We start from the raw sequence: 123,465 nt of genomic DNA, 5'->3' as shown, positions 1-123,465 counted from the left end.
ACAGGCCAAAAAGGCTGCACAGCAAATAAAGTCTGGACACCTCGTCTTCCCCTCTCGTTACAAGTCACAGCATCAAAATTAAGTCAGAAGTTGCGAGAGACAAATTCACATCAGTTTCAAAGACCTACAGACAGAAAGGTTGCAAAGGAAATTGCTAACCCTGGAAAAGATGCAGCCTATATGAAATTACATTTAAAAAGGAGAGAGCACAACATATTGATCTGAGCTTTGCCAGAATAAAATATTAACGATAAGACCCTTCCTTCACACCAACCGCAACCATTATACTGATAAAAAACCCATAAAGATAACAAAGTCATCTCACAAAACAAGAGAGAAAATAGCCCAGGGCGATTTAGAATACCATTTGCCCCAAACACGTTTTCTGAAAATATTTTGCCACAGATAAAAGGGCTTCACTTAAAGAGCTTCACTTCCTTTTCTTGGGCAAATGTTTGTAAATCAGTGAGGAAAATGGCTAGTAACAGTCCCTTGCAGATTTGTAAGAGCTTTTTAGTTGTACGTTACATAACCCTTCTTACCGTGTGAAGGTGATGTCCATTGGGTAAGCTGGGATCACAACACAATACATTGTAGAGATTTTTAATAAGTGAATCTCTCCTGTGCCTTCCCTGTCCTCTGGCTAGTCATCTACCTCTCTACGATTTATAGAATAACACATCCCAGTCCTACAGGTAACTCCACATAGCAGCAGTTTATAAATCAACATAGGTAAGAGAAGCTAAAGCTTCTGTCCTCCTTGCTTCAAATGAGCTGCCCACCCTCCGGTTCAAGAATTAGGACTTTTTCATAGTTTCCTCTTTTCCCATCCAAGCAACGCCAAAATAAAAGTTGTATGGCAAAGGATATGGGGAATTTTCAATATTTCCAGGGAACAGAAAGGACTTAATGGAAGTCCTGGAAAGTCCTGAGGCTTCCATTTAGTATCATAAGGTTATTTAATTTTTTCTGGGATATTATGGTCACCTTTTAACTCTAAAAATCAGAACTTCTAAATAAGCATTTGTATTTATGAACAGATAAAAGCAGTTGCAACATATTTTCCAAATCTGTCTAAAATAGTTCTTGATTACTTCTACTGAGTTATGTTCTAGGAAAATCCACACAGTTTATAAGCTGTACAACTGGCAAAGCTACAGCTCAAATAATACATATAATCCTACACCAACCACAGGACCATGCAGTCCCTGAGTGACTGAGCGTGTTTGCATGCACACGCACCCACAGGACAAAAGTACTCCACCATCGATACTCTTTCCATACAGACCACGTATGAATGCATGGCTGGTGACTAACTCACAGTGGCCACATCTTGGCTTCTCTTTCGGACCCCTCCTGAGAAATGCCCATGTGATGGTGCTCAGGGTACCTCAGGAGCTCAAGGCACCCTGAACGGAGCACCTAAACAGGGCCAGACACTTTTCTATCCCAACGGGTACCACCTATTCCACAATGCCTTGCTGCACACATGAAAAAAGGAGCTGTCACGTACCTTAATTGTAGCCATCAAGGTAAAAAAATAGAGGACTTCAGGGACACAAGGTCATGAAGAGGCAGTCTTCAGCAACTTCTCACACAGCCCTTCAATAGGACTGTAATGCCCAGAAAAGATCTACAAATACAGCACCCAAGAAGAGGATGGAAGTGCTGCCCAACACAGGGTATTTAGTGAGACACAGGGTCAGTAATGTCAGTAGCAGTGTAGTAGTAGAGAGTATTGAATGGGAGAAGCATCAGCCTGATACTCAGCCTACAAAGGAATTCAGGGAAGGTGGCAGAATTTAAACAGCAAAATAAAGCTCAACACTAGCAATTTGGGGAAACCAGTGATAGCACAGGAATGGGACAATTGAGAGATGCAGTTTTCTATAGCTCTTAAAGTAGACCAAATATTTTGCCTGATATTTTTTTCTAAGCCCTCACTTATACAAGTTCTCAAACACATTTCTGTGGCACCTTTCCCCAAATGAAAGCTGAGTAAGAATTTGGCCTAGCCAAATTTGCAACTAAAAGAGCCATGAAACTACAGTAGGAGAAACTGCTTTTGGAAGGATTGACAAGGAGCATTGATACTGTTGCCAAGGTAAGAAAGATCATTCAAACATACTTGATGAAAATCAAATATAATTCCAGCTGTTACCATTTCAGCATGATGTGGTCCAGTGCTCCCAGAAGAGAAAAGTCCATGTGAAGTCAATCCACATGTGATTAACATGCCCCAAGGGTGGGACTTGGGACAAATATGTCTCATAAGCAACACACCTTCTCCAACTGTCTCTGCACTGGAAATATAAATTGCTTTGTATTTAAAAGAAGTTTAATAAAATAAATATGAACCTGCCTTTAACTCTTAAACTAGAAGTTGACAATTTGTCAGACAAATGAAGCTTGTTCTAGAGGGCTAAGGAAAACTTTATGATAAGAGGACAGTTTCCTTACTGCCAAATTATTTAGGAGTTCTCTCTGCCTTCTCCCTGGGTCCTTTGAGACAGCATGACAACCCTAGCATGTCGGGGCTAGGCAGAGATCAGCTTCCATATTTTTTGTCTGGAAGGAGTTGAGTTATTTTGTTCACAGCAAATGCTTGTTTCACCAACATGGGGCCAGTAACAGGAGTACTGAAAGAGTTACTTCATTTGGATCATCAGCTATTAAAGGATTAATTTTGGCCTCTGAGCTACATGACTGCTTCTAGAGGAAAATTTTGGCTCGTGCTGTCTCTTACTGACATGGGAAAATCCATGACTACCTAATCATACAAAGTGTTGTGTGCCATCAAATACAATGGAAGAAATCAGGGAGTAGGCTGTTTGTGAGATCAGGCTCTCCATAGCTGTGCATGTCTCCCTGGGTTATGCTCAAATGAAATTTTCTAGGTGAAAATTCCATTAGAATCCTTCTGCTTTCTGCATGTTTCTACTGTAAGGCTTATTGCTCAAGGGATCAACAAATCCAGTCAGCAGACCCACTCCAAACCTCGTTAGCCACAGCAGTAACAATTATGAATCAGCTGAAATTTTCAGTGGAAATTTCTATCGCATTTTCAAAATCTGGGAAAGAAACTTCAAGCATGTATTTATGATGTTCAGATTTGCATTCAAATGATCCAGTTTCACCATTGTGAATCTTCTGCTGATGTCTTCAGGTCTGGACTGGAGTTCATGTAGATCACTTTCATTGAAGCCGGGTAGCCAGCCTGCCAGAACCAGAAATGAAAACACGCTTCAATGATGACACAACACAACTGAATCTTGACCTCAGGGCAACAAATTTTTGTGGTACAGCTAGAGATTTGTGAAATGAGCAATTACGCAAGAGTTCTCAGAAGTCAAAGGAGGTTAAAGGAAAAACACAGAGGTATCTTCCAGAAATACATCAACCCTGTACCCTCTCTGGGATGCCAAACAAGAATTTTGACATCAGCTAATATCCTCGTGTGCAGCTGGGCTAAGACTTCTTAATTTCTTCATCACCCGTTGACAGCTTTGCCTTTTAGAATTTGGGTAGGTGTGAGTGTGCTTGTGTGATGAAAGGGGGGGAAAGACAAAGGAGATCATTTCCAAGAAAGCAAGAGATGTTGTGGGTTTTTTTTTTCAACTCACATAATATTTCTTCTTCCAATAATTACAGTTCTCTGTGCTTGTTTTAGTCATATCAGTGGAGTACTGAAATATTACCACTTTGGCAGTGAAATTGTCTTCAGAACGGAGAAGTGATGGTGAATGTGTCGCCCATGATTTTAGTTCACCCCTTAGAATGTTTCTTATTCCAAGCTCCATCATCCACTTAGTTTTTAACATTTCTGCTTCCTGCATCCTCTCCTAACATGATTTTATAGGTGTCTGCAAAATAAGTATCCTCAGCTGTGTCTGAGACATGTCAAGAGAGCTGTGTGTAAAGCACAGGACGTTTGCTGAAGCTTTGGGGTGTCTGAATGTCGACAAAGAATAATAACAAAATCAGAAGTCACCTCCAAGCAGCTCAGACTCACGATGTTATCAGTCTCTGTCATGGCACTCCATCACTGGATGAAGAGTCCAACTCTATTCAGCTGCTGCTTGTACGGAAGTTGTTTCATACCTTTGAACAGCTTTGGTCTCCATCTCCATACTTTTCCCATCCCTCCCCAAAGACTCCTCCAGTGAGCTCTACAAGCTGCTACATGAGTATTTCTCCCACCGGTTCTATAGATTTTCTGGAGTAGTTTCCTGAGTCCTACATCAGTGGTGTCTAGCGAGGCCTAACAGCTACCGTTCAGGCAAGGATACATTTGAAGACTGAATCCCTTCAATTACACAACTTTAGAGCAGGCAGAGACAGTGTCGTATCATAGATCCCCCACATGCAATGTGGTAGATTAACTGACCCGAGCTACTCTTTTTCTTGGCTTCTAGTCAAACTCTGGCTCTGCTCATTTCAGCAATCTTTTGAGCTGCAACTACCTCAAAGGACGTCTTGCTGGCAGCAAAGTCCTCTCCAGTTTGCACCTGAAGTCTGGTTCTCTGTTTCCCATCACAGTCTAAGAAGGGCTTTTGAATCACCCTGTCTCCTCTGGAGGGTTGCAGGCACGCCTGTGATTTTCCAACCGCAGGATGTTCTGAACAGAGACATTTCAAAAGACACATAGAAATAAGAAAGAGCTGATTTACAGCTACTCTACAGCAGGAAAAGTGGGAGTATTTCTTTAGCACACTACTGAAATGTCTCTCTTTTACTTCAAGATGAACATGTCATTTTAAATACCATATTATGAGTCCATGTGTAGGTCATAAATTCCTTCCTGATCTCCAGGGCTGTGGCTATCTGCTCGCCGCTCTGCTACAAGCCACAGATTTTTCCCAGATGTCATTAGCCTGCGGAAGACACTTTTTCCACCCCTGATGCCGGTGAGATCAAGTCCCAAACCAGGCTGTTTCTGAAGACCCTCATCCTGAAAAAAAAGTGCACTGGGGAAATGAGTACACAGTTTTGATTTTAAAGAGCTTAATTTAGGACATTCCATTGCCATACATATCTCATGTTATTGATATCTTGCTATACTTTAAAAGTAAATGCATACAGAAGGAATAAAACCACTGAAAAAAAAAACAAAGGATGTGTTTCGCACTGTCATATCCAAATACTTTCATATCCCTTACTTGACAACCAAGTAATTTTTGCTTTCCCAAGAAATACACAATATCTTTTTTTTTTTTTTTTAAGAATTCTCTGTGGAATTGCTGATCTTACTTCAAGGAAGAACTCTTAAAAGCTCAGGAGAAGGCCATCCCCAAGTCCCAAAAAATGAGCAGACAGGGAAGATGACCAGCCTGGCTAAATAGAGAGCTTTGGCTGGACCTCAGGAAAAAAAAAAGTTTATGATCTTTGGAAAAGGGGGTTGGCTACTTATGAAAAATACCAAGATGTAGTGAAGCTATGCAGGGTGAAAATTAGAAGGGCCAAAGCTCAAGCAGAACTCATCTTGGCCACCACGGTTAAAGATAACAAGAAGAGGTTCTTTCAGGATATCAATAGAAAAAGGAAGACTAGGGAAAATGTAGGCCCACTAACGAATGAGATGGGCGCCCTAGTGGTGGAAGACACAGAGAAGGCAGAGCTACTGAATGCCTTCTTTGCTTCAGTCTTCACTGTTAAAGCTGTCCCTCATGAATACCAGGCCCTGGAAGCAAGGGGGAAGGTCTGGAGAGAGGAAGAGTTTTCCCCAGTAGAGGAAGATCAGGTTAGAGACCACTTGGCCAAACTGGACACCCGTAAGTCCATGGGCCCTGACAAGATGCACCCGCAAGTGCTGAGAGAGCTGGCAGATGTTATTGCTTGGCCATTCTCCATCATCTTTGAAAGGTCATGGAGAACAGGAGAGGTGCCTGAGGACTGGAGGAAGGCCAATATCACTCCAGTCTTCAAAAAGGGCAGGAAGGAGGACCCAGGGAACTACAGACCGGTTAGTCTCACCTCTGTCCCTGGGAAGGTAATGGAGCAATTCATTCTGGATGTCTTATCCAAGCACGTTCAAGAGCAGGAAGTTATTGGAAGTGGTCAACGTGGATTTACCAAGGGTAAATCATGCTTGACTGCTCTCATAGCCTTCTATGATGTTATAACTTGTTGGCTAGATGAGAGCAGAGCAGCAGATTTCATCTACCTTGACTTCAGCAAGGCTTTTGACACTGTCTCTCATAACATCCTCCTTTGGAAACTGAGGAAGCGTGGACTAGACGAGGGGACAGTGAGGTGGTGTCGTGGTTTAGCCTCAGATGGCAACAAAGAACCACGTGCCGCTCGCACGTGCCTTCCTAATACAGGAAGGATCGTAAGAAAAGGCAAGACTCTTGGGTTGGGACAAAGGCAGTTTAACAGAACAGCAAAGGGAACAGGCAAACAACAACAACACGGATAGGGGAATATACAAACGCGATTACGGAACCACCGCTCCCCGCCGCTCGCCGACCGGCCGGACCCGGGACGCCCCAGCCCGCTTTTAAGCAGCAACTTCCTGCCCCCTCCCCCGGCAGCTCAGGGTGGGCGTGGCTCACATGGCATGGAATACCAGGAAAAGTTAACCCTATCCCCACCGGAACCAGGACAGGTGGATTGAGAGCTAGCTGTGTGACAGGACTCAGAGGGTTGTGATTAATGGAGCAGACCCCTATGGAGGGTTGAGTTGAGGGCCTGTAACCAGTGGTGACCACCAGGGGTCAATACTTGGACCAGTATTGTTTAACGTATTCATCAACGACCTGGACGAGGGGACAGAGTGTACACTCAGCAAGTTTGCTGATGATACCAAACTGGGTGGGGTGGCTGACACCCCGGAGGGCTGTGCTGCCATCCAGCGTGACCTAGACAGGCTGGAGAGCTGGGCAGAGAAGAACCTACTGAGGTTCAGCAAGGACAAGTGTAGGGTCCTGCACCTGGGGAGGAAGAATGTCAGGCACCAGTATAGGTTAGGGGTGGACCTGCTGGAAAGCAGCTCTGAGGAAAAGGATCTGGGTGTCTTGGTAGACAGTAAATTATCCATGAGCAAGCAACGTGCCCTTGTCTCCAAGAAGGCCAACGGAATTCTGGGCTGCACAGGGACGAGTGTGGCCAGGAGATCAAGGGAGGTCATTCTCCCCCTCTACTCTGCACTGGTGAGGCCACAACTGGAATACTGTGTCCAGTTCTGGGCTTCCCAGCTCAAGAGAGACAGGGAACTACTGGAGAGAGTCCAGCGTAGGGCAACAAAGATGACTGAGGGATTGGAGAATTTCCCTTATGAGGAAAGGCTGAGAGAGCTGGGACTCTCTAGCCCGGAGAAGAGAAGGCTGAGGAGAGACCTTATTAATGTTTACAAGTATCTAAAGGGTGGGTTTAAGGAGGATGGAGACAGACTCTTTTCAGTGGTTCCCAGTAACGGGACGAGGGGTAACGGGCACAAGCTGGAACATAGGAAGTTCCGATCAAATATGAGAAAAAACTTCTTTACAGTGAGGGTGACAGAGCACTGGAACAGGCTGCCCAGGGAGGTTGTGGAGTCCCCTTCTCTGGAGACTTTCAAGACCCGCCTGGATGCAGTCCTGAGTAATGTGCTCTAGGCAATCCTGCTTTAGCAGGGGAGTTGGACTAGATGATCTCTAGAGGTCCCTTCCAACTCTGAAAAATTCTGTGATTCTGTGAATTTATATTTCAGTTCCTAAGAAGCCCAGACTTTAAGTTTTGGATCTCTGTTTTGCTTTGTTTTCTAATATGACCAGGTATTATTTAGATAAGATACTCGATAATAAATAACTTTTTCCAAAATAAATAGTTAATATAACAATAGTTGAGCAATTTATAGTGATTGTGGGGCCTTTTGAAGGTAACTGAATTTTATGTGTTAATCTCTAAGCAAAGTAACAGTAAAAACCCAAAGATAACCTAAACCCATTTTTGTCCCTTCAACTGTTCAATTTCCCAGAAATATTGCCAAATTAGCGCTACCCAGTTCTTTAGAATGAGTAAAAACAAGGTTTCGCAAAAATTTTCAGAGTAAAAATATTTCCTTTCATGTTTTTATGAGCAAAACTTGAACTAATAAAGTGAAATACTCCCTTTACTTACCAGTTCCTGTTTTAATAGAGATCCTTTCAAATGGGCATTATTCCTTCAAATTGAAAAAAAAGGTTCAGGCTTATTTTTCCATTTCTCATTTTCATATACATATATATATGTATGTATAAAGAGGAGTGAGCAGGAAAAAAGCAAGGAAAAAATGGGATTTTAAATGGTTTTTCAAATTCAAAGTGAATTTTTTTTAAGAGAGAAGTAATTTTTTGGACTGCTTCTCAATGCAAATACCTGAAGATATATAGAAAAAAGACCTATAGTCCAACATGTTGTACAAAAGAGCATGAAACATTCCCACTTTGCCCTGTCATGTGCTTTTTCAAACTCTGTGTGAGATTCTCTATGTAGGCCATCACTGGAAATAGCTCCTTAATGTGAGGTGGTCTATGCCAGATAAAATTTCTGCCCTATAAGAGCAAGAGGATTAAAGCCTGTGGCAAACACATTGCTCAGCTTCAACTGCAACAAACACAGAGAGGTAAGAGGGCTTTGACATGTGGCACATTAGACCTGAGAGCATGGATTCACGTGAAGGAAAGCAGTGACATACTATATTAAGAAGGGCACTTTAGGAAAATGCTGGGAATCTACCAAAAACAAAAGAATCCGTTAAGGAGACAAAGTCACCAAGAAAGCTAGCCAGTGTGAGAGGTTAAGATGGTGGATATGAGAAGGTACAGAGACTTTGTGCCTACAGCTTGCACCAGCAACACCCAGTCCCGCATGTAACCTGGCTGAGTTCAACCTTTTAGACGAGGGTTGCATTTCCTCCTGGAAGTGGCTTCTGCAAAAAGACCGACGCCTTTTGAATCACATGCTGTTAGTAAGAGTTGTGGGAAGCCTGTTGTGGCTGCCACTGCCGTTGGCATCGCACAGTCACCGCTCCAAACAGACATGTGAAGCATGCGAAGGTCTGGAGAGGCATAACAGCACCGGTAATACATTTATTGAGTCAGTAATGGGGTGCCGCCCAAGGATACTTGACAAATGGTGGTTAAAAATTAATGTTTAAGACACAAGAGTTTCCACAGAATTCCAAAAAAAGTAAGCCACCTCGTTTCACCACCTGTTTATTTTCTTTCAGCTTTTAGAGGCCAACAACTTCTCTGCCTGTCTGAGATTTTATAAAAATTACTGTTCATCAGAAGAGGTGGTAGAGGTCTGGGGTTTTTTTCTCTCAGCAAACCATCACAGTAATTTTTGTCCAGCTATGAAACACCCTAATATTAAGCAATGCAGTCTTGCACATTGTGATGGTTGCATTTTTTTGCCTAGTATTTGAAGCCTGTTATTTTCTTCACTAAAAGGCAAAAAGATGCAATTTCTTTAAAGACAACTGTTTCCATTAACACAATATCATTTGGTCAACCAGAGACCTAGCCTTACAAGGCTGGCCTTGACAAGCACCATTTGTATGAATAATCTGGAGGCTCTTTCTAACAGATCATAATGATAATTCTACCCAGTGACTACTGCTCTCACGTGTATTTGCAAGAGATGTGAGAAACAGAACTCCAATATGACCTATTACATAGACATATTTTCCTCACATGGACCTCCAAGTGTGATTGTTATTGTCATTACAGCCAGCACTGTTCAAAAGAGACGTTTGAAGCAGCACTTCAGCATTGGGACTTCAGGCTATTATGTTATTATCAGACTAAGAATTGACCTAGAGGTGCTTTCTAACTACCTACAGCTTTCTGGAAAAACAAGAAATGCTCTTGATTATACTTCATACAAGAAAAGGAAATTGAACGGGATATGCTCAGACATTTCAGATACATTTTTTGCTGTTTATCAATTTTATGTTTCTAAATCTGTCTCCTCAGAGAAAATTTCTCTACTTTAAATCTACTCCCCTCAAAATGATTTATAACCTTCATCTTCAATGATGCCAAGATCTTCAAAAAGATCTGAGACTTGAATTAGAAACCAGCCACCGTTGGATCACAGCTATTCCATGGGGCAACACTGCATGATATTGTCTGAAGGTCCACTCAGACCTTCCATGGTTTGCATTACTTAGAGATATGCTGCCTTGGTGGAACAAGAGCTTGAGAAGGACAGCAATTGTTATTTTTCTTCAGAGGTAAGAAAATGCTGGGATGGCAAAGGTCTGCTCTGGAATAAGTACCGGGCATTTGCCTCTAACTTGTTCCAAAAGCATTGCGATCCATCCTCGCATCTCTCATCCCCTGGAACTATAATTTGCCTTCCAGTTATGGCCAGGACTCTTTACTCAAGCTATTCATCTGAGAGATTACCAAAAAGTTCTCTAGAACGAGCTCTGTTATTTGAATACACAAATTGGTCATCAAAAACTATTTCAGAGGAAAACATCAATTCTGACAAAATCATCCTCAAAGTTTCTCATGTGAGATTTCTTGACTTCTAGAGCAGCAGTTATTTGCCAATTTTCAGAGAACTCATCCAAGACATGAAAGAACAGCAGCACAGGAACTTTTCCATGGGTCTCTCTCATGAGTACTTTAGTCCAACAAGCCACTCTTTATCCGAGTAAGAGGATAAGGAATGCTGGTTTCTCCTTTGCCACCATGAGAAGTATCACCAGTGCAAGCGAACTGAAAAGTGGCACTGAAATGAAAAACACTTTTTTGTCCAGCAATAACATATTTAAATATTCAATTAGTGTAAGTGCAGATACGACTCAAAGACTGCAACTACAATGAGTTTCTTGTGAAAGGTTAAAGCGAAGACCTCAGAACACCTAGCACAGATCTCAGGTTTCAAGAAAGCTTCAGATTGAGGAAATGTGCACCACTGATTCCTAGTAATTAGACACCTTGAGAATGTGACATAGATTTGTGAGTGGTGTGACCTGAAGTAGCTCTAGATAGAGAAGAAAGAGATCTTGATATCGTGAAGGACAGAAATCCTTCTTTGTTACCTTTGTCATTTAGGCTTCATTTTAGTAGGCTCGTCTTAAGTCTTTAAGTCGTTGGCTGAGCTTCATTCAGGCTCATGAAGGACCAAGGGAGACAAACTGATGTGGTCAAAATCTAGTGGACCCTGGGTATAACATAAAACCCCTTAATTAACCACCTTTTTGCATTCTGCTCATTTCCATCTTCTGTAACTCTTTCTTCTCCATTATTTACTTGCTTTAAAGACTCAATGTATTTTCAAAGTTCCCTAGAAGCTACATTTTCCTTTTCTCTTTTCCTCAATGTATTTATCTGAGCTAATAGTGCCAAAACAGACACCAACAGAAAGAGATGGCACTATGGAGAAGCGAGACATGAAACCGAGTCAAAATAGCAGGTGCTAAGATCATCCTCCTCCAGCAAAGAGTATTGGAAAGAAATTTCCCAAATGAAGGCATTTCCTGATCCTTTCTCCGCTTCTGGAAGGTATTACCAAGAGAGGCTGTAATTCAGCCCTGAAGGTATTGACTCCATTAACATCATATTATTACAGTACTAATAGTGCCCTCCATTAAGACAGCTATAAAACAATTTACCTCTACTGTATTTCAGCATTATCCCATTTTTGGTAAGTAAGCTGGATAACCAAACTGGGAATTTGAACAGGACTTGAGGCTTGCCATAATAGGGAGAATTAGAAGAGTGTGCGTCAGAAAGGAAATTCTCTCTCTTCATACTTCTATCGTACTAACATATACTTCAGAAAAGGCTACAGATTCACATTAAGACCCAAAACCTCGCATTTGTTTAGAAAGGCAGACAGCACCTCCTTTTTTAAAATTTACCCTTTCTCTTACAGAAATAGTGTGAAGTGCTTCTGAGAGACCGCAGTAGCCTCCCTGCCAAAGAGCCCAGCACAGCAGATTAAAAGGAGAGCTGTGCAGAGGCAGCGATGTGTTGTACCACCCATGGAGATCTTAGGTATCCATCAAATGAGCCCAACCTTCAGTGTGTGGGTGTACTAAGATTTTAAAGAGGTTCCAGTTGAGGAGAAAGAGGAGTCTCCATTTTAAGCTACAAGCCACATTCCATGTGCATTAAGCAAGCTAAATTCTTGGATTTTAGGGAGCCTGCTCAGGAAGCAGTTAAGGTATTTGGACCATTTTAAGCTACAAGCCACATTCCATGTGCATTAAGCAAGCTAAATTCTTGGATTTTAGGAAGCCTGCTCAGGAAGCAGTTAAGGTATTTGGACAGATAAAAAGCTCTCTCCGTGCTGCATTTAAAAGACAACTAGTTGAGAGACTGACCTGCGCTCTGCTCATGGTCCTTGATACCAGCAGCCCAGCAGGGAGACCACAAGGTGTAAAAACAAAGTAATGCAGGAAACCAGCCGCTGCCCATCGCAGCGTAGCTAGAAGTCATTTATTTGTCGGCCTCATTCATTTATGAGCCACAGGTCTAAATCCTGGCGCTCTGAGAAGCTTGGCTTTTTGGCACACACTCAGAGCCGTGCCTGGGCTCCTGCTCGCCTTCCTCCGCGGGCTCCCAGAGAGCCCCCGCGTCCACCCGCTATGCAGCACTCAGCCACGGTTCCTCTGCGTGCAGAAATGGATGAGAAGGAAGGTGTGCAACGGAAATCCTCAGACCTGGCTTGCAGCAACACATTGCTCTGCCAGCTGAGACAGCACACTGCAGCAAGGCTGGGGAAATAAATAAAAATCGCCCTGCATGCATCCTCCCAGACCACGGGGAAACCCAGCCCTGCCCGGCCGGGGAGACAAGTGACAAAGCACAGGTCTCGCGCTCCTCTTTTACACTCAAAGTTGGGATGGCTTTATAGCATTATGTCACAGTAAATAAAAATAGGGACACTACTGACCTCAGATCCGGGCGCCATGAAGATGCTCAATAGAAATCTTTTTTCCCTTGTCTCAGGATCTTATAAAAGATAAGAAGGGTAAGTCCTTACAAGCCCTCACTGGCATACAAGTAGGAATGTAACAAGCGTATCCATCTATCAAAACTACCAACTTTTTCTTTGTAAAACCAAACCAAATACCTTGTGAGGGCAAAATAAAGTCTACCTTATTCAGTAAGATCAGCCAAAGGAGACTGATGTTTCAGGGTGGCACAGAGCTGTACTTCTGTGACTTCAAAACAAAGCTGTTGATATAAGGTGGCAGAGACTCTGGCTCTTCCCTCTAAGTACCCATATGATCTTCTAAACAATGTTTTCTGGTTCTCATTCATGATTAACCAGCACGCCTGATCAACCAAGAAATATTTGTGGCCAAAATTATGACAGTTGAAGATCCCATTTGAGAGACATATCACAGGTCTGCACAAAGTCAGACTCTTTACAGAAACTCATTTTAACACACAGACTGTGATTACCTGTCAGCCCTTCTCTTACCTGTGCAAGTACACACACCACTTCTGGGTTTCTCTTTACCTCAAAGTCAAAGGCTTCAGGCACCAGAAGGTATTTAAAAGATGGGTAGATATAGCGATTAGGGACATGGTTTAGTGATTTTGGCAGTGTTAGGTTGATGGTTGGACTCTATGATGTTAAAGGTCCCTTCCAACCTAGGCAATTCTATGATTTCTTGTCAGGAAGATTTATTTTTTCACAGGCAATGTTCAGGTGGGAATCAAACTGTAACAATGTTGAGCTACTTCATTGTTCAGACCTTCTCCTTGTCCCCATGGGAAAGGCATGCTGGTGAGGTCCTGGAAATATAGAAGTAACAGTGGAGAAGATCCCACCCCTGTAGCAGCTCCTCAAGAAAATACGGCGTGCTCCACCAACCACTCCATTTCTCTGAGGGTTTTCCCCCCCAAACCCAGCACTGGGATGCCTCTATTTCCACATGTGTTGAGGTCCCTCCCCACCCACCTCAGAGATGAGGGCCATGCTAGGAAAAGGCTGGATTCTGTTTTCTGGGACCACATGCTGAGCACTGGGCAGCACCTGAGAACACTGCTCTAGCTCACGCCTGCGGTAACCAGGTGACTGATACCAGGCAACACTGCTGTGTCGCAACTTTTGCAAGAATGTGCACAAAAACTGCCCACAGAGAAAAAGTCTCAACTTTAAAAAAAACACATGAAAAATTTGTATTTTTACCTGTCAATAACAAGGTACTAAAATCCTCTGAATTGAGGCACCTTGGTGAACAGTGAATTGTTCCATTTTAACAGCTGTAAAAAAAGAACTATTCAGTCTAAATAGTTGTTAAGAGATATACAGCAAAAAATTTTAAACAAATCCACAATTAAAAATTACATTTGTTGCCTTGAATCTTCATTTAACACCTATTTGTAAACTTCCAAAAGTTTAACTTTAATAGGAATTTAAGCACCACTTAATGACTTGGCTCCATCTGAATGTATCCTCATTATGCAAATGTGTCTTAATTTGTCCCAATTAAGTAACAGCCATTGCTATTCACCACTGTTAGGTGAAAGAATGCCTAGGAGGGTGTCCAGTAAAACAGACATCCCAGCTGAACATACCATTCTCCTCTTAGGTTGAACCCAGGATTTTTGGCCCGGGGCCTTCTTTAATGGCCACAAAACGTTTAATCTGATATGATGATTTTTTAAACAAAAATCCATGTTGCCAGTGATAACATCTCACACCCAAAACAATGTCCCCAGATAAAGCAAAAGGAACTTCTCAAAACCTTTGATGTGTCCCTGAGTAAAGACAATAGAGAAGATATTTTAAAGGCTGAGGAGGAGTTAATCCTCATAAACCCTGTTAAAAACAGTAGGTAAACCCCTCGGAAGACTTTGAAAATTTCAGCCCAGACCTTACATCTCATTGCTATCGTGCAGGATAAGCCACAGACCGTAAGGGACAGCCCCACTGCACAGACAGGCGCTCCTGCCAGCCCTCCATCCAGGAGGAGATGTGCTACAGCTTCCACAACACTGTTATTTGACACAATGATATTACTCAAAATGCAAGTTAAATATGGGTAATACGCTATGGGATGAAGGCCCTGTGTTAAACCTTCCAAGGAAGGAAACACCTCCTGCTGCGTTTCCAGAGTACCGTGTAATTTACGGTCAACTGCTGTTGAGTTCTCTTAGGAGAATATTAATGTCTCCACTTCCCAGACAGAAATATCAAAGAGTCATTATTACCATCTGAAACTGTAGACTGGAGGCTGAAAAGAAAGGGTGTACTCTGCAAAGATGTTCTTTCCTGGCTAGGAGCTGAGTGTAATACACTTTTTCTTATGCTTTTATTGAAATAGGCGTCCACACCGTATTCAGCATCAGCCAAGTGCCCTATTCACATCTCTTCATCACAAACACACGATTTGGAAGGGAACAAAGCTGATTTAAGGAAAACTACATTGTTTTGGGTTTTTTTAAAATAATATTTTTATCAAAAAATCTGAATTTCAAAGGACGCAGATTTTTACTGGAAAAAAACTTTGTTCGGAAAATTGAGATCTTTATCCAGAATCTGCTTCTCTAGCACACACTGAAGTAGAAACGGAAATAGCTGCTTAGGTAAAGCATTGCTGAGCATGAGTTAAGTCCTATGGTTTTAATTCTCCTCAGTAAGGTAACACTTTCAGATTCCCATTTGCTTCTGGGTACCTAAGACAATGTGCTTTTGTGTTTCTGTTCAATTTGATATTTCTCTCAGTGAGCAGAATATTACCTACACAATTCAGATGACCTTTGTATGATGAGCTAGTGTGATAACGGCATAAAATTTGAGACCGTTACCAGCAATAATATTCTGTGCCTCGACAGAGTCACTGGCCTGAAAGGTGACAACAAGCAGGTGCACCTTCTGCATGCCATGCAGCAGGGCTGTGGGAGCAACTCCAGCAGCTGATTAATTTAGCCACAAGGTCTCATTAAGTGAAGGAGGAAATTTTTCTTTTAACTTTTTAATTTCATCTATGACCACACAGTCACAAAATGGGAGAGCTTATCAGCCAAGCAAAGCAGCAGACCTTTGCTCTGAAGAAACTTTGTTATCTTGGTAACTCAGCCATCAACTATACCATCAGTATTTGATATTCCCAGCTATTTTATGAAGAAAAGTGTGTAAATGGTGCCTTTGTATTTTATTATGGATGTTGATATACTCAGATGGTAAACTGTGAACCCAGTACGAAAAGGGAATTTTTAAGGTGAGCCAAACCAGAACATCAGAAATAAACGTAGCAAGTAAGAACTAAAACAAGTGAGTCTCATTAAATTTCTTCACTGATATTTCTACAGAAATACAAACTGACAATACTAACTTGAAGTGTGGGGACCATCCCAGTCCCAGCACAGAGCTGTTTCACATTAGTGTGTTAACTTTTGTATTCTATTAGCAATAGACCAAACTGAGCCAAAAAATGCTGGTCTCTCACATGGCAAGACACTAACAACAAATTGGAGAATTCTGGCCACAAACTAATCAAACATGAAAACGGGTATTTCTAGGAAAAGCCAGAAGTACAGAAGTGAGCCTAGAGTCTCGCTTGACCAAAGCGATAACCTGAGGAGTTCTGAGGAAGAAACTGGTGGAAGTAAATGGCTGAGCAAAGTTCAATGAACAGCCAAGCGTGTGCATGACCAAAAGCAGTTTGTACGGTGTGATTCAACATGTCTTACGCAAACTGTAATGGTCAATACAGTCTTGCATAAAGATACCGGAATTTTTCAGAATTGCAAGAAGCCACAGTTAACAACAAACGACATATATTCTGGGCACCTAAAAATCTTTACTGGAAGAATGGGCCACTCTGGCTGAAAAGAGCTTTGCAAGAGAGCCCCAAGCCACAATGTTAGCTGGCAAATGTAGAAGGGCACACGTACACAGACTGTCGCAGACTCAAACTTTTCACTACCTGTGCTCCACGATGGCTGGACATGGAGCAGTGGGGAATTTACATAGCGCTCAGAGTGGGCAGAGGAGGTGAGGCTGTCAGCCCTAATTTCTGTAGGTGTGCCCTCAGACATCCTGCTTCATTCAACATTTTACTCTCTGAAAGCCAAAAAAAAAAATGCATTAGAGAAACAGCAAATACTGTGGTCATCTCTCCTTTAACTAAATGTATGTTCATAAATCATTCAGCACTCTGAGATACTCGGCTCCTCATTCTTACGTATGTCAACAAAACCCATTGTAGCATTCTTGCAAGGGCAAAGGGCCTTGTCTGTTAATGATGACACAGCAAGTGGATAGGAAAGGCCATGTGTACAAATAAAAATTGAGTCTACAGGTCTTTATGGTCAAGTCTTGGCTCCTGACCAACAGTGAATGAATAATTTTTACTGGGGCAGATTGTAATATGAGAAAACTAATTTATAATAGGTGTTTGTGGCTCTTCACGGCCATGTACCCAGAAGCTTGCACAGAGGGTAAGGATTCCCCAGGCAGAGGTATATGTATGTACACAACCTGGGGTGTGCATTGTGAGTCCAACACTTCCAGGATGCACAGAGATGTACCCAGGCAGAACTGCAGGCAACAGCACTAGTGCTATACAACGGGTCTGCACTTCTGCAGGGGACATGTACCGCGTTTCCACACGGTCTGCAGTCCTGTTGGAACTATTACAGCTCTTTTTGCTGCTGCAATTGCTTTTTCTCCAACAAGGCTACAAAACCACTTTGAATCCTTGAAAAAGTCTGAAGTCCTCAAGTTCTGGGTAGAAAAAAAGACATAACTGAAGAACCTGAAGGTAGCGTTACATTAGCCAAGGGTTACATCCAAGCATTAGTCTAAACATCTCACAGCCCAGGCTGAGGGTGGGGTTGGGAGGTTTTTATTTTTTTCTCTCTGAACTAAATAACAGGGTAGAAACCCCCAGTGACCTGCAGAAAGCCCATCTACTTGAATGGTTAAATCAAGATGCCCACCACTTGTAGTGGCTGAGGGCAGAAGTAGCACACGCTGAGCAAGAAGTGAGAAAGTGTTAGAGTTTTTTTTTTACCTCAAGTTGGCAGTAGTTGGTGTTGGTGTTTTGAGGAGTCCTTTGTTGTTCCCACATGGCATAACGTACTAATCATCAAATATGTTTAAAAGGACTAAAATTCTGAAGAGCTCTACAACTAAGGTTTACAATCCTTAATGTTCCTCTTTAAAGTGTCCCTGAAGTGCAGAAGGTCGCTCTGTAAACACAGAAAAGAAATTTCCCCCTGCATTTTTATGTCAGCTTTGCTGCATTTTATAGGACTACAATTCTAGATAACACCCAGCATGGTCATACCAGCGTGGCTTACAAAACCCAACCTAGAAATATATATTTTTTCTTCTCAGAACTATCCCTACCCTCTTTAGAGACCATTCTGATAGCAAAAGAGAATTCCTAATTCAATATCTAACAATTAAACTTATTTACGTACAGAAGAGCAAGGATAGGCCGCAAACAGTGAGCCAAGCAGAGCAGAGGGCTAAAGAAACATATCTGGAATAAATGCTTCAGGAAAAAGAAGCCTCCCCTGCTAATCACATTAACCTGAACAGCCAAAGGGACATTTTGCCTAAGTCTCAGGCCGTGGAATTTCATTTAGTCTTTACTCACCACTTCCGTCACCTGTTTTCAAGGTTATGGGTTTGAAATCAGTTACCTAACTCCACGTTTGGGCTCACAAATAACTGGGATGAATGACAGAAGCACTTAACCCTGCCACATTTTCGAAAGAGCCCACAGGGTTAGGTACAATAAAAGCTGTAATGGTAGAGTCTCGGACAAAATATTCAAAAGTGAATTGAGGTACTTAATGACCATCTTAATTTTCTTTAAGTGCAGAGCACTCGCCTTAAGTAAAGCAGGCTCTTCTGAGAGCATAAGTTGAGCAATTGATATCACAGATGGTTTTTAACATGTTGGTCCATAGCCTGAAAAATGCGGTTTATATTTTTAAAACACGGAAGTATCTAATGAACTTGTTTAAACATTAGGCATCGCAGCACACATGAGGTGGAAGTCACAGAAGAGAACGTGATAGGATACAGACATAGAAGCCCACGGTGGGAATGTACTGCGAGCCAACTTATGTTTGGGGCCAAAACTTAGTATTGCCTAAAAACAGAATTTTCATTTAACCCATTATAAAGATCCACAAAGCTACAAACTTCACAGCTAGATCTAAACCTGTGAGCAGGGCTGAACTTCCACCAAATTTAGGGGGTGGCAGAATTTAGTTTTCAGTCCAGGTCTCCCACTAACAGGTACACGTACAGTAAATATATGCACCGTTACATATTCACTTTTCACAACTTTAGCTGTATCTTAAAGTAGGAGGATCCTTTAAAAATGCATTAAGCTTGACAACTGGAAAAAAAAAAAAAATGAGGCTGATCTAACATTTCAGAGTACAGAAGATTTTACCTCGACTTTAGAGAGATAGTGAACTTCTGCCATGGGAGATCAAGACCGTCACTGCCAAGAGATGGAAAAAACTGGTAGACAAAAGGAGAGTGTTTCTGAAATATTGCTAGATTATTAAAACATTAAGTATAGTTGACCCACATGCAAGGCTTGAAACTAGAAATACAAGCTGTGTTACAAGAACGACGTATTATGTTTAAACAGGGCTCAGCATTACCTCTCTCTGTGGACTGGTAAATTAGCTGCGCTGTTCCAGTATGAAAAAACTTGCAACCAAAAAAAAAAAAAAGAGTTCCTGCAAAACTGAGGTTTTTGTCTTGTTATCACTCATAAAATGAGAAGCTTGCTCTCCCACCCATTGTGAACTATGCCAGCCACACCACTCCTCATGCTTCCAGGGAGTTTTTTCCTCAAGGTCACAGTGTTTTGTCACTCTACTGTGGGGCAATGTGGTCAGTTTTTGCTGCAGCACAGTGAAGGCACATCCCCAGAATGCAAAAATGTGCTGTTGCAGCACATCACAAAAGAATTATGCTTTCCCTGGGGCAAGTACCAAAAGGTCTTAACCTCAGGGGTTAGCTCTACTAGGACCAAACATTGGCGAGCACGTTATTGCTTTATTCCCCATATAGCAGAGAACGTGAATAGTAGATTTGTCTCATCCCCCAGCTGCTTGTCAAAGGCTGAGCACAAGCTAGTACTGTTCAAAACTTCCGACGTTCAGACTGGAGATAAGACGATCGGAAGTGTGGCAGGCCAAATTCAGACAGACTGACAGACCCTGAAAATGCACGCACGCAGCCTTTTACCTTAGGCGCACTCGTTTCCAAAGCAAAATTATCAATCCCACAGACACCAAACTCAAAACGTGCTTTGAAAAAATTCTAAATAGCAACGTTACATCACTGCAGCTATTCCTGGGCTGTGAGATGTAAAAAAAGAAAGAGAGTCAGAAATATCACTCTCAAACCTACTCATTAAAACACCCTTTTCTTACCTCACCACACTGTCCCACTTGGAATTAGCAAAACCAGTGAGGTTGACAGGACTAGGACCCTCCCTAGGAGCATGACTACCCTGTTAAAGTGCTCATTGCCTTTACCTCAGGCACAGTTTCTTGGCACGTGACTTTGGTACAAGTCTGTTGCTCTTCACATCAGTGCAGAACACGAGTAAACTCACTGAAATGGAGACGTCCCGTTTTCAGATCTCTAAGCAGTGTAAGATTCCAAAGACACAGGCTGCTTTATATCACTACGGTGGCCTGCCAATTTCATATGCCACCACACCTCTAAGTAACCCACAGATGCTCTGAGTCCATGAGTTCACATAAAAGGAGGCAAGTAAGTTGCTCCTCAGCTTGGTAAGTGGCTGTTCACCTTCAGACTGTTCCAGTACCAAAGCAAATAATGGGAATACACTACAGGTATCCCACTTTACTCCTCAGCAGGGTGTCCAAAACAGCACAAGTCACCAAGACTGCAAATGGGGTTTCAGAATTTTGCATTAGACTTGGGGCAGGTGGCATGGCTGGTTCTGTAGCTCTGTGGGGGACAGCAACTTGCCCATCTCTGAAAATTCAATTATTTTCAATCACGTAATCACACCCTAATGGGGCCAGAAGAAGCAGTGCTGACTGCTGGGAACAGCCAAGCCCAAAGACACTTTGCTCACGTTCCCGCTGGTGGTGGCTCTGGGTGTGATTTGGGAGCAGCATACAGGGATGGAGCCAGTATTTCCTAAGCTACTGATCCATCCCTCACTGACAGACTGGGTGAGTTTGAATGGGTGAGGAAGCCATACCATTCACTGGAGAACCGGGCCCAACTAGAGAATTGGGGCTTTATCTGTTTCTGACTAGTAATACAGACATTTTTGCTAGAAACCACCTTCAGGCGGTGGGCAGACACCTTACTACAGTCATCTGCATGAGCTGATTTAAAACGGTACAAGTGTCCCTTCCAGTGTCACTATGATTTTAGATGCCAGAGTTTGCTATTTAACAGGTCCTCACGACACGACTTCTCTACGTGTCTGTAACACGTACACTCTTGTTCCACATTTCTGTTTTCTTTCAGTTGCCAAACAGCCCTTTCTCCACTCCTCCAAAACATAAAAATAACAAAGCCAACCCCGCTTATCTTAAATGGCAACTTCATGCAAGGTTTCAACCCAAGGTTATTTTTTTCTACCAGTTGTTTCTTTGAGAACAGATGGCATTTGTAATGGTTCAGGATATATCCTATTTTTAAGTGTCATGTTTTTACTCTTCCGCAGTGGACCTAGCAATCAGAGGAACATGCCATGGGAGTTGGGCTTTTTACACGATGAGCAAACCACTCTGTCTCATGCCACTCGGGAAATTATCTCCCCTTGCAAGTGCCCAACAGCCAGGGTCTCTGCATCCACCCTTCTGGTGCAACGTTTCCTGTCAGCACTTCATAAGGAACAACCTGCATCCGGCAGTGCGGACTCAGCAGAGCACTCAAACTTTGACATAAAAAAACTGGCAGCGAGAACGTTCAAATAAAAGTTACATGCCATGGCGTGATCTCTAGTACACGGCATCACAGGCAACAGTCCCATCTTCCACCACAAAACTCAACGCCATGAGAACATCCCATATGCTGCTTGATTTTCTTTTTGGTATTTTCTCCCGTACACATCGTGTTTTGACAAGGTAGCAGCTCCCTCAGAACAGGAGAAGCAATGAAAAATGGTGTCAGGAACTGACATGCTATTTAGGTTTGTTGTTTCTTATACTGCAAATTCATAGGATAAAATCAGACTTACTTTGCAAGTAACTGCAAGCTCAGTCTGCCTCTCTTTTGATCCATCTGCACAAGAACTCACTCAAGAACGGAAAGCCAGATAGGAAAATCTGAGCTTGAGCTTTTAAACCCTGCCAGAGAGATCAGGCCAGGTTTTGGACCATGCTAACCTGGCTAAACGGCTGCTGGGTCAGAGCTGGCTTCTATCTAGCAAAGCAGAGAGAGCTCATACAGATTTGCAAAAGCCCACGTGGATGTATCTGAAGTCAGTATTTGGAAGGAGTCATATGAACAGCGAAAAAATGCTGTTGTGAATGCTTAAAAAGGGAAGATGCACAGCCACAGTGACTCATCCACCACGGAAACACAAAAGCTGACATCTCTAATCCTCTGCCAAAGGCCTCTGGGTTCCTCTTCCACCAGTACCAGGAGCGTCTCCACTTTGGTTCGTGCTCCTGACTAATTTCCATTTTGTTTCTCTGTCAGGCTGAGAGCTGAAGCAGTAACAGCTCAAAGGTGGCGTTGTCTAAGGTAGCTCTGGCTGACTCCCTCACTGCCACCCCCTCCGGCAAGGAACCGCGCCAGAAAAGCTCCTCTCAGCGGCTTGAGGAAGTGATAGTCAATTACATTGGTATGGATCCCCCTCAAAAAGACTTTGAAATTGTGGAGAAAGGAAAATGGAATCAATCTGGGATCAGACTTAATGCTTGAATCCAAGCAGGAGGATTCTGAAATTGAGGAAGGGGAACTCTTCATATGCGTGCTTCACACCAAGTTAGCAGGTGATGGTGTGCCTCTGATTTTTTTCCACTAGTTCCAATGATGAAGGTATTCATCTGGGACACTGAAGACCAGGATTCTCAATTCTAATGAAACAGGAGCAGGTTTGGATAGTCTAAAGAGAATTTCTCACCTGCTAGACCACTCTGAAGTTCTGGCTTCTGAATCCCATCTAGTTCCTCTTCACCTAACATACTTAAACCACGTGTCTCTGTTCCCTGCTAAGAGCCCCGACTGGTACAAAATCAAGTTATTCTCACTCTCTATGGCCCCATGAATATGTTGTGTTACCCAAAACCCCAAACTGATCTTCAGCTCTGCTTTCATCCCATCTCTCAGAACACTGTGAGATTTTTAAATGCCTACCAACATTTGTAAAAACACAATGGAAACATTTCGGAGAAACTGTGTGTTTACTTATTTCTGCATAGTTTCTTTAAATCAACACTTCTTATAACAGAAAGGCCTCAGAAGGAAATGAAATAAGACGTATTCCTAGAAAACTGGAGCTGCTTCATCATAAATATCATAGGCAAAAATAATAAAACCTCTTGGGTACCCTTCCAACCTATTTACACAGTCCATTCCCTTAATGCCAAAGTTTAATGTTTCTGCCATTAGGCTGAGTCCCCAGGCTATGTCACAGTAAGCTTGAGTGAGCACATATGAGAATTCCTAGTAGGATAAATGGCCTTCTGGTCTCACATATGCTTATTTCCTTGCTATTTTTCTACAGCACCTAAAAACAGCCAGTCTCACCAGATACTGATCTCCATACCAGTGTTGTTTTGTAGCACAGTGCTTTGAACTTGTGAGGCTACTTGTCAAGGGAGGTGCTCAAGTTCAGGAATAAAGACAGTCCTAAGAAATCACATAACCACAGAGAGCAAAAACCTGAACCAAAGACCCATTTTCAGATAGATTGCAGAGGCCATACCCTCCCTTTCAGAAAGACAAGACACATTTTAAGCAAAACTTATCAATGCTTTTAAATACTTAAAGGGTGGGTGTCAGGAGGATGGGGCCAGGCTCTTTCCAGTGGTGCCCGGGGACAGGACGAGAGGTAATGGGCACAAATTTGAGCATAGGAAGTTCCACCTAAACATGAGGAGGAACTTCCTTACTTTGAGGGTGGCAGAGCACTGGCACAGGCTGCCCAGAGAGGTGGTGGAGTCTCCATCTCTGGAGACATTCAAAACCCACCTGGACGCGTTCCTGTGCAACCTGCTCTAGGTGACCCTGCTCTGGCAGAGGGGTTGGACTAGATGATCTCCAGAGGTCCCTTCCAACCCCTATCACACTGTGATTCTGTAAATTCTAGCCCCTAAGAGTCAGAAGATGCCTGTGCAAACCCTAATTCATTCCCACGGACTGTATACTCCAGGATCCAATGTTCAGTTACATAGTATTTTCCCCACAGTTTCCAGCCTTATTCAGTGTATAGGATGAACTCTGCTTTGGACACAAAGGGGGCATATTAAAGTGGACTCTGGTCTGACAGGATTCAGTCGCAGAAGCTGGGAGACATGTGGTGCTTCCCTTTGAGGATAAACCTGGAGATAAGGAGGCTTTACAAATGAAAGATATCAGGGATTGCCTTCCTGCATACCTACAACTTGATCGTGTAGAGCAAAAGCTCCTCTTCTTGCCCTAAATCCCCTCCTGCAAGGTCGGTAGGAGAGTGTGGCAGAGGAAGTAGGAAAAATTGCCTATGTGCCAAGTCCCATAGATGGGAACCTCTGGGGCTGACTGCAAAAGGGTGAAAAGAGTCCACAGGGAAGACATGGAAGCGTTTCAGGTTTTGCAGAGGAACTTCTCTTGTTCAGGCCCAGAGGTCCTCACCCTCCAACTGAGCAGTGGAGAGAGGGGCTGACAGTAAAAGTGCCTACAAAGTTAATAGCCAAAACACCTGGCATGGGGACAAGCCGTAATTCCAACAGCAGATTTGACTGAGAGAGGTTGAGCTGTCTCCCAAATTGCCTTGAAAAAGTGGGTTTGTAATACTGGAAATTCTGTGCCCCCCTAGAAAACAAGATTTTCACCCTTCTTTGGGCACAGCTTTCCTACATCACAGAGTTCCCCAAGACCCTTCCTAAGCCAGCATCCTAAATGTACCCGTGTTTCATTTTCCAGGTGTCCAGTTTGGGACACTTGGTACGTGGATAACATATTAAGAATTCCTACCTCCCACTGAAGGTCAATGGGAGCTGTGTTTTAAATGCAAATACAAGAAGAGAACAAAATGCTAAGTACTCTGGTCCCCCCTATCCCAGATACAGAACACAAAATAAGTGGGCACATCAGGCAGTAATGGCTTTAGCATCTGCATCTCAGAGGCTCACATACAAGATGGGACTAACACCACTTCACCTCATGGAGTGCCAGCTGCAGGCGGAAATCCACCTGTGTTCGTGAACAGCTTAGAAACTATGTTCAGAGTATTTGCAGCCGCTGAGGAAAGTCTGTATTCAGTCTGGGGTTCAGAGGATGTGTATGAAGTAACGTAAAGGAGAATAAAAGGAAATGAAAAAGTACCATCCGTCTTGATTGAGGTGAGAAGTCCAAAGTAAGAAAATACAGTGTGACCACCTACTTTAAGACTGTCTTAATGCAAACTCACACAGAGCAGAGGAAAAGGATGGGGGGCACAAATCAGGGGTTTGGACAGCTAAATTTAGATCAGGCACATCTAAACATTTAGCTTTCAGTGCACAGACATACAAACACACACATACCTGTGTCGAAAATTGATCCAGCCACCAGATAAAAATATATATTTACATGCTACCAAATTTGCAGCCCAGGTGACTCTAACCTTAGCTTCTCTCCCCTGTGGACATAACTGATACATGGTATACTTAAATAGCCCTAGGCAGTGAATTAAAAATACTGCTTTATTTACAATTCTGTAGCAAATGATTTACTGTAGATATACGTCAACCTTTTCATTAAATATTCATCATTTAGTGGTTTGCTCCTGCTGCCACAAGGCAACGCAGTGGCAGTACCTGTGCTTAGATAATAGCGTCTTAGAATTACTGAAAATACCTTCCTCTGCAATAAGGCAACAACTTGGAACTTATTCACCAGGAACACATATTTGAAAATCACTTTTCATTTTAGGCAGCACTTTGACCTAAAGATCACCATCAGGTACGGAACCCCCTTTGATGCTACAGTCATCTAGTTCACCCCTAGGACTGGTCAAGTTTCAATCTGCAGCGCTCCAAAGGGTTTGCAGGCACTGTATATGTCCATCAGAGCTATACAGACTTTTTCAGAGGAGGCATCCCCTTTCTTGAGGAGCCACCTGGAGCCAGATACTCACTTCCTGTCATAAAACAGTTGAACGTTTAAAAGTAGGTGTGACTCAGCCTTGCATACCATAATCCCCAATTTTGCAAAGTAACAGATCAAATATGATCCTTTTTATGTTAAAAAAAAAAAAATGTATGTAGTTAAAAACATATACTGCCTCACTCACTACTGAAGTACCAATAAACATATACATGTTTCACATCTCGATGGAAGATATTGCTTTTGTGCTGGACTTGGAGCTAACCGTGTAGCTGGAGAGCCTGGAAATATTTCTGCCAAGTTTTAGTTATTCTACAGAGAGATTTTTTCCAAAGGTTATCCTTCTTTTTTTCCTGTGGGGCTTGCTCAGCCATACACAAAAGTAGGGAGCTGAATTTCGTGGGTCAGAACTGAACAAGGTCTTACTTCAGGTGCTTACATACAAGCAACTTGAAGCCATTACACCTGAAATCTCACCACAGTCAACAGCAGAGCTCCAGTGACCTGGCTTTTTCTCTTCGTATGTGAAGTGTCACATGAGGATTATTACACGGAAGAGAGTCAGGGAGCAGTTTACAGGGAGCTAATGTGTTTTCCTTAGCAGTTGGGATAGGTTACAAGAAGGCATGCGTTCAGCAGCCACCGCTCAGCTAACTGATGATAGCTCATTTGGTCAGCCACAAAAACTAATAATTTGCAAATGTAAGGAAATATCTCTAAAAGAGATGCATAAGATGTTTAAATACAATGCTCTCTTTAATGCTGTCTTTTAGAATAGCAAAGGAGGAATCTTTACCTTTTCTTGCTGCTAGAAGAAATTCACTTATAACCCTGTATTTGCCAGTCTCTGGTACTCTGACACCACTTTCTGCCAGTGAAACTGTTACGGCAGTCAGATGACTATTGTGACAACAATTAAAGGAATCTGGGTTAAAATTGGTCAATATATTCTGCCACACACACACTTCTGTAATCATGGGAAAAAGAGGGAAGTGCTTAGAAAGGCCACCACCTGAGCAAGCCTTGCCTGGAATGTTTTCTCCAAGCCCATCACGCTGCCCCACACGGCAGTTTTCAGAAGTAATGGCATCTGTCCTGCAGCCAAGTGCAAATTATTTGTGGCTTTGAAACTCTCAAAGAAATGCTTTCCATTCTGTTCCTGAAACCAATCAATATTGTAGTATCCACAACTGTTTATAACACAACTGCCTGAAGAGTATGTGTAGGCACTGGGTGAGGATTAACAGAAAATGACACCTTTCCAGCTGGAACATAACATTTTCTGCCTGATTCTGTTTAACTCTTTGCTTCAGCTTCTGAGTACACTGTACTTCTGCTTCACTAAGAGTCCTTACTGAAGGGAGAAGTCATGAAATAAGATGGTGAAAGTTGGGCATGTCCTTTAGAAAGCCACTCTGAACAGCTGTTTACTCTATGCAGAGGGTTCTATTTCCAGAAACCATAAAGAGGTTTCCCTTAACTCTAGTTTGCTGCGCAGTCACAATGTTGTGAAAGATCGTGGAAGACGCAACCATTTTGTAAAGGGGAGTCAAATAATTGACTTAGTTAATTATCAAGATTTATCAGTGTGGACAGAAAGGGCCAAAGCAATATGAAGCCTGACAGCCACAAGTGACACTGACTCCGGAACTTTGGATCCATGTCTTTGAGGACCTGAACTTTTAATAACCTTTTTTTTCACATGACAAAATTTCTATTTACTGTAACAAAACTTGCTTTACTTTTACTTTGACTTTCACTATAAAAGGTTCTGACAAATCCATACCTTTATGTGCTGAAAATATAACCACCCTGCACGCACTGCAGAGCTGTCAGAGCTCCAAACTGTGTTGCCACGTCCCATCCATGGGAATGCCAGGCACTCATACAACATCCAGTTCAGAGGACAGAGGAGGATGAGAAAGGTTATGGCCTCCAGCCGGGCTGCACCACATGCTGGTAGCGGGGACGTAGCAGAGACTCTACCCACACTCACACAGGCTATGGATCTTGCAGGATTTGAATAAGCCACCAGGATTGGTAAGGATTATATCTGTGTACGCCAGGAAAAAGCATCCCCTTAAATCATGACCCCATAAATCACATCTCAGGCGACTCCTGCTCCCAGAAGGTAAATCGCCAGGCAGGAGCTGTGGCCGCCAAAGGCAGCTGGCCCCAGTCTCACACATCCTCAATCCCTCCCTGGCAGCAGCAAACCTGATTTCCCTGGGTGCTGGCAGAGGCAGAGCAAGCGATGAAGAGATGACCATTTTGCTGTGCCCTTGGCAGGCTGCCGCTGCCCAAGGCAACAGCCTACATCACCTATGCTCCCAGCTGGCCCTATTTTGCCATCAGTTCTCTGTTATGTCTTCAAATGACTCCATTAACACCTCAAAATAAGCCATTTGGGCCCCACCTAAGGTTCGGAGAGATTTTAACAGTTGCCTTGACTCATGGATCTGCAGACTAATTGCAAGACTATCCAGGAACATTAAAGCCCACGCACAATTGTGACAACTTTGATATTATTGCTTAGAACAGTGCCCACTTGAGTCATGCTTTAATTCAGTCATTAGTATTTTCATGAAAAAAGTCTTATTTCCCCTCAACCCCACTTCACAGAGTGGGAAGCACGCAGGAAGGATTTATCCCACATAAAAATAAATTACTATTTGCATGTCAGAAAATGGCTGTGGAAAACAGAAAAACATCAATTATTCAGAACACCAAATAAACAAAAGGGGAAATTTTCCAATTTTTAAAAAGAAATAGGTTATCTACAAGCAATGGCTCCATTTTTTTCCCCTCTCACAAAGCAATTGCTATATCCTTCTCTGTATGGAGTATACTTATCAAGTCTGACACACTGGTTTGATTACTGTGAGAATGAGCAAAACAAAGAGCTTTTACAGCCAAAGAGCCTTGAATTCAAACAGATGCCAATTCAACTTGTAGAGAGGTATTCTGTTGAGCCTTTGAAAACTTGCCTCAAAAAATAAAATTAAAAAAAAAAAAGAGAGAGAAACTTTCACACTTTTTTTCTGAGAGGGGAAGAGAGGTTTTCCCTTTTAATCAGTGACCTGAGGACGTTAGGTCTGCTCTTACACATTAATGTGCCATTAGCACACGAGTTCAGGGCAATTATCCTGGTGAATGTGACTAAATACAATCTAAGACACCACAGTGAAAATGCAGCCCGTAAATTTCACTGTTAAATTATTTACGCGGCTGTTGCAGCCAGATGTGCCCACTGGGCAGAGACGAGATCGCTGCCATGCTGCCTACGCGCTCAGGTTGTGAACATGGGTCAGCGTCTCAGCATCTCTGTCTTCTCCACCACTTTTCCCCATACGAGATGGGATGAACAGCTCGTCCTGCACCACAGATGCCTACTGATGTCCTGGGGTAGTTATTCCCCATCTTGCAGCAAATAGGGTCCAGCCTCAATTCAGCCACACTCCCGGCCTCTGCTGGGTGGAGCAAGAGCCTCCCTGCTCCTGAGACAGAACGAGCTCACTGCGGATTTAGCTCATTTTTTTCTTATTCTGACAGGTTTTAATGAGTCTGGGAAAAAGTAGTGAGCACAGATAATGAAAAGGGTGGTTTTGTGCGGAGAGTTGCTTCAGTATTAGTTTGACAGAGGGATAAAATAGCAGACTGTGGATGGTGGGGTTTTTTGCTTCATCATCTATTTTTCTTAAGATGGCAAACAGCTAGCAAAGTGCTCATTAATGGATAGTGACAAGTAGTTTCCTGTGGTCTTAAAACAAACCATCAATTACAGAGAGTGCTTTCAGTTCTAGAGGCTAAAAAACATTCAATAGCATTGAGGCGGTTGTATGTTTTTCAGGTGATGAGAAATCCAAGAAGTGAAAAAATATAAAACCAGAAAAAGAGAGAAACTGTTGCGCTTTCTCCAGACCAGCATGCTTCAAAATACCCTTCAGCGGAGGCCTAGATAGTCAGTGTCCCTGTAAAAATAAATGGCTCTTATGAAGAGCTGTAGCCTCATCTTCATTTGACCCGATCATCTCTGTTCAGCCGGTTAGTAAAGGCTCAGGACACGTAAGGAAAAGCACGAAATGGCAAGAAGGCCAGGCTGTAGCTTTAATGGATGCTGCCAAGAAGGTTCATCCTCATCACTCTTTGGTTCTGTTTTCACCCTTATGCATTGACAGGTCAAGAAACAGGAGACTTCAAACCAGCTACAGAAAAATCACATATGAAAGGCAGGAACTTTTTCCACCTCTAGAGTGGCAAAGAACACCCCATCCTCCTAAATCAGCCCATTTTTCCTTCACTTGAAACAATCCTTGGAAGAAAACAGAAACTGTGTTGGCAAATGTTATAAGACTGGTTCCTCACTGTAATATGTAGAAAGGGGGACCAGTTGCACCACTGGAAATATGTGAAATAACAGCAGCCTAAAGCTGTATCACAAAACAGAGCACTGCACATTATGGGGCTATTTATAACATCTAAAGCAAACCAAGAAATCTTCCTAGATGTCCTCGCGGGAAATTTACAGGGTCTCAGGGAAAACACAGCTAGCGTATTTGAAGTGGTGACCAAAACGCGTTTCTGATCTGTGGGCACAGAGTGAACTATCTGGGCGTTCAAGTACATCTACATCTTTTGCGCAACAGACGTGAGGTTTGGAAAATGTGGCTCTAAAAAGCACAAGGTCACGGCCAAGCAAGCTCTGGTATTACAATCTTGAGAGACCATTTCCAACGCAAGAAGTAGTTCCAAGTTCCCTTTCATAAGCAGACTGCAGCACGTTATAGAGCAGGTCTGAGAGGCCTCTGCATTAGGCATTAGCTAGTGTTGTACAGTTAAAAACAAAATTTGACAGCACAACTGGTTTTGTGCATCTATCCTGAAGCCCAGCATTACAGCTGCACCATCAGCCACGACCCAGAGCCCTAGAGCTCAACAGGGAACTCAGACTTTTTCCAAAGTTTCACAGGGTTTAGATTCAGAGGTCTGGTTTAGGACCAAACTCTAGTCACTCATCCCCTCCTTCACCAACAGAGACTTAGGCACCACCTTTACGATGGGCGAGCAGTACAACTGTAATCTAAACTAATACGAAGGGGGTTCAACAAAAAAAAACTATAAGCAAAAAAGCTTTTTCTGGACAAGTGTAATGTAGGTACAATCTTTTTAAACATGCTACATGCAACTCCAGCAAGACGACATCTGCCAGCCCCTTGCACCCACCCAGGTTGCTCAGAGACAAAAGTCCTGCTCATATTGCAGCCAAGTGCCTCACAGCAATTACTGACCATTCCGCCAGCACAAAAGAGTGAGCACGCACCCAGCCACGGCTGCTGGTGGCAGGTTGTGTACGAGGCAGCTCATCATTCATGAAGGCTTTCTCTGCTCCCTTGTCTTTGCATGCATATATACTTGTTGAACTTACAGAAAACACGGAAACTTATGAAATACAGCAAAAGGTGGCTTTCTGCAAGTGGAAAGCTCTCTCCAGAAACCTGACTTCTCGTGACGACAGAGGTGCTTGTTTGCTTGCGCTGTTGTGCTCCCATTGCACGCCCAAATGATCCCCCCGTCCCTGCTGTGTGCTCAAGTCCTGACTGATAAAGTAAGGCCTGTCAAGCCATTTCAGATGCAGACCATCCTTATTATTCACCCCGGCGGATACTGTGTCAGTTAGATAGACCAGTGGTTTCACAGGAACCGCACGGGTTATCTTGCTATAGTGTGACCACAGTGCCAACCACAAAGAAAATATTTCCGCCCATATAAATGTTTAATGCAAGCATTATCTTCATGTAGAAGAAAGGGTATTGGGGACCCCTTTGAGACTGTCCTGAAGCATTCTAACTACAACAATACCAACTCACTTCAGTAGAGAAGTCCATACCTACTATCTCTTAGAGCCAATCCCTGTCGATACAAGCTTTACAACCTTATTCAGGATGAGTTTACCGAAATCAGGAAAGAGATATAAGGACTCCTATTAGCGTGACTTATCCACATCTTGGGTCAGATCCCAGGAGAAAAAAAAAAAAACCTGTACTTCCTTTTCAGCCATAAATTATGTGCTTAATTATCCAAATGTCAAACTGTGCTTGCAAATAAGTAGGAAGGTCAGATCAGAGCAAGTTAGACCTTTAAAAGCCAGTTTCAGGAGCCAGTCCTTTCCACAGCAGACTTGTAGGTACATTACAGTTAGAACTCGCTGTCACTTTTTGCAAGCTGCTTCTACAAGGGCCATGAACAAGGAGTGAACTCTTCTTCCCACCTGGAGCAGTTAAGGAGCCCGTGATACCAGGGTCTGTGGTATTTGCACTTGCAGGATGACAGGATTTCAATTCCAGGACTCCCCTATGTGAACATTTAACCATATGGAGCAGGAGGTAACAACCTCTCTCTCGTTACGGAGAATTGTTCAGACTCCTCATGACCAACTACCATTTACACTCAGAACAATCTCAACCTGGAGTAAACCCAACAGAGTGTGGTACAGAGGACAGATTAAGGCCCAAGGTGTTTTCTTTGAACTATTAGTCACAGTAGGAAATTACTAAATCAATATTGGATTGCAAAGGGCTTCAGGCAGGGGCCATGGGCTAAATTATGATGCCTGTAGGCAGAGACACACTGAATGAAATTCGTAATGCGAATAAGCATTAGAGTGCAAGGGAGATGCACCCTGAATTTGACTCTTTAGTTTTTCATCATATGTGGCTACAAACAGGCTGGGTCCAGCTCCTCAGACTCAAAGGAATCCTATTGACTTCAGTGTGATTTGGATGGAGCCTAAGGTGTTTAATCAAGACATTAACAAACAACAGGCAAGCACACGTTTCCTGACTTCCTCTCCTGTTGGCATGATGGGCCTGGAAACCACTCAGAGGGGGACCACTGGCCAGATGCATTGGCTTTGGCAGCAGGCAGCCAGCCTTGGTCACCACCCGACTGTAAGCCTGGGGAATCTGGACTGCTCCATGCACGCTGCCCAGGCGCCCAGCCCGGCCGAACCAAGGAGCAACTGGGCAACCACTGGGGCAGAGATCAGATGTACAGTATGGCAGGGCCGCCAAAAAGCCCCAGGTCTTCCACACACAGGTTTCATGTTTGTTTTGTCAGATACGCCAGACCTCAGCAAATACCATGGAGCCCATCGTGTAGTAACAGGAAGGCTACAACATGAAGCTTCCCAACCCTGATGCCACCAGAACAAGCTTCCTTGCCTGGCTAAAATGAAGCCAACCAGTCCTGCAGCAAACTGCTTCGCATCTCCAGAAAACACAGGCGCCATTGCCTGTCTGCCCAATGCTGTTCTTACTCTTTTTTCTCCTCACAGGGAAGCGGCACTCCTGGTTCTTCCATCGACATGGGTTTCTCCTGCTCTCTCCCAGAGCAGGTCGCTGCATGACGTTCTTCACATCTCTAATACTCCGCTAATTTTCTGTATAACTCACTCATTGTCTCCAGGCTGTTTCCTTGCTCGCACCGAATTCAACCACCACCCTTTTTGACAGCAAGGGTAGCAGGAAGGCCCCAGCCTGAGCACTAGCTGTGCCAGCCCGTCTGCATGCATAAAGAAGTGACCGTCAAGCTCTGTATGCCATCACACAGAGGTGCATAGGTTGCCTCTACAGAGCAGAATTGGTTTTAGCACCCTGAACAGGAACTGTATCCGGGCCATTTCTCCTCCAGCATCAGTTCTCCTTGCCCCGACCCAGAAAGAGCAAATCAGGTCTCAGTGAACCCAAATCAAACCTCCCCTTTCCCATGTGCTTTAAGGGGCCATGTGACTGACTGAAGGGATTTCATTGTGACTGAAAGCAAGAATAACATCCCTTCACCAAGGAAAAGGCACTACCTTCTACCATTTCATGTGTAAATAGTTGCCGCCTCTGCTTCCATCAAACCTCGAAGCTGATTACAGCTTAAATGCTAACCCACGAGAAAAGCCCAGAACACAGAAACGTGGCACGGAGACATTACAGCTTTAAGCCTTCGTAAGATTAGCATGTTTAAATTTGATGAGATGGAAGGGAAAATAAAGGATACACATGAAAAGACACCTGCTTACATCACCTCAGCAGTTCCATGAGTGTATTTTCTTGTACTTTTTTTCTCCCCTTTCTTTTTTTAACATTTCTAGGGATCTCAAGTGAGTCAAAGTGTCCTTTACTCTCACATGCACAAGAGGAGCTGCAAATCATGTCACAGAAGTTACATCTTTGAAGAGCCAGACACAAAAAGAGAGATTCTGTTGCAGCGCCAAACATAAATTACACAGCACAAACCCTGAATTTTCCCCTAGAGCTGGCACCTCGCTTTTCTTGTCTCCAAACATGCAAGCAACGCTTGGATGTGTTTTGTGCACCCCTGTCATCCATTCTCTAGGAAAAAAAAATATTAACTCAGGGGAGAAAGTGTTCATTTAACAAATGAACAACAGAGAGAAGGAACCTGGTGAGAAATGCTAGCGTCAGATATGGGAAAATGAGAAGCCAAAAGGGAAGTATTGTGCAAAGTGCTTTGGGTGTCCAGGAGCAGTGAAGGAAAGTTGCGCAAGACCAAAAAGCAGGAAGAAACATGTAGTCTCTACGCGTGTATGTACTGGGAGAGGAAACAGATGAACGCAAAAGACACACACATAAACTTTTGTCAAGAATAGAGAGACTTGAATGCCTTAATTATTTTTTTTTGTTACTTTTTATTTCCCCTCCCCACCATGAGCTACAGTATGTGTTTGGACCACGCAGTCCAAAACCACAGACCTGAGTGCTACCACCTCACATCTGTGTATGTGACCCTTTTCTTATAGATGCTGGACATACAACTTTCCCTAATGACAGGCAGAGGATGAAGATGTTAACTTTCTGTAAAACCATTGTTTTTCCAATTAAACTACGTGTAGGTGCTCACCTCTGAAAATTTAACCTAGGGGCTTTCATTCCACTCCCTACAATAAAATGGATACGGTGAAGAGGTTCTCCAGGGCAGAGTGCAACCGTGAGGAAAAAATAGCTGGATTTATCACATCCTTCTTCACTTTTTAATTAGGGAAAAAATGGAGGAAAGACACTGGAAGCAAAATCAATTGGCTGCTCTTTTTGTTTAGTGACGATTTGACTCCTAAGACCAAATTATCTCTAGGGAAATAATTTCACTTACTTCAAGGCAATTTCTCCAATAGGTAAAAGTTGCTTACCTTTCTTTCTTGGGTCTGTGTGCTTCCCCCTCTTTGTTCTCTGAACCTGAAAATATCTTTAATTTCAGGGCATTTCCCATCAGCCCTTCAAATAAGATCTTCAAAGTGAGAAGCATTTTCTCTATACGACTAAGCTTCCTTCCATACCTGTAACAAGTTTTAAAGCAAATTAGAAATTACTTTAGCTGCAAAACACCAGGGAAAAGAGATTTTGGAATATGCAGCATCCTGATTAGAAGAAAGAGCAAGTGAGACACAGTGACTGATTTGAAGTCTATGTGATAGGAAAAAAAATGACCTTTCATCAGACACATAATTCATAAATACAGTTCCCCAACTCCCATCTGGAAACCAGTCATATCTCCGGATATATTGTGCATCAGCACAACTATTTAAACACTCTTAACTCAAATCACGATAGAAAAATTGTCATTTATTTCTGCTATTTTTTCTTTACTTTTCCAGGCCTTTAACTTAATTTGGAACATATGTCAAAATAAATTTTGAGGATCTTAACTGTGGGTTTAGCTGAATCTAAGCTGTTTGGAATTTATAATTCTACTTCTCTTTTTCAGCCCTGGTATTTCTTTTTAAGATATCCCACTGGGAAGTAAGCAAGTAACCAGAAAACCATTTCCTTTTTTTTTTTTTTTTTTTTTGAGAGTCTTAAAAGTCACGTAAGAAAGATGAAATGACCATCAATAGCTCCCAGGGGAAGACTGGAAATAGAGGAGATTCATGAGCAGTTCTTAATGCATCAGCTTCTCCCACACATTCAAAACCCACATGAAAATCGGAACCCACACAGTAAAAGCCCTTATGAGCTTGTGCACCACTTAAAAATTTAAACAGTCTTCTAATGGAAAAAGATAACCTATTAAATGCAACAGTGCCCATCTACCAACAAAACGTTCATGCTGCTCAGACTGCTAGGGCTCTCCATTTTGCAATCAAAACCCTTCCTGTTTTTTCTTTTATGTAGCACTAACTAATATAGAAGCCTACCAAAGGTGTCGTTTCCCAGGAGGGATTCTCCTCTTCCGCACTTGCCTGTACTGAGGGAACTGGGAGACACCTGGATGTAACTGCTACGCAGTAGGGATGAAACGCTGATAACATAGCAAGATTAATGGGAGCTGATCCACTAGCGTTGTCTTTCATATCTCTCTCTGCAGTCCTTTGCAATTTATATTTGCTAATCCAATTTTCCACTTCCGACACGGGCAGCTCCCTTCTTCAGGTGACTAGCATCACCTCAAGGCTAACCATGGAACAATCGGTATCAAAATAACCTCTGGAAGGATGAAATCCACGTCTCCTCTACCCTGAGAAATGCCCTGAAGGAATACCCCCATCCACACCCAGGAGATACCCTGCTAATAGAGAACAGTTGCTGTAAGAGCAGCCCTCATCCTGGTGAAATGTGGCCAGAATACTCTTCTCACCTGAATGATCAGGACAGTATTTCTATGTGAACACATCCACCTTTCATTCCTAAGGCAGGCTGAGTCTCCACACGTGGTGAGTTACTATGGCTCAAGTGGTGAGTGACTCCATCGCAGCGGAGAAGCAGCACAAGACGGCTGAGTCCATCCAACATTTCTCTGCCACTGTTGAAAGGGAGATGTTCTACACCCCCTGTGTTCACTCTTAGACATGCTCTCTTCCTTACCTTCCACCAGCTCTGGTGTTTGCTGGGAGCCTCTGGGAACTGATACAACCCAGTAATCTAGCAGCAAATTATCTCAGAAAAAGCAACTGGGTTTTCTGCCAGGATAGGGGTGAAATTGGTTCAGTAAAACGTTTTATAAGCTGCAGAGTCAGCACAAGACTGCACAGTTGAGAGCAAGAGCAGGGACAGGGAGGACAAGGGGGAAAGAGGATCTTTCCCCCTTAGCAGATGTAACTTGTTTTTTAAAACTCAGCCATAACAGGCAACTCCATCTTTGGGATCACATGGATGTTGCCTTCCATCGCTGCAAAGGCACGCAAGCCAAGCAGAGTGGTGAGGAAGGAAGGGTAAACATTCTTTGGAGTACAGTCTGACAGAAAAAAGAAAAATGTGTGTGAGTAAAGTTGTCCAAACATACATTTTTGTGGAAGAAAATTGCAGGATGAGTATTTTAGTAGAGAGGATATTTTAATCCTTTTTTTTTTTTCTTTAAATTTGCTTAACATTATCACAAACAAACATTTGGCACAAAAGATAGCCTTGTTAATGATTCAGAGCCTTGGTTCTTCTAGTGAGAGGAAGCACTGAAATCCAGCATTACAGGCTGGATAACGAGCTGTTAAAAAATAACTGGGAAAACTCCTAACCTTTCTAGGGAGGAATAGAAAAGGGAAAGGGAAGGGGAGAGGGAAAGGGAAGAGAAAACAATAGATCATTATACCACAAAAACGGATCCAAAATTTCATTTTTTTTAGTTCTTTGCAGGTTCTTTTTCAAGCAAAGGATGTAACTTTTAAAAAGCCTGTAACAGCACTGCTTTGCACTTTTAATAACAACTTCTTAAAGACATTAAATTTCCACAAGGCCCACAGCCGTTTCCTGTGGGGGAAGAGACGAAATGGCTGTTCTGGCAGCGACCGCTGCTCTGGCAGACGAACATGTCCCCCTGTCACCAGGCATAGCTGGGTGCTTACCCAGGAGCAGTGCCCGTGGGGCTCCTCTCGTCACTGCGACTGGTGAGGCATCGATGACCAAGAGCTTCACACCAACGGAGTCCTCAAAAGTCATCCCCATCCTGGGAAGCAGGCCTGTGAGGGTAGAAATTGCATCCTCCCAACAGCATACACCTACCTGCACTCAGGAAAAAATCAGCACACTAAGGGTTCAGCAACAGAGGCAGGCAGCCAGAAGTTTCTCTCTGCACACCTGCTTCACAGGTTTGTATCGTTACACGATCTCCTCCTCTCATGGACCAAAGACGAGCTCTGCAGCACCGCACAAAGTGCCCGCGGTGGCCTGCAGGTATTTATTATTTACTGCGATCTCAGGAGGTCCATGCCAAAAGCAGCCTGGGAAAGAGGGCTATATTTCATCCGCCACATGACCCAGTTTCCAGCAGCTCTGTCAAGCACTTTTGTCACCAGTGACAGGGCTGAATAATGTTCAGTGAAGTAGGTGATGAGTTACGTGAAACTAGCTTCCAGAGGAAATTAATTTCCACAGAGAGGCTCTGGCTACTTGAACTTTATTTTTAAAAGCTGTGTTTTATTGCAACCTAAGTTAATGAAGAAAGGTAGCTGACAGGCGGCTGCACTGCCTGTGTTATCTCTCAGCCACCTTTCTTCCAGCAGCAGATGCAGCAGTAGAATAGGAACATCCACTGAAATGAGCTTCCATTTGCACTCATTTTACTGTTTCTCTTCCTACTGCCACATCTACTGCTCTACTATCATCATGAGAAGTAATCAAACCTACATTTAATACAATGCTGTGCATATGGCATCTCTGCCAAGGCCATTCTCGAGGAGAACAGATTGCAAAAAGTACTGCATGCTCAGCCTTCTGGGCTGGGAACCTAGGTAGGGAGTAACATCTATATAACACCCAGCACTCCTTACGAGCACTTTATCTCCAAAACCCTTCTTTTTCTGCTTTTATTCTGCCAGATTTACTGCAGTGGATCTCCCTCCAGGGTTTTCATCCCTCTGCCCTCTGCTTGACTCAGTCTTTGTAGGCTGAAAGATTTTGAAGGGAAGGCCCTCAACTGAGGCCTTAATACTACCTTTATCCTACTATCTGGACTAACTCCATCAACCAAAGAACGTATTCTCCATATTACATCTATATTACAAAATTTACCCTAAAATTTAAGGTAATCTACTTTGTGGAACCTGCATACGGTAAGTACTGCATTGAAGCTCAGGTAGGTTATTGCTTCTAATAGCGCTTACCTCAAACATCTCAGTTACATCTGTTGGCTCTCAACATGTTCAAAAGTAAGACTTTCTACATTTCAAAGACATGTGGGAAAATGTGAGAAAAATGCAAAAGAGTCTTTTGCTGTGGAGCGGCTGCTATTCCACACTGTTAATCTTAGCACAGAAAATCAGGCGCACTTATCTCTGCTTGGGATCCTTTGCATGAATGTTGATGGAAAATGCACTTTGATGTGATCAGATGTTTCGTGGTAGTTCCTCACCGAGCGTATCAGGAAACAGCAAATGCGTTGAAGCAAAGACTTCACAAGATAGGATTTCCTTGTGGTATTTTCTGTTGTTATTTTGAAGAAAAAATGATGAAAAACATGAAAAACTTGAAGAAGCTTTAGTTTACATGCCTTTGAGGCCCCATGTGCTTGCAAAGAATCAGGTAAAAGCATGTGCAAACTGTAAAAAGAATTTTAAAAAGCATTGCTCAAAAATTCCAGAAACTGAGAGCTGTTTAGGCATATGCCTTAGTCTAGGCACAGTCACAGGCAAGAACAAACAGGGATCTCTCACTTACCTTTTAGTTGCCCCAGGAAATGTAGATACAAGACTAACAACTTCTCAGTCTTTACCTTTTTTTACCCTACTCTCTCATACAGTATTTTACATGTTTGGCTAGATGCCATGAAAACATCCCACACACTTCATTAGCTGAAAAGCTTCTCAATAGCATAATGGCAGGGTTTCCTACAATAAAACCCAAATGTGCAGCAGTTTTCCTTAACATTTCTAGATCTTCTGAACAGCATTAAACTCAGCCATGTCTGATTCATTCAAGTGCACACCCATCCTTCTCACCAGTACTTGCCAGCCATTAGCATTCAAAATTAATGACTCAGTTCCTCATCAGACTGCTTTAGAAATAGAAGAGTTTTTGAAACAAATATGAATTCTGAGGAGATTTATTTGTTGTCAGATTTTTGACACTGATGAGTTTTGGTTCTCAAACTCTTCTTGGTAGCCACCAACATCAGAATCTTACTTTTTAAAAACAGACGCATTAAAGTCTCATGAAATAACATGGCTCTAGAAGTTTATAGACTATATAATCAAAATAAATGCATGAAGCTTGACAGCTTTGTTTATTTATTAACTTCACAAGCTTTGTAGACCTTAGAATCATAGAATAGTTAGAGTTAGAAAGGACCTTAAGATCACCTAGTTCCAACCCCCCTGCCACTGGCAGGGACACCCTTCACTAGACCAAGTTGCTCAAAGCCCCATCCAGCCTGGCCTTGAACACTTCCAGGGACGGGGCATCCACAACTTCTCTGGGCAACCTGTTCCAGTGTCTCGCCACCCTCACGGTAAAGAATTTTTTCCTAATATCTAATCTAAATCTACCCTATTTCAGTTTAAAATCATCACCCCTCATCTTATCAATACGCTCCCTGTCAAGGAGTCCCTCTCCACCTTTCCTGTAGGCCTCGTTTCATTACTGGAAGGCTGCTACAAGGTCTCTCTGGAACCTTCTCTTCTCCAGGCTGAACAATGCCAACTCTCTCAGCCTGTCCTCATAGCAGAGGTGTTCCAGCCCTCTGATATCTTCGTGGCCCTCCTCTGGTCTCACTCCAAGAGGTCCATGCCCTTCTTGTTAGACAATCTAGTGCAAAGTGTCAGGATCAGACATAGGCTTTTAGAGGGACAAGAAGCATCAGTGGGGTAAGAGGTGCCTGCCCTCGGGAGCAGGGAAAGCAGCAGGTAAGAGCGGAACCACAACTCTTCACACGAGCACTCCACTGAGGAGCAGGGGCCGAGCTGCACCTTTTGCAGATATAGCATGAGGTCAATAAATGATGCATTTGGTTCCTAAATTTCCTAAACCAGAAGTAACAGCCAGAAGCCTATAAGTGAGGGACAAAATTTTGATTGCCTTCTTAAAGTCTAGGAAATGGAAATGCACACAAAGTCCTAAGTCTTGGTGTCCCACAGAATGCACCAGATGCACAGGTAGTAAAATTCTACCACATAAAAACTAACTTCAGATCTTGGGAAACCTCAGGGTGCTATTCTTCCAATAATATATTTGCACCAAATAATTTATTCCTGCTCTATGCCATTTAAGCTATTAAAAAGTCAGAGGGTAGGGGACACCAAAATTTGTTTTATATAACAAAAAAGAGTTTTCCTTTTCTGTTCCCCTTCTAACTAGAAACATCTGACCAGTGTTGATCAAACTAGACTATATTTACTTCCAAGAAAAAGATCAAGTTAGATTTTCACTGGCAGCATAAATGGTCTCAGAAAAATGTGCGAGTGACAAAAACAAAGTAAAAACCTGAAAAGACACAGAGGAATAGAATCAAAACATGTATGTCGCTTTAGCCTTCAAAGAAGAGGTGCTATTCTCCAGGTCTAATGGGGACCAGGCTGTAGTCCTGTTGCCTGCCTTGCTCATCTACAAAACAGTGGTGGCAAGACAGCTCACAAGAGAATGCAATTCCAGCTGGGCACTGTAACCAGGTGGGGTGCTAAGACAAAAATACTAAAATAGCAGCCCAAAGTAGAGGAGTGAGTGAAAACCCTGCCACTGCCCTGGAGAGATCAGAGGTCTTGTCTATCACAAAGAGGTGAAAGGCTACTGTGTGCGGGCATGTGCGTAGCCACCAGAAATAAACATATATCCAAAAAATAAGTCCCCCTCTTGCAATTAATCCCAGTAAAACTTCTTACGTGTGTGTCTGTGTGCTTATTTGCATCATCTTACCCAAATCTCCGTGCTGCGCATCGACTCTTGGTCTGCACAGCAGGGGCAGGTCACACAGATAAAAATCCCTGACGTTTTGCAGCTCCTTTTAAAAGTCTGCATCCACGCAGGGACCGTGACAGCTGCTGGACTAACACCTCCGAAGCGGCACGTTGCTGCAGCTCAGAGCAGCACAGTCCCCCGCGCGCCAGCCCCATGCAAAGGGACCACAGCGGGGGGGGGAGTTAGACTCCGAGCCGGTGCCTTTTTAGCTTCTCTGCTGAAAGATGCCAAGTTTGCAGCCATTGATTAATTTTATGCAGGGTCTCCCCCCCGGGCAGGGGCAGGAGCCACCACCTCGTGTCACCATCTGGTGAGCAGGCACCATGGATTTGTACCAACAGTCAAGAAGTGCAAAGGCAGATTCTGCTCTGGGCTGCGTGGGTAGAGGAGAGCTCTGATCTGACCTGGATGCTCTCCAGCAGGCAGCCTCAGCCTGGCCCCTCCGATTCCAGCAGTTCAGAGCCTTTTCCAAGGAGATAAATGTTTTATTTGCCTTTCCCTTTCCCATCTCAGGTAACGGGAACGTATTCACTGACAGTGATCATGCAAGGCTGTACATCACGCAGCACTTCTGAGATCTCCTTTTGTGTGTTTCACAAAAAAAATACTATGAAAATCCACAGTGGCACAGGCCACCCTCCTCCAAGTCACGGCGTTTGCTAAGGGAAGAGAAACATGCAAGGTCTAACGTCGTATCATCCAGCGCAGCCCTGATTGCATGCTGGAAGCTTCCTTGGCACAGTAATTGGTAACACCTGAGGGTTGTTTTTTTTACAAATTGTTGAAACTGCAGTTTAAGCAAAACACATCCGCTAGCAAAGTTATAAACCATTTTTGAAAATACAGTATATATATTACAGAGCCAGAATATACCTCCATTGTACCACCGCTCTTCTTTGAAAGGTGTGTAAAGGAAAGGTCAGACTTCCTGATCTAGCAAGCCAGCCACATAGTAAAATCTTCATTTACCATGTAGCAGCCTCCTACTGCTCACCCTGTCTCCCGCAGCCAGGCCCTCATCCTCAAACACCTCCATTTCTGAGACTCTGGATCCATCCTCAAATGTCTCTGCATCTGGGGGCCTGAAGGACCCCAGCCCTACTACAGCTTTTACCGAGGTACTGCTTGTCCCTCCAAAAGCAGGCACAGAAGACATGCTTTGCTCACTCACACAGAAGAAAACTCCCGTGCTGCGCAGAAGAGCTGCACTTCAATGATTTGCAATCCCCAGGAAGCCCAGAAGCAGCTTCTGGCCCACCTCGGGGTTGGATGTCATTAAAAATAGGCATGGACCATGCCCCATCTTTCCTTTGCAAATGCACAGGTTTGATTCTTGTGATCTTTTCATTTGCCTCCAACTCAGAAATCATCCCATTGCTTTGAAAGCTAACGGAGAAGTTGTGAGAAACTACAAACGTCATACATCCCCTAATATCACCTGTGAGCAGAGCTAGTTGGAAAGAAATCGGCAAAGGAGATCTCCTGGGCCTGGGAACCTGCGTCGGGAGAGCAAACCAAGCAAGCTGCTTCCCAAAGGACCTTTTGCATGCACGTTTGAATGGATGGGGCTGAAAATCAGCACAGGCAAAGGAATCTTTTTCTCAGAATAATCCTTCGGTTGTGAAGCACTAAAGATACGCTTTCAGAAGTACTGTTGTAGGCTTAATCTTCCTAAATACCATTTCGCAGGAGGCCAGGCACCCTGCATTTTTAAGGAGATTTCGTGGACTGTTTATCTTAATATCATCTCCCACAAACGTTTACGGGGAGAGTTTTGTTTAATGCAGTCTGGGATCTGTATAAACATCACCATGGTATTAGGCTAACCAAGCTCTGAGCCGAACTGGAAGTCGTGTGGGAGCTTTATTTGGGATATTAAAGTAGCACAGTTCAATATATGATTTCATTTGCAGTAGACTGCTGGGAATTAGAGATTAGTCATATGGGGATTTTAACAGTTGTGTAGTTATAACAGGCTGACTCAATGGTTTTCGTCTTGTAAAATGTCACCCAACTGTCTTGTTACTTCAAATTACAAGATTAAGACGTTAAATACTTAAGTCTCCAAAGAACGGCTTGAATTTAGGGGTGGGAGGACAGGAGAAAAGCACAGTAGGAGAGAAGTAGAAAGGTATCTGCAAACACAGCTCCACACTCTTCTCACAAGTGACTAGAAAAATGGCACTAGTGCTTCCAAATTTAATTTTCTCTCCATGACCCTGTGTCAGATTCATTCAGTTTACAAGTCGATTTCGTATTATTAATTGTCAGCCTTGAAAACTCCACTTGGGATCCACAAATCAAGTTGTGTCTCTTTATGCCTCCTAAATCACCAGTAATGAAGATTCTGCCCTTTGTGATTTACCTGTCAGTGCTTTGGAGATCCAGACCCAAATCCATCTTACTCATCCCTGCAGTGCCTGCACGTGCTGGCTCTGGATCTTTTCTGAAGAAGGGCTGTTGTTTCAACGTGGAGGAGATGAAGACAGACATTTCCCAGGCTGCGTCGCTTTTTTTCTCTGCTCTCTACAAACAGTCTCTGTATGTTGTATGCATATTGCTGGGATGCACAGAGGTACTGTGAAAGATGGGTCTGATAATACTGGAAAAGATGCACCAAGTGAAGAATCAGCTAGGATTACCCGCTGCTCTGCCCTGATCTATGCTTTGACTATCTCAGTACCAGAACAAGCAGAGGATAGAAACAGAAAAGGATGAGGACGACCTGACCACCAGAGCGGGTTTCAATACACCATTCATTTGCTAGGTTTTATTTCACATGCACACAGGAATCCAGGTTTCTGTGACATCCAAATTCTTGGCCTTTTGCTGGCAGTATCAATAACTACCATTTGTTATTAGAAGAGAGCACTTATCCTGTTAGAAGTCCATCCTTTTTCACATTCTGGGCTTAGTATTGATTTCATTTACACAATCATCCAGACTATTTCAGCTTGTACTTTTAGGAAAGTGATAGTGCTTTACATTAGGAAGTGTCACTTGCTAGATTCACATATGGCAATTGCATGGTGAGTTGAAAAAGAAGCAATCAAGGGCTGTGCGTGGGAGTTCCTGATTTGTGCCTTGGAGTTACTGCCTCTCTGCCAGGTATAGAGGCAGAGACAGAACAAACTCTTCTAGCAAAAATAACACTTTTGGACTGCTCGCACATAACCAAGATCAGGGATCAGATTTCTTATGTCAGTCATGCTATCTTTTTAGCTAACTCCAGAGTCTGTGTATTAAAACCTGTATTTTACTGCCTGTAGTCCAGTTTCTGGTAATTGTTTTGCCCCAGAATGAGTATTCAGATAGGCAGAAATTATCTGATCCCAGAACCTTTGCATTTATTCACCCAAACATGAAACCAACTCCAAAATCCATATTATCAATCATAAACTTAAAATTTTGTCTCGTACCACTTTGGAGGTCAGAAAAATGCCAATGGTCTGTGATTGTCACTGCATTCATTCATCAAATTCTTGGGGCGGTGGAGCCAGGAAGAAGAAACTCACCATATAGACATTAAACAAATGCCACAGAAAACTACAAGCTGTTAAGAAAAGTTATCTATGTAAGACTTCAACCAATCCTGAATGTAGTCCATTCTCTACTGAACCAAGACTCTCCTTGCAAAAACACCTGCTTGAAAGAGAACTTATATAGGATGTTTAAATTGTTGCAGAACTGAAGCCTCATATAGGTTCTTATGATCTTGGCTGTATCTCATTTTTCCCCTGCCCTTATTTCCAATTTATGGGGGTCTAAAATAGCCACTGTAATTGATTAAACAGAGCAATCCTGATGTAACTTTAATCTTGGGAATTCCCTAAGCACCTGACTGTGGGACACAGGGGAGGTATGTCGGAGGAGGCATCAATCTCTGACACACTGTGGCAGTTTTCATTTTCTTACAGCCTTTTCAAACAGGTACAGTTATGATGCTATTCTTCCTCTGGGAGACTGAGTGAGCAAATACACCTCAGCAAGTAGTGTTTTGTGTCTTTCTCCCTTGTTCTTCAATGCTTTAGCTTAAGAACCTACGCTGTGTAAATTGGTAGTTTTGCTGTCACAGTCAGAGCCAGCTTAGTGCCTAGAATAACCTAGCGGGTTACACAGTGATGCCAGCAACCACTCCTAGAAGGACAAAGCATAACAACTTCTTATTATACCTTTAAGATGAATAACCCGTTTTTACGTTCCTTACTTCCACCTACTAAATCCCTCAATCATTGCTGATCTACCATCAAGGTCATTACCTTCATCCGTGTCATCATTTTAACTCCTTTTAAACAATTGGTCTTGCCCACACACTGTGGCAATGAGTTTCACTGCTTATCAATCGCTGAAAGGAGATTCTCCCTTGAAGACCTTTAAATCTGTAACCCCAGTGAACTTCACCAGGTATTCTTGCATCGTAATAGCCCAATAGCAGTTCCTTACTCACTTTCTCCTTGCCAGTCATCATGGCAGACCTCCATGGCACCCCTCAACTGTCTCCCCACAGTCACTTTTTTCCCCCCATAGACTGAAGAATGTGACTTACTCTCACACTATAAAAGCTACAGCATCTATCATCGTTCTTGCCCTTCTCTGAGTATTTTCCAGGTCTACTGTAGCCTATTTGAGATGGTATAATCAGAACCACATAGATTTATATAGGGACATAATGATGTTAGATCTCCGTTCCTCTTCTGATCATGTCTTGCCTTCCATCACAAGGTCATGAGGGAATTGAAACAATAGATTTTATAATGCAGAGGCAGTATCTTCTGTGCCCCAGCTGAAACAGATTTGGTTACACGGGATCCAGGCTCAGATGAATGAGAGGATGCCACCAATAAAAGCAAAAAAAAAAAATGAAATAAAATGAGGCAGTCCAGTTAGAATTTATTTTAAAAGAGGAGATAGTGAGATAATAAAAAAGAAAAATGTATGCAAGCTTTCCTAGCATACTGTTTTGGAGGGGCGAAAAAACCCTCATAACTTATTTTCAAGCTGTGGTTTGAAAAAGCGTCACTGAGGAAACTATACCAGAAATTTAGGGTATGTCTATGCTGCACAATGCTAATTTACCCAGCTGAGCTCCGTGCTAATGCAGCTATATTGCTTACAGTACTTACAGCTAACTAGTTTAGAGTTCTCTCTGAAATCTCTTCACCAAATTGCACTGCGCAATAGAGAAATACTTTTTTTTTTTTTTTTAGTTTTCATCTCTGCAGGGCACCTTGACCTTGAAAAGGCAAGTAACACACTACTAACTCCTTCATACCAGTGGAATAGTGGCTGTGGTACCCTTGCAGACATAGGGTACGTTGCAGAAACATACCTTGCAGAAAGACCCCAGCCAGGACCACCTATGCAGCTTAACTGTGCATAGATGAATATGTCTACAAATTTCAACAGAAGTGCACAAAGTTAAATCCAGGCATATGGGTCTTCTGCAGCAGTAGGGCCTAAAATTGGTAACCCCCCCACGCAATGAAAACTAGCTCTTCAACAGAGCCTGTGCAAGATATTATGGTATTGGGGCGACAGTGCCAAACACAAGTGGGTGTTGTACCTTGGATACGGCACTTACCGCACACTCGAAGGCGCCTTACTCTACACAGGCTCAAAACACAAGAGCTGGACCGAGTCTTGCGTAGTCAGAAATGCAGCTGCAAAAGGGGGACTGACTGCGTTAGCTCTGATCTAGAGAGAAGGGTTGTTTTGCCTGTAACAACAGAGCAACACCAACTCGTGCACAGAGAACTGGTGCTTGCTGAGGGCCCAGGTCCTCCTCTGGAGAGTAGTCCCAGGCTGTTACAGCCTGCTTGCTGCTCCTACCTAAAGCCCTTTGCAATAGGAAAGCCCATAGGGGCAGCTCTGCCTGCCTTGTGGGGAGCCATCTGGTGTGCCCCTGAATCCACCAGGGATGGAAAACCTCCGAGCCCCAGCCAAGAACACTGAGCTGTGCTTGGAGGGGACAGACCTGAAACATTTCCGAGGAGCTCTCCACTGAAACAGGCACAGAGCAAACACATCTCCTGGACACCAGAGCAGTTATCCACACAGGCTGGTCTGGGAGAAACGCAGTATTAAATTAACAGCTACCCATGACACACACAACTGACATGATGGATGATGTATTTTTGGCCCGATTCCAGTCTGTCAGCTCCCTTTAGTGAATTTTCTCCTTAGCTAATTTTAACCAAATTTGAAAGAAGGGCTGGAGTCTCACAGATAATTATATTTTTATAAGTTTCAGGGATCTGGCAGCTGGAGAGAGAAGAAAGACCAAAATTAGTGCTTTCCATTAAGGGAAAGCAGGCAAAACTCAGCCGCTATATATTCTAGCAAGCCTGAGACAGCCAACAAACCCGTACACATTCGGCACCAGACTAGCATCACTGGTGTTTTCTCTTGCCCAACAGAGTTAAGAAGGACACAGAGATGAGCTGGTAGTTTTACATAGGTGTGTGGTTTAGGGCACAAACTTATAGGCATCCAGGTTTAATTAGTTCTACTATTCTCATAACGGTTTCTATTATTTTGTTGAGGTACTGGTAATAGCAGAGCATCCACTGAAATTAGGATGATTTGTGAAGGAGCCGTCAAAAATATCTACCTTATTTAAAAAAAAAAATGCAGTTATGACATCTCAGCAATGACTTCTATTCTTGAGCAGTCTGTTTTTCAACTTTTAATCCTACAGTTATTAGAAAGTAAGATTGGACAGTGAATTCTGTAATTATTAAAAAAGGAATTCAGAGCATCTCAGGCCAATCTGCTGTTATGTGTCAAATTAAGGGAAATTGTGTTTTGTCTTTAAATTAAAATGAAAAAGAAAAACAATTTTTGAGAAATAAAAGTGTCATTGTTCAAGGAAAAGTAATAAAGTATGAATGCTTCTCCTTCAGCTGACTGTCTTTGTAAATGAGCAAGAACACTGAAGTCAATAAATTACCATTACCCAAGCTTCATAAATCCTCAGTGGTTGGAGTTTAACGCATAGTTTGTTACAAGACCTCAGAAGAGGCTAAGAAAGATTCATTTGGTGCATTTATAGGCAGAGACGAGGTCTCCAAACTTTTTCAATTGTTATTTGCAGTGTCAACATGGAAAAAGTTGCTTATCATGGAAACCGGTGGCTCTAAAACACAGCTCCCTGCATATGAAACCATAAATAAAGGCCTATGGTTACATGGTTACTCTATAGAATGAGAGGTTTTATCTGCTCACTGTCAATCACAACTTTGCTAGTAGATATCTGGAAGAAGTAATGAAAAAAAGCAATACAAAATTAAGTTAAAAGTAGGGCCAGCATAGATACAAATAGCAACTACCCTTGAAACCTAGAGCATGATCCTGAAAGTAAAAAGTGGGAGAATTGACCAAAACAGGAGCTAAAATATAGCCACGTATGCACTAAGCTGCGTGAATCTTACAGGGAGCTACCTGAGGATCGGTGACTGCAGATGGGTTCCTCCCGTAAGGATTCAGCCCCTAGACGGAACAACATCCGGAACCATAAAGGAAAAGAGAATGGGGGAAACATCTACATTTGGGCACAGCAACCTGAAAAAAAAATTAGTCTAGTTCTCATTAACTATCAGTGAAATCTGGGCTTCTAGGTACCCTAAACTCCTTAAATTTGGAGCCTGTGTCATTTACATGCTTCTGATGATTTTTACCTTTGAGAAGTAAACCAGTGGAGAGAAACCTCTATGGCAATGGACAAACGAGAGAAAGCCACCATGACTGAGCCCAGAGCCAGACTGGAGGGGGACAGGGGCTGTAGGAAACCTGTTAATTAAACATTGCTTCTACTATTAATAGGCTGATGGAGGGCATCATTATCAAAAGGAAACATGTGCGTCAATTCAAACAAGCTGTTTCTCGTACTTGCTTGGTTAACAAGGAAGCCACTCGAGTATGTCAGATTACGATTACTGTTACACACTGTCGTGGGGAGTCCCCTCAAAGCAACCTATGAGGCTCAGCGACACACAGCATACGATAGCATTCAGAGCACAACTTTTACTGTTCCCATGCTTTTGAACAGCACTTGGTGACCTTGAATATTCTGAGCAGGCACACAGAAAGCCTGTATTAAGAAGAAATTATTAAATATTGATTTATTATTTTTTTTCTTCTTCTGGCATTGGGCCTCAAGATAAATGCCAGAAATTCGTCTATCCTGTTGAAGCTGACCTGGAAAAGGTGCTTCATCAACTTCAAATGCATAGTAAAGGAGACAGGGACAAAGAGGTAAGAAAAATCCAGCTTATCAAAAACCTAGTCTTTGTCAGTGTTTGGAGCAGATGCTTCAAAAAAGCTTCTGCGACTGGTCTTAGCTCAGACACCATTAACCACACTGTTCTACACTCCCATCACAGATCCATTCACTCATGAAAGTGGTGCTAATATTGAGACCACAAAAAGTTTGGCAAAGGGGACTTTGGGGACTCACAAAAGGGACTTTGCAAATGCTTACACACTGCTCAGAAACTTTGCTGGTCCAAAACCTGTCAGTTGTCTGGCTTCCCACAGACTGCAAGCAATAATCTTTCGACCAGGAATTCCTGGGTCAAATTCAGTAGCTTGTGGCATCTTTCTTCTAAGCTGGCATATGCTGCAAGGTTCCCAGCTCACGGCAGCTTCTGCAAAGAAAGTTCACAATTAACATATCTTTGCATGAGATCTCAAACAGAAATTCTGAACCTTCTTACTTTGCTAACAAGAGAGTGCCCTTCAATTGTTTCTCTCATTCACTCCAAATTAGAAAAAAACAAACAAACAAAAAACCCAACAAGTCAACCTCATGTTGCCTCCAGGGTTCAGCTCTGGATTTTAAGGCCAGCGTGACTTTGTCTAGGATTGGATGAGTTCCAGGGCTGAAGGCAAGGAGAGTGCCAGCACCTGCGATCGCACTGAAGCTCAGCTGCAACTCGAACTAGGATACAGTCTTTCTGGCACCTCCAGTGCTACTGGATCCACTTTACAAAGGGAACGCTGGAGGACATTTCAATGACTTATTCAAGCTGTAGTCAGGTTGCTCACAGTTCTCTGCTGACAGTGCGACATATTCCTTTGAACCAGAGCTTCAGCTTACCAACGTTTTTCCAGAAAATTTGGAACAACTGACCTCTTTGGAAGAGTCATATCCCAGAGGTTGTGCAGTTTTTGTCCTTGAAGGTTTTAAGGACCCAACTGAATGAAGTCCTGAGTAACCTGATCTAACCTCACTGCCTATCCTACTTTAAGCAAGATAGGCTCAGACTTCCCAAGATCAATCCCAACCTGAATTATCCTATGGTCCTGTGAAAACATGGGAGATTTGTGGTTAAACAGTATTCTGTAATTTTTTTCTCTCATGGAATAAGAGATGAGATTTTTTTCAAAAATTAAATTAAAGAAAAATTGCTATTTGCCCTGTGTCCTATTCAGATATGGTGGTATGGACTAAATGGTATTTGGCTGATCCAAAGCATGGGTCCTCATTTCAACCTTTTGAGACTCAAGACAAGTTCTCTGGTTTATTTTAAACATCAACATAATGGTTATTTCCAGTCTGTTTAAGCCTGGTGGCCTGAAACTTTAAGGGAAAAAAGAGGAGAGAGTTCATCAATAACATATGTTGGTGAAAAGAAAAAAGAACCCTCCCTCTCAAGTTCCTTAGTAAGACTTGCCAGAGAAAGGAGGTTTCCATGAGAATCTGTCGAGGAGCACAGGAAAACACGTGGAAAGAACTGGGCTGAAGTAGGCCTAATTTTCATGTGTATTTACTATCATTTCAGGTTCTTCATTAAAGCAGAAGATATTTTCAGCTGGAGATGGGTCTAACAGCCATTTCCACATACAGGAAAATACATGCAAAGACAAAGTTGATTGTGCATGGGGTGAGGAGTGGCAGCCTGCAAAGTTGTGTCAAAGCTACTCATGGTATGGAGAGTCCTAAGGGACTTCTGTTTCTGAAAGGGAGCACAAAGGTGCTTGCTTGGAAGTCTTTCTGGTACATTACAGAGGCAATACAGATTGTTTAAGTCACTTGCTCAAACTCTTGCACAAAATCATGGAACCACAGAATAAGTAGTACAAAAGGACCTCTAGAGGTCATCTAGTCCAACTTCTGATGTTGAATACCTCCAAAGATGAGATCCCAGTGTTTCTAGGCAACCTCTTCTAACGTTTGATTACCTTGCCTGCAAAGATTTTCTTCCCTATATCTGGCTGTAATTCCTCATGCTGTGACTTCTGTATGTTGCCTCTCATCCTTCCTCTGCTTTTCCTTGTATGTCATATGCTCCAGCCCCCAACAAGTCCTAGTAGACTCACTCCAACTTGCCAATATACCTCCTGTGCTAGGGACTCAGAACTGGGCACAGTACACCAGACATGGCCTAACAAGTGCCGTACAAAGGAAGATAACACCTCCCTTGACCTGATGGATAAGATCCTGGTAACAGCTCAGTCTGCAGTTAGTTTTTTAGTATCACCAAACACAGGGCTGCCAGAGATGGAAGTAGCCAAGCGGTCCTGCACAGGCTGCTAACAGGAAGGGAAACAGGGGGATTTATTTTTTTTTCCCCTCCACATTTCTTTGGGGCTCTTACCGCCACCTCTGCCTGCCCAACCACCACCCTGGAAAGTGCTGAGAACAGTGGGAGGGCTCAGATGGGTTTACACTGAGGTCTGAAACACATTTGATGGCTCTCACAGTCCAGGCTTCCTTAGGAGATGGATAAGCAAAGACATCAGCTGGCAGATGGACTGATAAAGCATACAGCATCCATGTCTGGTAAGAAAAGTGACTAAGGGAGGACATGGAGAGGTGCAGCATCTACTTTTCAAGTAAGAAAGTAAAATCTGCTATATTTACTCTTTTGTGCATTATCTGAACTTACTTAACTCATGGCTGAAGTAAAATCATACTGTGAAAGAGTGGGAAACATCAACTATGCTGCTGAGAAAACCTACCCTGAATCAAAATTTAGACACTCTGCCACAAATAGCAATTTCCATTGTAATTGCTCCCTTCACCAAGTTTCTCTAAAACGGTAATACTTCTTCTTTCTTCTCTTAGAGCATAATATAAGTTCATCCGTTTGCTCTCTGCTTTGGAAACTAACCAAGTATTATTAAAAATGACCATTTTTGTTCCTTCTTCAGGTACAGTTTCTGTCACTTGTATTTGTTGTAAGTCATGTTTTGCCCTATGACTAGTCCTGTTTATTTCTGGGATGACAGAAGTGGCAAATTTGGGCCCATAATATCTGTGTGCATCAGAAAGAGAGAGTGGAAGAGAGACAGTGAGAAGTGATTAGAGTACCATGTATTCTCAGTAACCACCCACATACGCCTATGCCCCCACAGAAAAGAAGTGTCACTCTAGAAAAAGTTATTAATTATATTTTAAAGATCTACAGGTTAATCGAGCTGTTTTGTAAAAACTGGATACAGAATCAGTTTCATTCTGTCATTACAATTCGTCAAATTAAAAAAACAATTATATTTTAAAAAAATAAAATCTACTAAGAAGCCAATAAAGACTATAATGGAATCTAGGATGCCCTCACATTTTTTTCCCCACATTGCCTGCTTTTATTACATTTCATGAATACTGGCATTAAGTTACCATACACATAACTTCCAGCCAATATTCTTCTTTTACAAGCTAGCACGTCCTTCAGCGTTTTTCAGTGAGCACTTTTTATCATAGGATACCAGCCTGAAAAACCACGAGGACATTAGCCAAGTTTAAAGAGAAAAAAAAAAAAAAACAAAACATAAACAAAAACCTTCTAAAACCTACTCAAAAAAGTGGAGGTGAAGCACAGAGGGTTTTAAAGGAGTCAAAAAGGTAGGTTTTCCCAGACACATAAGTGAAGCTTCTGGCAGGATGACGATTAAAAGTTTCCAGTCACAAAAAGTCCACCCCAACCTAACCCTACTTCTACAGCAAGTGTTCCCACTGTCCTCACTGGGTTTGGGCCCTTTCTGGGGGAACCCACCCCAGGAACCAGAGGGCAGCAATGACATTGTGCCTAGGATAACCAGACCTCTCCTGGGGGGGTCCTTCCACAAAATATGTCAAAACATGCCTAAGAGAAAATATACCACAAATACACACACACACAGAGGCAGACTTGAGTAGCACAGTAGTGGACTGCCCATGCTATAGAGACTTTAAAGAATCTTAAAAAAAAACATAAAAAATACCCCAAATTAATGAACTCACACAGAGCATTCAGATTAAAGCTCCTTCTGGGCAGTTTGGTGTTGAGGGTCAGTTCACATACTGTGAGTTCACATCAGACCCCTTTGAACAGCAACGACCATCACAGCATCGTGATGGTGATGAACAGCATCACCAGCACAAAACTCCTGCTCGGTCCCAATAAAGCCAGCAGATTGGAGAACATCTGGCCAGTTTCCAGATGCAGCCTCTGTTCTGCACAGTGCACAGCAAGAGCTTCCCACAAAGCAGGGCACCCAACTGGGTTTGCAGGACCTTACCTACGGCGCAGCACAGGGTAGCCTATTGCGTAAGGGCATGTCGTACCAGACAAGCCGCACCACTGTTGCGCCGCAGAGCTGTGTGAACCACGTAACCTGACCAAGCTGAGAGGGAAAAGTGAAAAGAAGAGAAGCCTGTCTCATCTTCCGCCTTCAGAAGAGTTGTGAAGCCTAGTAACTACTTTCCAAACTACCAACCTTTCTCCTCTGCAACTGACAGGATTACCCCCTACTTCCCACACAGCTATCAAATTTGATATATTCGCAGCTTCTCTCGATTGCTCTAGCTCTGAAGCACCGGATGACCAGCCAGCAGTAAATGAAAAGCAGGCACATTTTGCAGCCCGTCCCTGCGGTCTGGGCAGCAGAGAGAAGCTTCTGAGCATGCAGGGAAGCAGATGACTTCCAGGTACACTTGGTCTCCTTTCCCTCTCCTGTGTTTGACGTGGTTACAATTACCTTTGTTACTGGCAGACCCCCATAGCTTGACTCCAGCATCACCAAGGGAGAGGGCAGAAGTTTGCACGGTTACAGGATCTCTTTGGTTGGATCATTTTCTCGCTAGTGAAGCACAGTGTGCCCTAACGCTCTCCATAGCACTAGTTGTCAGAGTGAGACATCATTCACCATGAAAGCCGCGCAGTCCAGAAAATCCAGCAGCGCAACACAAACTGTTTTACAGCAGCATAAACAACATCATAACAGGAGAAGCTACCTTCCCACTGGCTTTTTGCCGGTCAGCGGGTGAGGCGGGAGGGAGGCACTGCCACCAGCACATCTGCACCATCCGTCTGGGACTTTCTGCTGCCGCTCCACTGCCGTGGTACAGCAACCTCCTCCCTCTCAGCTGGCAGCTGCTGGGTAAACTACCCTTATAGACCCCTGCCTTGGTACTCTATCCCAGCCTCCGATTTCTTTAATTGGTTCAGCAACAAGATACCTAATGAAGCTGGTGCCTGAATCATCATTTGACTCTGAGACAAATGGCTTGGGTCTCCCTCTGCAGAACCAGTGCTCCAGGCTCTTTGCAGTCTCAAGCAGGCATTGACACCAGTATGCATCCCCTGCACACTGTGCCTTGCTTCCACCAGGATGTTTTGCAGCAGGATAAATTGGTCTCACCACCTACTTTGATACAAGTACTCATTCTTCCCAGCACTTAAGAGGGAGTCTCCAAGTCCAGCAGAGCCTCCCTCCTGGAGGTGTGGCACTGCGGGAAGGAAAGAGCCTGGGTATTGCTCTTAGAACGAATGGGAAGAGATGGCTGCTTTTGCTATTTCGTCGAAAGAGCCTGGTTCCCGAGCAGCACTGATTCCAGGGATATTTAAGTGGAATCAAGGTGACATAAAGAGAATTATTATATTAATACTTACGTATATTCCTCCCCCTTCCACCAACTTTACCTCCTCACCGTCAGCAATTAGCACGTCTGACGAGAGATGCAGCAAGGAAACAATTTCAGGTTGAGCGCATCACGTACTGACTCACTGCCATGAAGCTCTACACTTCAACAGAATTCCTGGTGAACGACAATGAAATATTCATCAGCTCATATTTGTAAATGGCCCAGCAACATACCGAGTAAATGACCTCCGACGAAGCGCCTCGCATTAAAGTGGAACAGCAGCCAGCTGAAGCAAGGGAGCTACAAACTACGCATGTTTTGTCAGCACAGACAAGCAGCAAACACAAACAGAAAGGAGTCTAGTTGGACTCATCATCCTGACAGTGAGAAACAAATGAGGAGCCAGCCTGTTCACTTCAGAGGGACCCACTGGTTTTGCTGCCCGTGGCAGGAGCGAGTGGGGCAACCTGGGCTAAATTTTACTCCCTGCCCTCTGTCACAATCAGAAAATGAACCAGTCGAGGCAGGAGGGTGAGCTGGTTTGTTCTCCCCACATGTTGGCCCTGGTTATTCACACCAGTCACCACCCAGCCCCTGCACCCACACTGCAAAGCACCGCACCACTAGTCCTTGGCCGAGGGGCTTGATTCCTAAAATGGCAAACACAAGCCTGCACCCTCCAGAGCAGACGGGGAGCCCAGCCCTCCCAATAGGCACCCGGTGCTGGCCGGGAGCATCCCCGCAGTTTGCATTTCTTGCCTTGCCTGCATGTTTTGACGTGAGCCCCTGCAGAGAGCGAGCCAGGTTTGTGAGTGGGGCAGGCTGTGGGAATGGGGGGTGTCATCAAGTGCTCCTCTTTGTCTGGAGTGGTGTTACCCGGTGCTGATTTAGGGAGCAGAAGGGTGGATTTTCTGTCCTGCTTTCAGCTCTCATCATTATTCAGGATGTGTGATTTCCAGGGAGGTTGCCAGCACTGCACTGCACCGCTTGTGATAGTTAATCCTCGTACGGGAATGCTCCACAATGGAAATTGTGAGGTGAATGCAAAATAAATTAGGAAAACCCAGCAAGGCATCGTCAGCCTCCACAAAATGCAGAGGCACCCACAGGCCTGGCCTCCCCCAGACCTTTTCCAAGGAGCTTTCTTGAAATCCAGCTTAAAAAAACCCCATCTGTTGTTGCCCCGGGGCCTCACAGAAAGGTGAGCTCCTACTGCCAGAGCCAGGTGGGCGATGCAGACCTTTTTTTATCATTTATTTATTAATTAAACGCCCTGTGATAAGGCAGATCTAGATGCAGGTCCACAGCTCTGCAGGCGAGGAGCATCCACCGCAGCCAGGAACTTGAACAAACAGCACCATCAGGTGGCTCGCCTGGAAAATAGATGCGCGGAGTCACCCGGGCCATCTCCAGCCGGACCTGGCCATCCCTCTGCTCTCTTCTTCCACCCTTGCAAGCAAACAGAAGGGCCCACAGCCCCTTCCCGGGAAAATCCGAGTCCAAAATTGGAAGGAAAAGTTTCAGTGGCAGCAAGGCACAGCCAAGCAAAGCCTTAAGGAAAAACTTCCGACGCGCATATCTTTATCCCTGGTGTGCACATCTTCTAGGTCTCATCCTTTCCGTTGCTGACAGCTATTTGTATCTCAGCTTTAAGTACATAGTTTAACTGCCCCATTAACAGGCTACCTGCTCTAGCGTCCAGAGTGCTGGTCTGAGCAGAGTACAAGACTTGATTCTTCCCCCAGCCTCTTCAAATTTTCAGGACACTGGCAAATTGTTGGCACCTTGAAAACTATCCCCAGTGTACAAACCTGCTTTGAGCCATTGCTGGCATCCACCTCCCCCTGCCTGCATAGGGAAGAAGGAGGATGCCTCGTTCAGCCTCAAGCAGGTGCTCTTTCACCAAAAACTGCCTTTGAAATAGCTTGGCTCCTTCAGCATCTTTGCTGCCTTCTCTCGCCGTTCACATACTTGGTTAGTACAAATTGAGAGCAGAAGCATTTACCACTAATGACCCAGAGCCTCTTCCATCCCCCGAGAGGATACAGTCCCAACACATGCAGTGTTTAGAAGCTAGATGAGCATAAAGATAACGGATGGGAATTCAGCTCCCAGACTGCAGACCTCGGGCATGTCACAGCCTCTGCCCTCAGTCTCATTCCTGTCATCCTCACCTATCCTCCTAAAGACAGGAGAGCACTGGATGAAACAGCCTGAAGGAAAACAAAATACTGTTTCACCCACAGTGCTGCAGTGACTGCAGCCATACCCGCACTATTTGCATGACTACCAAGGGAGGGACCTATCCCATCAGTCTCAGTTGCTTTTGTCATACCTAGATTTTAAAAGATTTTTCTTCATGGTCTCCACTCCAGTGAATAATTAAGTATTTCTAATAGTCTCCTAGCGGAACTTCGGTCATTTAACTAGAAATGCATATAAATAAGTCTTTTTATATATATATTTAGTTGTTTGCATTTTTACTTGTTTCTACATATTTATTTATAGAAGATAAATATTATATGTCTTACATTATATAAGATATAGAAATAAATATGCAAATAATCACACATGCAGTCATGTTCACAAATTTAAAGGACAGCTATTTGAACTTGTGGTTACTCGGTTCCTTCAAGAAACACCACAGCTCAGAGTTTCAGCCTTGAGTGCCCACAGTTACATCTTACAGCAGCAACCCTGAAAAATCAGGGCCTTCCATAGTTATTTTTGTGCTTATGCATATGGAAGAGTCGATTTACATATCTAATTTCTGTCCTCTAATTTTCAAAAATTTGAGGCCTGAACAGGAAATCCTGTGTTTCCAGCTATACTGCCCCAAGGGGCACTTCTGTACAAAGCGCATCATCCAGTCACCTTGAAGGGATGTTAAAGCACTGCAGGTTGTTGACAGCCCATCTCAAAAACCTCTGCCTTCTGTAATAAAGAGACCTTCCAATTCCCAGATATGCTCAATGCAATAAAATTTCTGAACATCCCACATAAAGGCGATAACAGAGCACCTAACACAAAAGATGAAAAAAAAAAGCGGAAATGAGATTATATTTCCCATCATGGCATCTGCATTAAGCTTGATAGCTGCTTATTTCTACTACAATTGTGACAGAGTCATTTTGAATTTCGTTTTCTTTCTGCACCTTGCTCTGAAGCTGAGATATTTTGGGAAAAACAATGCACAAAACGGCACTTAAATGCACATGGCAATGTCTCACCAGTTGCTACTAATGATGTCAGAGGAGGTCAGGTGGGCACAGAAGTATGAATTCTCCCTACATTTGTACATTTTTCGAGTGACTAAACAGCACCCAGGAGAACCAAAGTCTTCCTAGGACAGCAGGAACACAGAAAACTAAGGAGGAGGAATGTCTTTTTTCCTGCCACCTTAATTCTCTTTGTTTTCAAGCCTTTCCTCAGCCCTTGCCTGTTATTTTTCTGTAACAGGAGAACGCAGTGCTAAGGAAAGTCAGCTTACAGCAGCGTTGGTTCATGGGAAAGCCTGCAGAAGCCACCTCCAGGCACTTCTGTAAGTACATTTTTTTTTCTATGCTGGGCTGTCAGTTGTGCTGCTCTATTCTAAGCGTAGAGCCATGGAGCAAGATGCTTGGGGTGGATTTGTTGGCAGATCAGTAGGGACTCATAATATTCCTGCCAAATTCATTTTCTCATGTGACCTGAGCTTGACTTGGAACATGGATTTCCTACAGAGACAAGTCTGAGCAGTGCCAGGAATTTGAAGGCCAGGTGGTCTGCAAAGCTTCTCCCCAGGCTCTGCGATCCTATTTCCTCACGTCATTCTTTCCAGCCAGCCCAGAGCTCAGGCTGGGGTGCTCGCAGCAAACCGAGTCCTCAAAACCAATGCAATTGCTCGTTCCCACCATTGCCAATCCTCTGGAAGAGATTGTGACAGAAGTGGGAGGAAAAATGAGCACGTTTCTGCTAGGAAACAGATTCAGACAGTCTTTGACCAAGACTGCTAGTGAAACTTTTCTCTGCCAGAGGAAACTCTAAAAAAATCTCACTTTTTCATCTCAGCAACATCCAAATTGGGCTTAGCTAGTCCAAACTGTCATGTCCTTGCTAACTCAGAAAGCCTGTATTTGCCTACCTGGAAGGGAAAGCTATCACACAAAGGCAGATAGGCTTTTCTGAAGAAAGCTATCCATAGCCACACTGGTCTCGTGGGACAAGAAGGTCCATAGATTAATTTTAGATCTCTGACAATCTGCATACTAGAAATACCTTGTGGCTCAGATCCATACTGACTTCTATTAAGGAAACAGAAGCTAGAGTCAGCTGGAAACTCTCCCAGATGATGCTCTGTGAATATCCATTGAGAAAAAGCAGCCTACCCTAATATATTACTTGCCCCATCCCTAAGAAACTCTAATTAAGGAATGAAAGTTTGGCTTGTGAAGAGGCACAACGGCATTGTAATGTGATAACAGGCCAGGACCTGGACCAAAGGTGATGCTTTTCTCACTGTTTTGTCTCAGCAGCAACCAGGAGTATGCACAGATTCCAGTTGTCTGCCCCTGGACTTCTTAGTCTTCTCATACCACTAAGGAAGGACCCCTGCTGTCCCACCCCTGACACAGAGCAGGGAGTAGCAGTCTCATCCTAAAACGGCTCCTGTCGTTCTCTCTAGAAACGTTAGAGAAGTGGCAATGGTCCTTCACACATATAATCCCATATCTATAATTGCTGCCTTGTTGGCAAATCCCCATCACAGATTGCACTCAGCTCTATCCCACCCTCACATCAGATGCAATCCACACCAACCTGTGCCTGCTGGAGCGCCTGGCTGAGGTAGCGGGGTGGAGAAGAGCTCACTGCACTAGCACCCTTGGGAGACTGAGCAGAGAACTCAGATTCCACCAAGTCTGAACCCCCCGCCACAGCTGAAGCCACCCCTCTACCAGCTTTGTCCCCTGAGGAAGGGATGGATGCAGTACATCCTTCCCCTCTCACCTAGGAAGGAGAAGCCTGTACCAGGCTCTGCTCCCTCCTGTCAGACTTAGATTCGGTTGCAGCAACCGAGCTCTCCCTGCACAATTACAGTAACACTCGACACAGTGGAAGCAATGTCTTCCATCAAAGCAGCATTTGAAACAACAACACAAGCCACTGAGAAAGCAATCTCCCTGCGTTCTCCTCGTTGGCTTTGTGCTGATGGCAAGTGGACACTCAGGAACCCTGTGTTTCTACAGTCTAAGAATAGCGGGATAAACTCAGGAATAGCTTCACTGGGAGCAACTGCAAACTCCCTTAGCAGACCCGCTTCTGCTGGAAGAACATAGCTGGGAGAACGTCAGCAGCAGCTACGAAGTTCATTTGCATCAGACTCAGAACTTTTTGGCAGTAGGCTGACCAGTCTGAAATTCACTCCTAAAAATCCATCAGAATCCAGTTTAAACTTAGACTTCCTTCAGCTGTAGGTTCTTTTGCCTCTTTTTTTCCATGCATCCAAACAAACCCAATCTCACCACCCGTCAGTCAGAAAGCAGAGGAGAAATATAGGCTAGGGGACACTCAGGTACCAAGAGGGAGCAAATAGCAAAGTACGTCAATGAAACTCAAAATTCTTGCCTAATTTAAGCCCTGCTTTCTTGCCTAGAAGGGCTGAGGTGCTTGTTCACAATGTCTGTTGCTGGTAAGAGACCTCCACTTTCAATTGCTCTTCCTTTTACAGTACTTTCAGCAAACAGACACTTTAAAAATGTTCTCATAATCACATGCTGGCAGGTACATAAAGATTTCACGTCAGGCCTGTGTGGAAGTCAACTGGATCATTTTAGGTGAGAAAGACTATCAGTGCTAGGTGATCCAGAAGCACAAGGGCAGCTATTTTGGACATTCATCCTTGCTTCTGGATGATTATTCAATCCAAAACCCTGCTGAGTTGCCAAGTTCCCCAACAATACTTGCCAACTATGAAATTTCACACCATTCCACTGTGTGCATTTGGCTATAGATAGTTGATATCTACAGATATCACTTCCTGCCCTGTTGAGTCACCTGTAAACAGAATTTGCCTGTAGGGCCAGAAACTCTGTTCCTTACATGAAACATTAACTAGTCCTTTGCTGAGTCTGCTCAGTCACAAGGTCCCAGGGTGTATTATGAAAGGAGCGCCTGGACACCCCCCAGCGTTTCCCAGGCAGCAAACTGAGCTTTTTCTACAGAGAGAGTCACTTCCCCATGAACAGAGGAAACTCCATTAGCCAGGATGGAGAAACACCCATTTCCACCAGAGTTACAAAAGCCAACAGCACGCCTCAGTTCAACAGTCCTGGTGTGCAGTCCCTGACTGCCTAACCAGCACCAACCTGCATCAATCCAAAGTTGCACAACACCGCAATGTTGGCAAAAAAAATTCAGTCCATCCAGGAGGGCTACAAGGTTTTAACAGAGGTCACTGATCCAACTGTGATCCCGATTCAACACCCATTCAAACATATCGCCTGGCCGAAGAGCTGCTCACAAGCGTAGCCAGGAAGTAACACAGGAGAGATTGACTCCTGGCATAATGAGACCTGCCATGTTCATGCTAAGCTAGAGCCTGTCTCCTTAGCTAATGAAAGGTTGCTCAACAAAGCAGTTCCTCACCATATTGCTGCCACTGCCATGCACTAAGAGGCAGTGCACTGAAGGGACAGCACAGCAGCATGAAACACCCTTTCTCACCCCTTTGAAGCTTGAGGTTTCAAAGCTTCTCCCATTCTGAGCTTCATCTGAACAAAAATAGGCCACTCCCACAGCAGCTCAGGGTCTGTTAGCCTAGGAGAAGTTCCCGTACAAAGTCCCCACTTTGAACTCCAGCCTCGCAAGAAGTAAAAATGCTCCTCAACCTATACAGGCTATTCTAGAAGGGGAGCTAACTGCAGCACTTTCTTCCTGGTGCTGAGAACACTGCCCTGCTGGTATGCGCATTCCCACCATATATTAGCAGTGTTTCCATAAGAAACTTTGGACTCAGTAAAGTGGTATTTTCTGAGAAGAACAACATTCACTAGAAAATTCCCACCCACCTCAAAACCCGACTGCCACAGTAATAACTCCACACAGCTACTGAGACTGGTTGGTGGAACCGAGGAGGAGAGATCCAGAAGCAGATGAATGCTTTTCTCTGCACCAAAGCTGGTTTTCTCACTTCCAACCCTACTATGGTTTGAAAGACCACATGACTCCAAGGCCAGAATTTCTTTTCAGCCTTACACTCTTGCATATTTACATCATGACCACGCAACGCAAGCCACAAATAAACGTACGCATGTATCATTGCCTCTGCTCTAAGTGGTGCTAAAACTACTTTCCTCCTTCCCATTCCCTTATTCAAAAGTGCACACTGTGGATGAGTTGACAAATGCAGCAACACTTGTCCAAAAATAACACCCCAAACTCTCAGTCATTCCCTCCGTACATGGATACGTCACCTTAGTCACATCACAAGTATGGCTATCCTTTTCAGAGAGCACCAGAAAAAAAATTCATCCCACATTTTCTTCCTGCATGCAAACAAATGGCAGAGGCATAGTATATAAAAATCACCTTCCTGCTCCAAACCTACCACAACCAAATGTTTTCGGTGTCTCTGATGCTTTTTTTCCCCCTATGGAAAGAAGGTGCCAAAGAGAAGAGGGCCGTACAGGAGACAGCCTAGTTATTCCTTTGGGGCTGGGCACAGAGTTTGTGTCACTACAGAAGAATCCGTGGCACAGCAGTACAACTGAGGGCAATAAAAACATATAGTGATAAACAAAAGCTGGAAACCAGACAACTGATCTTGCCTGCGTACCAATTGTCAAACACCATACTTATGTTTCAAATGCTTCTCCTGCTACCAGTAGAAGTCAACAAGCACAAAACACAGAATCTTTCCATCTTGTCTTCTAGCACTTTATAAATTAGTTAAATGGAATTTTAACAAATAATATATGTTTTTATATGAAGATGCTATATAATCACAACACAGAAATTGCATACAAGTCTTTGAAATATTGGATGTTATGAATGAAAGGATTCAAATGTTAAATCTAGAAATATTTATAGAATGGTTTGGGGGACATTTAAAAGTCACCTAGTCCAACTCCCTTGCAATAAGCAGGGACATCTTCAACTAGATCAGGTTGCTCAGAGCCTCATTCAACCTGACCTTCAATGTTTCCAGGGATGGTGCACCTACCATCTCTCTGGGCAACCTGTTTCAGTGTTTCGCCATGATAAAAAATTTCTTCCTTTTTATCTATCCTCATTTAGTTTAAAAACCGTTACCCCTTGTCCTATTGCAACAGGCCCTACTGAAAAGTCTGTCCCCATCTTTCTTATAAGCCCCCTTTAAGTATTGAAAGAAGGCCAAATAAAGTCTCCCTCGGAGCCTTCTCTTCTCCAGGCTGAACAACCCCAAGTCTCTCAGCCTGTCCTCATAGGAGAGGTGCTCCAGCACTCTGATGATTTTTTTGTGACCCTCCTCTAGACCCGAGGAGCATGCTTGCTTCATGACAGCAGCTTAATTTTGCCATTTCTCCATGACTGTCCACCATTTTCCCCCCAAGAAAAGACTAGTTTGTAACCAGAAGGAAGCTGTACAAGGCTTCACTTCCGCACAAATCTATTACAGCTGCATGGCCTAAGGTGTGTATGTTGGTGCAAATGCACACCCTCGCACTTGGTGAACCAGGAACCTTTAGTCTGTCCCACAGGCTGCAGACTCCAGTTGGAGTCCTGAAAAGTTGTAACAACACACAAAGTCAGACAGTTTTCTGAATGTTTAATATAAGTGATAAAAAGGAGAAATTCTTTCCTTTTCTCCATACCACTGACTACTCCCTTTTCCTGAAAGTTTTAATTTTTTTTTAAAAAAAAAGGCAATTAAAATTAGCAAGGTAGCTAACATAGCAGTCTGCTACTATTTAAGGTGTCAAAGTAATTAAAACCTGACCTGTATAAAACTATATAGGCGTAGAAACAGCACCAGTGTTTCACGAGGAGCAGGTACTCCTGAGCAGCCCTCCAACCCCAGCCAGCCACAACCAGGGCTTGTGCTGAGAGCGTGCCAGGGCTCAGCAAAGGTCAGCTTTGTGGCGCTTGGAGAAAGCATGAAACAGCAGCCCCATCTGCAAGTCCTGCTCGCGTCAGATTTTGTCACTTTGCATCAGTCTCAGCCCCAGCTCTCGGTTTGGTCCCGGAGCACATGCAGGAGAAGGGGCGATTGCAGGAGCTGGGTGCCCACCAAGCAGGTGCTGCGTTGGCAGCCAGTGGGGCTGGTGGGTCCCAGAAACTTTTTCCCACCCCGTGGAAAGGAGAAGCCTCGGGAGCTCCAGGGCCTGGCTGGTCTCTGCTCCTGCAGGGCTTGCGCTGTGCGCCAGCCCCGTTAGGCACACCGCTGACAGAGCGGTGCTTCAAACACCCCCCAGCACCACAGAAATCTCTGAAAACAAAATTCACTTTCTCTCAGGTGCAGCTGGAAAGGGGGAGGTGGTGGCACATTAGCTTGTATTGCATTTCTAGGCCTTGTTGGTTTTTAACCAAAATATTAAATACGCTATTACGAGCACAACTGGAAAAGCAGACCTTTATGAAGAGTGAAGGTATCTCCTGTGATAAATCTTATCCATTTGCTGATAAATTTTCACTCACTGTCTTTCACTAGCAGGAGACCCTCACTGAGAAATACGAAGCAGAAAGCTTCTGTTCAGAGAGAATTGCAAGAAAAAGAAGATCAATCAGTGAAACTTTTAATGTGAAGCTTTCTCTGTGGAAATGTTTCACTGTATGATACAGGCATACACAAAGATGCCAAAGGCAAGAAAAAAGATTTTGGCTTGAAAGAAAGAACAAACTTTGGTTAGGACTCACCTTATGCTGGACTTGCACAGGAGGAGGCCGGGGGGGAAATCTTTAAATAAAAGAAACTCTTAAGAGGAAACCCTATTGCTGAGATCAGGTGAAGCATTATTCAGGTTTTCGTTTGAAAAAGTTTTGCAAACACAACTACTTGGCTAGGAGCACAGGAAAAACAACATACCCATAATGATTTTGGCAAAAGTCATAGAGTAGGTGCAGTCATACGAATGTGAGCAAGAGGCCCCGCTAGAGTGCTGGGCCTCATGACTAGCTAAGCCTCTGCAGGGAACCCAGAGAGTAATTAAAACAATTCAAGGGCAAGGATGCTGCATGAGCACAAAATAGAGCATGAAAAACACGCAGCTTTGTTGCTCTGGTATGCAGGCTGCACCTCAGATATGACACTACTTGCGTTAATTGTAGGTAGGTAGAAGAATCAAGGCTAAAGTAGAGTAATTCGCTTTAGCAAGTGCATGAGATTTAAAAAAAAAAAATGGAATTGCCAGTATGAACTAGATAACGTAGGGTAGTTTTGGGATGTAGTCTTAGGAAGCTGCCTGTGCCTCAGCGGCCGTATCAGTAATACCCGATAAGGCCAACACTATCTGAGTAAAGGTGTTGGAAACATCAAGTTTGAGTACAGATGTAGCAGTATTGAGAGCAATAAGGGGACAGGGGTGGGGGGAAGGTGAATCGCAAGGTTTGCAAAGAGTTGGGGTAAAAAGAAGGGAGGTAGTAAAGGCAGGGGAAAAGGGATGAGTCCTCCAACAGAAAAAAAAAGAAAAACAAAAAAGAGGGAAACAAGACATAAAATCAGGTAAAGTAAAGAGAGGGTGGGATCTTCCGACAGTAGGTGTGCAGGCACCTACAAACAACACTGAAGCTACCTGGCCACCCAAGCCCACCAGGACACTAAAGGGAACCTCTACAGACAACCTATGCAACTCTCCATCAGGTCCATATCTGAAAGACTCAGTGGGGGCAAGTAAAGAGGGACAGGTTTGCAACTCCGGCACCAAGTAGTGTGGTTGGGAAGGATGACAGAATTATAAAGAAATAGCTGGGTGTGATTTAGAAGATTTGAGTATGAGAATTAGTTTTATATTTGGTTGAAACTGTGCAAAATAATACAACAGTAAATTAATTTACAGTTGTAAAATTGTAAAAAAAATAGTGTATCTATTAATAGTATAGCTATAATTAGGCTACTTAATAGTATGTTGTTTAATCAATAGAAGTTTCTGTCTATTAAATCACTTGTGACTCAATATTGACTGCAATCTAAAAAGGGAGAATTGGACCCTGAAGTAGCAAGGATCAGCAGCAAAAAAACCCCAAACAAACAAATCTTTATTACTATACTTTCTCCAAGAAGCTGGTACTGGCTATTGGTTATAGGTTTGAGAGGCTAGTGGTATAAGCTACTTGGGGGATGTGCGTGTGTGTGATCTGCTGATACAGCTATATCAGCAGTCTTATATCAGCCAACCCAAGAAGTTACAGACACTGATGTAAGATTTAACTGCTTACTAGTCTGATATCTTTGTATCTTTTACTCTTCCCAATTATATTACAGATATAATAATCTTCTTGATAAGGAACACGAGGCTTTTCCACTCTTTAATACTGCAGAAGCATCCAAAGAAGGTGAAGAGTGCTCTAGATATATGGAATCACTGCCCCTCTTTAAGTAACTAGCTTTCTTTACAGTCATTTTTGAGCTGCTTATCTCCATGGTCAAAGCCTTCAATCAGACAGATAAAGAAACATACTTGTTGGCCAGCTAAGCAACCTGCCAAAACAGAATTCCCACTGCCAGTGCTGATACCACTTCGTTTAGATGTAGTTTCTCATCCCACAGGCTTCGGCTGTTTGAAGGGAAAGCAGTTCTCAGAACAGATGGAGTTGGTAATAAAGCTCTTTCTAGGAGATACAAGGATTACACAGGGAATGAAATGGCGAAACAGTGTCTGGAGTACACGTTGTAAACTTGAACCACTCCAAGTAAAATTTGCTTCCCACCGAGAACATGGTGGGACAAAGTGAAAGTGACAGTGCAGCTTTCCAAAACATTAGCTATTGTGGCTGTTTCCCCTCAGAACATCACCTACCCAAAAACTACTCAAGATACACGTTCCAACCCCATATCCACAAAAAAAGAAAAAAATAATTAAAAAAAATATCTTGTGACTTGTCATTTTGAGTCAGTGTCAGGAGCACTGCCAAATAAAAGGATGAAGTAGCTGTCTCAAAGAGAGCCTATGCACCATCCGAGGAAATGATGCAGCGCTTGCCTGTGCATAGGAGAGCTCCTGAGCTCATCTACAAAGTCTTATTTGGTTTCTGCTAGATCTACCCCAGCCATCCTGCTTTCAGAGAAGCAGGAAGACTTGTATCCCAAAAGCCCAGCGTTGTTCCATCTTCCTGGGCTGTCTGCTTGTGCTTAAACAAATCTCAGCAAGGCAAGGCCCAGACTCCTGGATATCTGCAGAGCAGCTACCACAAGGCTTCTGCAAGGACAAAAGACTGATTTGAGTCAGCACTTTGAAGGCCATGAGCACCAGCAACGCTGTTCCAACAGTACGAGGTGGACAGAGGGAAGGGAAGGTAAAGAACAAGCCCATTGTCCAGGTAAACCATTCTAGTCCAAACCAAGGCTCCATTTAATCCAGTTACCTGTTCCCAGCAGTATGAACAAGCAGGCACGCAGGGAAGAGTAAGAGCAGGACAAGCATGTATGGTGTTTCCCACATATTTTCCCAGTTTCCAATGATTTCCCTCTCAGGAGAGGTCCTGAGCCTGATCTGGTTTGCTTAGTGATCCCCAGTGGGTGTCTCTTTGAAGCATTTGCCCTATCATTTGATTTGCTTTGTTCGTCGCTATTGAGCATTAAGCTGACATTTTAAATGAAGGACCATGATGATGTCACCCCTAAAAAAAAAACTAAATCTGGAGGTTATATTCTCACAGTCCTGATCTGAAGTACTTTGCATTTTGTAATAAATTGCTATATCAAATTTTCACTGTCTTTGTAGACCTTATTGGGAAGGGACTTTCACCTTATGTGATTCTAGTTTAAATGTGTTACAGTAATCCTAGACATTGTCTCTCCTTACTATTCCCTTTGCAATTGTGCTTGCTTTCATCAGCTATCAGCTGGGTACAACCAAAGTCCAGGCAAACCAAACAGATCTGTAACCCAAATCTCTTTACGTGACCCATACATGCTCTGTGCCTAAGGACAGTTGCCTGGATTCTCACCCTAGCCCTGGACATATAATTTACCATTATCATAGTATCCAAAAACATGAAGCAGGCCTGAGCCTCATTATTCAAAGCAAGGTCTCTTGGCTTGCATTGAATTGGCTTTTACATTTAATACATCGTGGTTGAAATCATGGTCCCCTCTTTAATCTATGGGATTACTTGTATTACCTTCGTTCAGGCCAGGGTTTTGCCTGAGGAGCAGCTCTACTGTTTAGCATTATTTCATATTTATCGTGTTAGATGCTCTCCTGTTTGCTAAAGCACATAGGCTCTCCCCTCTTCAACTTTACTCAGTGACAGAGGAAGTGATACTCGCAGCCCTCAAAGCAAGACAGACTGAGATGGCCAAAGTGGTCTTTTATCCAACTCTGTCACGCTATAGAGCCAGTTTTTCCTCGTCTCCATCTCAAAGACTATTGCAGATGTTTGCCTTAGGGTTGAATTTAGCTTGTAACATTTTTCCAGTTGGTGCTTCGTCCAGGAAAGATCTTTTTGGCAACTGCAGTTTGAAATTTTATTCCAATCCTGGATCTTAAACTGGAGAAGTTTACTGGAGATGCAGCAAGCCTCCCTCCTTTCCTTACTGATCATTTCCCGCCATCTGCAAGAGCCACTAATTTTCGCATAAAGCACAGCTTTAAAAAAAACTGGTATGAATAACGAGTGCAGTGCCACTAATGGGTAGTTAAATAAACTGGAAGACAAAAGAAAAAAAAATTAAGTCTAGGTTTACCCAGTTGGGTATACTGTTAAACAGTACATTCCTAAGAACCATTGAAGAAAATGAACATAAACGCAGGATAGTCAAGCAGAAAGGATTCGTGCCTAAAAGTTTCAAGGCTTGCTTATTTGGTGCCAGCTTCATCAGACACACCTCCCTTCCCTCTAGCAGGCAGACTTGTTACTAAGAAGAACACAGAAACCAAACTGTTCACCTTGCAAAATTTGTTCTAACTTTGCGTGATTAAGATGGGGCGATTTGGATTGCAATGTTTTGCAGCCAGAAGGGCTAAATATGCCTGTCTGAAGTCTTAACCCAAATGCTTCGACTTCAAGGGAAGAAACGGGCAGCAAGAGGAAAACTAAACAGTTCGCTGCATTGTTCCAGCCAGCACCGAGGCAGGGCTACACCGTGCAGTGAGTAGGTGTGATTAGCTCATTTGTCATTAGTTTAAACTGAAGCAGAAAGCAGAAGTCTAAGCACACGGAAATAGCACCCTCCAATTCTGATTAGCCTCTTGTTTATACCACGCTGTGGTAAGCTAAGGCTGCATTGGCTCACTTAACCCTTCTGCAGGCACGAAGGGTCTCCTATCTCCCTTGGAGAAAGGCAAGAACACCTCCCTCCACAGAGGGTTAGCAAGAGACAGAGAAGTAATCCCACAAACTACCACCACCACAATGAAGATATCAAACGTTCTTGTTCTCATCTTAGTCCTGCTTTACATGGATGCCAGCACAGAATGGCCCACGCACACGGTCTGCAAAGAGGACAACTTGGAAATACATTACAAAAGCTGTGGTGAGATTTTTAAAATTTCCATTTTCCTTTTAGCTGGGCGACAAAGTTGTTCTTATGCAGTGAGAGAGGCTTATAATGGCCTTATATTGTATATAATGTAACCCTAGATATAGGGTTACAATCCCAAGCCAGCACTGGATTTTGCAGCTAGAATATTTTTAGTCTTTCAAATATAGCTAGTTTGGTTGACACACACACGAATCGAACTGTATTTAGATAGAAGATAATAAAGAGGAAATAATGTAACCTAATTCAGAATAATGAACAACTGTCAAAAATAGAGTTCATCGTGAAAGAGATTACTAGGATTTTTATCTTGAGGTTAGGTTAAAAAAGAGGAATACCCGAGATCTTTATCTTTTTTTACCCCTGGGATGACACAGACTCTTCAATACGCTGATCTGCCGTTCTCCTAATGTGCAGCAAGGCTGTGGTGAAATGCTTTCTGTCCTCCCACTTGGAGTGACAAGGGACCCAGCGTGACAGTGGGAAGGATTCGTGCTCTCTGCTATTACCACCGTGCTTAGCGAGACTTCAGCAGCAGCACTTAACAGAGGCATTTCCCAGGGACCGTAGGGTTTTTCTTTAAATCTGTAGAGGAGGAGAGGAGCAAGTGGCATTGGAATGACTGAAAATGAATTCACTGAATGGTGCCTGCTTTCCACGTCTTGCTTTGCTGGCCTTGTGCCTCTCCTATTGTGCTGATCCGCTTTACAACTGGGACAAAGGGAATTAGATTCACAGACGCCTCATTCATTTTCCGCACGTGATGTGAAAAGCGATTCACAGCAAATGAGCACCCTAGAGTTTGTTTTTCCAATTCATCCTGATACAAAGGGTTTCCCGGGGGGCTTTTCCTTCCCTGTAGCTTTCATGCGGTTGTGCACACCCATTAAAATAAAGCCAGAAAGGGACAAGAGATGTAAATAAATATTTGTAATGCTATTCTTTACTGGCCTGCTCCTAGGAGACTAAAGCCAGGCTTCACATACTATAAATGGCTATACTGCATTCGGAAAATATTTAATTAGATATTGAATACTAAAACAAAGGTAACACCAAAGCTTGTAAGAATTCATTGTATAAGTTAATTCTGTTCCCTCAACAGGTCTCAAATAGCATGAGATGCCTCGTCACAGAGGCATAGGCTACAGTTTGAGTCAATTCAAATGATGATGAAATTTATCTGCTGTGCACATGTCAGTCAGGTATTGCCTCTTACTATGTACACCACTGGCCTAGCTAAAAAAAAAAATGCATTTTTTTTGAGCTTGTGTGTCACTTATTTTGTTTTGCCACACACAAAAAGGTAAGAGGTACATTCATTCAGGAGAAATTCACAGCTTGAGAAGCACAAGCCAGAGATCACACAGGTCAGGTCCCACCACTGAGAGTAGTTTTCTGTTCTCCCAGACACAGTTATGGGAGATGAGAAGATTACACAGATGTGGAAACACTGCAAGAATTAAATCAGATTCCTTGTTTGAAGCCCAGTTCCTTGCTCCCTCACAGCTCTGGCAGATTCAGTTGTGGCAACACTCACAGCTGCTGCCACAATGTTCTGCCCTGCCTTTTTCCAGAGGCTACTACACCTGTAGCATCAGACCAGGTTGCACCAGCTGCATCTCTGCTGACCCAGCTCATAGTCTGGTAGCTCACATAAAGCAGAAAAACATAAGGTGTTTGGGGCCGAATCCAAAAATCTACAGGTGGGGAGGATAAATCTGAATACACTAGTCTGCGTTCCCTCCAGAGAAGGCACTGCTCCTACTGAGCTCACCGTGGCAAGCTGACAACCGTGCCAAAGGTGCTGATCGTCTTTTCAGAAGAGGGGAAGCTTTCTTCCCACTTCATTTCACTGTAAACCACAAGTAGATGGGCAGTTCTTTAGCTGCGTCCCGCCAACTGTTCTCACCTGGGAGGGAACAGACATGCTAGTGCCTAGGTTTGACAAGAGCCTTTCCCAACAAACCTTCTTGTGACAACTTTGTAATGTCAGCAAGCACGGAGTCAATGCTAAGCAACTGCCCATACTCTTCAGTTATTTCAGGGGAAGACTGCCCCACATTTTCCTCTAGTCTGAGAGATCCCCGTGGTACCTCTTGCTCCACTGAAGATGCCAGAGGATGACACATTTTAGGGGATAAAGTGGCCACAGTGAGGTATCTAGAGTGAAATCTGGAGTGCAGGATTCCTTGTTGGCTTCAAGAAGGTCAGGACTTCACCTCTACTGTTGTTACTATAAACTCTAGGATGTTATTGTTGAATCAGGGTTAAATCAAGTAAAATTTAAGGAAGCTGAGAGAATTTTAGAGAGGAACTTCACAATTTTATTTCTGGAACTGAATGCCCTCTGTCAACAGATTAATAGAGTTCAGTCTGAACGTTTAAAAAGGAGCTAAGTGTTCATTTTTACGTTGCAGTTTATCAGATCCTCTCCTATAATGCAGTAAAAATTTGACTAAAGCCAAAAATATAAGCTAATATAACCATGAAAAATGCAGCGGAGAAGCTTAGGTGGATAAGTGAAGACAGACAAGGTGTAGCAATCTTCTGTACCCAGGAGCAAGTCCCAATTTCCTGTTGCAGACACTTACCCTAGCTGCATCCTATATCTATTATGGGTAAGAAACAGGCACGCAATGAAGCCCCCAGCCTCACTCCATGCTCTGGATCCTATAGAAAGGATCCCCATCCCCACTCAACCACATCAGACTAAACATTCAGTAACCAGGACCCCAAGGCATGCATCAAAAGAAAGGGCTAGGACAAGACCCTAGTGATCAATATAATGCACTTGGGGAAAAAAAAAAAAAGTCATCTAAAAGAAATCAGACAAAAATTTTCAGCAGCAAGTCCATGGTGAGAAACTCAGGCTGAGAGACGGGTGGTCTAAAAGTAAAGCAAATAGACAGTATGCTGCCTCCTCTATATAACCACAGGAGACACAACACCGAGACAGTCTATAAATAGCAAGACATTTCCCATCAGTGCCACTCTTCCTCCCAGGAACAAGTGACAAAAACTAAGGAAGATCTCAAGTGACCACAAATCACTTTAGAAACCTGGGCAGGGATCCCGAGATAAAAGCAGCACAGGTTAACCTCTCCGACTGAGAAAAGAGAACCCTAATTGGCAAGTCTATGCAGAGACATGAAAAGAACCTGCTACACAAACGGCTGATTCCTATCCCTTTTAATTTCACAGTGATTTTTACAGTAATAACACTTTTGATCTTTCCAGCTACATTTTAAAAGGCAATTGTCTGGGAAGGGAAAGGCAGGAAGGCAACGGTAGCAAAGTGCCCCAAGCAGATTCCAGTGTCAGGTATCCACCTGAAAGCACAATAGAGTTGGAAACTACAAAATATAACTCCTCAACACATCTACCACCACCTGTTTCTAGACCATTCACGTAAGCCTAATTGTCTTAATTACCTATGAAAACATTCTTACAATGTAGTGTTCAAATGGGGCCCTCTTCATAGGGTAAAGCAGGTGATTGCTGCTGCAGACAAATGAAAAAATATTTCCCAACTACTTTTACAGCTCTTTCTTGAAATATTAGTTGAGCCTACATCAACAAATCAGTGGTTCAGAATGCCCGTGTTACCCAGACCAGTGTGCTCAGTGATTAATAAAGCTCTATGTTTAGATTAGGACCTGGGAGATTTCTGAGCTGCCTGGTGCTTGAAACTGTAGATTTCTTGACAGTGCAGAAAAGGTTACAGATAAGGCATGTTTTTAGAAAGGGTCTGGAGAGCATCAACCATTTTTTTTTTTTTTTTTTATTTTCTGTGCATGGGAGTAAATAACAGGGAGTTCCAGGGAGATCTTCAGGAGAGTCAAATAATAGCATCTGAAGATGAACTCTTGAAAAATATTCCCTAGACCTTATAAAACACTGTTCAGACCACAGGGGTTTTTTTTGTTTTTTTTTTTTAAACTATCACAGACAAACACATTTCCCAATTCATGCCTGACTTCCTTTCCTTTTTCTTCTTTTTTTCCCCACTTGAAGCAAGGTTAGTGGCCATCAGCTGAAGTTTCAGGAGAAGGAGCAATCAATCAGTATTCATTTCAACCTCCAGAACCTAAATATGAAACCGGTTGCACCCTCTCCAAGTTTCACATCTGCATATCTACAGATTTAAAAATAATAAAACATCTTAAGGGATATTGGTAACAATTTGCTTTAATTAATGTCTTCTGCTAGGCAAAGAAGCAGGGCCCTCTGGTCATCTAGAGAATTATTTTTACATGCCAATGCCTCCTCCTAAACAGAGTAAAGTCAAACTGAACTTAGGTTCACTGAGCTCCATGACAGCTTGCACAGCTCTATGTCACACTTCAAGCAGGGTCATTTCTATAAAGCTTTTCCTGCCCTGCATTGGTACAGTAGGAGAGAGCAGCACTGCCCACTTCAGTATGAGCTTGCACTGGATTGCATTTACAGATAGAGAAACTCTCATTTGTATGGCTTTTCTTTAAATTTGTGGGTTCAGATTTGTATCTCTGTTAAAGGGGCTCCTTGAAGTCAACAGGGTTATTCTAGTTATTCAGAGTTATGCTCTGGTCAGGTAGTGCAGTATAAACATTCTCCTGTCAAACTCTGCTTTGAGAGAACTTTTCAGTACTTAAAAGAAAAAAAAAAAAAAGAAAAAGTAAAGACAGAGAGACTAGTTAGATTACAGTTTTCTGATGGTTTGTGTGTCCATGCTGAACAGTTTCAGTCTTACTATGGTCCTCCTTACACACTCAGTCCATCATACTCTTCCTCCTGCATATTAGGAGATCAAATATACTATTTCTCATTTTCCTTTTTAAAAAATAGATCTGTAACATCCATCTTTGCTCAATCAGCAATACCAACTTGTAAACAATCATCATCGCAGCACTAATTTTACACCACATCACTTTCTGTTTTCTCTGTTAACCAATGTTACTAGTCCTTTTTCCTCCCTGGCCACACACTCATATCCAATAGCTTCAGCTGGCAAAGAAAAGCCTGCAAAAAATTCTCACCTCATGCATCTTCAGGGCAAATGTTCTTCTAGACACTTGGTAAAAGAAGGTTCTTTTTCCATTATTTGTTGGGTTTTTGGCAGACAGATTGAGCCAGATGCTTCTCTTGGACTTAATTATTTATTTATTTCCCTCAAGCAGTCTCCAGCAATTGCTTCTGCTTCTAAATTATTTAAAGCCACACGACACCAACTCCCCTCTGATCTTTTGTTGCATAGATGGCTAATGGGCAAACAGTCAAAGAACTTAAGAATTTCACTTGGAACATTATTTTTGTTCATTTGCTTCGTCCAAGCCATCTTAGTGTCATAGCCTTGCTGCTATACTCATCTGGTATAGCTTACTTATTCCAGGGGGAAGGCCAGATGTTGACATGCATATTTCTGGCACCAGCTCCTAACAAACTGAAGCTATCATCAGAATCAAGTCAGCACAGATATGACTGCACATGCAGATCTTCTTTTAAAATTTTGGTCCCTCCATGAATTATTAAAACTACCTCATCTATTTCATTCTCCGCTTCATTAGAGAGGATTAGAATTTTCTTTTCCTAGGTGACCTCTTCAGGTGGTTCCGATTTCATTTTACCTCTTCTTTCAGAGAGGGAAGAGTATTTAGTAAGTTTTAAAATGTAAATGCTAAGGAGGAGCAGGAGACAATTTCATACCTCCAAGGTACTCTGGCAAAGACATTAGGTTCAGCATCTAGACTTTGAACCATTTAGCAAAATCAATATTAATGTTTTCACTGAGACTAGTAGCGGAGAAAATTAACCTCAGCTGAACTTTTCCCACCACACTTTAAATTTTCCCATCTAATTTAGTTCTCAGAGGTTTCCTCACAGTGCCCATTTCTTCACCAAATCAATGAAGGTCCTGCATCATGGACTGCAAAAGAGGGTTGTTTATATGTGAGAGCCCCTCCTGCTTATCTGTGGCTGCTAAATCTAAACTAGTAGACACGTTCTCCACCTATTGACTTTTGCCATGTCTTTCGTTGTTGTAGCCACTGAGTCACTAAGGTATCTCGAGCAGAAGGGGTAACAGCACACAAGGCAAGACATAGGAAAACGTATTCTCCACTTTGGAAACAAATAGGACAGACATACCTAGAAAACTGTTTATCGCATTACAGTCAATAAGTACCGTGGGCAAGGCAGAACTGTCATTCGCTGCTGCATGCTGAATTTGAGTCTTTATGAAGGGAGCAGGCTAATATACTAAACAGGTGAGTCACAGCTATATTAACAGTTTGATAAAAATTTGAGATTAGCTCCTGTATTACATAAAGTAGAAATTATCAAAAGACACATTCACTGCATAAAGTCAGGAGCAAGAGCAAACTGCAGTTGCTCGTAAGTGCTCCAGTGTAAGCATATGAAGCATCGCTAGACTTTCTTTACATTGCCACATCATCTCATCTCGAGCTGTCATCAAGGCCTCAAAATAGCTCCGGGCCCTACAATGCTTACAGTTTACCAAAGAAAGAAGAGGCAGGAGATCAGGTTCTTGCAGCAATTTAACATCAGTCCGCAAAAATAACCAGAATAATCTAAGAAAAATTAACACACCTCAGAAAAATGCAAAAAGGACTTAAGCATCATTGTGTATTGGTGTCACTGCACCAGCTTCAAGGAAGCTTATAGCAACCTAAAACTAGGGAAGAACAGTGGCCAGAGACAAGGTGTCCAAATGCCCCATCCAGAATGAACCACCACGTACTGAATGCAAAACCTTTGATCTGTACCAGATGCTGCTTTTAGACTCGGGAGAGCTTCCAGTTGCCAAAAGCTAGCAGCTTGAAAGCTACCACAAATTAATTCAATGCACCAGTTTCCTCTTCACCTGAAGATGGATGGTTCCTGTCAAATGATCCAGCAGTGATCAGGCAGGCAGGAACCCAGCTAGTTTCCTCAGCAGAGGGAGCATGCCATTCCAATTATAGCTTACTGCCACATTCCTGCAGCGGATTTCAACCCATCCTGGGAAAATGGGAACATTTAGCCCATTTATATGCCGCTGATTACTGTTCTGTATAACCAGCGGTAAACCCTGCTATCCCAGAGCATGGCATGTGTCTAGCAGCAGGGCAGTTTATAGTAATATTTGGTTCTATTTCTGACACAAGTCCACAAAGTCTGTTGTGAATCTTCAGTCATACTGGCAAGCACTGATGTCCAGAGATCTCTGTCTCAAGTAGAGCAGTAAAAAGAATGATATAAAAAAAACCCAACACACATGAAGAGAAGAGACAGACCCAATTAGGAAATACAGGCAGTTACTGTATGCATCTTACTCATGCAGTGCGTGGTGTTTTCTCACCAACAGAACAGAAGAACAAAGACTTTCTCTCTCTAATACATTCCCTGCTGGGCCCAAATTAATGCAGTATTTTCTTGTCACACTGCTGTAGCTGAAGCCTGCCTCCCTTTTTCTCTCAAGGTAACTAGGACAATCAGGATTATCAAATACAGATCTGTATGTGCCATCTCTCAAAGCCTGCATCTTTCAGTTTTGTCTTCTCAAACAGGCTTAGACAAAGCTTTGTCATATCACACAAAGCACAGAAACCCCCCTTTCCAAATACCACTGCTGGCAAAAGCAAGGAAAGTCTCCATGAACTTTCAGGCACTGGACCTCCCCTCAAGGCCCAGCAAACAGCTCCAACAAGCCTGCGGTCAAGAAAGGTGGTTCAGGCAGGAAAAGGCAGGGAGGCTCAGGTCAAGTCTTTGGCAAGGCTGCTTTATGCATGTTGGTGACACCCTCGTCCCCAAACACAGCCCTCCAGCTGCAGAGAGCCCCTGACACCTGCTGGCTTTCACACAGCTTCTCACCCAGGCCACCAGCAGCTCCATGGCCGCAGGCGGCAGCTGCGTGATCTCAGCCTGGTACCAGGCAAATCTCTTCCTCTCTTCTCCATCTGCCACACTTTAACCCCTTGGCTCACAGGCTGAGCCCTCCTTCCATCCCACATCCGTGCCTCACAGCCCAAACACTGCTACTATTGCAGCCAGTGTCCCAGCAACACATTTGGAGAAGCTACTGGCCTTCTGAGTTACTGTTTCTGAATATTTGCAAATTTGGATGTCAGTTATACTCAATGAGTTTTATTTGAAACAGAGAGAAAAAAAGCCTTCATCTTTTATTTAAGCTAATTTCATAAGACACTGGAATCACCTTGTTCCAAAACTATCTCCAAACATTGGCCAGTAATGCCCATACCTTAATCTAACCACGTAGTATATAATTGCTCTTTGCATTACCAGTGTTCAGCATTCTTGAGTGAAAAGTAGAAATTATTTAAATATTGCATAACCACATTTTTTTTTTTAAGCCATGTTTTAAGTTTCTCTTGGCAGTGTTCTGGGGTTTTTTTAGTTTGTAGTTTATACTGAGACCAAATCTTCAGGCTTCCCTCTACAGCCACATAAGTTTTATCAGAAAGGAAGCAGAGTTATTCACTCCATTAGGCATCTTCAAGAGCTTCAGGTTTACGCAAACCTCAGAGACCACAGGTTGCTATCGCTGTTTGCGAAGGGGAATTCCCACAGTCTGTACCCCCCAGGACATTAAGGAAACATGAACTGTAAACTTCCCTATTCCTTCACCTCCATGTTGCCTAAGCAACCCAGAAAGGTACGGGGGATAAAACGCATCATGACTTCTGCAAAGGAGGCCAGAGTGCCTCTCAGAGCTAGGCAGAAGCCCAGAGGTGGTCACATCTAAGGTGAGCTTTTTGGGATGAAGCATCCTCACGACAAACTAGACACAGCCAACATGAGTCTCACAATTTATTCTGCTCCCCTCTGAACAGAGGGTCGATCTGCTCCTCCCAGCCATGTCTGGATGTGGCAGTGACATATAGCGAAGGAAGGTCCAAAGGGAAGTTCATTAAACTGAAGGTGCTCAAGGAAATCTAGATGCGCAACTGGAGAGCTGCTAATTCACCTGATGCTCCTTCCTCAGTACCTTATAAGTAGATTCCAGTGTCAAATATAACCTTGAGCATTCAGGTTAATTTATTTAAATAGACATTAAAGGGAAAATGTTGAGTGAATACATAAAGTCTGAGATCCCAAACAGTTCCTCATTCTTTCCCTCTCCTTTCATCACCTTGAATGTTGTAAGGACTAATGATTTAATTTTATTAAGAGCTTTGAAGGTGAGGAGTGTTGGGTAATTACTAAATATGTTTCTTCCTTGTGCTAATTTCCAGCTCCTCTGGCACTAGTCTGTCCTTGTATGACCCTAGCCAAGTGCAGCTATGTCATTCCATTCAATTCTGTGGCTTATGTGCTCCTAAAAGCGTTATTTTGAAACACCCAAAGTTTACCAATGTAGGGAGTCTTCTCACCACTGCAAGACTTACAGATGTGGACTCTCACAAGCAAAGCTTGCCTGCTTGCTGCTCCTATTCACTCATGCCACTAATTTTTATGCTTCTATGGAAACAATATGATTTTAGACCGGATTCAGGTGGGAGTAAAGCCAGTAGAGGATAGTTAACAAGATGGGGCCGGGGGGGGGGGGGCGTGGGCAAGGGGAGAGAGAAGAATAAAAGACAGAGGCTGTTGCACACCAGCCCAGCAAAATTCTCTTAACAGGTGCATCCCATCTGGCCATGCAGTTTCTGTAATGCCCAGTTGGTCACGTAGCAGCTCAAGCTTTGAGGGACATAGCCATAGTGGGTTAACACATTATCATTGCCAGCTGTCTGCTTCATCTTCCTGATGAAGATCACCTCCCAGAGCACAGGAGGCTGTGGGGTGTAAGGACAGCGACAGCTCACAGCCCCGTGGCTTGGTGCAAGCCCATGTTCAGCAGGCGCATGAGCTGGTGGTCCCACAACTACAGTAACTGAGGTATGAGAGTGTGTTCCTCTCTATTACTGGGGTAATTCTATTCTATTCTAATAATCTCCATCAAAGGTACAAGGCTTGCAGCCAGAAGGGTCACATAGAAACACCACTGTAAATATGGCTGGGCTAATTCACCTACGAACCTTCTTCTGACAAGAACAAGAGCAGGACAAGAAACTCTAGGAAGAAAAGTTCAATAACTTATCTGAACTTCTAGGCTGTACTATGCATGTCTGTGCAGTCTTCTAGAAAAACCCAGCCAAAGCCATTGCTGTGAGCACCTTGCTATAGTAAGCCAGGCTGAAATCTTGCACTATGGTGCCACTACAGGTCATATGCAAGGAAAACCACATGCCAAGCCAACAGAGCAACAAACCTCCACTTGGCCAAGTTGGATAAGGTTGAAATGGAAGGTGGGATGCATGGGCTCAGCTGGCACTATGCCACGTAAGGGGTGATCTGTGGCAAGACGCCAGGTACACCCCAAATTTACCTCTCAAAGTAGGATTGTACTGCAGAAGCCAGTCTTCAGCAAGAGCTGTGGATTCACCGCTAGATACAGTTGAGAGAGCTCAGCATTAGCCACAGCATCAAGTTCAAATAACAAGCCTAAGAGATCTTACAGCGCATTGATTGTTTACAAAAGCCAAAGACTTGCCTGTTTCTCAGAGCTGCTGCCTGAAATATTCAGAACTGTCTAGAGAGAAACGTCAGTCAAAATCCTGCTCCCAGGCACCTTCACGCTAGGTCTAACTATGTTGCAGCCCAAGCCCTTCTCACTAGATAGACACACACAAAAAATGCCCTTTTTCTCCCCCAATAAGCAGATTTTAACTTCTAAAACTCAACATGTTTGCAAAATTTCCAGCAACATTCTAAGTGTTGGTAATATATCAAGGCTGAACTGGAAAAGCAAAACTCTGCAACCAGTTGAAGAGTTTCTAGCTTTAATTATGGAAGAGGGAGCAGATTGAAGGGAGTGGGTGGAGGGAAGTCTGGGAACATACAGTACTGTGCACTATGAAATGTTGCAGGGAAGTAGAAGTCTGAAGGGCAGCCCCACGTATTTTAGAGATTTAACGGTAAATGTTATTGCTCTGCACATGTGAAAGACATAACATGTATATTTTTTTTTTTCAGTCTAACCAGCTCACTTCAGATTGAGCCAAACAAGGGAGAATAAGTATTAAACCTCCATAAGAGACACACAGTGACTCACAGTTGTGCATCTGAGATGAAACACAAAAATGGCAATTGCCTCGAGTTGCCTTTGCCACACGAGGGACTCCTCAATGTTTGAAGATAGAGGGGTATGGCACACTACCTTAGTTCATAGTGCACAGCTGAATCTACAGACATCTTCACTTATCAAACGGCTAAAAAAGACTGGTTTTCTTTAGTTTCCTTTTAGCAGCAACCTTTCTGCCTACATGTTTTGGAATCCAGACTCCCTGGCACCATAGCTTAAGCAACACAGCCATCCTTTCAATTGATTCCAGCAGGAGGCCCCCACGAACACCACAATATCTAAGATGTAAGATTGCAAAGTCATAGCCTGAATTTCCACAGGGAGATGGTCAGAAAATTAATTGGGGTTTCGTTTGCCAGTGGAAAAGTTTGCATGTCTCACTAACAGAGTAACAACACAAAAGCCAAGCACTCTAATTCACAAGTTTTGCTGGAATCACATGTGAGTGCTTCCATGCTCTCTTCATCTCTGGGGACCAGACAACATTTCTCTGGATAGACCAGAGTCCTATTGCTGCATCACTAGTGGCGCAGCAGGAGACACCCATGGCTACAATGCACCATGAAATATGCTATCTGGCAAAAGAGCTCAACCCACAGAAAAACAAAAAAGAAAAAAAAAAAAACAAAACAGGCATGAGACATCCAAACTAAAACAAGCCTGAGGTCAGGTTCATTGTAAGAAGCCCATGCTTTCCAGGGAAGCTTGGTTTCATGAACGTCCCCTTTCCATCCAGACAGTAATTTTGACCTAAAAATTCAACTTCTAGCCCTAATACCATGATTTATTATGTTGACTAAAGCAAAGCCTAGCCTCTTTGAAAAGAGAAGAGCATCATACGTGTTGCAGTGCCATTTTTAACCATAGCTCCCTCTGGAAATTACAGAGCCGACAGTTTTAGTCATTTGACAACCAGCACTGTTTATAGGCATCAGTGCCCAAGTTGCTCTGAATCTGAGCAGCTGCTTCCTGAACCTTATCATTGCACCGCACACCAAACAGAAACGAGAGGGGCTCTTGCAGGAGTCCAGAGGAAAGAGGAAACCAAGCCCTGAGAGGCGGCAGAGCCCAGAGGGGAAGCAGGCATAACGGTCCCAGAGAAAAGAGAAGTTTGACACATTTTCCGGCTGGAGCAGGAAACTGCTCTCCTACCGGATTGCAACAGCTTCTGAAGCTGCAATAACAAAGTGAGAACTGACAGGAATATGGAAAGGGAGGAAAGACATCCCTCTGACTCCTGTCACACTCAAGCTGATAAACAACTCCAGGTACTAACTTTTTGTCCCAAGCAGATCATGCAACTGCAGAGGCTGTTTTAGTGGTGTGGAAGACAAAATCCAGCAAGGGACACAAAGCTGTGGGAAATACTAGTGACTTATCTCCCTCCTTTAAACAGTTGTTTTAATTTACCAGAACTCAGGAGCTCCTTTTGGACTACGCTGACAATCCATGTGCTTGCAGACCCTGTCTTAGTTACAGACCCCAGCTTCTCCCAGCACTTTCACTCATTTCATGCTCCCCTCTAAGTAATTGCGCTTTGGTCACTCAGGCTTGCTCCCTGCCAGCTGCTACAGCTGTGGGGCAATGGTACAAAAATAGGGTCAGACTATGAAGATGCTAGCTCAGCCTCACAGAGGACACTTATGACTCCAGTTTCACCACAGCATCAAAGGAAAATTCTCCCAATCCACTATTTTCAATTCAGCAAGAAGATTACCTCAAGCAACAATAACTGAGAAACAGAATTCAGTTCCCATGTCTGTATTTTGTCACCACCAGCTCTCTAAACTGGAGAGCCTACGGCTGCTTCTGCACATACTGCAGTTGCTTCTGTTGTTTCCACAGAGGAGGAAGGTGGATGCGCAGGCTGGCTGGAAAGCCACCATGAGGGACAAACCTATGCCTAAAGCAAGTCTTGAGGCTCAAGGTGATATGCTTCCAAACTGGCCAAATCTTTCACCTCCAGCCACAGCTCTGGAAAACACTTGCACGTGCTGTTGCTTGTGGCAGCTGAGCTGTCAGTTGTTGCTGCCGGCTGTCACCAGAGTGACACATTGGCAAGCCTTCAGGCACAGCACAGAGTCTCATGAAGGCTAGCAAGAAAGAAGGTGGAAGTAATTATGTTTGTACAAGAGTTTTGGAACTTGATGCAGAGAAAGTGGTACTGTAGGAACTGGTAAGAGCCACAGTCATGTTAGTCATCAGCTGTAGGGCTCCCTTTGACCTCAGCTCTGCTACAGTCTCCCAGAAAGGGAGAAACATGGAATATTTCCTGGGTTAGAAACATATGATGGTGGACCCAGCATGAAATATTGCAGGATCTCAGTTACAGAATTTTGTTTTCATTTTTGGACTTTTCGTCCCACTTCAGGATTCAGGTTCCCAATCAGCCTTGCCAAGCCATCTTGCGATACAAATGAATTAAAAACGTCATCCTAACCAATCAGTGCTGAGGAAGGAATGGCAAGGCGCAGAGCCTGGGAAGAGCAGCTATGCTAAGACTTCACTGTTGAAAGAGTATTGACTATCCACCACCATGGGGAACTTGCTTTCCCTGAACTTGGCTCATTTTCCCAACACAGTAGGTTTTAGCCACATATGGGCATCATCTGAATGTGTTTCATACTGAAGTGTCAGAATGGACAGAAAAAGTAACTATTAATCCAAAGGTACAGGAGCTTTGAGCACATCTTGGAGAAATTTTAAGGAGTACGGAATCTGTTTTTTATAACACTTCTGTATTTTATTATTCTCTTTATGCAGTGTCTCATTAAAACTACAACTTGTTACCCACTGCCTTCTATCTCCAAACAGATCCCCAGCAAGATTTTGCTTTCAGCATTGACCATTGTGCTGATGTCACAACCCACACCTTTAACATCAGAGCTGCGATGGTCCTAAGTAAGTGAATTGCTATTTTCTCACACCATAACAGGTAATTCATGTGCAAGTGCTGGTATTAAGTAGTAAGCAAGGGTGACAATCTACTATAAAAGATGAATGGGCTTTGTTTCTGAGAAGTTTCAAAACCTACACGGGGCTACAGAAATGTCAGTTCTGTCATCAGCTCAGCCTCAGACTATGCAGGTTGTATCAGCCCTCAGCCCCCATTCCTTTCCTATCCTTCTTTTGCACATACGGATAGCCAAGGTGAGGGCTGCTCTAGAGCTTGCCTTCACAGCCAAGTCTTCTGGGGCAAGTCTTGTTGAATGAGACAGCTACAGCACCCACACTCTTGTGTCAGCACCAGCAGTGCTCAGCAAATTGCCAAGGCTGACCCTTGCAGGTAGGAAACTGAAGGGACTCCCACAGACCAAGGCGGGGGGCACCTCTTTGCCCCTCCTGGGCATGCAAGAGAAGCATGCTAGGGAAATTCTGGGGAAGTGCTAGCTTGAGGCAACAGCCATGCCATCAGCTCACCACCCGTGCTAGCTGAAGTTCACAGAATCACAGAATCTTCATAGTTGGAAAAGGACCCTTAATATCATCGAGTCCAACCAAACAACCTACAATCTCTGCCACTAGAGCATGCCCTGAAGTGCAACATCTAGACATTTCTTAAACACCTCTAGGGATGGTGACTCAACCACCTCCCTGGGCAGGCTGTTCCAGTGCCTGACCACTCTTTCAGTAAAGTAATTCTTCCTAATATCTAATCTAGACCTCCCCTGCCGCAACTTCAGACCATTTCCTCTGGTCCTGTCATTATCTACTTGGGAGAAGAGGCCAACACCCACCTCTCTACAACCTCCTTTCAGGTAGTTGTAGAGGGCAATGAGGTCTCCCCTCAGCCTCCTCTTCTCCAAGCTAAACATGCCCAGCTCCCTCAGCCCCTCCTCATATGACCTGGTCTCCAGACCCCTCACCAGCCTGGTAGCTCTCCTCTGGGCACGATCCAGCACTTCAATGTCCCTCTTGTACAGAGGGGCCCAAAACTGAACACAGTACTCGAGGTGAGGCCTGACCAGTGCCGAGTACAGAGGCACCATCACTTCCCTGCTCCTGCTGGCCACGCTATTCCTGATACAAGCCAGAATGCTGTTGGCCTTCTTGGCCACCTGGGCACACTGCTGGCTCATGTTAAGCTGGCTGTCCACCAACACCCCCAGGTCCTTTTCTGCCAGGCAGCTTTCCAGCCGCTCTTCCCCAAGCCTGTAGCGTTGCTTGGGGTTGTTGTGACCAAAATGCAGGACCCGGCACTTGGCCTTATTAAACCTCATACAGTTGGCCTTGGCCCATCGATCCAGCCTGGCCAGGTCCCTCTGTAGAGCCTATTATACCCTTCAGCACTTGACTGATCATCAATACACGGTTAAAAGCAGAACTACATTTGAACTAATGGGCTGGGTGCACAAGTTAATATTAGCCATGGCTTGCTTCGTGATCCTTGCACAGGAAAGCCACCTTCTTGCAACCCTGTTAGCCCCAAGCTCACCTAGAACCTCTGCTACCAGAGCATAGATATGAGAGTGCTGCTGTATGCCCCTGGTGCTGAAAATAAGTTTGTGAGCCAAGTGTCTCTTAACACTTGGGAATGCTTCCTTGCATCCAGAAGTTCTCCCTCTTGTGAGACATGCTGCCCTTTTGCCTGGGGAGCATCAGTTTTCAGGTGGCTGTAAAGTTAAACAAGCCTGCAAAATCACATTACTTTTCCACCAACACAGAGTACAGGACCTCCCTCTAAATCTGGTAGCCTCACTAGCTGTATGGCAGTGGCAAGCAAGCCATGCACAAGCAGGCAACCTCCCAGTGCTGCCAAGCTGCTATGCTGGCCCTTGGCACAGGTTTGGCTCAGGCCAGCTACCATTTTCCCAGGCAGCAGGTACAGGCCACAGGCTGCTCCCAGGGACCCACTGGATATGGTCTCTATGCTAGACACAGTAGGGAAGAAAGAGTTTAAGTGTATGGACACAAGATTTACTATGCCAGTTGACTTTGGAGTTAGAGAATGGTCATGGACATAGTTTATTTACCAATAAAGATATATGCTAGAGACTTGTTCCTGAAACATGGATTTCTATGCATCAGGAGTTCTCAATGAAGAAAAAACATTCAATGGCCTTAGCAGCAGGGGAAAAAATGAAATCTTTTAAAAAATAAAGTAGTAAATCTGTTTACCATTGCACTTTCTCTGAGGTCTCCTTCTGTTTTGTGTGTAGGACACAACATCAAGGAACTATACCTCAAGGTTGACCTGATCATAAATGGGAAGACCGTCTTAACCTACTCAGAGACGCTTTGCGAGCCGGGTCATTCTAAGCTTGTTTTCTGCGGAAAGAAGAAAGGAGGTAATTTAGGTAGCACTCTGAGTGTTTGATGGCTACTGAATACTCCAAGCAGGATGCACCCGCTGTGCTGTTGAACGCACCAATACATCGTAATGTTCTGTTTACTTCAACAGCATGTTAATGGATGACAGAAACACAGTAGGACAGAGACGTTTTAATTTCAGAGCCTGCTTTTTCCCCTAACCTGTTTGCTTGCTTTGCTTTTAATCACAGAATATTGCACACACATGGGATTTCAAGTCCATAAAAAATAACTGTGGTAATGTGACCCCATGCAACAGCAGAGAGGTTCATAAACCCTATTTATAGCCACGTGGTTGTCATGTGAGCAAGAAGTATGACAAAAATAAAGGCCAGTTCTGTAAAAGAAATGGCTGAGCAAACAAACAGGCCGTTCAGAACATGTTCTTCACTGTTAAGCAAGTAGCACTTCCTGTCCTTAAAAGCAGTTCCTACCTCACTTTAAGAGGAATTAAAGAAGGATATTGGGACCAAGGTACTATTTGATACCATCTATGGTTTGCATCTTGTTTCTGCTCAACACATGCCTGTGTAGCATGTCAGATGACTTCAGTTCATGTCAGTCAAACTGCCAACTGGTGTAAACTTGCACTAGTCGGTTTACAGTGGTGTTAGTTGTCCCCAGAAAGCAGGCATCTTTGGTCCCAGGTGAGCCTGGGCACCTCAAAGTCCCTTCTGCCACAACACAGGCCAGGTAGTGCAAAGCTAGCCATGGCACGTATCTGGAAGAGCTACGGTCATGCCTCTGGACTGTAATACCCATGTATCTTAAATGGTTATTTTAAAGTCCCTCTTACATCATGATCGTCTCTTTAGGCTGATTTTAAAATAAGCAGGTAGAGCTGCAGGGAAGTTTCAGAGTTGTCAGAGCACCCCAGTTAGTTTCAGAAGCTCTGCTTTCCTTCCATTCACTTGCATCTCCATCCTGATAACGCTGCAATAATTCATGTGCAAGGGCTATGAGTTTAAAGACCATGCACAGCAAGCACTACTGCTAAGCCAGGTCCTGGAAAATTACTAAGACATTTCACACAGCATAGAAATATCACAAAGAGTAATAGAGAAATGCTGCATGAGCAACCAATTATGTAAATCCTGTAAGCCAGAGAAACAAAAAAATTAAATTCAGAGGTGTCTTCAATTGTGTATTGAATTACAAGGGGGTGGGGGGGAAGCACCCACAGACCTACTGAAAAACTATCTTATTCCGATGAAGTACTAAATAACATCCTTTAGAGAATACATTAAGGAGAAGCAGAGCCAGTCCTGAGCTGAGCACAAACTGCTATTCACACATAAAGCTACAAAGCCAAAACCTCCTGGGGTTTACAAGTCCCTTAATCTTAAACTGACAGGTGATTGTTTCTACTAATTGAAATACATTATGATATAAAACCATAGTTGGTTGTTTAAATAATACTATATATCTTCATTTAGAAGCATCCCTAAGTTAGTGCAAGCACCTCTACCACACACTTTTTAATACACACACTCTCGTTCAGTAGCAGTTTTTATTTAGCAATTAAGTCACAGTGGGATAGAAGCAAACTTTCTCAGACTAAGGTTCAAACTGAAAATATGGTATTTCTTAATTAGTTGACATTTGATTCTAACCCTTGTTTTAAGGCACAGAATTGAGCTGAAGACCAATTTGAGGCAGTTCGGCACAGCCATAGCTTACTGTATTAGCACAGCTTTAATTCTGACCAAATACCTATGCGGAAAGGACAACATTGTGAATGGCCAAGTACACACCCTAGCAAAGATGCAGAGGAGCAGGTAGCCCTTTCAATGGGAGCTTTTCATGCAGAGACTCTTTTCCCCTGTTGTACAGGCAATATTTCCAACAACTGGCCAGACCTGACCCAAGTTTAAATATAGTTCCACACAGAATTTGCTTACCTTCCACGAGGATGCCAAAAATTGCCTGTTTCTCCTCCTCCCAAAATGAGACAGAATATAGTTCTGCTACAGGCTTTGTTGGTCCACTCACTCATGTGGATAAACAGAGCAGAAGTTACAAGGAAAAGAGAATTATAGAAGTTGGATGTAGCTAAGTCGTGGGTGTTTGGGGTTATTTTATTTTTCTTTGCTCTCCTGTAACACTAGTTTTGCCATGTCTGTAAATATTTTAGGAGACTTAATATAGCTGCAGGTTTCATGTTCATCATAATCATATAGTATTTACTATTTATGTCAAGCAAACGTCGCATCTGGCACTGCTCACTGGGACTCCTAAATAGAATTCCAAGATGTTTTTCTTTGAGCTATACGCCTGTTGTGAAGTTGTTAGCTCAAAGGTTACAAGGAAATGGGCCATTGTCCATTTAAGAACGATAACAACAAAATTGCTAAATTCTTTGTGGCATAACATGAACTCAGCTCTTCCTCTTTTTTTGATAGAAAGTGCTGGTTATTCTCCATTTCCTCAAAGAAAAAAAAAAAGCACCAAAAAAAGTTACATAAGAGATTGCCCAATGCAATCACTAAAATCAGAGAAGACAACCTACCAGGGTAATACTTAGCAATGTGCCAACCACAACTTGCAGGCTTAAACAAAGTTTACTGACAAAAGACAGTTGCATCCTCTGCAAGTTTTCTTTCAGGCCCAAATGATAACGGCACCAGAGCACTTGCGTGATTCCTTGTGCACGCTCCCAAACCATAGAGGAAAACCCTGCCTTACTTCAGACCTCCATTCTTTACATTATTGCCTCTCTCAGCAGGTGTTACAGTGAGCAAGTTTCTAAAATAGTATTTGTGACTAAAAGTAGAGAACATAACATGAATTACAGAACTGGGTATCACACTGAGATTTTAGGTCCACGTTTCTGAGAAAGCAGCTACACCACAAAGCTAGGTCTTTGGGCTGATATACAATGTCACCTCGCTTAGCCCCTTCATCTCGCTTTTTCCTCCCCACTAAAGAAAGTGTAGGTTTCTCAACTAGCTATGTATTTATGTACATTTTTCTGACTCAACTATACATCTATAGCTGGCAGTTATTTGGATCATCCCTGCATCCCTGAAACTCACGGAAGTTGTTTGTCAGTTGCACGGATGCAAGATCGTGTCCTAGAAGAACTCCAACACGGAGCATTTCAGTTCTAAAAAGATTTAAAACAGAAAAAGGAAGAGGTGGGTGCAGATGTACAGGGCCTTTATATAGTATAGGAGTGTGAGAATGCTTAAAGATTTTCAGTGCAAGGAAGATTTGAGAAAGATGAGTGAGAATTTCATTATAGGTGTTTTGTCAGGAATGAGAGGCATCTTCACGATAAATGATAACTAGTAACTTAAAGTAATCCTCCGGAAGTTCTTACACATTGGAAAGCTCTGCTTCAGGCTGGAAGCTACTAGAGGCCTGCTTGTCAGCAGGGGAAAGGACTAAGTTACTTTTGGTAGAAACAACAGGGGAAAGCTGCTACAACAAATACAATGATGTTACCTTGAATCAGTGGTACATTAGAAATGTTTTCCAGGGTGCTCTACAGAAATCACCTTCAGTTAAGTTTTTAAGGAAATGGGCTGAAAACAGAAGGTGGACTGAAAGCCCATCACTGGTGATGGCATGCTTGACATATACTGTAACTTACCAGCAGACAAATAAAAACATAGGGGAATTTTTAACTGGAAAAATACGCTCATGATTTATGCTGTTCCCAATGTTCATACATTTTTTGCAACTACATCTGGGCTTGCTCTAAAAAGACCACAGAATTCTTTCAATAAGCTAGGCTCAGTGTTTGTGACAGTTACACTTACTGCAGCAGATGTGTTCATCCTCTTTCAACGGAGGAATGTAAAAATGTATGAATATATGGAGAAAAATGTATGGGTATATGAAGAATGCTGTGATAAACTACAGCTCTTAAAGCCTTGGAGGATGCTTACACTTCTGGAATTACAGCAGATCCTCATGTGAGAGGAACATTGAATGGGCTTTGAAAAGCCTGATATAGCCGGCATAGGCACAGAAGAGGTTGCCATGGTCCAAAGTGAATACATACGGTAAAATTCAGCAGATCTACGTATCCACATTATTTCCTGGCAGGTCTCAACTAGCTGAAAATGAAAGCTGCCCTTGCTTTCCTGTCAGGACATACTTTCAAAGCGGCATAGACCTCCCATTCCCCCCCATCACTGAAGCAAGGAAGGTCACAAGAGTTTTGTAGAGGCCTGGTTACAGAACCACAGGATGGTTGAGATTGGAAAGGACCTCTGAAGGTCAGTTAGTCCAACTCCCACCTAGTCAAGCAGGGACACCTATAGCTGGTTGCCCAGGACCATGTCCAGGCATGGTTTTTGAATATATCTAAGGATAGAGACTCCACCACCTCTCTGAGTAACCGCTGCCAGTGCTCAGTCATCTTCACAGAGAAAAAAAAAAAAGTCTTTCCTGATGTTCAGGAGAAACCTCCTGTATTTCAGTTTGTGTCCACTGCCTCTTGTCCTGTCACCAGGCACCACTGGAAAGAATCTGGCTCCCTGTTCTTTACACCCTCCTTTCAGGTATTTGTGACTATTGATGAGCTCTCACCCAATCTTTCTGTTCTCTAGGGTAACCAGTCCCAGCTCCCCCAGCCTCTCCATCATTGGAGAAATGTTTCAGTCCCTTAATCATATCACTTGCCCTTCACTGGACTCTCTCCTGTAGCTCCATATAATCAATAATTGTGAACCACTGCAAGACCCCTAATTAGAAAAAGCTAAATAAGGGCAGTGTTGAAGCATAGAGCAGTAAATGTGGACCTCAAACTAGACACACAGCACCTAGCTCCACGGTTGGAGGCTCCCTAAAAGATAGCACAGCCCATAAGAGTGGCTCCATTGATTACCAAGCAAAGGCATAGCTACCACACATCAGAGCAATCATGCAAAACTTCTCAGAGAGGGCTGAGACAGAACCCTAACACTGCATTCATCTAGCTCCAATGTAATCATTGCTTTGTCACAGCAAAGCGTGCGTGGGGGGGAATAACTTCTACCTACACTGAAGGATAGATTAGCATTGCCATCATTTCAGAAGCAAATTTATGGCCTGATGACTCCCACTTCATTTTAAAATATAGGCTTTGCAGAGCTTGAATGCTGCATATGTATATTTAGATTCTGTGTGGCTTTCCAACAGCCTAGGTGAGACCCTCATGAGCCACATGATCCAAGAGGAGTTTCCACGTCCCTGTGGAGAAGGACTTCAGGGATGGGTGATTGTTCACAACCCAGTTTCCTCTCCACTCTGCTCTGCTGCCATGCAAGATTTGCCAGGCTCAGAGATGACAGAAGGAGAGACAGTCAAACAAGGCTCTCTACTGAACAAAAGGACACACAAACCACAAGCCACGCCATTGCATGGTCCACACCATCCTGAGGGGGCAGCTCACAATATGGCTTAGCACACATCAACACACACATCTCAAGTCCCAAGGGAGTCACTCATCACCTAAACCATGCAGCCTGCAGTGCCTTTAACTCCCATTTAGACTCTAGTGAAGTTGTGAACTGAGAAGTGGGCTGTACTGTATTTTTAAAGTTCTTGAGTCACCACTCTCTGCAGCAGAGATGTGTCAGACTTCAGAGCTCTTGCTTCATGCACAGAAGCAAGCAGTGATGGTGACTGCTCTTTGAAAAGGAAAAGACTTCTTGGTCTCCAGATGAAGTAATCAGGGACGCAGAGGGGAATAAGTAGAGCATGAGTGCTGCAGCATAGTTGATTGTGACAAGCCAAAACATACTTATTCTATTCTCTGTCTTGGTATTAGGTTTTTTTCAGGGCAACACTGAGAAGCTCTGCATCTTCTCCACCTCCCAGGATCATCAGGGCATTATGTTTAACAAACTCTTTATTAATGCAAAGGTTTTGAAAATTGGTGGTGTCTCAGGTTTCTTCTACTCTTTTCCTAGTTTCCCTTATAGTCATGATTCTTTCATATAAGCTTGTTACAAAGCATTGACTAACATTTCACAGAATGTCTGGGGAAGACTTTCTGTGGACTCTTTTCCAAGTCAGATACCTACTGCATGGTGAGATGGACCATACGACATAAACGTGTTACAAACCTTTTGCCCAACCTTTCACAATAAACAGTTTAAAACAGCACAGGGAGACTGGGCTAAAACAACTCTTTAGAAGTGACAAGCATCAAGATACCAGCACAGACTCATATAAATATGATGAAACACTTACTCCTCTGTCACTGTCAAAGTAAAGAATATTTCATGACACCTACAAAAGAGAATCTTTAAACAGTTCTTAGACTTTTCCACAACTTGTGGAGGGCAAGTTGTGCAAGAAATTCTGAAATACCAAAACATCCACAAGTTTTATTTTCAGTCAAGTCTGCACAGTTTGGCCCAGTAAGCTATAAAAAAGTAGGAGGAACTGCAGAACAGCTTGCTAATTCTGTCCATTAATGCCAAAGTTGCCCTTTCTTCAGCAGCAAAAAGTAAGCATGCCTTGCAATTAGGGAGATCAGAACTGGAAGGTGGAACTCCTCAGCTCTATTCCAGTCACCAATACAACTTGTGATGGCTTCAGCACATCGTGAACTTCTTGGTGAATGCTCCCTCAGTGGCGAGAGAGACACGCTCTTATTACCTTAAGGTCATGTTCAGCAAGCAGTCAGAAGTACTCAACTCAGGTTGGTTTTTCCTCAGAGTCACCAAAACAGTACAGCTCAACTATTGCAGGTGTTTAATAAATCGTGCTAAAGGGCTTGTGTCTGGCAATCCCCCTTCCATTTCCCCATTTGCAGGATGCATGCTGACATAGAACACCCTGCTGGTTGTGCAAAGCAACGCTCCCACACCTCCACTCTGACAGGGACTGCAGGTCCACCTTGAGCCCCGGCTCTGCCCTGCTTTCCCCATAAGGCAGTACACATCCTGACATTTCTCTCAGGAGGGCTGTTGCACGACTGTGTATGGAGCACTTTGCAGTTCCATAACACTTGTCACTGAAGCACTTTGAAGTGTTATTACAAAAAAGCATCTACGAGCGGATGCTTGTTTCCTTCGTGTGCTGCATGTCTAACCACCCATCACCATTTTTCCTTTTCAGAACACCTCTACTATGAGGGACCAGTCACACTGGGAATCAAAGAAATCCCACAGGTAAGTTGGCCACAGTTGTGCTCCCAAGCAGAAGGGCTTTCTGGATGAGGTATGGTCAGCAGACTACCAGCAGTCACATCAGCATATTCCAAGCTTCCCTCAGCTGGTACACTGGATGTGACAGTGTTTACATGTCTAATACTTTTCAATATGAAATTAAGTCTTTCCTTAAAGCATTAGAAAGCCACTATTATCTAGAGATAGACAGGTTTTCTTAGGATAGCAGATAGGTTTTCACACAGGGAGCTAGGCCCCCTTATGCAGGCTGTTATCCCACCCTTACCAGCCTGCTTCCCTAAAGGCTATGCCTAGAGATGCTGTGTTGAGCGACACCTTTTGTTCTCTCGCACTGGAGTGCCCAAGCTCATATCAGTGAGCATCCTGCTCCAGAAGCAGCTTTACTAACATACTGAGGACACTTCTGTAGCAAAGGCTCTAGACAAACTGAATAATAGGTCTTTAGACCAAGAGGAAGCCCCAGGAACATCCACACAGACCAGTAAAACTCCAGTTCTGGGCAAATTAGCTGAATTTGGACTCAGAAATTCTAAGACTGTTCACAATCCTCTTAAGAGTTTTTACCCATGAGCAAAACAATTATTGTGGAGGAGGGGAAAAAAAAATCTAATCACCAACGAGCAATGGAAACAAGTTATTATAAACGCCCTTCTATGAATGAAACTATAAGCTTTTGGAGAATTAATATGCTTGTGAGAAAGGGAATAGGAAGCTTTCTTTGTTAATTAATCAATCAGGCAAATAACTCCTTATTGCTGGCATGGAAGGATGGCATTATTCCATGCAGCAATCATCATCATCTCATTACAAAGAACAGACTCATCTGAGCAGCCTGAAGGACATTTGCGCAGTCTGCACAGCAATTACAACAAGGCTGTATTCTCATGAGTATGTTGCCATTGGGCCTCTCTATATTTGGATGTTACACTTAACTTGAACCTCTCTGTGAGGACACAGGCCAGTTATTGCTGTAGAAATCCCATGGTAAAAACACAAATGCCAAGAAGCCTGACTCATTCTAGCTGCGCCTCCTTCTATTCCACTACCATTAGAGTTATGAGCAGGGCAGGATCTTTCTATGGTTCAAAGCCAGGAGGCCACTGCTGCCAAGCTCTCCTACCCTAGGTTTTGCTCCCTGCCACACTCCAGAAAAACCCAGAAGTAAATACCACAGTGCCACCAACCTAGAGTGAATGATATCTAGTGCACCTCTTCCTCCAAATCTGTTAAATGAGCCTTGTCACCTCCCCTGCCCAGTGCTTCTCCCTCCAAGTGTCTGGAGAGAACAGTTTTCACCAATAGAAAGGAGCCATGGTTTCTTTAAGGTTGAGATTTTTTGCACTGCAACGATACAAGTTCTCCCCAAAGCCTGAATTATTAGTAGTTTTAACTACACAATTTGAAATTAAACTACCCCTTGTTTTACTATATAGGTATTCATCACAGATTGAGTCACACACATCCCTCAAGGTGCTCTCTTAGAGTTTTCATCAATAACAGTGTACACACTGAACAACAAGATCCAAGGAAGACAAGTGCCAGACAACTGAGCACCTCTTCCCCTTCCAGTTACTAAACAGCACAGGCCATGCTGTGCTTGCTCATAAGAAACATGAGAAGTTATATATATTTGAAAGGAATTTTTATCCACCAAAACATTTTGTTCCCCTTGCACTGTTTTAATTTTGAACTTGTGCTGTCAGCATTGATATCCCTGATGAGAGTGTTTTGGCAGAAGATACAGGCAAGTCCTTTACCAGTTCTGAATCGCATTTGGACAGGAAAGGTTTTGCAGGAACTTGATGGGAAAAGCGTTATTCTATTTCTAGGAGGAGGACTCTCTCATAGAAACAGAAGCAGTTATATGCTACCGATGGGCTAATCTCTTGCTTTGTGTTTGTCTCATACAGGGAGATTACACTATTGCAGCAAGGTTGACTAATGAAGACCACGTCACTATTGCTTGTGCTGATTTTACCGTGAAAAATTATTTAGAATATTATTAGCAACAGAACAGTTTCATGAAAGCTACATACTACCAAAGCTATTCAAGCCAAGTGAGCTGCTTGCATGCTACAATGATTCTGAAGGAAATAATCCCCACATGGTGGTTCTGATGCTATTCCTCTTTATAATCCACTATTTTCAAGAAGTCACTAGACCCTCTAGTGGTAATTTTATCTCTAAATGCACACTGTAGCCCACTTTTTACTTCTAATATGTACAGCTGCAAGTAGAAAGCATCTGATACCAACGTTCTCATTTTAGGATGAAAATAGCATGAGGCAGAACAGGCGAGAGCCTAAACATTTCTTTGCAGTAAATTATGGAGGTATCCACTTCTAACACAGCCTAAAGATGACTTTCATATGTATCATATATTATGCAGTTACAGCACTCAAAATTTTCAGTCTTCCCTGGGGCTTATCTGGAGCCTCCACTAGCATAGATTTTGTTATAACCACAGAACTAAGACCAAATAGAATGAACGTGCCTTTTTTTAGTGATCCATGCCCTGTCACTGGATTCAGATCACTCAGGTCTTCTGGAGTCTACCTGGAATTTACTGTTCCTTAATGTCTTTGAAGTGATATGTGAATCGTTCTGTAACTAAGCTATAGGCTCTTCTTGCTTCTCAATAAATTCATAATGAAAGGATTTTTGATTTTTTTTTTCCTTCTCATTTTTCCTCACAATTCTAGCATCTTTCCAAAGCTTAAAGTGAGGGGGAAAGGGAGGGGAAAGAAGACTAAGGGAAGCAAGTTAAATGAGCACTTTTGTTTAATATGAAATATCAGTCATGTTGACACACATTTTATGTTAGCAGAGGACAAACTGTTCCTTGCTTTGAGCACAAAGCCCCAGGAGAAGTAAACACAAATTACATTTCCAGGTGCGGCACATCCCCAAACCCTCTCATTCCAGGAGCCTTTGCACCTGGCATAGCTGATGGGTGGGTAGATAAGCAAGCGTAGGGCAGCACATGGGATTAGGATGTTGGGTTGGAGAGTGTGGAGACCTGTTTGGGGGATTGGAAGTGTGGGGAAAAAGGTCGAGTTCTGATTTGGAAAGGTATGAACAGGAATCAGAGCCACAGGAGGGTCCTGGAACTGAGTGCAACCTTACAAAGGATGGTGGTGAGCATTGGGCTGCAAGCCCAATGGAGCCCAATCTTGGAGAGGTTCAGTATGTACGGCTAGGGCAGCTGTGGCTCACACCTGGCCACACAGGAGCTCCGACACATGGCCTCCATCCTACACACCCACATACTGCGGCTCAAACAAATTCCTGAGCAGCAAGAACATCCCTGCTGCACAGATGACCAACACCGCAGAGCAGCCAACAGCTACCGGCAAGGGATAGTCCCTTGTTTCCCTCCCGTGCAGCAAAATTCTCACCTGCCATCCCAGCAAAGCTGAGCAAGTCTTTGAGGCCTGACTTGCAGCAAGGAGGCTTACCACTGTTGAACGTGAACCAGCAAGCACTAAAAAAAATGGGATAGAGCACATTTAACACACTGCAGTTTTGGCTCACTTCTACTACACCCCAGTTTAGAAAAAAAAAAAAAAGAAGAGGTCACAGGGGTTCATCACAGCTTTGGCCACCACTTCCCAAGTCAGGATTCAACTTGAAAGTGCTGATGCTGTTTTGGTATCAGTTCATCCAAGTCATCACCGTTGCTGTGTTTTAAGTCTTCCTAATAGAAAGAGTGTCATGGTACAGACACAAGCTCAGGTTTTTTTTCACCTCACATCAGTAGCTCTTTAGAGTCACCTCTCAGAAAAGCCAGACCTTGAGGAGAAGCTAAGAAAAAACCGCATTCAGAGGCAGCGCTCGCACAAGAGTCCACTTGTGTGGCTGTGGTGGAACAGAGCTGAGCAACAGAAGAATGACTAAAACCCAAATTCTTTCCACCAAGCTTCTTGGTCTGTTATCAGATGAAAAACAAACCCAGTGCTAGTTTAAGCACTTCTACTTGAAATCAATCCCATAATAGCAGAGATCCTCTTAGCTAAATCCACGAGGCTCCTTACTCCCTGGGCCACACCTGAAGGCCTGCCCCAGGCCTACCACAGCAAAGAAGCCAGCCTTTGCCTCTGCATGGTTTGGGCATTCCGCCAGAGCATCTGTAGCAGAAGCTGCTGCAGGAGGTCCCAGCTGCCAAAAAAGTGGGAATTTAACCTCTAAAGCATCAGACTTCTGTCCCCTTGAGATCCTCCATCACTGACCTTTCACTGCCCAGCTCACACACAGACATTGCAGAGCCTTGCTCCCAGCACCAGCTGAACAACATTTGGCTTCTTATCACAAAAATTGCTTGTCCTTTTTCTCTTCAAATTAAGCCAAAGAACCAAGACTAATCTACACTCCAAGACTTAAACTGGAGCTTTCTCCATAGCAGGAGAAAGGTATGTTTGCCATACCACAGAGCCATGGAGTTTCCTTGTCTAAAAATCATTCAGAGCTTAGCAGCTCAAGGTCTCAGCTACGATCTAAATTAAAAAGGGGTCTGCCCCTTCAGCCTAAGAAATGCCCCTGTTTCTTTCCTTGAATTCCTATTTCTAATCAGACACCATTGTGCATGGTCAAGCAACAAAAACAGGGCTCATCTTCATTGATTCCAGCACAGCTAATGAATCCCTTGCTGTCCCAGATAGTCTGTGATGTATTCACACTGTCACATCAAACTTCAGGTACATTTGGCAGCTACTGCAGTTGTCTTTCTGAAATAGCCTCAGAAAGCTTAGTAAGGGCAACTGTAGCAACAAGGGTGACAGCAATACGCTCCAGGGATTTGCAGCCTGAGCCTGCAGTTGGGCTTTGCTGAGACAAGGATCCACACCTTTCCAGACAGGTCTCCTTGAAGTCAGGGGGGATGAGGCACAAGTGAACCCCACACACACAGCCAGATTGTGGGCTCTCAGCCCTTCCTGGCAAGACTGCCTGAATTGGAAGTGTCTTTATGCCGTTACTTCTGTTATGTTGAAAGATGCTACTCTTATCATAAAGATCCATTGTTTAAGTTTCTCATATACCATCTCTTACACTCTCCAATGTAGCCCTAAAACAATCCCAGAACAGCTTCATTTTATTCTTCTCATAGTGCTCTGCAGCATGAGAAAGGGCAGTGAGGGGAACAGGACATCTAAAGGGTGTTATTCCAACAAAAACCAAGTTTTTGTCCCAGACAGCACTGGGAAGGTAAAGTATGAAGCTATCTTTACCCTCAGCTCTCATGCAATGGACTATGAAGAAGGATCTGCCTAGAACATAGACCCCAATATCTTTAGTGGATTATTCTGAACTAACTTTCCCAGGACTGACAAATGCCTCAGTGAGACAGACGGGATGGGAGTCTGGTCCCCAGGAGCTCCCACAGGGCTCAGGCAAACACAGTGATCATTCAATAATGAGTTAAAACTGAGATAAAACAGCTACTACAGTGTTTCTACCAAGTCATGCACAGCCTAGGCATAGAGACTTCTGTACGTCAGCAGGCAAAGCCCAAGACTGCCAGACACAGAGCTCCCACCACACCTTTACACCAGCACATCCCTGGATCAGCATGAAGGTCCACCCACAAGTCTAGCTCTCGCCCACCCAGCCTCATTACGTGGCTGTACACTGCAGGGACCGCCTATTCCGTGCAGCAGTAGGATGGTGCTCCCCTGGAGGGCAGCTCTCAGGCTAATGTGGCACATGCCACAGCGTTCAGCCAATCTAGAAGAGGAAAGCCTTCCTGGACCTCACATGATGGATGCGAAGGACACCTTCCTCACACAGCACAAGAGAGCTGGCTGTGGCAGATACGAGGACAGAAAGTCACATACGGTCCCCTGGGACAGGGGAAGGAAAGACTCGTTTATTGCTCTGCTGGACTTACAAATTGCTCCAGTTTCCCCTCAATACCAACACCTCCAGAGAGGCCCCCAAAACCAAGTACCCTGGCCTAGCTCTGGCTAGGTAATGTGGAGCCATTTAGAAATAAGAATTGTAAAAAAAAAAAAAAATGTATCATGAAGCAATTCTTTGCAGACTAACACCTGTAGGGTTAACTTCCCACTGTTTGCTCTCTTCCCTGGGCGCTCAGCCTGACCTCTCCTTTGAGGCAGGGGTGCTCTGTGGCTCTTCAGCACTGCCCTGACCCAGCAAGGAGAGCCCCTGCATTAGCAGGTACGTTCAAGCCCAGCTCCCTGTTTGTCTCTCAGGCCTCTCTAGTGTAAATATATTAGGAGCTGGCCTTAAACTAGATCTGAGCTCAAGCACGTTGGCATCTACAACAATTTCCCCAGAGTACAACAAAAACAAAAAGAGGAAAGAAAGATACAGAAGGGACAAAAAGCATGAGAGAAGAAACCCTGGAAAGAAAGTCAGAAATAAAGCTGCCTTTGTTCTGCTCAACATATAAAGTGAGATGCAAGACGTTTGCACAGAAAGATCCTGCTCGTGAGGTCTTGAAGCTTTCTCCTCCCTCTGCCCCTCCATGACACGACTGTGCTCCTTGCTCATGCTACCTTTAAGTAAGCTCTTTAAGTATTTCCCCCACAAGTGAAACTGAGTGAGAACACCACATTCACCAAGTGAGCACCCCGCCAGACATCAACCATGGAGCCTGAAAGGATCAGAGAGGAGCAATTCGTTTCAGCCAGGAGACTAATTGCCAAGAGGGATTCAAGCATCTATAGATTAGGGAGAAGGGGGGAACCCTGAACAAAGAGATGATACAGAGAAGAGGCTCCCAAAGGGCCCAGCCTGAGGCTCGAGGGGATTTCTGCCAGCAGGGTATTTTGTTGATAAGGGTTGCAGAGCTACTCAGTCTGCCAGGCATGAACCTGCGAGATGGTAAAGCATTCCCTGTTGGCCCCGTGATAATGCCTGTACTATCTAGTTATACAATAAGCCTTAGGTTGTTTTCCTAAACCAGGCAGCGGCTGGCAAAGCTAAAATAAGCTACTGTTGTCTCACACTGCAGTAAAGCAGCCTCACACGTACTTTCCTTCTCCCTGCTGATACTTTCCTTCTTCCACTCAGCTGCACAGAGGATACTGATGCCATCAACACAAGAGCAGGGCACTCCCAGGCTGAGCAGGGAACAACTTAAAAGAGGTTCAAACTCCAACCGCTTTGATCAGGAGAGTGGCTCCACCAGAGCCAAAATAAATGTTTGCCGATAATCCCGTGCCCTCTGTTTGCTTGTGTGGCTCCCATTTTATTAGCTTTACTATGGTAAATTTTACAGCTGGGGTTAGCAGAGTGATAAAATGCACAGATTATTCTTCACTATTGCTGATTTGCTTCTCCCCAGTTTAATGCAGCTTTACCTTGAGAAGCCAAATACTTTGATCCAGGATGCTCTCTTGCCCCTTGCAAAACTTCACCTCCTTCTACAACCTGACAAACATCAGTTCGGAAAACAACAGGCTGCTCCAGGGCAAGAGTAGAGCAAGTCATAATCAGGTTTCCCTACTGAATGCTTGAGATGCTCTTTACTAGAGCACCCACATCAAAGATCCTCCTCAACCTTTGCACCACTGTGCTGACAGCGATTTACCCCCTCCTCCCCGCCTCCCTCCCAGCCTGGGCTCCCACAGGACCCCTCAGGTGCTGAAACACAAATAACTACAGGATCAGGACCACAGAAAGTTATTGGCATCCTATGATTTGATTTCTCACCCCATCATCACCAAAGCAGAAGCTTCAGCATCTGTGCAATAGGTTTTAATTCGGCCCAAAAGACAATGCCATAGCTTTCCTCTGTTCTTTCTACTTGATTTATTCAAGTTATGCCCCAGCTATTTCCCATTCTGACAACCAAGAGAGAAGCCAACGGAAGGAAGGGGCTTTGTTTTGCCTTTATTTTTCCAAATTTAAACTGCTCAGATTGGAAACTACACTAATCTGCATCACCTAGCTGGAGACACCTTTGTTGTATCCAGATAAAAATCAAAGCTTAACCAATGTATTAACTGTGGCACAGCAAAAGCTGAAGAAGCTGTCAGTAGCTTTCTAGTTCCAACGTCGAGTTCCTATTGCTTTGCAGCAGGGTGAGAAATTACTACTCAGTCTTTACTGTTTAATTTTATGAATGGAAAATAGATTTGCCCCAGAGCTTGTATTTATTATTCATAGCTTGGTTTGTTCCCTAAGAAACACGAAAGTAGCATCAAATTCAAGGTCTCCCTGGGTGTTAGGGAACTGCAGATCCAGATCAGAAATACACAGTACCGTTCCATTCCTAATTCTTTCATCAACATCTCCAAGGGTAAACACGTGACAAGAGAGATGAGAGTTCAAAAATACATCAGTACCTTGTAGATGGTGAGTACAAATAAACAAACAGGCCTAGAGCCACTACTACAATGAGCTTTGGTACTGCAATTGCAGAAGGTGGCAAGCAGACAACGCTGCAGGTTTTTTTTTTTTTTTTTTTTACATCTCCTAGTTACTGCTGCTTGCCTACACAGTTCTCTCGTGTAGTAGTGTCTACAATAGCAAACTGCTCCCACTGTCCAGCAAAAAAAAAAAAAAAAAAGAGCAATGCGGACACAAACCCTAAGTACAACCAAGGTATGAAACTTAGACTCAAACAGACTCTTGGGTATTTGTGGGTTTAAGCACACCAGAGTATTCTGTGGCAAAAAAAAAAAAATAATAATCCTAGTCCACCTGTGACAATGATTCAGGGAAACTTTTCTATGTTGGCTTGACTGAAGTAACCTCTCTGTGGAGACCTTCACACAACTGATATCGTCATCGGGATTGAGAAGTGTTTTCTCTGCAAGTTTTCTGTGTTTCGCCTTCCACTTAGGATGAAGCCCCCAAATGCAGGTGAGACAGAGCTAACAGAGAAATATTAAAGTTTGAAGATCATCTTCTGCACGTCAGAGGATGCAGCCAGACCAAGAATAGTACTTTGTCTGGAAAGGGTGGTGGCTAAAGGATGGATTAAATGGAGGAGCCTTCCAGACACAGACTGGGGTCACAGCAGGAAGGACTGCTAGGAAGAAGACTTATCATGAGCTATTTGGAAGAAACTCCGAAACTATTAAGTTGTATCTTGATGATATGGGGGCTTCAGCAGCAGCAAAATTGGCTGAAGGAATTCCTGGTTGTGTCAACACACTGGACTTGCGCTGTAGCTTTATTTACTAATTTTAGGCTCAGCCAGTTCTCTGGCCTGGCTCATACCACAAAACCTTCAGCCCAGCTGAAGGGTCGAGGTCCCAGGATGCAGCATTCCTCACATCAAAAGCATTGCTGACATTTCTCCATTGCCCCACCACAGCCTGAAGTGCTGCTCAGGAGGCACTACCACACTACCAGGTTTTTCCCATCACAGCCATTTCAAGACATTCCTGCCGCTCCTGCTTCCTCAGTAGTAACTACACCCACAGGAAACACCGTAGGATGAGATGAAAGTGAGGAGGATGGGGAACACCGTGAAACACAGATATAAATCCAAAGAACTTGCCAAATTGGTACAACAGAGGGAAGATTAGAAAGCTGTTCTACTGTATTGCATAAGTGATTTTTTTTTTCTCTAGATGGCACAAAATATAAAACCACACTGCTACTGGAACCTCTGCAAAGATAAATTGTTTCCTTAGAAAGGGGAAAATGCTACCTACAAGGTCCTGAGCATCTCTAAGTGCTCTTGAGAGTACGCTGCTGATTGATGTCCTTCTGTAAGAGCACCCTGCTGCAGAAGGCCCACCGCAGCTGCTCTGGGGGCCATCACAAACACAGCATCCAGGGCAAAGCAAAGCAGAGAGGCCACTGGAGCTGTGTTCATGCCCATGCCACCTCAGCTACGCGTTCCCATCCCCTTCCTCGCACCCACATTAGGTTCACCCTGCTCTGCTCCATGCCTGCTCACAAAACCACACCAGCAGAAAGATGCTCACCTCTGCCTTGGTGCTTTCTGCTGGTTTAACTTCTTGAACGGTCTCTACAGGAGTCACAGGAGTGCCGTGGCCAGGAGCGGGGAAACAAGGTGGGAGGTTAAGAGCTGCCTAAACTGCTGTGGGACTGCTACCCACGTGCAAGACTGTCCTAGATCCTGCTCAGCTTCATGGAAACTCAAATGCAGCAGTAACAATAAGGCTGTGAACCCAATCCTTTGGGGAAACCTAGGTTTCCTCCAAAGCTGAGCCCCTAAGCGTTTGTAGGCAGGTTGGAGGGGCTTTAAGCAACCTAGTCTAGTGGAAGGTGTCCCTGCCCATGGCAGGGGGATTGGAACTAGATGATCTTTAAGGTCCCTTCCATCTCTATGCATTATATGATTCTATTCCACTGGCTGCCCTAGGTACAGCCTTTCCACAGCACACCAAGCTCCTGCTCCTCAGTCCCAGGTAAATCCTTGCTCTCCAGCTGACACCCCATCTTGAGGAGGAGCCCAGCCACCACGCTGACATGCTCCTGGCTCAGGAGGCATTCACAGCAGCACCCAATGCAGCCCCAGCAGGGCTGCCTCGCTACATCCACACTGCCTTGTGCAGCAGCCCATGTCCTGTGCAAACTGGTGTTAACAGATCAGGGGCCTAGAGGATGACACCCCCCTCACACCAGGAAATCCCAGCCTGTTCCTAAGGCGAAGGCTTTACACCAGTGCTATAGGAAGGGGCTTTTCATTGCAAAATACCTTTCCAACTCTTGCCTTTAATTAACATTTTATGAAATCTAAATATCAGCATTTGGACAATTGATCTGACCTTACCAAAGAGGATCTGTCCTGTCCCCCTGTGAATCAAAACATTTTGTTTTCTGAGCCCTGGAAGAGGAGGCGAGGAGATCAGGACTTCTTTTCATCCCATGCGGATGAGAAAAAAAATAAAAAATATTGAAGACTTGTGGTTTTTGCATGAAGTGGAAAAATCCCGCCGGGGCCAGCCTTTGCACAGCAAAGACCGTTCCTGGCTGCTGCACTGACTAGGTAGAAGCTGCAGCTGATTTTCCCCTTTGCAGCCCCACACCGCCCGGCGCTTGGCGAGAAGCCCCTGTGCGGGACCCCGCGGCTGCTGCCAGCAGCTAATAAGTGTGGGACACGTCAGTGCAAAGCTGGGGGGACATCCCCGCCGCGCACGGCCGTCCAGGAGGTGGCACTGTTAAACTACGGAGCTCTGCCGTAGTTTAATTTTAGTTTACTAGGCTTTTTCCCCTCCTACCTCGCCCCAGTACTCTTTTTTTCCTGCCTTGAGGATGGCGATACATCAGCGAAAAAAAAAAAAACCGGCAAAAAAAAAGCGCTCCTTAAACAGACAATGGCTTTATAATTGCACGAGTGTTTCTCTCTTGCATCAAGGTTTTAAAGGGCTGGCTAGCTAAGATGGAGATGTTTACTCATGTAAGGTGATGATATACAACTTTCTCCCTCCAGTGATTGCCGGAACTGTTCTGTTTTAACCCTCTGACACCTGGACCCAGCCCATTCAAAGTCCCTTTTTTAATTTCTTTTAGAACAGCCTGCACCCTTAACGCACAGCAACGCAGAACACCTACCTAGCTCTGACCCAGCAGGCAAACAACAAAAGCGCTTTATCACGAGGGACACGTTATCACCCCGACTCCCGCTCCCTGAGCAAACAGCGGCGGTGGCCGGGGACAGCAGCGCTCCTCTGCCCGGTGTGTCCCAGGCTACGGTCAGTGAAACGGCACAGACCTGCCCTCCTCAGCAGTTCGCACCAAAGGTTTGCTAAGCTCAGGGGACACACTCTTTCCTGCTGGGACTCAACGGGTCCCTAATCCCCAGGGAGGAGGCAGCGATGCTGCAAGGTTTGCCAGGACTCATCCGTCGGCACTTTCATGTTCCAGCAAGGCCCCATGGGAGAATGGCTTGTTCACTGAAGGGAGGTGGCCGAACAAGCTGCTGCAGTTCACAGCAATGCTTTGACTCTCTCTGAATCTGTAATCAAACTCCAAGTGGGAAAAACATTGCCGGATCGCCCTGAAATTATCTTCACTCACACTTTGATAATGCAGACACCAGCTTTCCTCACAGACACTCCCCACCCTCCATTTGCAACACTCAAAGCCCCCATCATCAAGGAATTAGTGATATTCCTGGAACTATTTCATTGTTTGTTTGCAGGAGAAAGATGGCAACGAGAATGTATTTGCTGGATTTTTACTTCTCAAACTTGTTTAGCAGCAGTGGAAACAACAGGTGGGAAGAAAGCAGCCAGCCATGACCTGCTAGCTCTCCCTAAGCTGCATCTGGCCATGGTTGGAGGGAAATCAGTGGTCGGAGGCTCAGCATGGGAACCGCTCACCTACACCAATTCTGCTTTCAGGGCTTCAACAAGTTCACAAATGAGTGCTGCTCCCTTGAGCAAGGAGGTCCACAACTTCTCAGCCCGCTGTTTTCAAACAACAGCCCAGATGAGTCATAGCAAAGATTGCAGTGTCTGTGTCTTTTTTTAGTGATTTAAAAGTTCTCATGGCCACTTTTTTCCTCCCTGAAACTTGGCCCTTCTCTACCACAATTACAGAAACTACCAGCAAATGAAGCTGTGCAAGCTACATGCTCTGGGACAGCAATGCTCAAGTTTCTAGCTAGAGACAGGCCACAAGTTCTTCTCACCATGTGACTGCTACACACCTGGATCTTCCCTGAACATCACATATGACACACAGGTGTAAGAGCTGACCAGCGTACATGCAGTCAGCTCAACACCTCTCAGAAGCGCTGCCTTTTCTGCAGGCATTCACATAAGCCTGTGACCACTCTGCTTCCCACCAAGGCCATCAGGAAGATGGTCCTGGACTGGTGGTACGAGAACAAACCATTTTCCAACAGCTTCTGGGATTCATTAGAGGACCTACCCACAAGCACCAATTTGTCTGGAAACCAACCCAATTACCAGCTTTCCTGAGGACCTGGCAGCCCCTCCTCTCCCACAGAGAGCACTCACACCTGGCCTCCTGGTACAGGAAACACCATCATGAAACACAGATGGGGCCACAGTGCCTCAGCTGCTACCTCTGCCATCACGAGCAGCATAAGAGTGGCCCACTGCCTTGCTTTGAAGGATCCTCCAAACAGGTGACAAGGACCAGGCCACAAGCCTTATGAATTGCCCCACTGGGCCCTTACTTGTTGGAGCAAGTCTAGTGTCATGCACCAACACAGTGCAAGTGCCTTGAAAATAGAAAGTCTCCAGTTATGCAATCATCTTGATTTCTATCAAAGCCACCTTCCTAGGACTTCACCATGTGAGGAGATATTTATCACTGAAGTGTTAATGACTTAAATATCATCTGCATCCACAGTAAGAGACGATTTCAGCTTATGTTGACAAGACAGAGCTCCCTCCTCTTAAGTAGGAGAAACACTAACCCCAGCACAGTGCTACTGTTATCCCATCTGACCTCAGCAGCCAGCCAAAAATGCAGGGAGCGGCAAGCTTCCGTTACAAGCGGATTTAGTAACCAAATGAGGTGCTCCCTCCATCTCTTGCAAAGAATGCACAAATTCCTTTTTTCTCCTGCCCCATGAACACAGCGGAGATCAAACAATGCGAAGTGATGTATTTGCTCACATTCTCGTATCGCCTTTTGAAATTCATACTCTGTTTAAAAGCCCCTTCAAACCTTGACAGCGGCTCTGGCTATTCCCGCTGCAGGACTCGAGGGCAGTCGTGGGCCACCGACCCCTTCTCTGCCAGAGATGGCTGCCCTGCAGAGGGGAGAGCACAGCACAGCATGTACCTGCTCTCAAGCCACCTCCAGTGACAGGCTGATGAACTAGCAAACCTGGCAATACCAGGCATTAATACAGCTCCTCATCCTCTGCAAGCAGATCCACAGGCAGTTCATTAACAGCTTCAGCTGCCAGCACAAGACTCAGCAGATTCTTTTTTCCCCCCAGAATCACTCTCAGATCACTGCCTATTACCTCCTCACAACCCCCAGCTGCAGCTGTGCTTCTCCCTCAGGCCAGCACGACCATCCCTGCTATCCTACAGCAAGCTGATCCTACTGAAAAAAAGATTAAAATCAGTGTTGGGAGGGTGAGGGGTGCTGTGTTTGTGTCTCCCCCAAGTAGCTTGCGTCAGAGGGGGAACAGAGGAAAGGGGAGAGCTAGATGGCATGTTCAGCAGCAGTTCGGCATTAGGACAGCCTTCCTCTGTCATTAAAAGGACACCATCATTTTTCCTCTGCTCTCCTCAATCCCTTCATATTGGACAAGTCAATAGCCAGCTGAAGCCTCTGCCACCTGTCATTAGTGTGCATTTGGGGCAGAGGGTCCAGTGCTTCCACCTTTCAAGTTCCATTAGGGACCTTATCTGTTTCCCAGTCCTGCCATCAACAGGGGGCACAGATTCTCCCTCCACCACCAGTTTCAGCAAGATTTAGTCTATTTGCAATTTCACCTCAGTCTATTAGTGTCTGCAGCAGCTCTTACTGAAATCAATAGGAGAGAGCCCACTTCACTGATTAAGGTGGGAATTAGATTCCTTCTCTTTCCAAGCAGCCTTGAAGTATTCCTTTCTGCTCTTCAACGCTGCTGCATCCTGCAAGCAGGGGCTGAAATCACCCCTTCTACTTCTGCTCACTTGCACCGAAGTGAAAACGGGGGAGGACAGGTCTGATCTGAAAACCCTTACTCCAACATGCGTTGCCCCAAATAAGGTCAAGGTGATGTTTTCAAGAGGTTTAATTCTGTCTTCTTTTGTTGAGATTAAGGCTGCTTGCAAAAACATTATTATTAAATTGGGTTTCCACTCTTTTTCAGGGGAGTTTCTTGGGGCTTGAGAAATACTTGATCTTTTCCCATGATGTGATGGCATGGGCGGGGGGGGGAGCGGTGGGTGGGGATGGGCAGTGTGTGATGGAATTAAGTGTGCTTCCTTTCAGGTCTGGAGTGGAATTTCTTTCCCACTCTCCTCCAGCTTTAGGTCCCCCCCTCCTCCAGCTTTAGGGATACCAAGAAAGCTAAACACGGCCTTCTCTGGTTTTGCAGAGATCAAGAGGTTTTTAGGGCTGAGTACAGAGTGCTCTCATGACTTTTGTGAAAGAAAGGAATGCTGAATGCTTAGGGGAAAGGATCTCTCCTAAACACTTGGGCACCAAACACTGCGTTAGTTTCCTCATTGCCAGGATGTCTTTCAGGCTGGTCAAAAACCTCTGTGTTGAGATTTAATCAGGACCTGTTTAGTGCATCCTTAAAAAAAAAAAAAGGAACAACCTCTTCTTTTTTCCTGCAACTTCTGTATGAAAACCTTAAAAAATAAATTCTTAATGACACTTATCCTCACACTGCACTAACAGCTGACACAGAAGACCCTGAACTACTTTGTCAATTGACTTGAGCTCAGTAAGAGAACAGATAGGCAAGAAAGCTACACAATGAAGAGCCTGTTAGATGCCCAGATTATCCCCATTTTAAGAAGTGCCAGCGTTGCTAATAAAAACACAAAACAAGTGTTAGTCCCATGAATAGTCCCTTAAGTAACATTCAATATGCCAGAGCTTGAAATTCATGATAGCATAGTTGTTATCCCTATTTTGTTTCTAGGGGAAGCTGAGGCCAGTAGCACAGCTGGGAATCTGCTACACTTCCAGCGTGGCAGCCCAGTGTCCCCACCAGAAACTAGCTGTCCCTTTCCTGTTTCTAACATACCTCTGGATCCTCAAGCAAGAGGTTGCCCCCAGAGTAAGCGAGGAGCCAGCCCTCACTGACTCAGCTGCCTCCAGCCTGGTTTCATCCGCCTCCCTCCTGCAGCAGGGAAGGAGAAGGGCTGTGCCAGCTCCCCACCCGCTCAGGCTGGGGCAACACCAGACCTCGAAGCTGTGGGAGCTCGCAGGCCTGCTCACAGCTGAAGCCCAGGTGAGCCACGGGCACGCTTGTCGGGAGGTGGGGGGGGGGGGGGAGCTATGCTAGCAAACGCCAATGTCTTTCCCAACTGCTGCCAGAGCAGACAGCACCAGGTGCGCTGCTTAACCAGCCCGGGTGCGGCTCTTATCCATTCCAGCCAGTCCCCGAGATACTTTGCCTTGAGTCAGCCGCTGGCAGGGCTCCCGGGGAGGCAGCCTGCTTTGCATCTTCCATCGCAGGGCAGCCCTGGCAGTAGGGAGAGAGGATGGGCACGCAGTGGTACACCTCTGTTCTGAGACTGCGTCACACCTCCTTTTTGCTAACATCCAATTTTATAAGAGGGAACAAAGAGGGTCTAGAAGCAGCTGAATCAAAACAGGGTTTGAACTGTTTGGCTAAACATGCACAAGCCCATATGAATGCACTTATGCGAGCTGACAACCGGTTTTTATCTGGTTAGCGCTCATCAATTAATTAGAGACCAGCACATCCACACCATGGTTTCTCTGTGATTTAGCCAAGTCGATTTTCCAAAACAGTTCTAACTAACCCAGTCACAACTGAATATGTAGAAATATATTTCATGATCTGGGACAGCAGAGTACAGCAGGACTCTCAGGCACACAGTGCACATAAAATGCAGCCCTTCCAAACCTATTACAGAAACTTGCTGGGGCTGCTTACAATATCCATTCCCACCCCAGCCCTCTTGCAGGAACTGCTGCGCTTCCCAGCAGTGCTAGGGGAAAAGGGTACATGCCTGGGTCTTACTTGCTTCAGGTTAGAAGCTGGTATATTAAGCCTAAGCTGCTGGGGAAGGTTTGTGCTCAGACCCCAGCCTGCAAAGGGGAGGTAACCAACAGCTGAGGAGCAGTAGCATCTTAAACAGCTGCAGCTGTTTCCCCAGTGAACGTGATTCAGAGCTGCAGCGTTCAAGAGCTGAAGCTCAGAACATAGCAACAATTCTTGCAAAATATTTTGCTTCTTGTCTTTTCCCCCCCCCCCTTCTCCCCCACACAGCTTTTTAACCTCTTGGTGCCTATGCTGAGTTCCTCCCTAAAATAGGTTTCAGGGTGGAACATACTTGCCACTTGATCCGTGACTTGCTAAATTTAGCCAAACACAGACTGCCTGTATAAGATGGTTCTCTTGAAATGTCAGTAGCCACACACAAAGTTGCCAATGTCATCCAGGAAGTGGGACACCATGGCAGTTATTTTTTTTACTTAAAATAATAATAAAGAGAAACTTTCATACTCTGTGGAGAGGCAACCATAAATTTGATTCCAAAAAAAATAGAGAGAGAAAAGAAAGGACAGACTTCAGCAAAGCTGCACTTGAGACAGAAGAGAACCTTTGTACTTAACATATGTAGAAGAAATTAACTCTTTGAATTTGACTAGAGTCACTGAAAGCTGAAAAAGAGAACAACCTGTTACAAACAGCTTCTGGCATTACAGAGTTAAAGCAGAAAACAGACTGGTTGTCTAGAGGAAGGGAGACGACGAAGAAGAATACACCAACATAACATACAATTCCACCTTCTTAAGTTACCAAGTGTTTGATATCAGGATCTGACTTTGTAAATATATGACTTCTGAAGAGGTATCAAATACCCAACTGCTCCTCCATCCAACAAGGCACTGTGACCTATGGAAACAGTTTCCCAGGGTCTCTGCAGCAGTAACACCATTGGCTGCTAAAGAGCCTTTCTTTTGCAGTCCATAGGCAGCTGTTTCTCCCTGTGCTCCTTACAGCATCACAAGAGAGACAAGTTCTGATACTGAGCAGCAGCCTAGGTCTAAGCATTCCCAAAATAGCTTGCCTTTTTTTTAAAAAAAAAAAGGGACAATTATCTATGAGTTTAAGCCCATATTTAGAGAATTAAAAATAAACAATACACTTCTTTAAAAAAAATCACCTGGCAACAGTACCTTCAGAGTCAGAGAAGCTCCTGTAGATAGAGGGAATATCAGGTCAGCTCATCTCTCCATGAAGGAGAGGGCAGGAACCTGCACTAGGAGCACTGTTTCTGGATACCTCATCTTCCACTTCCATCATTCCTGAAGCACAAATAAGAGCCCCTAGTGAGGCAAAGTCCAAACTCTCTTTCCTGAATGCTGGAGGGCCAAATATAAAGGTGATGAAAATGGTGGGTTGCACCAGCTGCTGCTTCATCACTTGACTACAAGCAGGTGAGCAACCTGGGACAGCCCTAAAGGCAAGTGAGTGCTGAATTAACCCCATTAGCTCCACTTTGCAAATTCCACCCCCCTGCCTCTACAGACAAACCTCCTGCCCTGGCTCTGTTGGGCCTTATAGCTTGGAAATGATCCCAGCTGCAAATAAGCTCCTCTCTATCAGCATGAAAGACTGGTCACCTGCTATATATTCAGGCACATGATGAACCACACGCTGTGAGCTCAGCTCAGCTCAGCTAAGGGGAGAAGCATCTAAATACAGGTGCAATTAAGAGCTTGTTAGCATGCAAAATCAACATGGTTCCCACCCAAATCCTATAGCAAAGCTAAGCAGAAGCAGAGCTAGGCTGGTTCAGGGCCGCTGAGGTTCTCATCCCAGGATGTACACAAAAATGAGGAACGTAAAACCTGGGTTCTAGGTTAAGAAACATTTCTGGATGGAGGGCTCTGAGAGGAAGCTACGATATAGGTACACCTGGGTTGGAGAAATGGCTCGCTGGGTCAGCGGAGACAGTGTCTTGGATCTGACTGATGCTGCAGTCAATCAAATGGGATACTGTGCCCTCCTGGTAAACATAGTCCCCAGCTTTAACGATGCCACCATGGGATAACCTGTTGCATCTTAAATTTAGCTGTCTGGCTATTTTCAAGGCTGAGATGCCTGAACTTTTCCTCTCAGAGACTGAGGCAAAGGCATGAGAGATTAACTGTGAAAACTGTATGTATATGGAGAAACAGAACTGTTATTCAATATCATGTAACGTCTTCCCATTTGAAGAGCTGCCTGACTCTTCAGATAGGTAAGTTTTTGGCTGTGATGGGATGGCTGTGGGAAGGGATAATGCAGGGTTTTGGACAGCAGTGGGACAAGAAAGTGTTCGCTATGCAACCAGCGGTACAGATGCTGTAGTGTTTTGTCATCAGCATTTTGCAGAACTCCCCATAAAGTAAACTGTTGACCTACTTGCCCACAGTCATGGGTAATTATCTTCATATCCAATATAAATTAGCAAGATGTGGGTGTCACTGATACTGGGACAGTGTGACTTGCATCATTTCTGGCATTCGGTAATCTGTAAAATAATTCTAACTACGCGTGGAGAATGATTACAGCAGGAAAAAGGGGAAGATGCATGATTAAAACAGGTGGGTGGAGCCACCAGCATCAAAATTGTGCTGACTCATCTTCCCCATATTTTACATTTTAAACCTAAGCTCTTTTCCTTGTCCCACTAAATACCCCTAGGGTCAACTGAAGATCCAGAAGTTATATAGTTTCATAGTCCCCAAGGCAGCAACATAAAAACATTCACTTTTTTTTTCCAGCTTACTTAAAACTTTTGGAGTCCTGATGACTGTGGTGCAAATCAGAAAACTCAACTGAATCCTGTGGAGATGTTCACCAGAGTAAAAGTTGCAAGCTAAAAGGGAAGCAGGGCCTTTATTCTTAATTAATTCTTATTTAACTCAAATATCTAGCAATCAGTTGGATGAAAATCTCTCTCTGTTTAACATTAAACAGCTGCTGTTCCATTAATGCCTGCGTAAGCTACTAATCTGGGTTCCCCAAGGAAGACCTCCAGCAAGAAAAATATGAAAGAAATATCAGATCTTAAAAACTGTGCCTCTTTTTTCTTTAAGAGGTAGGAGGGAGGGAGCAGGGGGTTCAGAATCACTTTCTTTTCCAAAGCTTTTAGGGGCTTTGCACAGTCACACACTCTCTTTAAATTCAGAGTTCCTGGCTGGGGGCTTCCACTTTTCACAGCCAACTGCAGCACAAGCAGCAAGCATAATCCCCCCAACCAGCGTGATGAGGGTGAGCCCAGCAGGGGAACGTAGGGCGTAGTCTCAGCAGATACTTTCAGATTTGTAGTCCTGCAGGCTTCCAATTACAAGAAACGGACCCAAAGCATCATCCTGGACCAGAGCTCCCCCCAGGTGCTAATGGTTTCAAAACCTGAGGCAGGGCCTTTGACTGCAAGGCTCCTCCTGTTCATGCCGTAAATCTCACTGTCTTGTTAAGAAGAGAGAGAACTGCCCAAGACATGGCAGCATTAGTCAGGTTACACTACTGTCTTGGCCGACAGTGGGGTAAAACAACTACCGTTTAGTCCAGTGCAAATGTTATCCGCATTAAGCCTGTGCCAAGAGATTTGCTAGTTCAGCTAATCTGAATTGGCTGTGGGTATCTGAATGCAAAATAAGCACTTTCCCCTCTTTAATTATAGTCTTTATGTTTCATGATTTAGGTTGCTTCTGTCATTGTTTGCAAGAGAGGATGGGGTTGCATAACAGTGTGTAACACGATACAGCTGCAGACGGGGCTGCTCAACCAGCGCAAGCCCAAATAGAAAACAGCTTCTTCTGTTAACCAACAGCTGAACAACAGCAGGGAAATCTCACCTATCCCCTTTCCACTGGTAGGGGCGATGGCAGGCTGGTGGGCTGTCCCTTTGCCCTGTTTATATCCAGCTTGTTACGGCCACCAGCACCTCAGCAAGATTCGACAATGTTCCCTCTGGTGGGTCCTGCCTAGGAGAGGAAGCCAAACTGATTCTGTTCGGAGTGTTGCTTTTGACGGGAGCATTGGCTTGTTTATTTGAAGAAAGCGGGAAAGTCACCCCAACAATTTCACTTTTCATTCACCGCGTGTCAAACCTGGTAGGTCTCCCTCAGGCGAAAATCCAACCTGTGTCAGCAGAACTGTTGGGTTTGTCTTTTTTGTTTTCTTTTGTTTTCTTTTGTTTTGTTTTCAACAAGGATCCAGTCCAGCAACTCTTCAGCCATCACGTTTGGGTCCAGGATTAGTCTGTACTTGACCAGATCCTCATTCTTCTGAGGCAAATTCTGTGGCAAGAAGGGACAGTGTTGCACCGGACAAGCATCACCATTTGCTTTACACGCTTCTGGGGCCTACAGGAGGTTCTGAGATCAGAGCCTGGGACAAATTTTCTTTTTGCCTTCTTCAATATAGTTCCTCTGAAGTCACTGCTACCAGATAAGCTATGGAGCATAGCACAACCTTATGTGGGCACTTGGACTGAGTGACTTATTTTTAGCTCAAAGCTCTACCTTAAGAGTTGCCTGTTCTAACAATCCAGCACAGCCCTTGGTGGTACCCAACGTGAAACCTTCCCTACACAAGGTGCTATGCTTGGGTGGTAAGATATTAAACTAAACGAGTTTAAAATCATACAGCTGTTTTAAAATCTTGCCGACATGTGGATGTTCCAGTTAGTTTGTCTGGCACCTTGCATCCCAGTGGTTTAGTGGACAAAGCTGCACAGATGTAGCCATTTTTAAAATCAGTGCAGCTTCTGGGGTAAAAACTGCACTGTAACTTATTGGTTTCGCTGTTCTACCCAAAATAGAAATTTTAAGTATGTTGACTGTTATTGTGGAATATGAGGTGCAGGATTTGTCAAATAAAATGAACAGCTGCATGTGCTCTTTGCTGGACAGACACGGACTGGGGAATTTAGAAGCTGATGAGTGCTACTAGATATAGAAAGACCACCTGAAAACCCCGCGGGTGCAAATTCACAGTCACAAGGATGTGACCTAGAAACTCTTTTCACACGTGGCCCCTAGTTCAGTGTGTTGCTTACAAAAAGCAACCCATCTAACAGAGCAGTCTTTTCACCTGGTGCATGCCCAAACCTGATCCAAGCACATCCCATAGCGCCTTGGCTACCAAATGCGGATTGCTATTAAACCGACTGCTGCCTACATTAGTCAGGAACATTGCTTACTAAGTATGTTCAGACTTCTGGTTGTCTTGCACCCGCCTATTATCTGATCTTAAAATGTTACCCGTCATTCCCCTGCCGGTGAAGGTATTGCAGATGGCTGCGTATCAGGATTGCAGCTCTCTGCAGATCAAGTTGGTCTGTAGCACATCATTTTCCATTCAGGCAGCGGGAGAGGAGATGGGGAGCACAAAAAAAAGCATCTAAAACGCGGCCAGCTAAACACACGACTTCTATGCCAGTTCAATTTCCTTGGGACTTTCCCAGCATCGTTACCCCAACTGTTTGCAGCGCTGAAAAAAAATGTTGAGATTCGAGATTTCTTTTTTTGGCCCAGGCATCCTAAGAGTTCTTCAGCCTGGCTGCAAAACTACATAAACAAGGATGAAAACCTGGCCCGTGCAAATCATGGCAAAACTCCCACTGATCTGAATGAAGCCAGGCTTTCACCCCCCCACCTTCCAAAATGTACAAACCCAGATTTAAAATGCATTTTATAAATAGAGCACTAAAACTATTCTTCCCAGGCTGGATAGAAGAGGGAACATCAAAGATTGCAGCCTTGCTGTTTTCATTAAACTTTCACCGGGGCTGGCTAACTGTGATGAAACAACAGTCGTGATCCTGCGTTCTCATTGAGATTGTTATCAAAATTAGCAAAAGTAGTTAAGTCAAAGAGGGAGAAAGCTGTGAATGAGGTTAGACTCCAGCCCCTGAAACTTTCCTTCAAGAGCTCTCAGAGTGCTTGTTGGTCTGCTTAACTGTAATTCATCTTTCCTTTTCCCCTGTCGCTTACGGCCTCCAGTCCTCAGTAGGATGTTAGATTCCTTGGCAAAGAGATGCAGGCTGTGTCGGTACCATTCTTCATACTCCACTGATCATTAACTCATCTGCAAAATTCCTTCCAGATACTGCTTCCCTTGTGCTGCTCCAATACAGCAGTGTACCTCCAGACAGCCTTAAGGATTTTGGTTTGGGGGAGAAAACCAGAACTCCACAACAGTCGATAAGCCCCAGCCTTTCCAGGGAGCCCGTGCCAGTTCAGGAAATGCTCCTGAGGGAGCAACAGGCTGTACCTTGCCCGCAGATAAGCAGCAGCAAGTCATTCAGCAGGGAACTCCATGGTCCCTGCTTGGTAAGAAACGTAATCCCTCTAAGTCAACACGGCAGGCAGGGGACCGATAGCTTTCTCAGAACAGAGGAGACATTATTACACGTCTGGTAGTGAACTAGCAGAAGTTGACACTGTGTGTCTCCGTTACCACAGTAAAGGGTTTCACAAATAGAGCCGTCTGAACTCTCTCCAAGCGTTTGGCAAGTTCACAGCAGCGTCTCTCCGACCATGTTCTGCAGGTCTCCTGTGGTCTGCAGAAAGCTGATGGAGTTCAAGGGCTGCGCTGTTGTTTTTCTTCTTTGTCCACCCTCTAAACCGCATCTAAAGCTGTTAGGAAAGGCAAGTACTTCCCTAACAGGAATCAAAGCAGGATGGGATGTGGCAGAAGCAAGGAGCAAGAGATGGGGGTTGCACTGAGTGCGGGGAAAAGGAAGAGGCACGTTATACCATGAAGAGTAATGAAGGGATCTCTCCATACTCCCTCTCCGGACATTTGTCCCATGCTAGGAAGTCGCTGGGAAAAGCCCTGAGCTAAGCAGATTTCTTTCACTGAATGCACAGAACCTGGGCTGTCCCAAGGCTCGCAGGGAAAGGCAGCCATTAGAGGGCAGCAGGTATCTAACGCATGCACTGACGGGTCCCTTTCTGATACAGGATGTCCCCACCAGCAGAATTCACTTGGTAAAGAAAGAGAAGAGGTGTTTAAAAATAAATAAATAAATACATTGAAATCTCCCTTTAAAGAAGCACTGTCAGCCAAGCAGCTGAACACCTACCCAGAGGCGATACAGCCACATGCCATCCTATGCCAGGAATAAAAGTGTTGTAATGTCTCGTCCTGAATAAGCCATCCGCCATCCTGCCCGGCTATTATCCTGGAGATATAAGAAAGAATTAAATTTCTGGCATACATCCTGACTTAATAGCTGAATGGAAGTCCGGAGTGAGATATTCATCCCATGGGCTGCCCTCAGCTTTAAGCGATGAAAATAGAAAAGATGGGGGGAAAGCCCCAAAACACATGAACTGGGATGCTTGTGACTGTGACATTTTTTGTTTTGCAAAGAGCAATAAAAGCCGACCCTGCAGGTACAGTCTCCATCGCTGTTTGTCATCCGGTCCTCAGGTGGGTGACCTGGCCACCCAAAGTGGAGTGTGCTCGGAGTGCTGTACTAGCCGAGCATCCCGAGAGCAAGGAGCAGCATCGTCCTGGGGAGGGAAGGCAGGGCTCCTGCCCTGGACGAGCACCCTTCGGCAGGAGGCACACTTTCACTGGCAGCTCCTCTATCCCGCTGATCTGAAGTTGAAGTCTCTCAGCGAGCACGTGGCACGAGGTGGAAATAAAGCCGGACTGGCAGCTGGCAGCCACTTGGCTCCCATCACCGAGAGCAACTCACTCCTCTGTTCGTGTTGCCAACGTTTTTAACCAGCGAGATCTAAAGCCCGAGTCAGAGAATTGAAGCACAACACGATGCGAGTGATTTCAAGTGACAGACACGCCCAGAGAGAGCTTCTTGGCCATGGGCTAACTCCAGTGGCCAACCCTGTTCTGTGCCAGGAACAAAATGTCCACAGCCTCCTGGGGACGCTCCGCACTGCTGCCACATCAGCCCTGGGGAGCCGGCTGTGCTCCTGGGTCCCGGCCCCACGGCCAGCAGCAGGCCAGGACAGCCACCTCCTTCCATACCCCAAAATCCCCCATCAAATCCACTACAGGGGAACCTCTCCTCCCCCGGCACCAGTGCGCCCCATCTCAGTTGCGCCTTCTCCCTCTCCAGGCCGGCAAACTGAGACTACTATGGTCGTTGTAGCCCAGGGGCTGGTGAAAGCCCTGCATGAAGATCAGCATGACTCCATTGCTGCTCACCCCCAGCAGAGGGGCTAACGTGGTGAGAGGGTGCCTGTCCACGGCAGGGCAGGTCTGTGGTGAGCTGGAGACCGGCCCTGCTGCAGCCTCACTGGGGCCGGGGCTGACGGCCCTGGGGGCTGACATGGGATCACGGGCTGTGGGGGAGCCCCAGGGGAGTGGGCAAGGACATCGGGGCTGTCGATGCCCTCAGGGTCCAGGCAGAGTGAGAGCTGAAGATCTGCTGTGCCATCTCCCCAGCACTCCACCAAACAGGCTCAGGCAGATGTCTCCTGACAGGGTCCTGTGAGCCCACGGCTGCTGTGACCAGCCCGTGGCACAGGTAGCCACAACAACGCAGTGTCCCCGCCAGCCGCCCAAGCCCCCTGCCATCACCCTGCCAGCAGCAATGCCTGACATCTTCCTAACTTGCCTCCTTGGTTTCTGCTTGCTGGGTTTATGATGCCCGTTTGCTTTTGTGTCAGCATTGTCCTTTAACTGAAATAGCTCCTCTTCCTCCTTAGCACTAACCTCCAGGATGTATTTATAGAGAGCGATCATATCCCTCTCCCAGCCTTCGTGGTGCTGGACTAAATAAGCCAAGCTCTTTTAGTCTACTTTTATAACCTCAGCTCTCCAATGCCCTAATCCTCTCGCTGCCTTTCTTTGCACCTGTTCCAGCGTGAATCAATCTTTTTTGAACGTGAATGACCAGAACTGCCCTGCATTGTGCAGATGGCATGTCACATCGCTTTCTACAACAGAATTAGTATTTCCCTCTCTCAAACACCAGCGCTTCGCATCAGGCGGCCGGAGACCTCGCCTGTCTCTTTCCTCGCAGACTCAAAATCAAACCTAGTTCCTGAGAGGACCACGACATGCTGGGGCAAAACACCACTCGGTAACAGTGCTATGAAGAAGCACACAATCTAAACCCAGAGGCACCATATTTTAACAACTGAAAAAAAATTATTTGGGAACAATGCTGTGGACAAGATTTTTTAGATGTTCAAAAGCCAGAAAAAAAAATCAAAATTCTTTTTCTGCGACAATCTTACACTTAAAAAGCTGTCAAGTTTAATATGGAAAAAACATTGTGAAAGGGCTGTGTGGAAAAGGAGTGTCATGAAAACTGTTCACAGATGGTAAAATTATTCTTACAACAGAAGAGCTAACCAAGTAAGATGTGTGCTATAAAGAGCAAATGATGGCCACTGTCCCACATGCCTTTTGCAGCATCTCTGAGTGACCACATTACTGTTCCCATGTGGCTGCTGTCATCTTTATCTTCCAGCATCCCTTTCGACACCCACCACGATCAATCATGGTATTTCCATCTTTGATCATTCCACACTCTGACTGGTGAAAGGAGCCAGTTTTCTCTCCGTACGTGCAGGATCCTGAACATCCATTACTTAGAGCAAGTCCAGGGCTTCTCTGCACTCTAGTTTTCTGCGGTGACCAGCTAGGGATCCCAGCCACAGCCCAGACATACTGCACTGGAGCTCATATCACATCTGACCAGAGAGCTCCGTTCCTTTCTGAGCCCTGCAAACACCAGATGCCTGCACTGATAAAGGAGGATGACCGTTCCACGTGCTTTCAGCTACCGCCTTTATGCTACCCATTAGGATGTTTCAAAAGGCTGGAAAAGTCATGTAACACGTGGCCTCTGTTTTCCAGCAGAGCTGGGGAGGAGATGGGGCGAGGGAACTTCTGCCCAGCCTCCTTGAGACCTCCTTGCCTGAGGAAATAGTCTTAGTGCCACCAAAAAAGTTTAAGGGTAATAGTGCAAAGCCACAAATCTTCAGGCCCCTCAATTGCATCATCAACCCAAGCGTTTTTCTTCTGCCATTTGTTTTCTGTACTAGATGGGTCTTGTTTGTTTACAAAAGGTGACCCCGGGGGAGTTTGTGCTGACCTCCGGAGGGGACACCAGTGCCCTCCGTCCTGCCATGCGGCCGGTCCGCAGCCCGCTCTGCTGCTGGTCACTAGGGGCCACTCTCAGAGCTGCTAAGAGCAGCCAGCAGCTGTATCTTGTCACTGTCCTCCCCTCCCGCCCCTGCCTGCTGCCCTGCTCGCTGGAGCTTAGCTGGGAACCGGAGGGGAGAGCTGGGAGGGAGGCAGAGGCAACTGGCAGGGATGAGGAGCAGGGCTGGTACTGGCCGGGAGCGGTGGGAGGGGGGAAAGGAGAGGGAGCTGAGGCTGGGAGAGGAAGAAGAAAAACATGCTGCTGCAAGTCCTTCCCCCATGGAGTCTGAAGAGAAGAAAGCTGATTGCTGACAAGGAAGATTAGGAGGCCCTCCCTCACCCGTGCCAGCCCATCCCTGCAGAAGACTGCCGCTTGGGTCCTGCCCTGGGACCTGTGGCAGAACAGAGAGCTGGACTGGGGCATGGGAACAGAGGGGCCTCCCGCTTGCTTGAACACAGATGGGGCACAGGCTTCGTACACCCAGGTTTCACCTTCCCCCAGATTCCAGCTGGAGGTAGCACACCTTGGGCTGCGCATCACCCCACGGCTTCCTCAGCGAGGGGGGGTCCGTAGGGGAGAAAAGGGGCAGAAGAGGAGGAGGCGCTGGGGGAGGCAGAGAGCAAGTGAGGCCAAGACGGGCCCTTGCCCCCGGAGAATCCCAGCAGACAATTCTGAGACGCTCTCCTTAATATAGCACCATCTGCCCAGCTATTTTCTCCTCTGGCTCACTCACAGTGATCTCCACATTACAATCGGCATGGCCGGCATACTTGAGCTAGCAGCAGCCGAGCGAGGTCAGGCAGGGAGCAGCCGCGGCAGAGGCACAGCAGTGAGGACTTCAGCCCCAGCTCACAGCGGCAGCCAGTTCTCCAGGTCCCTGAACTGGGTTGGTTGTTGTTGTTTTTTTTTTTCGCTGAAGGCCATGCTGCTCTCTCTTCCCTGCTTTGACCTGTACTGACTCGATCAGCCAGCACGTGCTGCCTTACACCCATTTCAGAGCAGCCTGGTCCCCAGGGAAGATGGCTTCATGTGGCGGGGGCAGGTATGTTGGGTAGAGAAGGAGGTACACTTGAGCGCTGGACCGAGAAACAGTTTGGCAGGTCTTATGCTTTTGTCACAAGTCACGTTATTGCGTATTTTTTCATCACATCTCAGAGACAAGAGCTTCATTCTTCTGCATAAATGGCACCTTGCAAAAGAAGCCAGTAGGAAGAATACCACGTTTGTGGTCTGCTGTTTATTTATTTCTCTGAGCCTTGCAGTTTTGAAGGTAAAATCATTTTTCTCTGATTCAGGATGGTGGTAGAAGGAATATTAAAAGACGGCACATGACTGTTCTCGGAAGGTGTGCTTGCCTACATCTTTTTGTCTTTTGGGGTTTTTTTATCTACACAGACTTTGTGCTCTCTGATGCAGAACTAGGGCTTCACCTGTTTCTGTGTTTACCCTGCATCTCACAAAGTCTGAGCTGCCATGCAGCTGAGCAAAAGCCTTATTTTTCTTTTCCCTAAAATGGGTGTGACACAGGGACAGACTGGGCAAAGTTTGCAAAACATTTTGTACTGTGTGCCGATTGCTCCATCTTTCAGACAGAGTTAGGGCTACCGAGAAGAGAGAAAATTTGCCAGGGAAGTTCCAGCAAGGACCAGTGACTCGCCTGGCACAGCGCAGGCCTGTGCTTTCCGTGCAAAGATAGCATGATGTCCATCTACCTACACTGAAACCAAACCCCATGATAAATTTCCTCTTGTATGAAGTAATCCTATAGCACAAATCAAGATTAATTGACATCCTCGTGCCTACCACAGCTGCACAAATGGTCGGTACAGCACAAGAGGGGCCTGTTCGCTAATCGTGAAGTAGCTAAGAGCAGACCTTGGATTACTGCGGTCTATAGTAATATATCACTTTCCATAAAAAGAAAAGAACATTGTGCTCTCTTTCCCAACACTGTTTTGCCCCAGCTCATCAGTTGCCCAGCAATCACTCTCCTCTCCCAGCACTTGCATGGCAGAAGGAGCAGCTTTTAATCCCAGAGTTCTGCTGCACCGAACTAAAGCAAAAGGAGCAGGGAGAAGCAGCACGGTGCAAGGGGAAGAGTTTTTTGACAACAGCAAAAAAACACCATGGTACTAGGGGAGTTTCCAGGTTAACAGAAGTCTAAAGGCCATTCTGTTCTTTTTAATGGCTTCAAAATGCTCAGCTGCAACAGGGACAAGGAGAATATCTGACAGCAGGAGCAGAATCCTCTCTCCTCCGACAAATTTAATCTCTCACCGAACACTCAAAGGTGCTGTTGAGTTACTGCTCCGTTTCAGTTACAGTGGCCTTTTAAGTTGCGTATGTTACGTTCTCATATTGTGAAACCAGTCATTTCACCAACTGGCTGAAGTTTTCAGTCATTTTGCAAAATGCCAGGAGATAACAGGTATGCGCATGAAATCGTCACCCTCTGGCTATTACTAACTCCCTAACTCAAAGAGAGATGCAAAACTATTCTTATGTTTATTTCAGCCAGGCAATCCTTTGTAATTACTTCTAAAGCCAGCCAGCAACACCCTTCCCTTGACAGAGCTAACTCGTATTTTCACAACGGAGCGTTGTAACATC

General features: G+C 44.3%; 1 protein-coding gene and 2 long non-coding RNA genes across 3 annotated transcripts in view; 1 reads left to right on the top strand and 2 right to left on the bottom strand.

Annotated features, from left to right (window-relative positions):
* LOC141739201 (uncharacterized) overlaps positions 1 to 2,991 on the bottom strand; it is a 5,683-nt gene extending 2,692 nt beyond the window's left edge. Inside the window, exon 1 of the long non-coding RNA XR_012585608.1 lies at positions 1,514 to 2,991. This is a non-coding gene — a long non-coding RNA (uncharacterized LOC141739201). The remainder of the gene's footprint in view (positions 1 to 1,513) is intronic.
* Positions 2,992 to 50,183: 47,192 nt separating this feature from the next.
* Positions 50,184 to 112,065, bottom strand: LOC141738307 (uncharacterized). The gene is made up of 2 exons (XR_012585366.1): positions 111,908 to 112,065; positions 50,184 to 50,734 (listed from the first exon to the last, which is right to left on the bottom strand). It is a non-coding gene; the product is annotated as an uncharacterized LOC141738307 (long non-coding RNA).
* Positions 69,954 to 96,814, top strand: LY86 (lymphocyte antigen 86). The gene is made up of 5 exons (XM_074576013.1): positions 69,954 to 70,585; positions 84,531 to 84,617; positions 86,876 to 87,004; positions 94,086 to 94,138; positions 96,067 to 96,814. Exons 1-5 carry the CDS (start codon positions 70,465 to 70,467, stop codon positions 96,160 to 96,162), a joined length of 486 nt encoding a protein of 161 aa, XP_074432114.1. The 5' UTR covers positions 69,954 to 70,464; the 3' UTR covers positions 96,163 to 96,814.
* Positions 112,066 to 123,465: the final 11,400 nt, after the last annotated feature.

This window comes from Larus michahellis, chromosome 2 (genome assembly GCF_964199755.1).
Source record: "Larus michahellis chromosome 2, bLarMic1.1, whole genome shotgun sequence".
NCBI lineage: Eukaryota > Metazoa > Chordata > Aves > Charadriiformes > Laridae > Larus > Larus michahellis.
This window is presented reverse-complemented; position numbering and strand designations above follow the sequence as displayed.

Excerpts from the sequence above, each read along its gene's own strand:
- LY86 (XM_074576013.1), top strand. The coding sequence starts at position 70,465 with ATGAAGATATCAAACGTTCTTGTTCTCATCTTAGTCCTGCTTTACATG. Across the intron at positions 70,586-84,530 it reads AATACATTACAAAAGCTGTG|ATCCCCAGCAAGATTTTGCT; the intron begins GTGAGATTTTTA and ends ATCTCCAAACAG. Across the intron at positions 87,005-94,085 it reads CTGCGGAAAGAAGAAAGGAG|AACACCTCTACTATGAGGGA; the intron begins GTAATTTAGGTA and ends TTTCCTTTTCAG.